General features: G+C 38.5%; 2 long non-coding RNA genes across 2 annotated transcripts; both read right to left on the bottom strand.

The window, feature by feature from the left end:
- Positions 1 to 70,170: 70,170 nt before the first annotated feature.
- LOC110474174 (uncharacterized) lies at positions 70,171 to 108,499 on the bottom strand. The gene is made up of 3 exons (XR_002466030.3): positions 108,412 to 108,499; positions 71,920 to 71,956; positions 70,171 to 70,256 (listed from the first exon to the last, which is right to left on the bottom strand). It is a non-coding gene; the product is annotated as an uncharacterized LOC110474174 (long non-coding RNA).
- Positions 108,500 to 108,511: 12 nt separating this feature from the next.
- On the bottom strand, positions 108,512 to 136,478 carry LOC110474173 (uncharacterized). The gene is made up of 3 exons (XR_002466029.3): positions 136,410 to 136,478; positions 110,498 to 110,601; positions 108,512 to 108,534 (listed from the first exon to the last, which is right to left on the bottom strand). It is a non-coding gene; the product is annotated as an uncharacterized LOC110474173 (long non-coding RNA).
- Between the last annotated feature and the right edge of the window lie 7,701 nt (positions 136,479 to 144,179).

The following is a 144,179-nucleotide window of genomic DNA, read 5'->3' as shown; positions in this document are numbered from 1 at the left end:
CATGGCTTTTAAAGTCAATATGTTAAAGAGCAATTTCAGGTACTGCTCCTCTCACATTATACCTTGACATTTTAAAAAGCTTTTTCTCTTCACTATTGCCACATTAAAAAGCTAACTGAATGAATTCCAATGAGGGCCACTTGTTCAAACAAATGGGAGAGAATTCAAATGTTACATATTGTAGAGCACCTCTGAGGAAGGACAAAGGCATGAAAAAAGTTGCAAAATTTGACAAATATTTTTCCACTGGATGATGCTCAGTTGAAACATCTTCCACAACAGTGTCTGTAACAAGCATAATGTTAAAGTCAACATTTCCTTTTTTTTGTGTGTGTTCATTAAAAGTGTTCATGGCTTTAAAACATTTTTGTTGGTTGACCTCTAGACAAGAGGATTCAGGGGAAGATCCCTTTTCTACTCTAAGGCAATAGCTTCATTTTTCTAGCTAGAAAGTGAAAAGAAAAACTACTCTGAACTTAGGTGTCAGAAGTCACTATTTTCTCATCAAAAGGAAAATAAAAGAGAATAAAAAAGATGACCAGCACCTAAAAGTGTATAAACCCAATTTTCCCTCCAAAGAAAGACATGGAGTTCTAAATACTCATTTTCCAAGGGCAGTATAAAATCTTGATTAACACAAATCCAATCCAAGATACTCAATGAGGATTTAAAAATTCTCCTCAGCAAAGTTGTTGCAGGAGACCATGACAAAGCAAACTGATCCATAAGGAGATTAAATATCAGCTGTGCTTTTATGGACTCTCAAAGTTCATATATAAGATGGGAACAAATCAGCTGAATTTCAACGCAAGGACTTTTTGTGCATTTCCAGCCTCTCAAAGCCTGTGGGACTGATTCTCTCTGAGCCATTCATCTACTTTTGCTTTACATCTGTCTTAATGGAAGAAAACATCTAACAGCAAGACTTTTATAAATAGCAGCACTTAAATCCAAGATAAGCACAATTCACAGTGCTGTACTCAATGGGAATATTCCTCTAAGGCTTTGTAACCTGTGTGCAAAACTGTGTTTCAGGCTGAAATCTGGCATGTGTGGATTTCACAAGAATGGAAATCTGTGGTTCTGTAAGAGGACAATTAGATGAAACAAGTAGTGGGTGTCTGCTTCCCCAGACAGAAACACCAGCTTTGCAAGTTAACGTTTTTTGCTAAGTGATTACTGTCTGGCATGTACAATATCCATTAATAGAAACTGAGTTCATATCCATGTGGAAGGCAATAGCCCCAGGCACACTATTAATGAACAGAAGAATAGAGGCCTCTAGGCTTGGACTAAGTAGCACTTCCACCCATGAAACAGTAGAATTACTGAAATAAAAATGTTTCAAAAGTAAATTGTCAATATCAGGATATGGCTTGCTGAAATGAAACCATGATATAAACTAGAGAAGAGGCACAGTTGCTCAAAATTACTGCTGATTAAAACCCTAGCATGCTGTTCAGATACTGGGAATAACTGTATATTTACTGTGCTGAAGACTATAAAGGCCAAGGGAATAAGAAAACAAAGCACTCAGATCATATTCCCAGGTGTTTCTCTAAAGTCACTTCCTCTTTGGTGCAGTTGGAATGGTGCAAAGGGATGTAAGAGATCACAGCAACGAGTCCACCTGTCTGCAGAAGCTTTTGCACTATTCACTGGAATAGTTCTTCAGTAACCTTATTCTATCAACATGGAAACAAAAGACCTGCATTTCCACCACAATGTGTATTGTCCTTTTTGTATTATTTTATGTTTTTATTTCTCAATGCCTTAGAAGAGGTAATAATCTAACAACCACATTAGATGCATATGAGAGATGTTAAACTTCCTACTAACTGTCACAAAATCAAAAAACCTGCCTATTAATATTAAAAACCTGAGTCCTTGAATTCCCAAGGAGTCCCACTGAAAAGAATATAAGTATTTAGGACTAGAAGCACTATTCAACTTTTCTGCTGTTGCATCAATCAAAGACAGGATTGGATCTTTAGGCCTTCATTTAATGATTTAATATCTAATTCAGGGATGTTTTTAAGAACAGAATTCCCTTGGTATATGTTCTCTACAGTGTGAGACATCATGCAGTGTTGATATTAGCACCTAAAATAAAGAATATTTTCTCCAGTGTCCATCAGGTGGCATTTAATGCACCACAAAAATTTTATTGTCTCTTCCCAGAATAGAGAAAATAGAGTGCAGCCTGCCAGATCTGCTTGCCATGGTACATGGCACATCCTACACACAACTGACCACAGCCCAAAGTGCCTGAAGCAGCTCCCAGGAGTGTGAGATGGGTGTCCCATCCCACCCACACCAAACCAAGTCCACTAAGAAGAAACTAAGCACACCCCAACACAAAGCCTGACAGCTGCTCTGTGTGTAGCTGCCCTGCTCTGCACTAAACCTGCCTCTGTGTCAGGGCTCTGCCCTGGCTGGTCTTGAATCAGTGAGGCAGGATCAGAAACTGTCTGCTGAGCTGTGGCACAAGGTTCCTCTCCTCCTGGCAGCCTCCATTTCTGAAGGTTAATAAAAGAAATCCACTTATTATTTGGTCATAATTAGTCCTTAAAAGTGCTTTGCAAACACAACTAATTGATTAAGTAGCCTATGCAGCAGCATCAAAACACTGGTTTTAATTAAGCACCTTAAACCCCATAGTTCATGCAGAGTTAAAGGAAGCTTTTTCATCAGCTATGTCTACAAAAGTGGAGAGGAAGGAGAAAAAAAAGATACAGATTAATTTCTCTGTGAGCATTCTGTGCTAATTATGTAGGCTTTTCCAATATTCAGTACAGTTTCATACTAAAAAACCCTATTTTTTTTCCCCTAAAGTATAACAAATGTATTAACAAAATGACAATCTCAGCCTTGGTTCCAAATCTTAATCCCACAACTCCACTACCTGCATTTCAGAGATTCAATGTCTCTACAGGCTGCACCTGCAGGAGCCACCTGCCCTCCCCAGGGCTCTGGCATCACCGAGCATCTGCAGAAGGATCCCATGTTGGCATTTGAATCATCCTGGTTTCCAGCTCAGGTCATCCCTTTCTCTCTGTGCATCTAATCAAACCCAACAGTCTTGCCTGGTTTAGACTCTCAAATGCCTGTGTTTGGGATTTCACAGTGGTGGTATTTCACACCTGAGGGGGTGGAGATATTTCTGTGATCTTGTTATGTGTAATCCTGTGTTTAAACTTCTGGGCATGAAAGAAGATTTGTTAATTGTTCATCAGTGTGACTCTATCACAAGTGTAGCAGTGACCCCCTGACTCATGCTCAGGAGTTCACAGCTGATCACCAGCAGGGCTCAGACACTGTCTCAGGATCTCACCACTGGGGAAGAGAAGAGAGAAAGACTCGGTTGCATTTGCATTTTTCAGTCTGCACGCTACCTTTCTTCCAGAGGAGAAAGGTTTGCCTTTTCGGTCCAACTGTATGAAATTTGGTATTCAAATGTGGATTTGTCTCCACGTTGTTAAAGCAAAGTGCAGGGGTTGCTCATAATAGAGTCGAGCATCTTCCAGTACAGAAATAGAAGCAAGAGAAAGGATAAACAGCACAAGGGCAAGCTCAGGCTAACCCTGTACTTCCCTGACCCACACAGGTTGTGTATTTGCCTGTCCACCTGGTACAAATTACAGAAATCTTGATGCTCTGGTACAGAGACCCCTCTGCCCTCTCTACCTGTTATCATTGTGCTTGGTGCTGCTCAGTCCAACAGGAGGCAGTGGAAGTGGCCTGGCAGACACACTGCAACACTGAAGATCCACTGGATCCTAGGAATAGTTTGCCCATTAAAACCTGCCTTGGGTACTGAGACTGCTCCCTAATATGCAAATTACAATGGAGACAGACACATGGCCTGGCACCTGGTGATGAAAATTTAAACATCACTACCATAGATTTTTTTTTTTTAAATATTACAGTCTAGAGAGAACATATCAAAAAACTAAATACAATTTTTTATTTTCACTGTTTGCACCAGTATTTGAAAGAACACTAAAGTCATTAATGCAGCACAAAATCTTTTGAAGGCAATCATTTTCTTTCCACTCTTTCTCACAGGCAAAAGCTAAAATACTAACCTACAGAGTACACCTCTCTGGAATGAAATTCTGCACATATTCCTCTGGAGATTTACAGTGTATACGTGAAGAGTTACAAATGGTAAAAGAGAAAATGTGCCTATGCTTTCCTATACATGTTCAAATCTTTCCTTTAGAGACATTTAATTCCTCATAAATTGCCCTTTGCATATAAAGATTTATTTTTAAACCTTAAGCAAATTCCACTGTTTTTCTATTGTACAATGAAATAGCCAATCATGCTGAGGACGTGATGCTAAACTTGCCTGAGCTTGTAGCAATGGCTGGGAACATTTCATAATTCACAAATGCCATAAAATCCTTCATCACAAAAATTCATTTTTTTTAATCCCCAGAAGTCTCTAGGATGTATCTAACATTAAACTCCCAAAACAAGAAACCAAAACCAGGTATGTTCACCTCCTGTTCCAGACTCCACCGTTATGTAGCTCTATAAAGCAAATATATTGGGGTTTTTTTCATTTCTTCATTTGAAATTTATCCTGGTGTAAAATATACACACAATCTAAGAAATTTACCTCTTTCTCTTCTGCAAATGGGTGTTTAGTCCCATTTTTTTCTAGGAAATAATTAATAGAATATCAAGCTTTGTTTCCTAGTTTGTTTAGCTAAGAGCCTTTCCAAAGGCAGCATGCTATTTTTAAAACACGAGACACCAACTAAGAATCAGTAATTCTGTGGGTAATATTCACAATGAATAGCCAACAATGAAGTTCCTCAGTTGTGGCAGATTATTTCAGAAGTGTTTACTTTAATTGGCTCACACCAGTGCTGCCTATCACGCAGCACTCTGCTCTGACAAGTGCTGCATACATCTGTTGTGATTTTGCTGCTGTGAGAGCCCTTGCTCAGCTCCTGTAGATGTGGCACCTGGGGACATTATTTACTGGTGGACTTGGCAGATCTGGCTTAATGCTTGGACTCAATGACTTTAAAGGTATTTTCCAACCTAAACAATTCTGTGATTCTATGTCCTGCTCTATGCGATCACAGAGAACATGAAGGCAACATGCCTATAAAGGACAGCATCAACTCCAAAGATGTGAACACAGTAAAATATTTGATTGTAAACACACAAATCTTTTCTTGTATCCAGAGAGACTAAAATTATTTTATAAACCAAAAACTGAATACGGTACTATTTTTAGCAATATAATTACTGATATTTACATTGTATGTCTTAGCAAAGAGAATGTGCTCAACAACCATAGAATTTGATTTTTTAGACATTTATCAGAGTTCAAAAATTTAGCATTTGTGTTTTTATAGTCTTCTGGGGAGCTCATTTTGTTAAGAAACCCTTCCTGAAAAAAAAAAAAAAAAAAAAAGCTTTTGCATTCTGAATAGCTTCCACTCTGAGATCACATAAGCCAATAGTCTCTTGTCCAATTCCTCTCCAGTTCCAGTGTGCTGTGGGTTCAAGTGAAAATTGACTGAATGACCAGACCTGAATGCTTGTGATCAGCTAAAGAATGTTCAGCTGGAAGCAAGACTCCCAGAGATCCATATTGCCTAACTTCACTAGTGACCTGCAAAGCACACCCTCAGCAAGTTTGCCACAAATCCTGGCTGCCTTTGGAAAAGCACAGAGGGAAACCAAGGCAGGAGCTCCTTTCTCTCTGCTTGGCACTGGTGAGGCCTCATTTGAAGGACTGCACCCAGTACTGGGCTCTTCAGGCTGATTTTGCACAATATTGCCTCTCTGTGATAACAGTAAACATTCTTAGTGAATTTAATGGGACTTTAGTCTATCTCCAAAACACTCAAATATTATAGCAACATGACAGGTCGATAGGAGATCCTTAAGAAAAGCCCTATGTACAAAGTGTGACTGAACCACAGATTTTCATCACCTCTGTCAGTCAGATTAAAGTGATATTTCAGTTCACTGGTTCTGCTATTGTTATGCTTCTACTTTTTCCCAAGTTGCTTTGTTTTTCTTAATTTTCCCATTTAACTCTCTCTGCTCTTCCCAAATTGTGTGTTAAAGTCTACTTCTAGCAAAACATCTCCTTGGCCAGTACTGTCAGAACTTGCCTACAACTGAATCATTCCTTTCCCATAAAATGGGTCTTTGCCATCACAGAGCCACATGAACAAGGACAAAGGACACCAGAGATGAGCCAGAAGAAGAACTGCTCCTGTTCTTGCCCTGTGCATTTAAATTTTGTCAGCCACTGTTAAATTTTGTCAGCCACCGTTAAATTTTGTCAGCCACCATTCACCATTTTGTCAGCCTGGGTGTCACTCTCAGTGGTGACAGCACAGCAGCACTGGCAAAAAGATGACTGGCAAGAGGTGGCATGAGCCAGCTGCTAAGCCTGAATCCTGAATATAAAATGTCAGATGTAGAGAGGCCATGAATAAATGATGTGCAGTCATCACTCTCTCTCTCTCTTAGTATTTTCAAATACTTAATATAAGCACAGTGCCAAGGATGGGATTGTAGATTCTATGCTCACAGGAACCTTCTCAAGTGCTCAACACTTCTTTCTGAAGAAAGATGAATCCACTGTCTGGAAAAGGAGAAAAAATGAGATATGCTGTCTGAAAGGGGCATATCCTAGCAACTCACCCTCATAGTGCTGGTCTACCTGGCTGAGTACAATAGTTCACTACACCTTTCATCAGTGCTGGTGTAATGCTTAAGCAAAAGTGACTTCGTATTTCTGGGGTTCAGTAATTGGATTTGGAGCCTTTAACCTCCAGGTCACAGGGTCAGATCCAACTCCAGTTCATAGAGTCTGAAAATCATTAGTATCGCAGACCTGTTCATGGCATATATGAAATGAATGTGTGGCTTCAGCCCAGATGCTAGTGAGAATGAGTCCCTTGTCGACCCTTTCAGCAGAAAAGCAAGGGATTAAATGAGTTAGGAACACAAGTTAGTTTTTTCTCCAGAAGGGTGGTCTCTTTGGTCAGAGTTGAGACAATTTATCTAGTGAGCTCTTATTGCTGCCTGGTCTGTAGTAGTCTTTATGAGTATAAAATTTCAAGCTTGAGGTCTACATACTTCAGAATCTTTAGAGCTCCTACATTTATTTTGGATAGAATAAAAAAAAAATAGAATCCACATTTGACCTCCCTTTAAAAATTTGTTCAGCTCAGCTGCATTTGATTGTAGTTTTTCAGAAATCTCAGCAGGCCACAAGTGGCAGCAGCACTGTAGACTGGACTCTGAGGTGCCTATATCCATGTGCCTTGCATTAAATTGCACTACTGAAAATATCAGTTAAAAAAAAAAAAAAAAAAAGAGAAAAATCCACAGCCACCTTTGAGATCTTTGGCTTGTAGAAAGCAGAACATTAATGTAAAAGAAAAGAAAGGAAGGAAGGAAGGAAGAAAGAAATAAAAAAGAAGTAACTCCATAAACATTTATCTAAGAGTTCCAAGTGTTCCACTGGAGCAGGATGTAACTCAGGCAGTTCCAGTCCTGTGCTGGGTTCTCAGCTCTGACAGCAGCTCACGAACAGCACTTGCCCAGGGCAAAGGGGAGCAGAGATGAACCCAGATCTCTCTTGCCAGGGACAATCGCTTTAATCGCAGAAATATTTACAATAAACACTAAGCCCACAGAACTCGCTTTTTTAGAAGATTATAAAGCCAGCCCTAGTTCCCAAAAAATTGTGGATGTGTAAGCTTTTCAGAACACATGATAAAACCTTAACTCCTCAGCCCTTTAGCAAAAACAAACACCTCCTCCTCCCTCACTTTTGTGGATGTTTTGGCCTTTTGAAAACTAAAGTTTAAGAAATATGGAGAAAAAAACAGTGCAATTAAAATAAAATTAAAAACATAAACAGAACTGCAAAGGAGAGACTACAAAATACTTAGAAAGCAATAAGAATTATTTGCCTCTTGCTTTACAGACCATTCACTGAATCCCAATTGTAGACGAAACATTCACAGACTCCCAAATGTCGTTCACATGGGTTTTATTACTTGTTTAGTGTGAGTTTATTTGTATTGGGTTTGTTTCTCATAAAGCATCTGTTCTTCTGTTTCTTTTTACATGACTGGCACTCTCCTAGTGTAAATGACTGGACTGACATTTATTGGATTGGGCTTCACATGGAGCACCTGTGAGCAATATGTGCTGTGTGTGACTTTCGTATGCAGCCCTAGTAATTTTAATTGTTTTTGGCATGTTTTTCCTGCCATATACTGTAACTTGACCTTTGAAATTTCATTTTGATGCTTGTGAAATGAAGTAGACTAATATTCCAGAAGAATATAGTCCTCTGTTCAGTCACAGAAAGAGATACAGAAATTGTAGTGGTAGCACAACGTGTTTTTCAACAACAGGTTCCTGAATCCTTGGGAAAGAACATGGTATGCCTATCAAATAATGTAAATGTTTGTAGACCATAAATGGCATGGGAGGAAAAGGCAGTCCAAAAGAAAAATGTAGGAAAAAATAAAAAAATTAAAAACAAATCTCCTTCTCAGCTGTTAGGACTCACAAGGTCTGGTTATTCTTTTTTTTTTTTTTTTCCTACCTAAGCTTATAGCACTATTGCAGATACTACTATAGAACATTTAGTACTTCTATTTTCTCGCTTTTTTTTTTATTAAAGAGCACAACAATTTTTGCAAAGCCTCTTGAATTGCACTATTTAGTTATTAATTTTCCTGAGGTAAAACTGAAGTGACAGAGAGTTTTCCCCAGGACACAAAATGGGCTAGGAATAGACAAGGGATCTGAAGGCCAGTTCTGTTCTCATGGAAAACAATTAGACAACATGGCCTTATGTCTGTAGAAATGTATGCAACAACACGGCTCCACAGTTAGAGGAGAGGATTTCTTTAAGGAATTACATCCATCACATCAGGTATTTTAATACACCTTTCAGATTGTTCTCTGCAGTGTCTTGCTCTAACAATGAGAATAGAGAAAAATTTGAAAATCAGAGTGTAGGGTATAGTCAGTTAAAAACATTCCAGTTACTGGTTGTGACAATTTCATTTACATATGACTTCAAATTATACAAACTGGACAGAATTTTAGTTGCATGAAAATAATGATAATTTGTGGGTTTTACAGTATTTTTAGTTCTTGTATTCTATAAATGGTAATCAAGCTCTGGATTCCTTTTTAATTAGAAAAGTAATGGAAGACACTAATTAAAAGCTGCAAGTATCTCCTCAACTAGCAGTTTAACCAATAATGTATTATTTATTGAACACCCTGGCTAGCTGGCACAGTGCTCAAAGGGGTGCAGATCCTGTAGCAGCAACACGAGCTGGTGACACAGCTCCTGCTGACAGGCAGCACTAACGAGCTTTGGCAGGGATCACTCTGCTCCAGCCTCAAGGCTCCAGCCACGGGCCAGCATGGAGATCTCACCCCTCAGACTTCCCCAAAGGACACAACAGAAAGGAAAATGGGTTCGGGCTGCATGGTGCTCATGACAGATGAAAGTGCATGAGAAATCACGTGGCACTGTTCCTCAAAAGGCACAGGATGTTTTATACCCTCAATAAGGCTGCTCTACAATGCCATGGTCTAAAGGTGCTTTGCACTAAAGGAGAAGCTGACCCACAATGTTCAGCTCATGAACATTCAAAGGCAGTACCTTGTTACTGCTCACTTAGCAAGGTCCTGGATCAGAATGCAGAATGTGTTAGGCAGCTGAGTACCCACAATAGCTATCAGCCCATCAGCACCAAATAATCAGCAGCAGGAAGAAATATGGTGAGCTGAACCTACACCTGGTGCAAACTGAGAGACCAGAGGACAGCAGAAGGCAGCTGAGTCATGCTGGCTAATAAGCTTATGGATTATGATATAAACAAATCTCTTGTAGTTTGCCATAATTATTACATTTATATGTTTGACCCCATTTTAAATTCATAAAATAAATTGAAAAATACTAACATCAGCTTTAAATCACTAATAGTATTAGGCCCAGGATTATGACCTTTTCTTCCTATACAGCTACATTCTGTAAAATGAGATCTATTGGTTTCATTTCCCCAGCACAGCATCCAGAAAAGCCTTCAAGTAGAATTATTGCTTCTATTAAAACATGTACCATCTTCTAACTCTTCCCATTTTCTCCGTTTAATATGAAACAATTGAGAGTTATATCAATACATTAGAAAAGAATTATCTTTATCAGCACCCTCAGAAGTCATGATTAATGCAACAATCTCTCCTCTAACTGAAGATGCCACAGGAGGTACTAGTCCTTCTTGAACAATTATGTAATTTAAGCTTTGTAGAGTACACATTTTTGCAAAGCAGTCAATAACTCCTGGTTAAGTAAAAGCATTCCTTTCAAAGAATACAAGTTTCTAAGTAAGCTTACACATACAACAGAAACCACAACGGATTTGGATTTTAAAGGCACCTTAACAACAGTGTATTATGAAAATGTGATTTACTACACTATGAATAGAATATTAACATATTCTGTTAAATGGTGAATACTGTGGGACCAATTCCCCTTGCTAAAGCAGATGCAGAATATCATCCATACATATACACCCACAGAGATGCTGCTCCTGTGCCACAGCAACAGCTTCATCACATTGGAGAGATGAGGAATGCAGGGCCACAATAACACGAGCAACAAAGCAGGTCTCCAGAGAAGCTGCCTGCAGCTGTTAAGTAGCCCACACAGAAGCTTCTCACCTGAAGGGCACAATGTGAGAGACCACTCAGGCAGGATTGCCCTCACTCCTTGCATCCCAGAAGTCCTGTGCACATAATGCTGGGCTCTAAAGGGCATGTTATTCCGCAAAACAACTTTCACAGACTGAAAGGAAACCTTTCAGCCTTCTAACAATATCCAAAGATGTTTAAAGCCTACTGATAGCCAAGCATATCTACAGAAAAAGTTTGTAGGTAGACCTGTGTGGCTCATTTTCAGTTTTGAGAACTGGGCCAAAATTGAGAAAATTCTTTAGTTTTTGTACTGAGCCTCTGTGAATTATGTGTATCAGTGATGTATCATCTACGTAGATATATGTATGGATAGAACAAGTATACTCATAATGTGTGGGAATGGCAGTGTTAAAAAGAAAATAAATAACCCTGCCCAACTGAAATTTCTTTGTATTTAGCAAGGGACATTTTCCTCTGATATGTGTGTGAGAGGTTGGATGGAAAGGCAGTGTTATTAGATTTTATGCTTTTCTAGAGACATTGTCATCTGAGTCTAATAACTTCGTTTCTCTTCTACATTCTTCAGGGGAATAAATGGATATTTAAAGTTTGGTTGAATTTTTGTGCTGGGAGAGTTGGTTATTTGGTATAAATGTGATCCATTTCCACCCCTACCCCTTCCCTCCTGACTCTTTTCTCGTCTGTATGTTTTCCAATTAGGAACTTCAGTGACAGAACTCAAGCACCAAATTACCAGCCCGAGGCTAAACTACAGCAGCAGCTAAATTCCAATTTCAAAAAACTGATTGAAGAATGTGGGGCTTTATCTATATGCCAATGTATGTGCAACAGGAAGGTTTTCTTCTTTCCTCCCTCGGCCCTGTGAGCAGAGAATCCACTAAAAATACTAAAATGAGATCATATCAGCTTATAAGAAAAATCACAAAAGAAGGAACTATGTGTCTGATACTACAGCAGTATCTCTGAGTCACATTTCCTGTGATGAGCCATAAAAGAACCCAGTTCCAGAGTCCCTTCTTGTGTCTTTGCTCCTGGGAGTGCACACAATGTCTGTGTGCAGGGGCTGAGGGGATGTTGCACCCGAGGTCCTTCACGTCGTGCTTCTTTCACTTAGAGGCGTCTGTCTGGGTTTTTTAGCAGCCTGCTGTAGTTAAAGCCTCACTAGCTTCCCATTTTCCCTTATGCAATCCCAGGTGGCATTCATTTGAGATCAGTCCCATTCATTTGATCTCTCTCTGGATGAAACTGTTGTACCTCACTTTGTTATACCGTGCTAACAGAGGGAAGTCAACCGCCTGGGACTAGAAACTCATTCAGAAATTCAAAAAACCCTTTTGAAACATACTATTGTGCAAATAAACACAGAATCTGGGAACAAGTACTTGCCACATCCCTGAGTGGCCTGTCCCTGGCCTCTCCTGCCCAAATTGAGGAAAGAGCTTCTCTGTCCCACGCTGCAGAGCTGCTCCTCGGCTCCCAGCCCTGCTGAGCCCTGCAGCTCCCCGAGCCCCGCGGCCCTGCCCGCGGCCCTGGGCAGTGGCAGAGCCACTGCAGCAGCATGGCTCTCCTTGGCAAGGGAGCTCCATGCCGTGCTTCTCTTCTGAACTCTGCTGCTCCACATGAGCAGATCTGTCCCAGAGATCAGTGGTTGCCATTTCTTGGTGTGAGCTGACCAAGATTTCCAGGAGACAGGTGAACTCCAAGACTCGTGCTGAAAAAGGAATGCTCCTTGAAGAACTATGTTGTGTGATCTGAGAAGGATACTTGCAGCATGGGAGACAAAAAATTCAGTTCTTATTCTCTAAACCAGCTTCTATATTAAAGTATGTATTGAATATCATATCCCTTTCATTAAGCCTGACATGCAAACACTATCACCTCACCAACAGTTTATTCCAAGGATGCTGGTATCACCCTCAGAGTTACTTCTTTCTTTTTCATTGTCCATGGGTTGTCAGCTCTTCTTTCCCAACACCACTCCTGTATTTAACTCTGTGCTGTCAGCCAAGTGAGCAGATATACCTGGGAAAATACACATGCAGTGTGGACACCTCCTCTGTGCCTCACACAGTACAGACATGTAATTCTGAGCACTTAAATACCTCCTTGCCTTCTCTTCTGCCAATGTACTTGTATTTTTACCACTATGGATGGATCCACTGACAGGCTAAGACCCATTCTTTTACACTGTTTACTGCAGCAGACAGTGGCTCCAGCTGCTCCCTATTCTGAGTGTTGCTGAATTCTGTCCTGGTTACAGGGCTGGTTTTGTAAAACTTTAAAACTTTATTTTAGTCCTCATCACCAGGCTGAACAGTGCATGAGGCCTACATGCCAGTACAAAGTATTTCTTGTTAGGGATGTGTGAGCTCATTTAAACTAAAGCTAAAAGCCTCTGTGAGTCTGTGAATTCCGAAGTTTGATTTCTAAATAAATATCCTTTCTTAGAGCTCCATGTGGAAGAGAATGTTGGGAAAGAATCAGAGAAAGGGTAAATAACACAAAGAAAACAGATTTTAAAGCTAAGTTAGAGAGAAGATGAGTTAAAAACACTACACAGCTGTTTTCACACTACACAAAGACTGTCTGAAAAGTTTTACAGGGAACTCAACTTGCTGAGCACCATTATGATCCTCAAAATAGGAAATGCAGAGTCAAAAGCAGGGTTTCGGGTTGGTTGTTTTGTTGGTTTTTTTTTTTTCCTTCAAACTGAAACATTTGAAAATATAGAAAGTTCCAGAAGGAGACAGAAATAGGAGAATGTCCTTAAATATTTGTGACCAAGTGCTGAGAGAATGGCCTTTTGCCCAATTGTCTTTTCAGATCTTTCTTGCTGTTAGAGTACTATTTATCAGAAGCTTTAACTGATCTTGAAACTTAAATACTTTCTCACGAACAACAATTTGGAAACTTGATACCATTTATCAAGCTAACTCAAACCAGTGCTTGCTGAATACCTTTGCACTTAGGTATAATTCCAGCCTAAAAAAAAATCTGCATATGGAAAGTCTGTTATGGACGACATTTTGTTAGAGGAAGTCACAGCTACTTGGCCAGATGCATGCAAGTATACCATGAAATATATATAATTCATATTTATATCTTCAGTCAAGCAGTGATCAATGATAGGAACATGACCTTCACCTCACCTGGTGAAGAACTTTGAAAGGCAACAACTGTAATCTGCAATCTTGAGTCTGACAGAATATTTCTTAGACATAAATTGTAACTTCTCTCCCAGTATCAGCCCTACAAGGACCTTTTTCCATGGCTCCTGCATAGGGAGGTTTGCTGAGCCTCCCTTTCCATGGCCATTGCCATTGCACACTCCAGTGCTTGCTTTAGCACAAGCCACCCAAACCCCTGGTGCAGAAGACTGCAATTTCACATTTCACTGCAGAGGAGAGGGACAATGGCAGGCTGGACAGGGACCCTACAAGACTGCAAGACAAGGAGAAACTGTGGAAAACACATCACTATTCACAAGAGCCATTTGCTTGAATTAATTTAGGCAAGTACAGAATCAGGAGGCTCCAGCACGATAAGGGCAGAATCAATGGAAACTACTTTTTCATTTAAAATTAAACTATTGTTGCTTTAAAAGGCAGATCTATTTTTAATCTTGTCCACTCAGTTCTATTAACAGACAACAGGATACAGAGGAGTTTCATATGGCTCAAAATGTTCAATATCAGATGTAGATTGCAGATCCATGGATCAAGTTATTGGGGAGGGCAGGGGGTCGTTTCTCTTAGTCATAATATAAATGTAAAGAAGACAATCCAGTAGCATTTGGGGAGGGAAAGAAAAGGAGAAAAACCAAGAAGGGGTAATTGGGGTCACATCCACTGAGCACAGAGGCATTTCCAGAACAGCGTTCAAGTGAGTCACAGGCAGCATGAGTGAAAAGAGGGGGGCAAGTGATAAAGTAGAACTCATGTGGCCTTTTTAAGCTTTTCTGGCAGAACAAGAAAAGTAATTACACACTGTCTCAGCAAACATCCGTGGCACCACCTGGTGTATTCTCAGAGAAATCCCAAGAAGGGATTTTTCATCTTAACCTTGATAAGTGCTGTGCTGGTACCAACTCTTTGCATTATACACAGTTTTGAGAAGGAATCAGCCTGGGAGCACGGAGTGAAACACAGACCCTCTGAGATATGCAAGTGCTGGAAGTCAGCTGGAGTGTGCCTTGGTAACCAGAGCTACAAATGAGAAAGAAAGGGAAAAGACTGCTAAAACTGATTCTGACACCATGAAGTCATAAACATATAAAATCTCCTGGAGGGAGGTGATGAATGTCTCTGGTGTCTCAGCCAGTGCCATCATTCCCGAGGCAATGCTGGGCCTTGTTTCTGGCTGTGTGTGGCCCAGCCTCCTCCTTCCTTTGCCTTCCCCAAAACTACCATGCCTTTATCCACAAGGATTCAACAACCTCTGCAGTGGGGCCCAAAATACATTAATTGCTTTAACAAGTAATTACAGTTCCTCAATTCCTGAACTGCTGCTACTACCAAAGTAACTAACCCATAAATAAATTCCCTGAGCTCTTTGTGCTGCGTCTTAGCCCATGAAAAAACTTTTGCCATCATAATTACTCTGACTGGGGCATCAGTCTAAAGACACTCCTGCTTGCTCACATCATCAAACAAATCAGCAGTTGGCCTGTAAAGGCTGATTCCTGTGCAATCACCTTGCAGTGAGATTTCTTTGGACTGAACAGGTACAATGGAGTCAAGAGAGTTGAAATTAGCACACAGTCCATTCCTTGTATCAGAGATACAAGGGGATACCATGGGATATCATTTTAAGCCTCAAGAAACTGATTGGCTTCTGTGTTTGAGACATGCACATGTGCATATGCATACATAAATACATGTGTATATATATAAAAGTATTTCTTTAAATAAGTGTATTTGTGAACAGATGAATTTGTGAATCAGGTCACTTGGATGTTTGCCAGCTTGAATAGTTTTGGCAGGATTCTTAGGTTTGAAAACAAACAGTAGTGCCTTATTAGAACTCCAGCAGACACTGTATTGCAAACACTTGAATGAGTTTTTGCACATGCATAAGATTGAAATATAGTGTTGTGTAACAAAATGCCAAATTATCTAGGAGGTATTTGAAATGATCTTACCAATTTATGAAGTAAAGCATCAAATTTTCATCTTTAGATTTTATTTCAGGCCCAATAATAAAGAAATAAAATAAAAATGCGGCAAGTTAGACGTTGGAAAGAGATGTTACAGAAAGAATAAAAAGAGAATTTTCCTGATGGATTCCTTAATCACGTACAAGTCACTGGTGAACAATAAAATACATTGAAGATTGCTACAGAAATTGGGTCTTGACCTGAGTTGTTGAAAAATATTTCAGAGCAAATTGAAAACATAAATGGATTGGGGGGGGTGGGGGGACGGTTCCAACTATATTTCAGAATAATGAAGACAAAGTTTATGTCATACCAAAGGCTGACACTAAAATTAATGTTACCACCTCTATAAAAATAGATAAATTGCTTCACATCTAGAATGTTGTATCTAATGCATGATAAAATGCCACAAGAGACTTACATACACAAAACTCCCCTCTTTTCAGCCAAAATGATGTTCAGGTCATTATGGCACCTGGCAGCCAAATCAGAGAATTCAGAGGTAAAACTGGTATTCTGTGCTTTATCTTTCATGCTTTGAACCTTAAGAGTATGTAAAGAAACTATGGGATGAGCTTACCTAAACACTGTGGAACATGATTTAAATCACTTTGATACTTTTTAAAATAGTTCTACAGATGTACCTGGTCGAAATCTCCCCTCACACTAGCATATGCTCTCCTTAGATTGCTGAATATCTTCAGTTTGAGTGGACTGAGGCCAGAATTTGATTCATAGACGTTATTTGGATTGTACTTTATTTGAAACTAAAGCATAAACAGAACTATCCACAGTCTCTGAGCGTTTAACTTGTCAGAAAACAAAATCAGTATTTGTGTTTGATGAACATTGCTACTAACTCAACCAATCAGTTGAATTCATTGATAGCGGCTTTCTTTTGTGGGCTAATTTTCTTTTTTTTTTTTTTTTTCCTCAAAAGCAGCTACCTCTAAATTAAACCAGTACTGATGAAAGGTGATAGGTTCATAGTTATGTGATCAACACCGGATTCAAACCTACCTCTATACTATGGGTAGAGAGAAGGCAGCAGGACTGCCCTTCCCACAGACTTTGTTCTGAATTACATTTCTTTGTGTGTTAATTTACTGTATTTTTACACCCACATTAATGTTCCTAGTGGGTGAAAAGCAGCAACACATTTTAATGAGAATTTTTACAACAAATTGTATCCTGTCCATGTTCTGCAAAGGTTGAGTGCTACAGTAATCCTTCACTTTACATAGCAACATCATTTATGATTCCTGGGCATGTCCCAGACTCAGGCTGGCATCTAAGTCCTCAATCCACCCATCACTTTGCAGGTGCTTCAGCCCCCAGCATCTCTTTATTTCAGTCATGAAAACACTTGTCTACAGAGCAATCACTCATCCTTAGACTGACATTGCTGCATCAAGCAATTTATATAAGCCAATGCTGTAATGACATTTCTCAGACTTGTATTTTATGGGTATTTCTATTTTGGAATTTGTGAGGGATAGAGAGGACTAAGCTGGGTGGTTAAATTATTAAACTGTCCTCGGAATACTCATCTTCCCAAAATGCCTTAAACAACATTTTAATCAATACTAAAGTGAGGTGGTTTCAACTGCAAGAAAATTCCCGGGGGCAGTAGCTGTCCCTGTGAAAAGCTTATTTTCAAAGCTGAATATGCTGGTTGTTAACAGAATAATTCTCCAGGAAACATGCAATCTGCCTTTGTTTGCCATTTTGGTACGTTTTCCTTTTGGTACATTATCTACTTGAATAGTAAGAGATAGAAATTGAAACACCTTGGACATGTGTCCTAGATGTGACATTGCACAGCAGAGCCTAAAGGACCAAGATACAGCACAGCTTGTGCTGGGGAGCAGAGCAACCTCTCCTGGACCAGTCATGCTGTGCCTCAGCACACACCTTGTTCTTTGCAAGGAATTTAGCCTTCTGCTACCCCTTTCAAAAGCAAACACCAGCATTCCCTTAAAAACAGATTCAGGATACCAAAAGAGTCAAACCAAAAACCCAGATGTGGCCAGTGGCTGTCATTCTCTTACACCTCACAGGGAAGTGTTTAGGCACCAACAGAGATGTGAGGGCAAGACCACTCTCACTCTTTGCCTCTTCAAGGGCAGAGAGTTCAGGCTCTTATTCCTCTCTCACACTCATTTTGATTAATCTGCATCTTCCCTGATTTACATTGAAAAATAGAAGCTGAATTAGGTTCCTTCAGTGCTACTGATGAACTGATTACTCCAGTGAAAAATTTCTGCTTGCCTCATACCCAAATGAAAAGCAAGATCAGTCTCTCTTTTGGAATAATCAAAATTGGAATAGGAAAGAAGGAATGGGTTCATAATAAAGCTTTTCAAATATGAGCTGCCTTTAACTCCTATGGAACTCTAATTCTAAATGCCAGGGCCTTACTGCATGAAAGCAGTCTGCACCCAAAACACAGGACTTTTCCTGCTGTCCCCCTTATTCTCTTACACATTTCTCTATTACTGGGCATATTTCCTCCTTCTCCCCATAATTTTTTCTGCTTTATTCTTGTACCATCCCCTCCTTTTTTCATATCTTGTACAATGTTAAGCTGTTCTTGTCCCACTAGAGGCTCTGGCCCTTTTGCCTGTGAATTTCTTCTCTCCTAGTACAAAGAGCTCTAAATCTTAACAAGCACAACATAACCAGACTGTTTATTCCCCCAGTTGCTCTCTGCTTTTACAGAACTAGAGTCAGCAGGAAACAAAAGAGAGGGTTTTCATCCTTTGTATCATTCAGTCAGCCAGTCCCACAAGATCCTACAAGGAGAGTTTCATATCCCTGGTACAGACACCCTGCTCTAACAACCAAAGACAGAGGTGCTGATGTAATACAGACTGGTCATCAAGTGGGACCCATTTATGGTTTTTTTGTTTGGTACAGTCTATTGAACTGGCTGGACCCACAAGGACCTGCCTGAGCCATTTTTTTACATATTTCAGACAAGAAGTCTGATACAACTTTCTGGGATTAATGCTTGTAAAAATGTGGATGTCTTGGGCTTTTACTCAAGCTACTCAAGGCTCACAATACTAAATTGAAAACCAAAGTGATTGTTGTGAGCATTATTTCATTGTAGTCAAGGATCATAACTGCTCTTGATTAATAATTAACCCACTCCTGAAATCCTCAAGGTGAAGATCCAGTGGCAGGCAAGTGAGCATCAAATGGATGAAGGTATTTGTACCATCATACTGACAGAAATAAATCTTTCTTTGAAATATTAACTTGACATGACTCACAGTGCAACAGATTCACACTGACTCAGCCCACAGTTAATAGATTTATCCCAACAGGAACATGTGCCAGAAGAAAAGGGAAAACCTTAACCAAGTGATTTTAATAATAAATAAGGCTTTGATTTTTAATAGTGCTAAAGGGCTTTAAATTCACACATTACTGCCCTCTCCACCTTCAGTACTGCTGAATTCGTAGAACTACCTCATACAAACTTTAAACATACAATAAATATTTTCTAAAAAATCTACAGGGAATAATGTTTGTTCTGCCAGTGCTTCATGGATTGTTTTGTGGCATCTACGAATAATGAATGATTAGAGTACAAACAAGAAAAATAATTCATTTTAAAGCATAAACAGCTGCACTTAATTCTGGAGGAGTGCCCAGAATTGCTGCTTTGAAATCCCTCTGCTTTTTCCATGATAAATATGTTACAGAATCATGAAACAAAGTCTGCAAACAAATTATTCCTACTTATCTCCTATGTGTCATTCTCTCTTGCGTGTTTATTCTGCCCTGTTAGTTTGGCATTATTACCTAGGTGCAGTACAGTATCACTCAGTTTTATGAAGTAATTACAGCTGGAAATAAGTTTTGTAAACCTGATTTACATCCTTCTAAAACTGCCATAATTCCATAATAGTCTAAGCAGTTCTGATTTAGCTCTGTGGCTACAGAAGGCATTTTTTACCACACTGGATTTGGACAGAAAGTCTCTAATCTGATAACCCAGGTATACCAAGTTATACATCCTGTGACAATAATCCAAGTGGCCCTCACATTCCTTGCCTCATTTGTTTAGATCCTTGAAATTTTCATTCAAGCTGCTGTCTTGGAAGAATAACCGGTTCTATCTGTTTTTTCACAGGCTTTTTTAAATGAAAAAGGAGAGAACTTAATATCTAATATATTGCTACATTCTCTACTGTAAACTTTTACTAAAATTAAATTAGATGATACAAGTAAAGGTCAAAATTGAAATGGAGTCAATAAAAATCATTAGATTAACAGTGATCCTGAACTGAATCACCATCTAGCTCAGTCCCCAGATAAATATAGCCAGTGACCAAATAAAATGATTGTACAGTACCATCAGATCTAACAAACCTGCAAATACTTTCCTATAGAATTTAAGGAGGCAGTGTCCATTTAAAACTGTCCCAATGACATTACTTGACTCATAGCAATCAGTCTGATCAGTTGAATCTTTTAGAATATAAAAAAAAAAAAAAAAAAAAAAAAAAAAAAAGCCTGTTTTCTGCCTCAAAGTGATCATGGAAAATTTGAGGCAATGAGAGGAAAATGCACATTGGGCTCACCCATCACACAGCAAATCCATCTCACGAGATAGGTGCTCACTCTGCCTTCAGCTGTCATCACAAAAAGACTTGGAAAAATACAGAAAAGTGCATTTATGTATCTTTCTGTAAGAGTTTTAATTTAGTAGTCAGTCTAAAAGAGAAGTCTCTTTTCAAATGGTCCTATTTTACAACAGTCAATAATCTAAGCACTGTTTAGACAAAAGCTACCAAGTCTCTTTATTAACACACACTTACACCTCATGATTAAAGCATTTCTGTGACCAGAGCAAAGATCAGTGTGGTGACATCAGGATAGAAATAATTGCATTTACATGAGCAGTGATGATAAAATTAACAGCCTATGGTACATACTTTCATAAAAACCTTCACAAACATCTTGCAAGCAGGAAAAATGGTGGAATAAAATAGATAAAATTGAGTAAAACCTCTGCATTTTTTTTCAAAGTCTAACTTTATCAGTGCATTTTCTCTATTCCTTGAAGGCCTTGTGTTTAATCTGAAATGTTCCCCATGTCTTGGACTATAGGAACAACACTGATAATTTAACTGAATTCCTCATATTCTTAGAATTATAAAAGTCCTTGCACATCTTGCTGGATTAGGGTTTGATATTCCTAGATGCTCATATGTATCCTAATCACTGAGCATGCAGTGGGCATCTTAAATACAGAGATCAAATCTAAAACCAGACTGAGTTAAAACCAAAACCAATATCTAACCAGCATAATCCACTGAATGCAAAATGCTTTGAAAATCAGTCCATAAGTTTTCAGTATCATCCAGGCTTTAAACTGGATCTACCCAGACCTCAGAGATGCAAAAAACCACCAACCAAATATCTCTCAAAGCACTTCACTAGGGCATAATGTAAAAAGATTTGGAGCCGGAAGTCCATCACATTGCAGACAGAGGTAGATAAAATTATAGAAAGGTTGATCTTCCACAGGAGAGTAGATTAAAGAATTTTGGAATTGTAGAAGGTTTTGTCATGAATCATATTGGCAAATCACTGAAACTTTTCATTAAGAGAAGTTCACTCATCTGATATTTAAAGAACATTAAAGTATTTGTGGATTATGATTAGTAACACAGGACTGAAATGCTATGATTACAACTTCTTGTAACTGAATGCAGCTTTAGAAGTTGAATCAGACAGTATTGTTTGATTCTGTTTAGACTTTTTGCTATGCCTGAATGAAAGTATCATTTCAAATTATCCCCAAACAAAATTTCAGTTTTTGCCCTACACTGTTTTTCTTTCACTTTCCTCTTCAGAACAAGAATTCTACTTTCTGACTACTTTTTTTTTTTTTTTCCTTTCTGGGGCAGAAGAGTAACTGGAAAGAATGATAAATCCTCTGAAGCCAGGGAAGTAGGGTTTCCCTGGAAGTAGGGAAGATGATTTTCATTTAATCTTCCAATACCTGCAGGTATTATGGCAAAAATTACTTTCTTTCCTGTTTTCTAGTGTGCTGTCATACTCCATTCCACTTTTTTCCCATTAGGAGCTTCCAAGCTAGGATGCTGTAGGAAGGAAGGCAATGTAAAGTATAAGGGAGCAGCTGCCAAGGCAGTCTCGATCAAGAAATTATATCCCTTGTCCCTACAAGCCTTGTCTGACCCAGGTAAAGCACCAGAGCACTACTGCTGGAGGAGAAGGGCATGGCTGGCACATCCAGATAACACAGAGAGACTTCAGCCACCTCTGCTGATAACCCTGGCACCCAGCTGGATGGGCACTCCTGTCTCTGGCAGTTTGGATCTGAGACAGGATCTGGAGCTTCTCCCACCCAGCAGCAGTGACCCCTCCACTCTTGTTCCCCTAGAGACACCTTCACCAGAGTCATCTCAAAGAGATGCCACCAGCAGTGACCCGTTTCAGGTGGCACATGAAGTGCTACCCCTCTCAGATGAAGCCATTCTCAGCTTCCTATAAAATTAATTCCACTTTTCTTACACCACTGATGTACTTCCAGCATGTATGTGCACCAAGAGGAAAAGTTTACTTTATAGATGTATACGCACCTATTTTTTTAATATATAATGACTTTTTAATGACAGTCCAATAATGACTTTATTAACACTACTTACTAATTCATTTCTTGGAATTTGCTATTAGCAGTGGAAACATGCAGTAGCTTCTGCTTTACCCCAGGTCATAGTTCTCAGATCCTAAGCCACAGCTCTGTGTCAGTGGATTTTGCCTCTGGCCACATTTTAGCTGAGAAGCCCTGGACACTGCTGGAATCTTGCTCCACACGCTCTTTGGCTGTGGTTCACAACCAAAGGAGCTTTAATCCTCCTTTGCTGATTGTGGACAGGGGTTTGGTTCATGACACAACACAAGTTTGTATTGTGACATTTTATGAAATAAAAATCATACAGTTGGGGCCAACTGGAGAATCATGAGGCATCCCCAGCCAGGGTATTTCTGAATGAATATTTAAATTTTATTTAAGTTCTGAAGACTCTCACAGATAGGGAAAATAGGCTGGTTATTAGCTATAGAAAAAAAAAAAAAAAAAAAAAAAAGGGTAAGAATCTACCTAGCACACAGCACTGCTATTCTACTGAGGGAGAATAAATTAGGTTAGTTTGCACTTTGTCTGCCTTCCAGACAATATGTTCTACAAGAAAACTAAGGATAATTTGTCTAGAATGTATTATTCATATACAATTACAATGTATAAAAATAATGTCATTAGAGTCTAAGGATCTAAACAAAGTATGTGGGTATATTTAATATCTTTTTATTAGACTGACATATTTAGAAGAAAACAAACAAGATTTCAGAAGCTCAAGATCATCTCCAATGATCTGAAGAGCTGTATGCCAAAAAAGTCCACCTGATCTTCCCTAACTATATCAGTTAGGCAAATAAAAGATATTAACCTGCCTCATAAACCTTGCTTTACTCAAAATACTGAAAAAATGTGCTCAACATGTGTTTATGCTAAGATATGGAAATGGCAAGAACAGAAAGAAGAAATAAGGTTAAGAGCAGGGCTATTTTTCAAACAAGTTATGCTAATATTCTCCTAAATTCCAACATGAGCTTCCGGCAAAGCTGTATTATTTTCAGTGAAACAAAATTACTCATGTGGAGGCTAAGCAAATTCAGTGACTTGCTTATTTCAAACAGGCTTTGTATTTTATGACTGCAAAAGATTTCAATTGCCTGGTAAGTAAAACCAGCTGATTTAAGGGCATAGTGTATCACCCAGCCAGCCCTGACTCTAATACTTAGGTAATTATTCAAAATGGTTATTTATTCCTGTGAATGGGCATGTACATAACTTCCTCTGAAGGAAGAAAGCAGCACAGCACTTGCCTTGCTCTACAGACTCTTACCAAGTACAGACTCTGCTCTCCCAAGAATCATCGACATGTATCATTCCAAAGTGTTTGTGTTACTGTGAATGCTTTGGGGAGCTCCAAGGATATCCCAGGGAAGGTTATCCTGATCTGGCAAGGACATTTGAAGTGCTTGTGTTGATGGAGCAGCTCGGACACCAGCAGCCCCAGCTGCCCGTGACGCGTGTGCGCTCCCGGGTTTGGCACATCCCACCAGCCAACAAACTCCTTGGGATCCCACCTAGACTGCAGGGCTGATCCCAGCTGAGGGGGAGACAGGCAGCAGCAGGCAGTCCTGTCCCTCTGAACAAGCAAAAACCTGTGTGTGGAACCACCTCTCAGCAATGGAGGAGTGGGAAAAGCCTGCTTGCTTACCACCTACTCTGAGGTACCTAAAAGAGAAGGACAACAACTTGGATGTTAACAGCATTAAATATTGGCTCCCTCGGAGTATTCATCACAATGACTGTGCCACAAATGGAGATGAATGTACAGCAAAATATTTTTACGTCAGCCTAAAATACAGAACAATGGTGAAGTTAAAGCATCAATACAGTTCTAGAAGCAAAAAGAGCTCTATAACCTAGTCAGATATGGCATTTACAATAAATGTCATTTAAACACCTTCAATAGAGGAAGTTGCTGTATGCTACTACTAAGTGCATTTTTTTGCTTGATTTTAAAGTCCTGAGGGTTGGCTGAGGATTGGCTGGCTGGGGGCCAAAGTGCCACACTACTTGGCTCTAGCAGATATTTGTTGAAGACAGAATCCACAATGCACAAAGAAATGTCATCACTGTTTTTTCTGCAGTGCCTATGCATCTGGCTTAACTTGACTGATGCTTCAAAAAAAATCCTATTTTTCCTTCTTTAAATAGAGAGAATATATCAGACCAGCAGTATGAAGTATTTACATTAATTGAACAATTTTAAGAGCTTTACTATAAATAGCATTGCCAAAAACATCTGACTCTGTTGTCACCCACATAATAAGGATGTTCTTATTTATATTTTTTCCAGACATCTAAATTGCTGCCAATTCTGAAAGTAATACTAATGAAGAGAGGAAAAGGAATGGATTGTGTTAGATGTACATCAACGACAACATCACTATAACCTATTAGATAATGATTAATTTGGAAGAATTGGAATTAATTTAAGTAGGGAAGAACACAGGGGAATTCTGGTTCTCCTACAGTCAAATCTTGAAGTTCACCAAATTTGTAACAGACTCAAATGAAGGCCACCTGACCTGGCTGTTCCTGATCTCCTCCAGAAATCTCCAGTCTGTATAACCCTCATAACCTGCAACAGGAAATCCCTGTTTAAAGACCGTCCCTCAATTCAGCGTTAACAAAATGCAAATTTTAAAACAGGCTTCTTAACAAGCTGAAATGCTGCCAGGCCTTCTAATCCAGCAGCAAGTCCTGTCAAAACATGGTGACTCTAGACCAAAAAAAACCCCATCGGGCAGTAGAATGGGGTCATTTGGCTGACAAGGACAACCAAGTTCTTCTAATTGACAAAAAAGGGGCAGGCAGAGAAATCCCACAAACACAAATTATCAAAACCCACACAAGTGAAAAAAATTCAAGTTGATGTGGGAGCAGGCACCAAATGGAGCCATTGAGAGGAAAGAATGGCCCTGAATGAGCTCTCAGTGCACTGGGTCTCCTTGGAGGCAGGAGGGCTCAGTAGGGCACGCTTGAGCCATGCCCCAGGCTGGGCGAGCGTGCCCGTACGAGAGACAGAGCAAAGGCCACAAATCAAACTTCAAACACTGAAAACAAACTTCTTTTCTTCCTCCATCTTTCATGAATATCTGAAAATAGTTGGAAATAAACAACAGCAACAAAAAAAGCTGTGGGCAAAGGCAGAAGGATTTTGGAATTAGGCAGAAAAGCCCTGAGATGTATGCACAGACTGCACATGGGACCATGAAATTCTGAGTTTAGCTGCACAGATTATTTCTGACAGGCATGCAAATAGACTGTAGTACAAATTGTATGGGATGGAAGGGTTTAAAGGCTGTGTCTGGGTCAGGGGACACACACTCATGAACACCACTGACCCCAGGCTTCAGCTCAGGAGGTCCCTGCAGTTCCAGCAGTACAACAGCCTCTCTCAGGCTTATAAAAAAGCTCCTGTTGCTAAGTGCAGGCTTGCATCTCTATGCACTATTTGCCAAAAGGTGCTTTTTCCTCTTTTGACTTATTCAAACTTCTGTAAATTAACAGCTAAAAATGCCCTGTTTTTCACAGGTTTTAATTAAGATTGCCTTCTCCCTGCAGGAAGAGAAATACAGAAAATAGCCTGAAAAATGAGTCCCCTTGTTGCCAGGTGAGTTTCTCCAACACACCCAGTCTTGCTAATGAAGTGAAACTTCTATCTTCACTTCAGGTGGTAGCTAATTAGTGTATTTTCTTAATTAAAATGCTTTTCCTATTGAGGTATTCTTCTAAAAGGCCAAGGAGGGCATTTTGTTGCTATGACCACTTAAAATCAAAATGTCTTATTAGAGGATGGAGACATCTGCTCTGGGTTTCAAAATCTCCTAGAAACTTGCTGGGAACACCGTGTGCAAGGCTACAACACCAACTGAATTGATTCATACACCAAGTAAGAGCTTCAAGACCAAAAGGTTTAAACTACAGAGGGCTAAAACCTCAGCTCATATACCAGCCCATGGGAGAGGTGCGACCTGAACTAAACACGTGATGTGTAACTAAGCACTGCCTATGATTCTTTGAGTCTATTGTCACATACACATCAGTAACTGAGCCATTTACTTTAAGTTGTGCTTAAAAATAAATTTAAGCCCTCAAAACCCTTTGACTTTACTTTCAAACTTTCACTGATTTTAATATCTGCTGATCCTTTAATAATAACCTGCTCCAAACCAATTTCACAGCTTTTTAATGAGCATGTTACCAGAGCTCTTATAACTCTTGATAACATTGCCACAGGTCTTTAAAAATCTAAACGGTCTGTTTTGGCAGCAGGGCTGTTTGCTTGACTAGCCTGTTTGGCATGTCTGTTCTACTGATCATAGTTCTTGGTTAGGACTTTCAGCAGAATTAATTTAAATGTTGGGAGGGGTGGGAAGGGGTTGCAATGGACGACAGACCCTTTCTAAAAAACAGGCTAAAAGAGAATTATGGTATTTTTTTACTTCATACATCTTCTGGATCTTCAGTGACTATTCCCCTTCCTCCTTTTCTTTCTGGAAAAACTGTGTACAGAACTGTCCTCAAACTTTCACAAACCAAGCACAAAAAATAAAAATATGTGAACTCCAGCATTTTGAGTCATTTGTAGGAAGAAATGTATCAGCTTTCCCCCTTTTTCTTGTTTTCCTGTCAATGGTGTTTAGATAACATAGAAACTTGAGCCTTTCAAATGCTGCAAGTTGAAAGTAGGTTGAAAGCATCTCACTCTGCTTTTACCAAGTTTGAATCTGTCTCTGATTCCTGCAGAATGGGAAGAAGGAGAATGACATGCTGCTTCCATCTGTCTCATTGTATCTGAGAGTGCAGAAAGGAGCTGTCACACCAGCCGCTCTCCATCACAGCGCTGAGCTGGGGTCACAGCTGTCTTTCACCTATTAAAGATAATTCCAGGCTTTGTCTGCAATGTGGAGTGTTTCCTTCCCCTTTCTTTTTAGGTGTAATGTATAACCTTGTCAAAGAGCTAAATATATTGCAAGTTCTCACAAGAAACAGAGAAGTGTCAGGGACTGAATCTTTTCACACTGACTTTAAAATAAGTTTTCGGTTTTGGGGGGCTTTTTATAACAATTTCATGACTTGCAGAAGCAGTTAATTTTCCCCTCTCATACAGTAGCTCAGGGTTGTGAATCAATTTGTCCTCGCACAGACATAGGTGAAGTAATAGCCCTGCTGAATAATGCTACTCCCCTGGGAGTTTGTGACTGACGTCTTGGGAGGGCAGAAGATGTGACTTCCCTTGAACATTAAAATATGAGAGGATTTGTTTAAATTCCAAATGTATGAAAAACCTTGTCATTCATGAAAGGTTTACTGATCAACCAATGATAGGAAAGGACTGTTGAAAAATGGGTATCTTCAAAATAGAAATTCCAAGTTTCTAGGGAGAAATCTGTAGTTATGCCATAGATCATGAAGTGAATTATCCATTAGAAGACAATATTTTTGCTTTAAAAATGAAAATTATTTTAAACAAAACATAAACAAAGTTGTAATCAGGATCCTGAACAACTGCCTTTTACCCTGAGTCCTGGCAGAATAATGGTCAATTTTTGCAAGAAGAATTAAGAAATTGTTAAAGTGAGCCTCCCAGGCTCCATGCCTGTATAGTAGGAAGTCTGGGAAATAACAAGAGGCCTAAGGGTCTGTCAGCCCTTCAGGCTCCCACAGCAGAGGTGGGAAGCTCTGCATTCCGTGACAGAGATGTAGCTTGCAACCAGTATACCCATGTTCTCTCATGATGATGCACCAAATCAAAGATTTTTTTTTCTTCAGATTAGAGATTAGAAATTTGCATTTGAAACATACAGTCAGGTGAGTCCCCTGACTCAGCAGGGAATGAGATGTGGGAAAGAGACAACATCGGTGGATATGAGTGGTCTATAAAGCCTGGCTCTGCACGGTAAAAGGAGGGGGGGACATTGCCTTTTCCAAGTATGTGTTCCAGTGCCAGAGTTGGTGGTCAGGAAGTGAACTCTCTGAGACCCATGCTCAAAACAAAGGAAAACATGGGTAGCAGAGAGAGTTTTTAAGATTAAGCCTCACATTCCTATTATGAAGTCACATTTCACATTTACTACAGAAGCCTTCTATTTCCTAAATTCAGTTCCTTGCTCCTCCTCTCTTCTTCATTATCTTTGCACGATAATTCTGCAATATAATCCTGCCACAGTGTTCCAAAGAATTTGCATTTGAACTGTGCAGTCATACATAAGGCACTCTGTGCTAGTAGTGTGATACATCTGTGCTGTAGAGCAGCAGCCCTCCCTAGAGCAGGGTTTCAGAGCGATGGTGGCAGTAGTAGGGAGCTGGCTCCTCTTGGAATTTATGGGAATTGTGCAGCAGCTGAGAGCACTCGAGGATACGGCGCTGGAGGAGGAGCATGTGCCTGCCTGGCACCACCTGGCGTGTCACAGCAAATGTGTCTCCTCAAGCTCTGAGTTGCTCCAAGCCCTGAGCACAGTAGGGGTGCTTCTGTTCAAGGGCAGACACCTCCTGCTCCGCATCAGTTTTGTGATCCGGCAGGCACCGCTGAACGCCTTAGTGCTGTGCTTGATCTGCCATCTCAGTCACTCAGCCACAGAGAAGCAGGTGGGTAGAGCCCAGGACATTCAGTCTGCGTAACCAAAACTGTGCACAGAGATGCAGATCTCAGTCATCAGCTGCCTTTGTGCATTCCAGACCCCTCCCCTGTCAGCAGGCCCTGCAGGTGAGAAGCCACACTGGACAGATACACGATCCAGCCATGACTGGGACAGGGCCCCTGGTACGAATCTTATACTAACAAATAAGTTATTGCTTACTAGGAGAGGGGTTCATTATCAATGAAAGCTGCAGAAAGTTCTCCATCTAGACCCTTCCTAGAAATTCAGGATCTACTTAGAAACAGAGAGTCGCAGCCTCTGGGACATGCTTCACACAATACTGCAGTCTGTGCCCATAGTGACATAACCTTGAGAGATTCCAGTGCCACACCTACGGCATCCCTGTGCTGCCCTGCTGGACAGGAATGGCCAGGAAAACTTGTCCTGCTCTGTTTTGTTGAACACACACAAAAAGCAAGTGTAGGCCTGGTCTGCACAGTTGTGTCCCTGAGTGACCCATGCTCCCTGCACGTCCCCTCCACACCGATGGGCACCGTGGTGACCAGACTGCTCAGGAGCTGCTCCCCGCTGCCTGCAAGGCCACAGCTCCCCTGCATTTGGCCACCAGCTCCCCTGCATTTGGCCACCCAGCTCCCCTGCATTTGGCCACCCAGCTCCCCTGCATTTGGCCAGCAGTTCTCTTCCTGGCTGCTGCACACAGCACGGGTTAAAACACTACTCTAATACCACTTCCCATCTGCTCAGGGGAATCTCCAACCAGTTCCATGTCCCTGCATAATCCCATTTTGATGTGGGAAAGTTATGGACCTTGTTTAACACTGCTCAGCAGAACATTTACATACATCGTTCAAATGTATGTGTCGGGCCTTAAATTTCTGTCTGCAGGGAGAGCTTATTCCCAAGGTGTCCAAAATGCACTGTGTAAAGCTCAGTCACCAAGTGCTTTAGGACTATTTCAAAAATTCTCTATCTACAATTAGAAGTGAGAAATAGTTTTAAAACTCCAGTAGAAGTCAGGTGCAGCAGACCCCCACCCACAAAGTCTGTACACTTAAATGTAGCTGATGCCTTACTAAATCATTTAACAGAAACAAACAAAAATATCATGGAAAAACACACAAAGAGCTGCAATATTTCAGTAATTTATAGTTCACATTTGTGTAAAGATTGTATGCTATTCCCTGGCATTTCTCAAATGCAGACTGAAGACTACACCACAAAACAAATGCACAAAAAAAAAAAAAAAAAGAAAATGTATATCACAATCTAAACTTTCTCTGTTGGAGTACGTAATTTTAAAAGTCACCACTGAAAGATTTTTCCCAGAACTCCAAGGAGTACCCTAGTATGCTTTGATATTATCATAATCAATGTGTTTAATGAAAAACATATTCTGTTTTCTTCTTGAAGGAAGAGAATAATATTTAAATGTGTGTCTTTTATCTTCATATTTGAAATTAATAAAATCAGCATTTATCAGGAATCCTAAAGGCACTTCTCTCACACAAAATCTGAAGTCACAATTTACAGATGATACATCTGTTAATTGGAAGTTCTATTTTTGACAGATGTTCGATATGTATTAATGATCTGGTGCTTTGACTAATCCAGCCAAATCAACAGCTTTAGATGGAATTCAAAGGCTATTTCAGGAATCTCTGCCAACATTTATGTTACTGAATTTTAAAAAAACAAAACCAAAACCCCAGCAGAAGCCTGTCTCACATCCTCATAAATCTAAGTGTACAGAAAGTAAAATATGAATTGTCACACTCTTCCCATAATAAAGCTGACCAGAGCTACATTGAATAAATAAATAAATGGACAAAAAAAAGCTAATGTTATTGCCCATGGGTTCAATATTTACCAGTTTATGTACCATCTGAGCTGTTTCCTGTAATCAGCCAGGCACATGGCACTTTCAATCTCAAGAGACATTATCACCATGACAACTTTATCAGAATAAATTATGAAACACAACACTTGGGGCACACAGAATGTGGGCACAGGTTTGGAATATTGTTTTGTTAGTTACTCTTTTAACAACGCTCCAAGTGCCCACTGGAGAAGAGGAAATTAAAAAAAAACCTACAAACCATGCCTATCAAAATAACAATAAAAATGTAAAAACTTAGCAAAAAGAAAAGGAATAAAGTCATTAGGCTGAAAAATGGGCAATCAAAGGAGCTACTGCGCTCGGCAGATGGAAAAGCAGCAGGTGCCATAGTGCGATGGGACCTTGCTTCCCATCATGCACACTCCACAATGATGCAGCCTGACAGGGAAGGGAATTAATGTGTCGGAGCAGGTACTTTCTGTCCATTAGCTGATCCTCAATACATCCACACAGGCTGCTGCCTCTACCTGCTCTTTGAGAAAATGACTAACAACCATTGTTCCCAAAGTTGGTGCGAAAGGACGGCGCTGTGTGACCTGCCTGCCACGGTCCCAGATTAACAGAGTGAGGGTGACCAAGTAAACATTTCTGCACCTCAGACTGGGATTAGAGATTTCAGTCTATGAATAAATTATTTGAATGCAGATGTTTGGAATACATTAAGGTAAAGCATATTGGACAGGCTCCACTGGGGGGAAATGCTGATGAATAGAATTTCCAAGCCTGTATTAACTCTGGCAAACAACAAAAGCAGTGTGCAGAGCCCGATAACACACCCACACCTATTCTTTATCTGGGAAAATCCCTTGTTACATGAAGGACAATTTATGTGCTGTAAACTCCATTACTCTGGTGGCCCGTGACACATCACTATATTCTGGCTGGTTTGCATTCCTCATTGCCATCACAAATGACAGAAAATATGACCATAAAAATAAAAACCAAACGAACACAGGGAGTCTTGAGAGGTTTCAGCTTGTCCAAGTCAGTCGGTCCCCTTCACTGGCCATCTGTCCTTTTTTGCTGCTGAATTCAAGGATGTCTACAATGATAAGTACAAGATTTACTTCTGGCAGAAGCACAATGACACACTTTGAAGTCCTTGCTTCTGACATAGCATTTCCAAAGGGGCAAAGAAGTACAAAGTTTACCCTGACTGAAACAAATGGCAAATTTATTTCCACAAATAAAAGGAATCTCTAGGAGATCTCCATTAGAATTTTTCAGTACTTGAAGAATAAAAATTGATGTACGTACTCTGCAGTATTTAATATGAATTTGGCACAATCATACACCAGGTTTCAGTTAGACACCAAGATGGAAGACTTCCATGATCAAAATATTTTCCTTTTTAATTTACAACTGAGTACACTCGTCTTTGAAGATGCTTTGTTTCTCAATATTATAAGCAAATAAAACATTAATGATGTCAGAACCCTGCTGATATTTCCAACTGTATAGATTACATTTTTCTTTGTAATGATCACAAATAAAACAAAGAAAACCCAAACCAAAAATATAGATAAAGCAAGTCACTAGTCACAATAGAAAAGGCAGAAAATTAATGGAGGCTACACAATACATCTTTTGCTCTCAATCTGCTATTGTGTAAAGTATAAATAGCAGCTGCATGGATTGTTAATTTTATTTTAATACCTTGGATTTTAAAAATGTAATTTTAAGAAAAAATGTGCATTTTTTTCTGCCTAATTTTGTTGTCTCATTACACCCTAGAGCTAAAAATTATCTTCTTTTAATTGTTTCAGCTTCTCAAAAAATAAGGACCATTATTTTCTGAAAATAACCTTCAGAATCCTCTTAGTTTATTACATTCATAATTAGAGAAAATAATGACATATCGTTTACAGATATCTTTAGAATTGAACCACCAGAAGATCCATTAGGCATGCTTAGGCCTTTCAAACAATCCACCAGACACAGGCAAAGGCACTTTTTGGAGACTTCACTTCAAACTGTAACATGACCTTTTTTAATTTAAAATTTGGTTTATCAAAATGCTACCAGAAACGGTCCATTTGTTTTGTACTGATAACACAGGATATGACTTTGGGGAACTTTTAAATGAATAAAGCATATGCAGGACTAGCCAAAGGATTATTTCAGAAATTTGGGGTATAGCCAGGGCAACCTTCACACCTGGCTTATTTCAGTGGCATTTGAGATCCAGTAGAAGAATAAGAATTAACACTGAGATAGAACATATTCAGAAGGGTCATGGCAGCTCCAGAAACAAGCACACACATAATTAGAGACTGTTTCTGCTTCAAGCAAATCTGTGCATTTAAAAAGAAGGCATGAGAAAGAGATGAGACCAGAGAGAGAAATATATACCACAGAAACGTGCAAAACTCTTATCTAAAAGCTTAGGCACAAAGTTAAATCCCAGTATGCTTCTGCAGCAGTTGTTAAAGATCTCTGGCTGCCCAGATCTTGGAAGTACCACCAAACAAACATTGCATCAAATTTAACCCGCTCAGGTGCCTCTGATTAAGCTGATAATGTATCTTCAGCTGTGCAATACTCTGCTAGACTAATATTTATGGAGTTAAACTAAAGCGCCCATGTTTTCCCAGAGTCCTAAGGGATGGACCTTAAAGCCTAAACACAATATTTCTATACAGTCTGCTTCTAGCAGCTGCCATTTAAATGGAAATTGCTGGATAAATTTCCAATCATGACCTATAAGAAATATTTCTAGTAGCATTTGGCATGATTGATTTGAGTTCTGTAGTGCTGCCTTCTCACAGGGATTATCCATTTTGCAGCCTGCTTTGCTCCACAGGATGATGGAATGATAGAGACCAGGAGGGAAGGATGAATACAAAATGCCTGCTAACCAGCAAGGCTAATGGCACTATTTATTCCTAGACCTGTATCAGAGCTCATTTTGTAGTTACATACAACAGCAGACCAAAAAGACATTGCAAAGATCGTTTTTGCAATGGCTTTTTTTGACCATTAAAAAGCAAGTTAAGGTGCATTCTGCCTGAAGATGCTGCATGTTAGCAGGCACAGTGTCACCTCAGTGCCAGCAGCTCAGAATGCAGCACCATTTGCTCTGACACATTTGTACATAGCATGGCCTCCTCTCTATATGCTCATTTACAATCTGATTGCATGTCCACTTAAAAAAAAATAATAAAAAAGATCCCTCTGTGAAATGGGTAAAATACTATTACTAAATTAGATGTGTAATCATTCAGTACCATTACTACTGAAAGGTGATATTGCAGTGACATTGAGAGAATTGGATCTATTCTTCATACAATTATATAGCTACACTTTCACTCTAATGCCATTCTAATTGGAAAGGAGCACTGAAATGTGAAACTGGGCACATTTCAATATCTAATTATCACTCGGTAACTCATTCTCAAAATAGTTTTCTGGAAATACAGTTGCCAAAAATGCTATTTTAATTCTGAAGTCTTCACTAACATTCTCATAGAAAAAAAAAAGGGGGGTTTTCACTATTTTCCTGTATTTCAGCTACACCACTGAAAAAAGATGGACAATAGATATATACAAATATAAGCTGGACTGACTTTAATGGAAAAACATTTGTGTTTACCACTCTGCTAGTCACAGGATTGTGAGCAAGATTTGCTTCCTGGGGCAGGATCTCTTAAGGGTTAAGAGATGAAAACAAATTAAATTAAAAAAGCAATATAAAAGCAACATTTTTTACATAAAACATTTGCTAGATAGAACAATAAAAGAAGTAATTTGAGTTATTGTAGGTAAAATCAGCAGGATCTACGTTAGAGACCCATTAGAGTGCTTTAACAGGGTACTTTTGAATTGGTGTTTCTCCCTCAGGACTCAACCTGATGACAATCAAATGCAATTTAATTTTGATAACAGAATACTTTGGGGGAGTTTTATAATGAAAATATTCTAAAGAACCAAACATACATGAAATGTGACAGTTTTGGGGATGGGTTTTCTTTTTGAAAGGAATAGAAGCTTTCACACATCAACACCTATTTCCATACAACAACCTTTGCATTCACATGAACAAAAGGATGGCCTGCCTGCTGGTGTAAATTGGCAGCATTCACCTGCTAAAAGCCTCCTTGAAAAAAATCCAACAAACAGTCAGAGACAGGCGAGTGCCAAGGTGCTGAAAGATCTGAATAACTCCAGTTCTCTCTATTTTCATGACTAGGCTAAAATTCATCATTTTCCCTACATGTTTATTTTTCTTGCTTCCACATTCTCTCCTTAAAATCATAATTTAATCTAAAATTTGAATTATTTTTGTCAGTGACTTTAAAGGCTGTGATAGGAGGTGTTAGGAAGAACAATTTGAGGTTACCAACACCAGAAATACCAAAAACTCTGAACATGCCCCATTTTGGCTGATGTAGATCTGTAATTACATAAGCTTTTAAGACAGGGTGCATTACAAGAAGTTTCTCCAAAGATCATTGCTAGGTATCATCCTGTCCAGCACAGAAAGGATGAAGCAGGGGGAAGTGGAGTAAAACTGCTAATTTCTGCTGGTGGAATAAGCATCCAAATCTGCAGCCAAGCAAATCCTCATCAATAATGTGAAAAAGATCCTTCATTCTGCTTTCCACAAAGCTGCTCCAGAACTTTACATGTAGCTGCTGGCACCTCAGTCACTCTCTTCAAATTTCCACACACAAGTACAAGTGGCTCCAAGATTTTCTAGCCAGCGCTCTAAATGTCCTAGAGAAGATGTCTGCCAGATTAAGGATCTTTAAAATAGCCACTAGACAAAGGCCATGCAAATCAAGTCAGGATCATGAATTTTATATTAGCTTTGATCAAATTTTAAAAACATATTTTGCTGAAAACTAAGGCAAAAAATAGATGTCAACCTTCTGGACAGTGTCTGCTACCTTCCCTGCCCAGACAAAAAATAACTGATTCCTTGCTCTTCACATGCAGAGTGTTTTCTTCTACTACTTTATGCTCCTGGGTCATAGGTTCTTCTTAACTTTTCTCATATTTTCCTTACTTAGTTTTTGTACCCTTTGACAGTCATTCTTAGCCATTTGACCTACTTTCTACTTTCTATGCAATTCCTCCTTGTGGCTTAAATCATTGAAGAGTTCATGATTTAGCTGACCTTCTCATGAGGACAGTCAGTGTCTGTGGCCTTGCTAGAAAGTCTCTTGGGAACTGCCAGTTCTTGAAAGTTTTTTCTCTCACTCTCACACAGTATCCATAGCAGTAACCTAAGGCTATTAAGTATTCCTTTATTAAATCCAGGATTTTAATTTTGTTCTTATCTCTCTCCACCTTTTCTGTATCAGAAATGTCAATATTTCAGAAACTTTCTCATTAACCCCTACTTTTACTTTTGCAGTTTCACCTGCTCACCTTTAACCACCAAAATGCAATCCACGAGCCTCCCTTTAACTCTTTATTCCTGAAACTCTGAAAATTGTCTGCAAAATGTTTCAAGCAGATACTGAGGCCATCTGCATTCCTTTCCAGAAGGTAGGTGGGGAGCTCATGAGCCACATGGCTGCACAACAGAATTGCCAACACCTTTGGCTACTCCTTTTGATCATTAGAACCATAAGACACTAAGACACCTAATGGAAGTCTCTGTATCTATCTCTTGCTACATTCTGCTCATCCGAGCAGGGTGTTCTAAATTCCCATAAACAACCAGCATTTACATTTTCCCAACAGTTCATTTCCTTGCCTCATTTTCTAATATATCTTCTTTGATATACATGATAAAACTTCATCTTTCCTCCTGAACAGTAAATGAGTGTTTATTTATGTTATTATTATCTGTTAAAACTTCAATTCCTCCCCTTCACTTCCATAATCCTTGCATTGCAGTACCCAGGACACAAACATGTTTGACATTTGACATAAGGGCTATCAGAAGCACCAAGGATTTGAAGGATATCTTAAAAATATGTACCACAGACTCTATCTTCTCCCTGTCCTAGCATATAATGAAATTATAATGGTGCTTTGCTGTGGCTAGCCAGAAGGAGAATGTTACTGACAGATGGATGGCAAAAGAAAAGAGCTAAAAACAACTAACAGTCCTAAACTGATGAAAACAATTTAAGAATCAGTCTGTTGCCTGGTTCAGATTGCTGAGATACTCTAATGAATACTGTTCAACCATACTTTTAGATTATCTATAATCAGTTTTTGAAAAAGAAAAACTCCAAATCCCACTGCAACTTGATATTTTTCCTATTCTTCTTCTAAAATACCAGTTAAGTAATTTATGCCATTAAAAATCTTCAACATTTTAAAGGGGATGGCAGCACAATGAAGGAAAAGCACAAATTAAATAATCATTTCTCTTAAGAGATCTGATTTTTCATGGAGAGGGTTAGAATTGTGGATCTATGCAAGACAGAATACAAAATTAAATAGAAGAGTACCTCATCTTTTTTTTTTTTTTTTTTGATAACAAGAATGCATTGCTAAATGAATATAGCACCATATTTCTCATTTCTTTGCAGTTTGAAAATAAACTCCTAAAGTCGACATAATCTTAAACTCTATGGATTAACCTTTTCCAGGTGGAGCAATCACCAGCCAGAAGATGGAGTAAAAATCATATTCTAGGAAAAGGGCAGAAATAAATCCTTGTCCTTCAATACACCCTAGAAAGCCTTTTCTGACCACCCACTCTAGGCTGAAGTTCATTTTCAGAGAGCTTGCCAGAGTAAGATAACAGAGCTATCACTTGAGCAGGGGGAAGATTTGTTTCCCTTGGCACTAGACATGAGCTGGGCAGGCAGGGCCAGCTCAGCAAACGAGAGAGGGGCTCTCCACAGCTCAGCGTGGACTTAGCTGCACTTCCTAAAGCATCAATTCATCTCACATATTTTGCATGTCCTCTCCCAGGTGAGGCAAACTCCTGCCCCTAATGACCCTACTGACTATAAATGGAATCTGGACAGCTACATTTGGCCACATGAATCCCACCCTAGACCAGGGTTATCTCATAGACCTCAAGAAAATAAGGATCTTGAAAGGCTCGGGAAGAACAAGAGTAAATTAAAACTAAAGACAAAAATATAGAGCGATGAAAGATGCTACTATCCTCTTTCATAGAGATTGTCAAATAATCACAAGAAATACATCACATTCTGTGAATTCCAGAGTACAGAGATAACTCCAGCATTCTTTTCTCAATAATGCTTTTCTAACATTTCATTTGTTCAAGCTTTTGTTGCAGAAGGAATACCACAGCAGAGGACTTAAATCACACTGTACTTCGTTAATTTTGCAATGTGTTTCAAGACCTTCTAGACATGAAAACATGAATAACATGATCTCTCTTCTATTTTAAAAAATGAGTTTATATTTAAAGTAATGAAACAACAACCTTGAAGCCATAGATTTTTAAAGGTTTGCCAGGAATATTCAGCAAGTAAATAACTTAATTTTCAATCAATAAATATTCAATAAATGAAGGAGACTAACAATTTTCCCACTCCACTCTGTGCATAACCAACATAACCTGGAGTCTATTTTTACCTGTGGCATATGCATTAATACTGCCACTGCATATAATCTTTAGTCTTATGCCACAGAGAAAGTAAACTAAGAAGTTTTTGACAGGACTTGCTAAAGCGGCATTATATCTCTTGATAAAATATTTGTTACTGCTAACAGAGAAGAGAAAACCTCAGGAACATGTGATAACTCACTTTCAAATTTTTGTCCTCATCTATTTCTTCCTCTTCACTCGCACTAGAGTTAAATCTCTGTCAATTTGAACAGGCTACTGAAAACCCAGCCAGTAAGATCTACAATGAAATGTTGTATTAAAATGCAAGGGTGGAGATGAAGTGTGAATCATTCTTGTTTCATCAGAGCCATATCACAAACAGTAAAATCAACTGATTTGCAGTTTTGTCTCTGAATTTTTTTTTAGCAAAATTGCCTTGTAGCCAGAGGTGATCAACGGACTCTGACAAAGCTGGATAAAAACCCCATTGCCTACACAGCCACCAAGAGGGAGCAGGGCATTGCTGCACACTTCTCTCACAGCCTCAGCAGGCTGCAGGTTATGGAGATGTCCTGCCTTTATCAAGGGACATAACATTAACATGAGCTTCTCTGAAAGAGATTTTTCTGTGAAGTTTCAGTGAACACAAAAGCTAAGGGACTTTGGCTCAATAACAACATATTGATATCTTTATTCATTGCCTCTGTTCCACATATCCTCTGGGCATCTCTGGAAATATTCCCTCCCCTCAGGATTTGTACCACCACTCTGTGAAATCCAGAGTTCCCCCATCACCCTAATAGGTCTAGACTCAACTATTAAGTGTTTTAGCCCAAAGGATGACAGGGGATTTGACAATCTCATATGTTACCTGAACAAATCTGCTGAGACAGATCAACTACACTGGTACATTTCCATTTCCCACTGCCTCTTCTGACTGCCACAAAGCACCTTTTTCAGCAGCATGGACAGTATCCCTCTGAATTCTATATTTATATAAACTACCTGACCTGAAGCATGAAGGAGATGAAAGCATATTTAAGAAACCAGCCAGGAAAGAGCAGTTTGCTTCCCAGCTTAATTAATAAGTTGCATTACCTGCCGTAACACCTTATTAATAAAAAATCATTTAGCAAAAAGCTAAGCCTTCACAGGTTTTTATTTTACCCATGTAAACTAACTTCACCCTGATATTTTGCCAGCACAAACCAACCCCTTCAAAATCTGGGCAAATTCAGACCTGTCCATTAAACAGCAAAATAATTTTTTTAAGAGCAACATCACAGGAGAAAATAGTATCCATGTTTTATTCTCAATATCAGTTACCCCCACAGAGATGTTGACAACAAGCTCCTGAACTCTCGATATCCATATGTATTCATTAACTACCTAGACAACACTGCAAGTGTTCCTGTTCAAAAGTAAAACATGAGTAACTCCACACAGTCAGAACAAAATTCTGGAAACTCTGAACCTACACAATCAGAGGAAGGAAGGTGGGTGTACAGCCAGAGATCTCATAAAAAAAAACCTCATACACCAGTGCTTAAATTTTAAGATTACCTCGTAATGTTGTAGACAATATTTCTAAGCCTGAAGGGCTAAAAGCTGTGAGGTTATTAACAGCCATGTCTTTGCAGAAACTTATTCTCATCTGCCTCAGATGCTTAATGAGTGGTTGGAAGGGAAAGGGAATCAGCTGCTTCCCATTAATCATTGCAAGAAGTAGCCCTGCAAGCTCATAAATAGCAGGTAAACCATTTTTACTGATATGGTTAAGATAATTGCATAGGGCAGGGACTTCACCTCTGCTTTCATCTCTTCCAGTATTCTGGAGGTGGTGACAGTATCTCCACCACTCCTCCAGTTTGCCCTTCCCTTGACAATATTGTGTTTTCCCTTGCTCCCTTTGAGCTTTTCTCATGAAGATATTGCAAGGCAGACAGGCACTATATAAGAAAGCTTTAAATTGTAAGACCACAGTAAAATGCCCATTATTTCACATTTCAAATTTAGCATTTCAAGCAGATGCCTATACTGTTAAAAAAGTTTGGCTTCATCGCCTTTTTTGGTTTTTTTTTTAACCTATATGTGTCATCTTTTTTGTATCCATGAATCTCAAGAGTGTTACAAACATCTCATTTCTTCCCATGTTTCAGAGCTCTTGCAGCTCTCTTCTACATAGTGACATCTGTATCCTCTGAAACCCACAGGGCAATCTATTTATAACTGCAGTGGAATGAATATTCCACAGAAACGTTTCAGTTAAGGAACTTTGTGCCACTTTTTCTTTTTATAGACAATCAAAGAAAAGTCTAATAATTTAATTTAAAAATGACTGAATGGATTTGCCATTTGGGCAGTTTGGCTTGGTCAAGCCCTCTGGTCATTTTCTGCTCCTTGCCTCAGTAACTCTGTTAGCAAAGCACTATTTTCAAACTATGATTGCCAGAACAAAATATTGCTGAGGGGGCCTGTAAAAAGCAGACATTTCAGAGGACACTTAATGCAAAAAAAAAAAGCTATTTTTAGGGAAAACTTAATGTCAGAAAGGTTTATATAAAATTTAAGAAAATTCTTATGAAAGGTTAAATGACTATTCCCTTTCTTCCATTATCGTGGAATTATTAAGGCCATTATTCCTGTGTTATTTGTTTATTTGCTGTAATAATATGGTAATATACTGGAATATACTAGATGTTTATTTACTGTAAATGTTTACTTACTAGAATATTTACTAGAATGGCTGTACTCCCAAAAAGTTGTGGGATTGTTCTAAAACAATCCAGTGAATGCATTAGAGACTTATTCACAGATTTCTTTCTGTATGAAGAGAGTAAATTAACTTCCATATGTTTTCTGGAGCCATATATTCTAGATTTTAATAGGAAAACATCTGCTAAAATCAAGACAGTACCAAGCACTGCTGTACTGCCTCTAATAAGACATATAATTTTTATCCTCTTTGCTGAAGCACAAAGTGACCTTGAAGACCTATTATTTAGTAGCAAGATATTTTTCATAGTTTTTCTGTGACACAAACAACAAATTACTGTTGAATTTGGAATGGTCTCCCCAATAGATTAAACTGTCTCCTTTCATGTAACTTGGCAATTGTTACCTGTTATCAGCTTCAGGTCAGTCGTTAAAAAAAATATATAATTCTGTAAGATAACAATGAGATATTGGATAAAGCTCCTCATACTTTAGGGAACAAAACTGCAAAAATAGCTTTGCCTAGAACTTCAAAATTCCCCACTGAAAAAATATATAAAATTGTGAGCTACTGAAACAGAAAATTGAACATATAAGACAATATTGAACCTGATAATTCACCATTAAGTTGGGGGAGTGGGAAAAAAAACAACCCAAAAGCACAATATGACAGTCACTTGGTCCATAATAGCAAAAAACCTCAGGAAACTTGAAATCTGTGAAAAGGCATTATATAAATTGGTATTAAAAACTTCAGCTACTTGGAACTGAGGTAATATGTGAGCAATTTAATAATAATTTGCATTAGCTTTTGAGCTGATAGTTTCTTAATGAAAAATAAATAGTAATGAGCATTTGGTCTGAGGCATTTGTTTTGTTTGTATTCAATTTGTATTATTTATTAGGCTTCTAAATCCTCCTGCCAAGAAAAGGGATCTATGCCTTAGCACAGCTTCTGGAAAGACCTGTTCCATGATCTTCCCAGGCACAGAGCTCAGCAGCTCTTTCTGCCCATTTCAGAGAGGTGGAATGTTTCCCTTTTTTCCAGTCACCAGAGCCTTCACCTGACAGCCATGACTTTTCAAATATCGTGCAGAGTGGCTTGGCAACTCCATTAGTTCTTTCCCACAGGACTTTGAGGTGTTTCTCCCGCAGATTTCTGTAGGCACATTTCCTCAGGAGGTCCTGAAGCTGATCTTCACTGGCAGCAGAAGGGACTCCTCCCATCCCTGCCCTGTGGCCCATCCACCCAAGGAGCTCAGGGAGAAGGTGTCAGTAAAGGCACGGAAGTTTTAGCTCAGACTTCACTTCCTCCATTGCTGTTTGCTCGTGTTGCTCATGGAGCAGGGATTGGGGCTTTCCTTGACTTTCCCTTTCTGTCCAACAGAGCTGCAGAAGCCCTTCCTGTTACTCTTTGCTTCCCTTGGAAGCTCATGTCCATCCTATTCTCTTCCCAGGATCCGTGTCCTCGCTCCCTCTGCCTGGGCACCTCCTCCTTGCCCTCCTTTTGCCCAGCAGGTCTCAGCCCAGCCATGCTGGCCACTTGCCTTCCTGGCCACTTCCTCACCCCTGTGCACCGAGGGCTCTGGCACTCTGGAAAATCTCCTTAGGGATCTGCCAGCTCTGTTCTGCTCCCCTGCCCCTGCTGGCAGCTTCCCAGGAGGTCTGGTAAGTCCTGGTCTGTGTATGGGGCTACATGAAGGTTGAGCATGCTCTTACAGGGGCCAGAGGACAAGTAAATTTAGGGCAGTTTGTATCATCCTGTTTTATATCTCCTGTTTGCTTTCTTTTATTTCTGCTTACAAATGCAATGCACTTACTGACATCAGGTAGCTGATGGTTTTATTAACTTGACTGGACAGAACCTGTGCACACTTAATGACACAATCTAAATGATGTTTTATTTCAGGAATCATGTAAAGTCATACTCCTGCTTGCTGGCTTCAAATTACATAATTTAAAATTCATCCGCATTCCTATCCCAGCTCATACTCTAGCCATTACAAAGCCATGGTTATGCTCTTCTAATTACATTGCTTATGTCAGGGAACAATAAATTCATTTGTTTTGAGTAATTTACTGTTCAAACATTATCAAACTCTTCATATCAAAACTAACTTCCACAATTTGTATACATTAAGTATAACACTTTAGATATTGATCAAGTTTCTCTTTTTTTCAATTTCTTTGACTCTGATGCTAATAGATCTGCTAATAGAATTATGACTCTTCACTGGGGAAGAATCTGCAGAGATGGTGCATGAGATTATTCTGGCTGGGTTCAGTTGTGTTTTCAGTCTAGATAACTGGGAAATAAAATTTTCCACAAGGAATATGCCATAAAAACCCTTGTAGCCCATTTTTTAATGAAGAATTGCCTTCTTGGAGCCACTTTTTAAACCACTTATTTTAAAAATAATCATAATAAAATTATTAATTCTTGTGATTTATCAGCCAATCTTCAGCTATCAATTTTCACTTATCCATGGGCAACTTTATTATTTTAAATACAAGTGAGCATAATTTTGAAGTATCAATTCTTATGTGATAGATTTGTTATTGTGCAAGTTTCACGCTCTCTTCATTAAGGGATGTGCCAGCCACAATAACAGTGTGCAGGCAGAGGGGTGTGATTGAAGTTATGCTCCCACAAGCACAAGCTGGAGAGAATCTTAAAGGAATTTCAGAGTAAATGATTTACAAGAGTCTGATTAAAAAAAAAAAATACTGTTTGTGGGAACGAGAGGTTCTGGCTGCCTTTGTGCTGTCCTCAGACTCTGGCTTTACTCAAGAGCAGACGTTTCAGGTGCTGACTGATCTGAAGCACATGCACTGAAGGCAGTTGCTTCTCACAGAGACTGCAGTGGCAGAAGTGAACCTCCTTGAATTTGGGAAGTTATCTCCTTTTCCATCTCTGGCTGAGGAGGGCAGAGAGCTGCCCACCCCTCCCTGTGCACTCTCTCACATCGTTCTTACAGGTTCTGTGGTGTATCAGAACACTTGTGTAAAGGTAGCAAGACTGCTTTTACAGAGGTATTTGACTAGCTGAAAATTCTTACACAAACCAAACTTTATCTTGATTATCAGCTTTTTAAACTCAGGAAATACAAGAAAATAAAAATTCAAAGTTCAAATCTCAGAGAGGACTCTCCCTTCCCTGTACCTCTGTCCTCCTGCTTGACCTACTTGCATTTCAGTCTGTCAGACTCAAGCTGTTTGTAATGTTCTGGCTTGACTTAGCTGTCCTGAAATTCATTTTTATCATGTTACTTCTTGGATTAAGAAGTTTCATCGACCTGTTTCTTCTTGTCTTTTTTTGTGGGTTTTTTTTTCTTTTCCTTTTTAAGATCAGGGATATAATTTAAAAGTTTTACTGTTATGTTCAAGGTGCTTCAGGCCTCTCATCCATGTTATTTATAGGAACAGATCAATGCCTATGTTACATCTTGGAGCTTGTGCTCAGTCTTAGATTACTGTCTGCCTTGATCCCTTATCATTCTCTGGTAAAATTTAAGCATTTTTCATTTTGCCTCTTGTACGTTCTAATTCTTGTCAGAAACCTAAACCTGCAACCATTATGCACAAAAAAAAAAAAAAAAAAAAAAAAAAAATCTTAACAGTAGACGTGTACTTAATTCTTTTGCTGAACTGGGACACAAGTGTCGTGCAAGCCCATGAGATCCCCCAATGAGCAGGTACTGCAGGCCAGCAGAAGTGCTCCTGTGGAGTGGAACAGCTCCCAGGATTCAACACTGCACTACTGCTTCAGAGATTTATTTTGGATACATTATGCTGGTCCCATGGATTTAATGCTCATCAGCATTTGGAGTGAATAAGGTACATTTCTAGATACATTTCACTTTTTCAGTCCAGTTTCACTGGAATTAAATCAGAGCTCACTCCAAGACCATCCGCCAAAACAAACCTAAACATGACAAACAGGGACACTCAGGAGATTCCTCTTCTGAGCCAAACTGAAACATTAATGTAGATGCACTTTTGAGTTCACCAGTGTAGGAAAAACCATTATTGTTTCTTTTCCTGTTTCCCCACATTTACTCCATGCAGGTGAAGGTTTCAGAAGTGATTATTATCCTGTTAACTCCACATAGTGATTGGGCTCTTAGGCTCACAGGCTGTTTTTAACATATGTAAGGCAATACCAAAGAGACACTGTCTCCAGTTACAAGGTGGTAAAATACTTAGCACAAAATGGAATTACAAGGCTTTCTCTAGAAACTTCCTTCAATGACTGGTATTTATAACTAATAGACACTGCAGAATGAGCTGTTTGGCTACACCATTAGAGAGAGGAACTTCAGCTCATGTAACATGCCATAGTTTAGGGGAAATGAAGTAAAAGTCATGCAGATATGGCAGTTAATAGCAGCAATTTAATCTTTGCAGAACTACCCTAATACCTGGCCCACCATCCATTTTCAGCAGCTTGGCACTGACTTTCCAGTTATCCCCAAATACTTAATTACTGTTGGATATGTTCACAGTGTTGTCAAAACACATAATTCCAATTCCCCATGTACATGCTCAGAACTAAATCTTAATCTCACAGATGTGTAAATTAGAAGAAAATATAAAGATTCTATTACTGGTGCATCTTCATCAATATCAACCAATTAACTGCCTGAAGGAGAAACATAAGCACCTGCAGTCAGAAAGGGGGAGAGATTATTTATTCTATTACCAGAACAAATGATGAGTGAAATAAAGCAAGAACAGAAGAAACATATTTAAATTTGCACTTTCTTTTTTCTTCCTTACTGAATAGCAATATATGCCATCAAGGCATCAATTGGTATGTTTTTGTTTTGTCAGAAAAATGTGAATATTACTGCAGGAGGGTTTATCTGGAAACAGCACGATCACTTTGTGCTACCTCCTAGGCTCCTGACTGCTAAAGTAATATGGGTTTTGTTCAGTAAAGTGCATATTTCTGTATATTCAATGTATGTACATCATAACTCAGACAGGAATACCTTGCAATTTAGTTATGTAACATATACAGAGGGTAAAATCCTTTTCAAAAGCTCTTCAGGTTTGTATTGAGAAATCTGATATAATTTGGTCTTTTGTGCAAATAATAGTGAATTGAAATAGTGGGCAGGTTCTAATCCCCTCTCTTATGGGGTAGTTTCTCTGCTTTTTTTTGATCTGTCTGACAGAGGAAGGATAAACACAAATCCACTAAAGAAGGAGATGACATTTCTAGATTATTCAGAGGAAAGTGTGACTGTGGTCCTTCCTCTATTCTGTGAGAGATTTTGCTCATCCTGTATCCAGCCCACTGAGCTGGTTCTTGTGTAGTTTCAATAGTGGATTAGCATATGCCTTTCCAACATCCTTCCCTGTCCTTTTCCTACTTGCTTCAGGGTTAAGCCTCATTTATTAAAGGCAGTTTCAACTAGGGCAGTGATTGTGAATCCCACAGTTTTGGGGGCTCTAGACTGAGACATTTCCAAGAGTCCTGGCTCTCTGAAACGATAATAATTATATATGTCCTCAGCTATCACAGCCTTATAAATGTCTCAGAGTGGAAAGCCAAAAGCTGAAACAAATCAAGTCAATATTAATTTTTTTAAAAGATCTTCCTGTAATTTCTTAGGCCAAATCACAAAACCATTATTCAGATAGAACTTATTGGAATTGATATAAAGACTGACTGTATAAAAATCAATAAGTGAAGAATTCACAAATCATGTATCCAATAAGGAGCAAGTTCTCTAAAGTGTGAAGTTTTAATTGGACCCTCAAATGATGAGTAGCAATCTTGGAAGAAGATACAAAGCTATTGGGAATAACATGATAGCAGAAACTCACTACAATTTCAGGTGCCAGAACACCCACCCCATATTACAGGCATGAGGGAGAGAGGATGAATCACTTTAAGACTAAGACTGATGAGAAGGAAGTGACATTTCACTATGATTCATCCCTCCTTGAATTCTATTGAGTGGTGTGCTGCTCACTCAGAAGGTCTTCAGCTCTGAGAAGGGAAAAATATTTGAAGACAAACATTCCACTCTCCAGTTTTCATATGAGCCCAGTACAGCAAAGTCACCTGGGAGAAATGGAAGCTGGCCATATTGTTCTGTTACCTGCTGGCAACTGGTTATGGTGAATGCAAATGTAAGGACACCATTTGCATAAACACACTGTTCACATAACTGGGTGATCTGTGAATACAGATATGTACACACACAGATCAATAAGCAAATAAAGGATTTGCAAAATGTGCAGCACAATCTGCATTGCAGAAATTGTTAAGAATTGTTCCAACTCTTCATTCTGAAATGGGAGATTTATGGTGCTCTAAATCCCATTTATATTTTTATCTGAATCAGCCTGCTCATCCCTTTCTGCTTTGCCTTCCCAAATCAAATTCAGTCAGTCCTTCCTAGCTCTGTCTGAATGTTTCCTTTGATTGAGTGATGTTATTTCTAGAAAAAACACTCAAATCAATTTAATGCAAATTCCTTTTCACGTCCTGGTTGACCCATCAGGACATCGACAATAATAGATTGAAGTAGTTACTTCCTGAGGCAGATGACTCATTGAGTGCTTAGTAATCAATTTTCATCGGTGTGACTGCATAATCTGTCTTTGGGGTTCTGTTACATGTCGTGACTAGAATGCCACAGAATCCTGGATTGTCTGATGCAGAAAATGAATGGTGAGCCAGCAGCTATCAGCCATTTTAAACTGCACAAACCACCCCAACAGAGTCACACTGAACACAGAAATGCTCTAGCTGTTCTCATGCACACCAGAGAAAGGCAGGAGGGAATCCATGGGAGCCAATGGTGGTGCACAAGTTGCAATCCACAGCAGCTGAGATCAGAATGGATCTCAGATTTGAGATCCATGGATTTGGAGATTTGACAGTTTAACATTTTTCTGAGATCAGAAGCAACTCACTTCATTCAAGCCTTTTCTCATATCTGCAAAAATCTATTTCATTGCTCCTAGACTAAGAGAGGTGTAATCAAAACAAAGGGAATTAATTTTAATCTACTATAGAAAGGATGTGAATTCATTTATGAAAACTTAGGGGAACTAGGGATTTAGATGACCTAATTAAACACATTATGGGTGTACAATTGCTTACTCCATTGCAAACCTGCAATGTTTCATTGCATCCAAGCTGCATCCCACACGGGACATGGCAGATAATGATACTGCTTCATAGTGACTGCATAATTTATAATGCTTCTGAAAGATCAGTAGGAATGTGTGTTTTCAGCACAATGACAAACTCCACTCTCTTTTGCCATAAGGTATCCTGCAAAAACACATTCCTGAATCTGGGATGTAAGACTAAGCAAGCTGACGTCAAAGTTGTTCCCTCAGTGTTACAGGAAGAACGATGACTCCGAGTCTCATGCTGTGGTGTTACCACTGAATTCAGATTCCTTCATAATTAGACTGAGTAGGTAACAAAACCAGGGCAGAGAACACCTGGCAGAGTCTATGCACCATTTCAAGGCAGGAACTTTAATTCTCAAGATTCATATCAGTTTGACAACTTGTTTGGTTTTGTTAAACACTCCTCATTCTCTCTGGTGTGTCTTTGAAAAGCAACACTTGAAAGATTTAATATTTGTTGACATTGTAGCTTTCTGACAAGGGACCATTGCTTTTCTAACAAATTCTGTGTTCACGAGGAGTTCATGAGGAGTACACAAGCCTATGAAGAAAGCTGAGGGGCAAACTCCATAAAGTCTGGAGGCATGGCTTGCAGTGGAGCAGTCACCAGGATCCTTCAAGAAATGTAACAAATTCAACCACAGAATAAGGGAAAGATCTGAGTTTAAGCTGGTCCCTAAGCTATGAAATATGCCTGTTCTTTTTAAGTCTGATTTCCTGTTTTAGTTTAGGTTTCAGTTGAGATCCCACTGCAGCATCAGCAATAGAAATACTGCAGCAGAAGTACCGGGGTGCACCCTGCATCCTGAGAGCTATCGCTCCCCCAAGCTCCATGGCTTGTCAGGGTTTCACATGGGGCTAGTGGGAATACCAGCAGCTGTTTGGTAACCAAGTACAGATTCAGCAGGGCCTCAGGGCTCATCTCTTCAGCACCAACACACAATTAGATGGCTTGGACCTGGCTCCCATTCTCACTCACAATGATTCTGTAATGACCTTAGCAACAATAACTCTTTCCAATCAGCAACAGAAAGAGAGAAGGGAATTTTGGTAGCAGAACTGTAAATGAACAAAGCCACAAACAGCTGCTCCCTGTACAGATGCTCCAAGGCCTCTCACTGCTGCCAGCCAGTTCTGCTCACTCCACATCTGTGTATTTATTCTCCCTAATACACAAAAACTTACAGTCGTCATGACCCAGTCGGTGGTAATTTAACCGTCCAAGTGAACGTGTAGTAGCAGCATGATCTCAGAAGTGAGCTCTGATATTCACATCACATAACTGGATGACTGGTAATTATCAATGCAGTGACTAAGACAAAAGACAGCCTTTCCTTAGGGAAAAGCACATACAGAGATTCTGGAAGGCAGAGCCACATGTACACCTAACAATAGCACCTGTCTTTGCTCTAAGTACGGTTCCTTTTTATCATGGTTATTATCTCCACAGGCAGCTGCTCTTTTGCCTTCATGATTTTTGCTTTCATGTACCACTAAAATACATGCTCAAACAGGGATATTTTTGAGACAGTTGTTACAATAAAAGAAAGCATAAACAAAAAGCACAAATACATGCTGGGAAGAGAATGGATTAAGGGCAGCCCTGAGGAGAAGGACTTGGGGGTGTTGGTTGATCAGAAGCTCAATATGACCTGGAGCCCAGAGAGCCAAACATGTCCTGGGCTGCATTCAGAGCACTGAGAGCTGCAGGTGAGGGAGGGGATTCTGCCCCTCTGCTCTGCTGAGACCCTACCTGCAATGCTGCATCCAGCTCTGGTGTCCCAACATAAGAAGGACATGAACCTGTCTGGACTGTAAGAAACAAAGTTTACTGATCACAATCCATATGCTAAAAATTACCTGTTTAGACAAGCAGGGAAATATTAAAAAATTAAGCATGTACTATCAGAAAATAAAGATCATTTGTTGAAATATTTGCAAACCAGAAAGTACTCTATTCAGAATAATTTATAACAAATATGTTTCCTATCTCTACTTTTTAAGTATAAAAACTTATTGTAATTGATGTGAATAATTTTAGTTCTGCATTCATATAATTCATCTCTACAGTAACACATCATTTAGAAAGCAGCATTAAGCACAAAGTCCCATGAATGTAACCGTAGTTGCAGTGGAGTGGAATATAATTAACCTTTACATAGTTCAGATGTGCAAAGGTTATGACACCTGCCACTTACAAAGGACTCCTGGTTGGTCTTGGGAAATTGGGTTTCCTGTAGGTACCAGGGTGATTATTCTGAACCTGCACATATACACACATACATCATGTCCAATATAATTTCTACTACTTAGAGCAGCGCTTCACGAGGCTGAACATTAGCTGATATAAGCAAGCCTTACAGAGCTGTTTTAAATACATTCCCTTTTGGGGCTCCCCTCTCCTTCCCTTGGTGCTGAGGAGGATGCTCGTGTGCTGCAGCCCAGGGGTCTGTGTGTCCATGAATGCTCCTGCACCAAGAGCTTGTGGGGCAGAGCTCTGGGTGTGCAAACACACATTGGGATTATCCCCACCAGAGCCACCCCAGGCTCTGCAGGGAGCTGCTCTTCCCAGCCCCAGCCAGGCTGCAGGAACCTGCTGCCCTTGAGTGGCTGAGGCCCAGCCACTGCTCCAGGTGTGCAGGAGCTGAAATCTTGGTCAGTGCAAGATAACTTGGGACATTAATAACAGTCTGGCAACTGATACAAAAATGTTGTGCTTAGATGTATTTTTAGATGTGTTTAGGGCTTTTTACATGAGGATAAATCTTAGTCAACCTTCAGTTCACACAGACTGAGAATGCTCTCTTGAAATATTCTATCCAAATATTTGAAAGGAGATGGATTTTATGGATTTTTAATTTTTTCAAATATTCTATATAGAGCAAACAAAGTTCAGAGAAGACAACATCTGTCTAGAGGACCTGAGATACTGATGACAGGAAGAATCTGATTCATTAGGGGAAGGTCTTGAAGAAACATTTTTTGTTTAATCCCAAACAGAGAAAAAAGCATGGCTCACAAGCTAAATACGAAAATTAGCTCTATAATGACAACTAAATGGCATCATATTCAGCATCACTGCAGATGGAAAAGCCAAAAGAAGAAAGAAAAAACATCTTTGTCAGTAACAAATCATCCCTTTAAAAGTTTTTTAATGGAGAGAAGGCTTATTAAGGAGAATAGCTGAAAGCAAAATTCTTGCAAACAGGCACAAACATTGTTTAAAGGCATGGTATTAGAGTCTCAGAGTAAATTTATATCTGCTGGTAAAAAGGACTACTAAGGTAACAGATTTTAATAGCTGAGTAAGGAGCATTATTAGCAGTAAAAGGCAGTTAATCCAAGAAATTAAAAATCTTATGTAAATGCATATGGGAAAAAAGAGCCTAAATTCTGGGAGCTTAAATCTAAAAATTTCCAGGATCAGAGGATACTCACCTAAAAGCCAGAAAACAACTGAGAATGACTCTCTGCAGCATACAATTACTGCCCAGAACAAAAACCTGTCTTCCTGTTGCTGTAAAGGGTGGTTTGCACTTGCTGGGACACAAAAGTGCATTGCTGGGCTATTTTTTATCAAAGCAATGGGTGTAATGGGTACAGGTTACTGAGGAGATTACAACTGGCATGAAAGGAACATTTTTTACAACTAGGATAATTAGCTGCTGGAATAATTTCCCTGGGGAAGTGAGAGACTCCCAACACTGGATACTTTTAAGACCTAGCTGAAGAGGGTGCTGGGTTACCTTGTTCAACCAAGAAAGGTTGAACCAGATGATCCCTGAAATGCCCTTCCAAGCTGGTATCTCTGATTCTCTGGATCTTTCTCCTTGGCTGCACTGCACATCTGCCCTGAGTGAGACCTTCACACAGCACTGCAGAACGAATGCAGGGAGCAGACACACTTCTGCTCTGGCAAAGGCTGTGCACCTGGGGAAGTGCAGCAGGCACCTTCTCACTTTTAGAACAGTGATGGAAATTGCTATAATCACAACAGATGGTAACAGCAATTTTAATTTATTATTAGCAATCTAAGCAAAAGTCAAATATCAAATGGATGTAGGAACCAAAAGAACCCCAGTCAAGATAAGAGCTCCAGCACTGTCATGTACCCCACTACTGAATGAGGCATGCTGTGCAGTGCTCAGCACAGCAATGCATCCAAGAGATTGCTGCATAACAGTAACTGGCAAACATCCCTGGCTATTACATCTCCTTGTTTTTAACAGCTAATCCCTCAGAATCAAATTTAAAAGGAGGGGTTTTGTTCTGGTGTTATGGTTTTTTGTGCTCTCAATCTGGTATTTTTGTGAAAATGAAATATTCCATGTAAATAAAGGGAAATAAATATAATAGCACTTATGATGGCTAGAGAATCTCGATGATAGGTTTGTCCAAGTTGTGACTCCATTCTAGGGTTGAAGTGACAGAGAGAAATGAAGTGCCTACTACACTGATTCAGTAGGTAACCTGCACAGTGGAAAGGGTTTGCTTTCTCACAGATGAATACATTCCCCTTCTAAAATTATCATAACTTTTTCCCTTTAAATCAAAAGTGAAAGAAGTAAGATACCAGAAGACATTTGAATAGAATTTAAGATGTGCACCAGAACAGAAGGTAACTGCTGAAGTTTATGTCATGAACTCAATTGAAGTTCTGTGGAAGAAGGTATACAGTGGAAGATGCAGTCTGAAAAGTTAGAATATATGAAATAGTATGACTGGTTTACTAGACCTCTTAGTTATTTTTATAAAAAATGCAAATGGTATATCAGGCTCTTTTTTATTGGTAAATCTTTAAGTAAAATTCCTAATTAAAATTTGGCGAGACAAAGTACTTGATATCCAAGCTTATGTCCTTATTGGGATATTTTGGTTCTAATGCATTTAATGTTAAAAAAGTACATGATCCTTAATGTTTAAGACATCAACACTACATACTTAAAATCTAATCAGTCTCTTATTCCCTACAAGGAAAAAGTCAGTGCCAAAGCCTAGCTAAATATGCAACTCTATTGTCCCATCTTGCCACCAAACTGAAACAATTATTCCAATTTAGCAGAGGTACAAAGGGATAACTCCATGTTTCTGTTTGCTTCTATTTACCCCTAACCCTAGGATTGTTGTACATAAAGAACATGTCTTTCTATTTGTGTGCCTGTCCTTCACTCTTAATCTTCTAGCTCATTTATGGAACTGAAAATGTAATGGTTTCTGTATTCTTTGCAGAAGATCATGAAAGATTATAAAAGAGATACATATACAGCTGAATATACTTGGTTCATATGAACATGTTTACAAACTACTAAAAACAAGCCCCAGAGCATGACAAAGTTATAAGTTCTATGACAAATACTTGTCTCTGAAAGTGCTTGCTGATATTAGCTGGACAACAGCATGTCAGCAAAGGTGTTTAGATACAGCATCAAAATTATGAACATTCTATGTGCTTTGATGACTCTATTGCCTCACCTGAGCAATATAGTGAGGAAAAGTGGTAAACCACTTCTTTAGTTCAACTCCAAATAATATTCTTACTATCATTCACAGGAGTTGTGTTTAGTTTTTGTCTCTGTGCATTGTTCTAAGAAAACCTTTTACAATAATGAAATATCTCTGCAGGAACTGACCTGCAGTAACACTGACACATGTTGTCAGTAGAAAGCAGAATCTCAAGCAAGATAATGGGATTTCTCTTGATTCAATTTGCCACAGATGTAGTTAGCATGCCAGCATTCTCCTTGCAGAGATGCTACTCTTTATGGGTTGCTTCCTAATTAACGTAGTCACTTGGAGCTGCACAGTGCTGCTGGCTCAGCTACCATTTCACACAAATCTAATTTGGCCCTGCAGAGTGGTATGAGTTCAGTGGATCTGAGGAGCACTGACAACAACAGCCTAATGCACCTGGCAAAACATGAACTTCTGCAGCCCACTCAGTGCTGATACAGCAGAGTAAGGAAGAAGAGCCATCAGGGCAGCTAACAAAGAGATATCTTTCACAAACATTCATCTCATCATGGCAATTCAGTGAAAATAAATTTTAAAAAGACGTTGAAGAATATGATGCCTATAAATAAAATATTTTAAACTTTTTGAAAGTTTCTAAGCTAGGCATCAGAATGAGTGGTCTTGGTCAAGACAAATGCAAATGCACAGTCTAACTCCTAAGACTCCATGTAGAAGTGGCATTTTGATTCCTCAGTTTATGTAAACTTGATTTTAGAATTCCAGAATTCAGTCTTTGAGGAGTGTCTTCTACCAGTTACAATAAAGAATACAGAGCAAAGATATGAGCAACACCAATTAGGAGGCACTAATCTTTACCCTCTACGAAAACACAATTTGAAATCAGACTCTATCCTGAAGAGGGAAATGATATTTATAGTACACATGACTAGGAAAGATCTATTTATCAAACAGCAATTAGGATCACAAATATTTCTACTTGTGCATAGTATCACCAGAAAGTCATGTGACTTACAAACATTTCACAGGCAAAGCAAAAGATAGCATAAATAAAACCACAATATTAAAAAAAAAGGTTAAACTGCCATTGAACAAAATTAAAATGGAAAGTAATTTTGAGAGAGCTTTAATTCCACTGAACTACCAGATCCTATTGACAAATTGCACTAGTGTTGAAATTTTTCCTTTTTATTAGTTCTTGCATCCTTGCTTACAACTGTAACAGCACAAGGTTTGAGGGCCTCAGCAGAATTCAGCTCATAAAGTTCTATTCAAGCTCATACCAACATAATTTATGGTCACACCCTCTGCCATAAAGAACACAATGTTAATGATCTTAGAATCTGTTAGGCCTCTGGAACTACTGAGAGTTACAATTCTGCATACGTATTGGAAACTTCCCAAGATTAAAGTCTGAAAAATGAGCTTCTGTCATGTTTCACAATCCAATTAAATATATCAGTGTCTCAAGGGCCAACAGTTAGGTCTCAGAATAATAGTCAAGAACAGGCAGGAAGACACAGAAGTAGCAGTGTTACAGCCTGGTTCATCCTGAAATCAGATCCTTAAGAGAAGCCACTTCATCCTTTTAAACAGGACACTAAAATGGAAAAAAAAAGTGGGAAAAGACATTTACAGAGGTAAAAATCCCCTCACAGGCAACTTTTGTTCTGTGGTCTGTTACAAAAATACTGGAAACCAGCAGTGAGATTCACCCAGGTCCTTTTTATTGCCTGAGATCACTGCCTGTGCTAGCTATCAGGGCTTCTTCCAGGATTTTATCTAAAGACCCTTTATCTGTGAAATGCCTGGCAGTCACATATAGAAAAACTTCCTGAGATCATGGGTGCCACTCCATTTTGTAGCTCCTGAAGCCTTTTGCTCTGTTCCCCCAGGCCTTAGTGCAGTGGGTGCATCCCTTTGCCCAAAAGTAGGAGCTGGAGAGGGAAGATCATAGAACACAATCACAAAACTCATTGATAAGGTGGAACACAGTGCAAAAAACCCAGCAGTTTGCCACAACTAGCTGATCATTAATAACTTCTAGATACACTAGGCAGCAACAGATCATGGAAATGTTTCAAACAATACACAGAGAAAACCTGAGAATACAAACATGCAGTGACCTTAAAGGAATAGAGACACAGACACAGTCAGTGAGTTGAGGCATTACAGATGCTGAGTGAAACCACAGCTATTGGTTAAGACAAATGCTGTGGTTCCACAGCACACGTGGGCAATCTGATTTAACACCCCATATTAGTCCTTTGCTTCTGCACTGAAGAGCACTGACAGCACAAAACACCTGCAGGACATGACATTTATAGCTGAAAGAGGAGTAGTGTTAACAGTCACTGGAAGTGCCAATCTCCCACCCATTAGCTGATTTAGAGGTGAGAAGCCTCTCTTGCTTCCAAGTCAATTCAGCTTTTACTGTTTTGTTTTTTGAACAGAGATGAAGGAAATTAGTAGAGCCTGGTGGTAGCTGATAAGACCAATTTGAACATAATTTCTCTTCAAAAAATCATATGTTTTACATAAGGTCATAAAAAAGGCTGTAATTTGGGGTATAAGACTTCTCTTCATGGGAAAGGACAAAGCAGTTCACATCACAACAGAGCTTCAGGCTTTGGGTGGGTCTGTAATTTTTTCATCATCATTATCCATTCTTAATTTCAGTACCACAAACCAGCTTCACTTCTTCAACAGAAAATGGTAATAGTTTTATGAACCCAATAAAATTTGTTTGTTTATAGTTTACGGATCCACATTCAACTGTCTGCTTATCATCTCTACTTATCATCAAAGCAGAAACATTTAAAGATCCAATAAATTTCTCCAGACCAACCCTTGTAGTGTTGCACAGGGACCAAATCAAGTGAGCTTGTCACTTGTCAGCCTTGTCATAAACACACAGTTTGGCAAGATCACTGCACGTGTTCAGTCCAGCTCAGAGTAGCTTCTGTGACAAAAGTACAAGAAGAGATCAAACAATTTATATGACAAGCCGGATAATACAGGAAGATGTGAGCAGCTGATGGCAGGGGAACTGAAAACACTGGAATCAATAGGTAGTGACTAAAGTTCACAGATTTAAAGTAAAAATACAGACAGTACTTCATGATCTATTTCCTCTCCTGTGTTCCAGTCCCAAAGGATTTGCATTTGTCAAAGATCTTCTTGGCACTTTCTCTGTTACTCAGTATCAAACCTTTCCTACCCATAAAATCAATTCACATGCCAATCAAGGTTCTTCAGAGCTTGTGAACTTTCTGAAGAGCTCTGTGCATTGAAACTCCTCTTTAGCTTATTTTACATTTCTGTTCTCCCATTTGCTGGTTCTTGGTATTGAGGTCTGGCAGCTAGAAAACTACACACTTGAGGATTCCAGAAACTGTGAAACATGCTGTAATGATTGTCTGGAAAAACATCTAAAAGATACTTTAATTCATTCTTATCACTGAAGATTTCCCTATATTTGTTGTGTAAAGTTTTCACTTCTGGAAATTCTGTTGAAGGAAAGAAAATTCTATGTGGCAGGTTGGTGCTTTAAAAATAAAATAAAAAAATATACAAATGTCTGTCCTTCTGAAAGAAAAGATTCAAACTCAAAATTAGAGCCAGTCAAATCAAACATCATCAAGATTTGAAACAGCTCAAAATTTAAAATACTGATACAAAACATTGAATTATTTTGGCCACAGTCAGTCATTGAAATATCTTCAAAAATACTTGAAACCCTAATTTTCTTGCCTTACTACCTGAAGTGATACCAGTAAAGTTTTCTCTTATGAAACTCACAGGTCAAGAAGTAGCAGATAATCATCTGAACTTTTAGATGCTCATCCTGAAAAGATTACAAAATTCACCTATAGTTGCTTCTTATATTTCTCATATGATTGAATCTGCCAAGGATTTGAACTTGCACAATCAAAGCACTCTGCTATCATAGGTCATTTTCTCCCCAATGACAGACACTCATTTTTTCCTCTTCTGGAGAAGAGGTCTTTAACATTTACAGTCTTTAAAGACTAGCAGTGCACTTATGAAAAGCATTAAAGCCTCATAGAACACCACTTTATGGCTGCACGTACCATCACCAACAAAAGAACACCTGTCAGGAAAAAAATAACTCAATCTTTCCCCCTAAACCATGAGAGAGTAATTTTCAATGTAAATGAAACCTGAATATTTTACTTTTGCCTGGCAAGAATCTCACATGAAAAGCAAATGAAGCAAAAAAGACTGACATTATTACTCACCAAAATTAGAAATGTCTCAGATGCTCAAACATTTGCTTAGGATAAACTACAAAAAAAGCAAGATAATTAAAAAATATCTCTCTGCCTTCTTCCCAAGCTAAGACCAGAATATTTCTTGACATGGGAACTGCACTCTTGGCCTGATAACTCAAGTGCTTGAAGGTCATTCAGGGCCTGTCCCCTGTATTTGGAAAATGCCCACAAACTGTGTATGCCACCAAACTACCACCAAGGCTTTCAGTGACAGCAAAACTGCTTGAAGGAGAGAACACTTAAACTGGGTTACAGCAAAATGAAGCAAAATGAAGTTTGTTGCTCAGCTGGACGTCACAGGGCAGGGCACAGGAGGGGACAGCAGGCAGTGCCTGTGTCCCAGCTCCACTGCTGGGCCAGCAGGACAGAACAGCAGCCACCACTGAGAGTGACAGAGCAAAGGGTGCTGCTCAGCCTCTTGCCTGCAAGAAGCTACAAGAACAGGGCATTGAATAATACAAGAGACAGGCAATGCAACAGATCCACAAATGCATCAGTTAAGAAACAGACAAAGCAAGAGATCCACAAATGCATGATTTCTCTGAAGGGCAATAATATTTAAGTAATTATATATTTTTTTTCTGGGACTTGACTGATGATTTCTGAACGTGATGAGGTTGGCAGTTGGAACAGGGGTGTGTGTGTCACAGCCCTAAGGGACTATGGCAGTACCCACCCAGTACACCAGTGTACCAGTGTGCAAAGAAATAACAAGTGTGCTCCCCTGCACAAAAGTGTCACAGGAAAACTGAGTTTTAAACCACAGGGAATTTAAAAGGAGGAGCGATACTTTCAGATACAACTGGATATACAAGGCTTATGCCTACATAAGCATCTGCATGTGTGTATTTATATACATACATATATCACATCCTATCTATATCAAAATAATATCATGCCTGCCAAGTTAAGCAACTAGAAATTAAGAAATGAAAATAAGAGAGGATTTCCTCTGCAGCTGAAATCAAGGAAATATGTTTGCCAGAACTTGAAACAGTACACAAGGTTTATAGTTTATAGTATCACTTACAACAGCAAAGAGAGAAAAAGACATTATTATTCCATAGAAATTGCAATATTTTTTTATTCAGGTTTTTATTCTAGAGCCAGAATCAGTGGCACAACCCAATTATTTCCAGACTGGGAAATACAGAATTGGAGAAAATACTGATTTTCAGAGAACAATATATTTAGAAATATCTGCAGTAGCACAGTCCTGCTAAGCATGAAGCCATTCTTCTGGTGATGATTTTCTCTGTGAAGGGCACTACATAAAAATAATTTTTCTTGTATCCATACCCAGGAAAGCAAAGACAAAGTACAGGCTGCAGTCTCACCCAGACTGAATGTCTGAAGATTCTAAAAAGCTGAAGGAATAGCTATAGATACCTTTATCTTTTAATTCACAGAGTGCTATTTTGAAACAATTATAATGTACCTAAATGGTGTATTTCTTCCAAAGAGGGTAGAACCAGAGATAATTTACAAAGCTTTAAAAATGTAAATGGCAGAGCCTTACAGGGAACACAATTCAGGATGTTCATACTGAAACTCCAAGTTTGATCCAAGCACATTAAGAGGATTCTTGGAACAGTTCTACTGCTCAACTTTATTGAGATGTGCAGTGTGATTTCCCTTTCTCTCTAGTTACTATCTCAGATAACCCTGGACCCCTCCTTCCTGCCCCGACGGGGTTGGTGGAGGGCCAGGGAAGCCCACCCTGTCCAAAGTCTGTACAGACCCCTGACATTTCCTGTTCGTCCTCTTTGCCCCGCTCTCCCCAAGGACATCACAGAATAAAGAGAGCTGAACCAACATATATTGGGGTAAGAGCCTCTTTTGGGAATCTTTGCCATCTCCTGATATTCCTCCCCTCACAGCCTGCTTACCTCTGAGCTAGCCTAGGATATTTTGGGGGGCTGTGCAGGGGGGAATGTCACAGTGGGATTGCTAAAGAGCTGTCTCCTGATGCCCTTCCACAGTTACGGTCCCAGTCCCTCAGGAAAGGCAGTGCAGGAGCTGATGTCTGTGCACTCCCAGCTCCCAGAGCTCACAGGGCTCTTCCCATGGCTGAAGGTGCATTTGCAAATGAGCATTTGCAGCCTTGGCTCATTATTACTGAGAAACTGAGAATGGTTCACCCACTGTATTGAAAAAAGAAACAATGGGCTGAAAAGCACAGAGATTGAAATGAAATTGTTTCACTGCCCACTGCAGTGATTGGAAATGCTCCCACAGAGTCCAAGAGATATTTATCGGGATCATACATCCAAGTGTCTCAAAAATGATACAGGTTCAGAAAAAAAAATAAATTACTGACTTCCAAAGACAGATTCAACCATTTGTGTTAGGGCACAAGAAAACTTTTCTATTTAAATTATAATCCATAAAATAATTGTTTTCTCTAACATGAAAAGCCCCCTATTGTTTTGTTTATGAATATAATGAATATTGACACAAATTAAAATGTCCAGATTCCAAAACAAATTATAACACTTCTTTGTAAGCTGGCATTATATTTTCTCTGACATCTCAGTCTGTAGCTATTGCTTCTTTGATGATAAATGCAAACACAAAAAGTACAATGGAATTCTATGAGGCTTCTAGAGTCTCCTTAGGCAGAGAGGTATAAACATGTCACCTCTATTTGTAGGAGCCCAGTGATAAAGCATTGTAGAAGGTTTTTTTCTTTCCAAAGCCTGAATTTCTCAGAAAGTTACAGGGAAAAAACATTTCAACTCACACAAAGCAGTAGTAATTTCATGGCATGGGCATTGTTTTCGCAAAATAACCATGTGTTTATCCATGAGAATATGAGAATTAAGTTTTGATGTGCACATAAATTTATTGCTGCAGTAAGTCTAGGTTTGAGGTAAATACTTTAATCCCCCTGTTCTAGAAGCCTATATTAGACATTAAGATTGACTTGCTTTCCTGAAAAATCTCCGTTTAAACTTCATAAATAATCAAGAGGGAAATTGTTCCATGGAGGGAATTACATGTCCTTGGCTCTCCTGCCCCAAAGACTGTTTTCCTAATAAGAAAATTGGCAAAGCTAAGAAAACATACAACTATGCTTTGGGCTTGATCATTTAAACATGAAAACTCATTTTGGAAACTGATATATAATGTTGCATTTTAAAAATGAAACCACATTTAAGTAATTATTAAGTTCATTTCTTCACTAATCAGGCTGTTTATACCTTTTCTTCCTCACTGGAAAACTGCTTTAAACATGGATTCCCCATTAGTCTTCAGTTAGCATTCTACATTGCTAAATGGGGTCAGCTCTTGTTTATAAAGCATGAGGGATAACTTTAATAAAGCTAACAGATAGCAGAATTAGGTTATCAGAGCCTTTTCAGAACACTGACCTGACAAACGGGTTTCTGTAAAAAATAAAGGTTGGTTCAAAGCAGCAGGCAGCTCAGAGGGCTCAGGCAGCTTTGGGCACAGGGCTGAGGAGCTGTGCTGCAGGAGGGGATGGGTTTGGCTCCCCGGCTGCTGATGGCTCCCTGCTCTTGTTTGTCACAGCCTGGCACTGGGGTCCCAGCAGCACTGGCTGCTGGTTACACTTTCCCTCTGTATGGATTAAACTGATGAATGCTGCCGAGATCTGCCTCCGAGTATTTCAGCTAAGAGATGATGAAGAGTCATAAGATTTGGTATCTCTCATGTATTTGGCTGTTAACTCTGTTCACTGGACAAATGATTCGATTTCTCTTGGAGCAAAACAAATACATTAGCAAGAAAAACAAATCCAAAGGGTGGAGGGTGTGGATAGACAAATTTTGGGCCTTTAGCAGAAACAAAAGAAAACATACTAACAGGAGCATTGCACTTTCCTACTGATATAGCATATTTTGAGACTTTCATGACAGAAATGTCTAAATCGAGAATTTAAAGGAATGATTTCATTTGTAATCTCATTGTGCGAGGCATAAAAGCTCAATGGTGCCAGATGAGCTTCAGGGGAAAGAGTCAGTTGGATTTAATGCTGCATCTTCCAACTTGGTGACAAATGAACTGTGGCAAAGGTCGCAGGATTTAGCAGAAAAGCTCCATCCTAAAAGCCTCTGCTTTGTGACAAGAAATCTGGACTTTTCCTGCAGAACCTTTCTGGGGCTGTGGATCAGGAGAAGAGCAGTGGGAAGGCAGATCTCCTGCCTGAGAGAGCCTGCAGGCAGCAGGGTGGAAGCAGCTGATGGAACCAGCAATGAGGGCAGCCAGTGGGAGCACCAGGAGGGGCCCAGCCAGGAATGGGAGCAGTGAGCAACGAGCTCCTCTGGTGCAGGATGATGGGAATGGTGATGAGAGGCAACAAGGGACGGTGGCTAATGAGAAATACCAGGATTAGAAAGTCTGCAGAGGCCTCCTGCTGTGCCTTTTACTCGGGTTTTGCTGTCTAGTCTTTCAGTATTGCACAGTCTGTTAAAATCAGATTGTCTGCTCAGCAACAGGAAGGCTGCTTGGTCATCTGCAACTGACTGCTGGCCCTCTGGAAAGGACAGGGAAGGATGCATCTGTCTTCTCAGAGAGAACATCAGTAGAACTGCCTTGAGATCTTCTAGAGCACAAAGCAGGTCAGGAGGTGAAGGGGCAGGGCATACAGAAAATTAACCTGTGGTGATGATGGACCTGGAAGAGCAGAAATGGCCAAAACTGAGAGCACTGAAACAAAGATACCTCCACTAGAGACCCATAAGGGTCCTTGAAGAGTTTTTTGCAGCGCAGGCAAACATCAAAAGGCTTTCAATTTAGGAAAGAAAGCAGGACATCACCCCAAAATGTCAGTGGACAGGACTCTCACTGAAAGAAGGTAAGAGGAAAACTATTTGCTGCAGGCAAGCTGAGGTTCAGTACAGCATATCTCTCATGAAACATCATTTTAGAGACCTGACAGCCCTGCTGATTTGAGCTCCACTCTAAGCAGGAACACCAGTTAGCTCTACTTCCATGTTCCAGCTGATTCAAGATCAGGTCCCACATCCCTTGCCAGTCTCTGAAAGGTGACAGAAGCTCAACAGTGCCCTCAGAGACAATCTATGAGTGTGTCATCACCCTAGAAGAGAGAGCAACCAGCTGGCAGCTGCCCTACATGGGTGTTTGGGCATTGGTGTTGGTTGTGTGGCAACTCTGCATGGCATGTTCTCATGGTTCCAGCACTCCAAAAGAAGTTCCTTTTGCTTAATTGCATTTGATTAACTCTTACAAGCAGTAAACTTTCACTTAGACAACACTGAGACAATTAAATTCATTTTCCCAGGTTTCTGGATGGTGCTTGTGGCTTTGTGGGTTGTTATTTAGTAAGGACTCCAGAGGCCCCATGACAACACCTGGCAGAGGAGTTCCATGGCACTCACTGACCCTTGTAAAGCTCTTAGGAAGCACCAGGTAGGAAGCAATATATGAGTCAAAAAAACAGGTATTTCCCTGGATCAAAATAACACTATATAATATCAGCTTCGCTCAAGTCTTTCTCATGAATTGAAGCACAGGTTCAAAACTGAAATTCCTTAGGCCAATATAAAATGATTCTTCTTCCCTTAAGCTAGGAGATGTGGTTTTTATCCTTTAAAGAGGCCATAGCTGTACATATTGATAAAGTGTTCCTTCTTCAGCCCAAGGAAGATTTTAAACTTTCAAGGGATTACAGGATTTTATATTGTTAGTGGATAAACCTAATCTTCCCCTACCCATGTTCTGGAATCCCTAATAATGAAAAAAGAAACCAAGGATTAAAAGCAAGTGGTATTACAGCTGTCAACACATCAGCCTTAATTTTTCAAAAGCTTTCACATAGGTACATTGATGTGTCTGGAGTCTTTTGCTGAAAGTACTTGATCAGTTTCACAGTGATAAGATAACCAAAAGTTACTTCATTTTTATAAGCATAGCATATCCTTACACATACACTGGGTTAATTTAAAATTCTTCCTTCTCCCCTGAGTCATATTTATTTGGAAACATATGGTCACCTAGGATGGAAAGGCATTCAAAGGCATCCTGGTAAAACTTCTGTTACAATACTGACCACTATTATGTGCATCATAGCATTCTGGCAGCTTGTGAAGAGGGGAAAATGAAAAATTGCAAGCACAAGATTTCTTTTTCCTCATAATGTTGAAGTGGTAAAATAGATCCCCAAAATAGCAAATTGCACATTTCTTGTGTTTCAGAGCTTCTTCTGCAGGGATAGAACAGCTGTGAGTTACTGGGACTCTCCCAAACCAACATCAACATTTACACTGGATGTAATGACATGATTGTGGCCAAAAAAACCCAAAAGTTTTTCAACAGGGTGAAGTTGATGTCTAAAGTATTGTTGTTTTCTGCCTCCTTGGAATTGTGACCATGGCAGAAGAAAATCTTTAAAGAGATGGAAGCCAGGATACATTTTTTACTGCTCTTATTAATTTTTAAATTTCCTTTTTATTTTAAGATCCAAGATCTTATAAAGGAAAGAATTTAAAGAGATGAGAGCTGCTGAAATGTTGGGATCCCACAGTTCTTAGATTTTTTCAGGGAGCTATAACTCAGCTAGATAAGCTACATCCATTATTCCAGATTTCTGACACCTGGGGAAGCTGAACAATCTCTGGGACCTGAAATGCATCCCAGGGCTCTGAGGGAATTGGCTGATATCGATGCCAAGCCACTCTCCATATCTGAAAAGTCACAGCTGTCAGGTGAAGTCCCTGATGATTGGGAAAAGGGACTGCACCTGCTTTTAAAAAAGGTAGAAGAGAGGACTGGGGACCTCTGTCAGCCTGACCTCTGTGCCCAGGAGCATCACGGAACAAATCCTCTTGGAGCCATGCTAAGGCACGAGCAGGACAGGGATGGGATTTGTGACTGCACAGCTCCACCAGCCCAGTGGCCTTCTATGATGGAGAGACTGCATGAGGGAACAAGGGAAGAGATTGAAGTGTTTTCCCTCTGGATGTGATGTGGATTTGATTTGACCCCTTCTCTGGAAACATTCCAAGTCAGGTTGGATAGGATCTGAGTCACCTGGTCTAGTTGAAGACAACCCTGCCTATAGCAGAGGCACTGGACAAGTTGACCTTTAAAGGTCCCTTCCAACCCAAGCTATTCTATGATTCTACAATATCTACCTAAAATGAGTGCAATGCCCCAGACACAAATTGTGGGCAGCTCATGCTGTACCCACAGTGTCAGAAATTTGCATCCATACAAATTATTCCTCAGACAGGGTATGTCTGATCATTAAAACATAACTTCCTTAATAGCCATTAAGGTCAGGGGTGGTTTAGTTAAGCCAGTTCTAAAAGTCCAGCAAATAAGCTTGCTCATCTAAGCTGGTAATAAATGCAGCTGCACATGGAATCATTCCATGTGTGAGGGAAAAGGAAGAGGAATCAAGAAAAAAACAGTAAGGAGTCGACAGGAAAACACAGCTATAGGGTTTCACTAACTCCAAAATATTTGCAGAATACATTAGTAGTTAATTCAGCCCCCCATGGGAAAAAGCTTAAAAATTATGTAGAATCACTGACCCCACTGGAGGCACAACACCAAGGCACATGGGGGAAGTTGAGAAACCAAACGTCTTCTCAGTGACCCTATGTAATGAATAACCATCAACCTCCAGTGAAGAGCAGGCACAATTTCCCCTTTTCTTTTACCAGCCTCTAGGAAAAAAAAAAAAAAAACAAACCAAAAAAAAAACTCCTAGGCAGCTGCCTAAATTGAGTATTGAAGTTTCCTTTCACATAGTCAGGTTATTCTTGGATAAATCAGAGGAAAGTGTTCAAATAGAGCTGTGTTGGGAGAAAAAAAAGAAAATACTTTGGAAAAATCTTCACATCTCTCTTTTACATTGATCCAAGAAGCTAACAGGCAATTAACTGCTGCAGTGGTACACTGCCACCTAGAAGAAGCACTTCAAGAGATCACAGACATCCCATCTGATTATTAAAGAGCAAAGATGCCATCACACTGACCAGATCTTTGCAGTCTGACCTTTGAATATTAAGTTGTCACTGATACACGCACCTACCAGACAAATGCTTAGCCCAGTGAGAGACTTTATAATTGAAAAAAAGATACAGACTGATGCCAAAAAATGTAGAATGCCTTTCCCATTAAAAAGTTAACCTACATTGATTTACTCCATGTGCATATCTGGCTATTGTGATAATAAATTGACAAAAGAGCCTTTGAGGATGGCCAAAAAAAATAACTTCCTATGGAGGTTTCTGGCCGTGAAACCTATCTCAGAAATAAAAAAGTGCAATTAAAAAACCAAGACAGATCAAAGAACTCAACAGTAAGATATCATCTTCTAGACAGAATTGCTGCACATTTGCTGTTCACAAAGGCTAGGCAGCAGGGCTTTGTTATTGGGTTCCCCCCTGATATCACTGTTCTCAGCTCTGCCTAAAGGAAGCACCCTGTGAAATGTCTGTCTCAGCCAGGGGAAGGAGTCATGCAGCCAGGGGGACTTCAGCCTTTGACATTTGTTGTTCTATGGAGCACATAAGGAGCACAATAGTGTTTTTTCCCAAATAAGCAGCAAGAAAAAAAAATAAGGAAAAAAAAAAGCCCAAAAACTAACTATATAATGTCCCCAAAATGCCCTGATCATCTGATGCATCTAAACATAAAAGGTTTAAATCAGACATGAGAAGTTTAGATTTTCACCGCTTCAGATTTTATTTAACTAAAATCAGGACTTCCTGGGAACACACAAATCCTTAACGTCAATTCAAATACAGGCACAGCAATTCTATGTTTCTCCTGCACAGAAACAGCAAATCACTGAAAGGTCTAAACTTTCCACACTGCAATCCAAAATAGTTTCTTACTATTAAAATAGTTTCTTAAATAGTATATAACAAAATAGTTATAAAGTATAAACAGTATATAACAAAATAGTACATAAACAAAATAGTTTCTTAAATAGTATATAGTGGCCATACTTTAGGAGCTCCCTGCACAATTCAACAACTTAATATTTGCATCACCTTTGTCCATTTTATGAATGGAATTGAATGAATTTTCTCTGTAAAAAAAATATGAAAACTTTTGTCTTATGTTAGCAGTTGGTCACTTAATTAAAGATTAAATAAACTTTACAAAGACCTTCAAATCATCCAAAGCAATGGAGAAAAAAATTTTAAAGTATTTTTTATTGCACCAAAGAAAGTGGAATGCTTTAATTTCTTATTCACCATCACTTTCTACTGCTGGAGCATTCAGTCTCTGTTTATCCCTATGAAATCTCTGCAAGACCACAATATACTCTGTGCACGGACTAGATAATGCAAAAAATCTCCCTATGAATATTTACACCAGCACAGCAAACACATTAGTGTCACTCACACATTGAAGGAACTCCATTACAGAGTGCTGTCTAATCTGTGAATTAAGCCACAAACTGGTCTTTCATCATATAATAATAAATTCAAAGGAACTCTGAGATGAAATATTTTATCAAAAGCAATGATGATTATACTGAACGATGCAATGAACCCTTGGCTAGTAATTCCAGTGCTGGAATAAGGGACATTTTCATGCTTTCTGAACAATGCAGATTGTCCTAGAGAAATGGATGAGCTGCTCTGACCAAAACACTTTTCACCACACCACCACATAAAACCATAACAGCAGAGAGCTCCAGGGGGCTTGGGGGGGTCACTGCACAGCACTGATGCTGTGCTGCCCAAGGCAGGATCCATTACACCTCTGTCATTTCTAAAACACTTTCTCATCCCTTTCCTAGAGAACTCCAACAAGTGAAACTTCAAAACTCCCCAAGGAGTGCATTATCTTTGCTTTAGGAAGCATTCCCTAAAGAATCTTGCTCTAAGTCTATTGCTTATTATAGTCACCACAAAATTCTACATAAACTTTTTCATTTTGCATTAATCCCTATGCACATTACTATGTCTTTCTCAGATGACTTTCAACTTTTAATTTTTTTTTTCTCCAAGCAGGACAACAACTAAGGCTTATAGTGTAGTATAGCTATAGTCTCTTCTTTCATGGCTCATGAAATGTGTGGTTTAGAAATGCTTTTTTCATTCCAGAATTGTGTTCCACCTTTTTATAAAGGTAAAATTCCTCTTATTCTTGAAAATGTATAAACCACTATAATCTCATTACTTTTTTCTAAAAGAAACAGAAACAAAACCCAACAACAACAACAAAAAAACCCAAACAACCCAAACCAACAAATCCACCAAAATCAGCAGCTTCTCATCTTATACTTGTGTTGATTATTTCTGTGTAAGTTGGATAACACAGCACTATTTATTCCTGCTAAATTTCATCCTACCTTTTCAGACCAGCCTTCATTCAACAAAGACAAATTTGACTTTTAACTTTGTCCTGCAAAGTGTTGGCTATTCTTCCCACTCTGATGATTCTTTCCAGAAAATCTCAACCTTAGTTCTTGCTCCATCACTTGGGTCTTCCATTACATCATTATTCATTATGTTTACTGCATAAAACCAAATCAAGGCAGCATGAGATGGGATTTTGACCAATACCCCCTTAGTTTTGACCAGAAATTTTTCTTTGTTAACTATGCTGTGGTTATCCTATCCAAACAGTTTTTCAACAGTTTTTCTACTTCAGATACTTATATAACAGAAATAGGACACTTTTTATGGGCTCCTTTCCATGTCTGCCCCTTTTATTTTCATGAGAGGTTTTACATTTCATCTTTTCTAGTCTTCTGATTCCAAACTCATGCTCTGTAACCCTTCAAAGTCAAGTAATGGCCTGAGTCTGCAGTAGCATTCCTGCTCTAGCCTAGATCTCACACCTTTCTAGCTCAACAAAAGGAAAAGAAAGGCATTTAAGCTTTGAAAGGAGACTGAAAACTAGCAATGATATCCACCAGTTCTGTAAACACACCAGAGCATGAGGAGGGCTCCTGTATTTATAGAGTGGTTTGTGGATCCCCATGTTACTGATTTCCAGGGGGAAGTGGATTATGTGGGAGGTATTGAGGAGTGGAAGCAGAAAGACACTACAAGTAGTTGCTTTTGAGAGAAATTTCTTCCTTTTTTGTCCTTCCTTCTGATTGCCTTGCCCTTGGAAGGATGCATAATAAAAAAACTGGAGGCATTTCATCAAGGATTTTTTTTCTGTCCCCTGCCCTTTTGCCACAGAAATCTCCATTGAAAATGACAGTGTGGTTCATGTTCAGTGAGCAACAGCACCCATTCAACAAAAGATATATGCAGAGTGTTAATTAGGGTGAATTTTGCCAAGTATTCTCTCTTTCTCTGTGCAAGTTACTGGCAGCCATTGAGAATTCCAGTTTGTTAAAGCTGGCCAGAAAACTTGTGTCAAAGGAAAGGTATCTCTTTAATAAATATTGTCAAATTTGGGTTGGTTTTTTTTATTTTCCTCTCAAATGAGTTAACCTTTCAAGGTTTTTAAGAGGCACTGAAGGTTGTTTACCAAGAAACTGAAGGGTGCTTTCATTTTTATGTCCAAATATTTCATGTGAACTCTGGACTCCTTTCACACTCTTTATTCTATTAAACTACCTATTAGAGCATCTCGGCCTCAAACAAGCTCAATCTAGTTCTATCTATAATATAAAACCTTTGAGATAGAGAAGTGAAGTATGACTAACTGCATCAGCAGCTCAGACCTCAGCTACACAAACTCATACCTGAAGACAAGAACCATATCATTTATCTGTTACATTCATGACACAAAAACAAATGAAGACCAGACACAATGCCTGCCCAGACTCCCCACGACTGCTTTGGGCATGTTGTAACAGAGAATTAACCCACCAAATGGCAGAAAAATTGGGCCACAGCGTGCTCAGAAATTTAAACCGCAGAGAGAACAATAATCCATGGGCATGTTGAAAGGATGAAGTCTGAATGAGAAAACTGCATTATTTATAAGCTAATTATGAACATACATATTTTTTATCACTGCACTGTGACCTGGGGCTTAAGTGCTGAGGAGCCTTGAAAAGACATGATGGCTCAGAATGGAATTAACTTTTAAAAGAGCATTTTCACAGCTTCAGGTCTTTTTATGAGCACCAGCAATCTAAGAAAAGAAAATGAACAGAGCAAAGTCACTAGAGGAATTTTTCTTTCCAATAAAACAAAGGTTTAGGAAAGATTCTGCACCCCCAGACATTAATCCAACCTGACAATAGCAATAAATAACAATCACAAGATAATCAGTGCTCAACCTTAGAAGCATAAACATATACATCTTTCTCAAGCACACAAACTGCAGCAGACAGATGGAGTATCCAGATCTCTAGATTTTGACTCTTTGCCTCTTACTGACAACTCATCAAATCTTTTGATGACTATTTTGTGTCACAACACAGTTGTGCCCCTTCCCCTGGCACACAGGGATTGCTTATGCTCACTCTTGGAGTGACGCAGTCTCAGATACACTTCAAGTCATCACATCTCCTCTGAGAGGAACAAACTGCCTTGCCTAAGTAACCTTTTTCTCTTTTTCATGCTCACAGAATCATTTAGGTCATCAAGTCCAACCTCTGACTGACTGATCACCACCACTTTGTCAACTGGACCAGAGCACTGAGTGCCTCATCCAGTCTCTTCCTGAACACCTCCAGAGACTGTGACTCCACCGCATTCCATGTTTAACAACCCTTTCCAAGAAAAAATGCTTCCAAATTTCCAGTACATGCTCCTGTGAGTAATGATGCCCCGCTGAGGTATTCAGCAAGATGAAAAGATGTGTCTATGAGGATGCGAGAATTTCTTTATCTACAGAAGCACAGAAAAAACTCTGTAATGTCTATACCACATTCTAGGGACCTGTTCTGGACAGAAATGACCTCCAGCACTGACTGACAAAGTCCTAAACTCCAGATCTAGAACACATTCTTTGGATAATATTATATAGGCTATAATATAGCCTTGGCACTCTTCAGTTTCTTTTACTATACTTCCTAAAGTACACAAAGCCTCTGTTCTTGACATTTTGTACAATTTCATAAGGAAACTATCTGGAAAACATCTGGTTTGTCAAAGGACCTTGAAAATAACTAAAACGCCACATATGTGCCATCATATCATACAGTTTCTTCAACTGGAAGTCAGCTGCTAAAAACCAAACACTGCAACCCCTTACAGGAGGAAATAGAGAACCCAGGCTAGTATTCAATGCTTACACCTGCCTATTCCCTGAGTGCATATCTGCCCCCCCACTGTAATCCTGAAGGCCATCAGCAGGATGAACACAGCCCCAGTATCCTCGCATTTTCTTTGCACATGCAGAAACTGAGGGTCACTCCTTCCCCACCAATTTGCAAGAAAAATGTACAGAATGGGTGGTTATTGGCCAGCTACCAATTACAAAATTAAAAACCTGTGTGCCAAATGGGACAGCTGCATCAGCCACTGCTGAGCTATATGCAGACCTGCCAAATATTAGTCACCTCACTTAGGCTGAACTGGGATGCATCTGAGCCAATGTCAAAAGCATAGTTAAAAAGTCATTTTTCTCCCATGGAATGAGCTCCTTTTCAATTACCAGTTAGAAACAAATCATACAAAACATGGCACATGATGGAAACGAAACCACACAGCAGAGACTAGGACAACTTCTCCCCGTAGTACAGTGACACCTCAGGCAAAGCTGTTCACAGGAACGACAAGATGCCCTCAGCAAAAAAGTACCTTACACATGCATTCCTTGTTATTAATAAATTAAATGATATACTCACCCTACAAGAGCTTTCAAGCATGAGAACATGGGTAAGACTGAAAGAGAAAATAAAAAATCTTTAGTTTTAATTTCTTGTTAAGTTTTACATAAACACTGGCTTCTTTCCCCTAGTCTTTTCAGGAAACAAAAATTTAGAGTTTTTACATTAAAGTAGCAGAAACCAGAGACAGAAAGGCATCTTTTTATGTGAGATGTTTTCTTTTAAGGAAAAAAAAAAAATATATTACTTAAGGAAATAAACCTTGAGTAGATCTGACTAGGCTATGCAAGAATCAGTGAATTTGTCTCAAAGTGTCCATCACTGGATTATAAGAACTGCATGACTCCCATCAGATTTATTGTAATTTCTTTTCAGGAAAACAGTAATTTGTTGGTTTTTCTCAAGAGTACTTAGATTACACAATCTGTTTCAGCAGGACCAGCCTCCAGTCAAAATTTTTCTCAGAATCTCTAAGTTCTCTTTTATTTACATTACCACAAGATATTTGTTTCTGAGCAATGCCCAGAACTGGTTCTTGTAATGGCAATGAGTCACCAAACTTTTTGTTTGGCCTGTTGACCAATAAGATGAATTGCAGCTCTAATTCAAAACACCATTGCTTCCTTAATCACAAGCAGGTAAGAATAGGCAAAAAGTAATAAGAATTCTGTCTGAAACTCTACCGTTGTCTTTTATCTCATTTCTTGTCAGTCATTTACAGGAACTTTTTTCTTCAAACACGACCTATTTTTCCCTTTATGATTGTAGAATTTTTAGAAAGACCTTTCATCAGCTAATCCACTTTTTAACAAAAATAATTGCAATTGGCTTTCTTAAAATGAACGCTGAGGCTATCTTTCTTCTCTGCATGAAATGTGCCCTCTTAAGAAGCAGCCCTGCATCCCTCCAAGGAGCAGGCAGCAGAGCTTGTCTCAGGAGAAGGGGACAGAGTTTTTAGCCACCACCACTGCCACCCCTTCCCTGAAAGGACACAGCAAGTCAGGCAGCGATGCTGTGCTTCATTTCCCCATCTGTGCTGCCTTCCAGCATCCCAATATATATTCACTAAAGGGTATGAAGTGGCTCCAATCGCACAAAACACCACAGAAAAAGTCTGAGCCTTTTCCTCAGTCAATCAGGTGTTAAGAGTGCATGGGCTATGCTCTTATGCCCCTTCTCCTCCCAGGCAGGACACTCTAGCTCCCAAAAAGAGATTAATGACTTCACCTCAAATCTTAAAAAAAAAAACTTTAATATGTGTCTATGTGCATTTTAATTAAACTAATGAAATCTAATATACATTAAGATTTGCAGTAAGAACAGCATAGAATAACAATCATCTTGCACAAAAGTTCCTTCAGATTTTACTATTGTTTAATGAAAAGAGCAGCAACTCCATCTATAGGGGAAACCCATCCCAACAAGGAGGCACCAATTAAGTATCCTCCATCTTTTTATCTTAATCTGAGGGTGTTGTTCTGCACCATTGATTTTTAAGCAGAAATCCCCACTGAACTCAGTGGGGATTTCTGTTCAAAAATCAATGCTATGATATAGCTTAGCATATTTAAACTCACCCTGGACTCTGCTTTAGTCTACTTTCTTTCCTGCTTCTTCAGCATGGCTAGAAAACTGTTATTTTTATGTCTCTATTGACTACATTTTAAGATATTAAAAAAACCAGACCCCACACGAGTAACAACAGTTATTATTTTTACTGTTTTAAATATAAACCTTGATATGCTGGTTTTCCATAAAATGTCACAGTGGTAGACAAAGTGCAGCTGAGCTGTGTTGTGGGGGAGAAAGCAGGATGCAGCAGACTCGGAGTGAGTACTAATACACTGGGAAAACTAAGAGTCTATTGAAACCAACCTAGAAATGTGGTTTCTTTCCAACCCTGTGTATTGCTTTTCATTTACTTTGTAGTCAGGGCACATGAGAATTTGTTTGAAGGATGTTTACTGTACTTTTGCAAGCTCCTGTGTGTGATGCACTGGCTTTCACTCACATATAAATCTTCTGGCTGTCTATAGAGACTTCGGGACTACTGGGACATGAACACACACAGAACCAATTGTTTCTTACTGAAGAAAATTAGAAATGTCATTTTTTTAGAGTATTTGAGGATTTTTTTTCCTGCAGAAGAAAAAGGTTTCTATAAACTTGTTCAATTAACTGTGTAAGAGAGAAAACATTCCTATAGCTCCTCCGGCTGCTTCTTGTAGTTCTCCTTAACAGCTTCCTCTCCTCAGCCATGCCAAACTGCATCCCAAGTCTTGGACTGTGGGTCCAAGGTTTCAAGTAATTTTGAAAGCTTCAAAATTCAAACCTTCAGTCATGAATTGGTTTGCCCTGGATCATCCAGATTTAATTCTACCACAGTCCCAACAAACAAACAAGGCAGAAAGGGATTGGGCTCTACATTGTCTGCATTTGTTCATCAGTTTAGCTGAAGACACTGTTCAGCTAAGGAGCTAGATCAGGAATCAGGGCTTATCTCCTTGCCACCTTGGAACATAAACGCTTAAGTACGTTTTAGAAAATAGTAGACCTGTTCATGAACCAAACCCAGTGTAAATATATAGAATCAAAAAAAGTTTTGATGGATGCTGGAACAATGTCAAGGAACCAGGCAATTTTAAGCAGACTGCATTGCTCTAAAGGACAGAGACAGTTCTCACAGTAATAGTGAGAATGTATCATCCTGAAAAAAGCCAAAAATTTACAGTAATCGCTAGCAACTTTCCTGGGGTCTGCTAAACCCACTCTCTAATTCCTCTTCCACACAAGTCTAAAAAATGGAGAGGCTTTGGGGCTGCAGGGACATACACACAGGGGAAGACAAATGTACTCTTTGCTTTAGAGCAGCTCCTTTCACGACCAGAATGAAACAGTCTTTATAATATGTGCCTGCTCTGATCCCATGAAAATCAATGTCAGACTATACTGATTTCATGGGAGAAGCCTTGTGATACTTTAAAAGGACAAACTGTGAAAGATCAAGAATGGGCTTGTCATAATATGTATTTATGTCAACTGCAGTAGAGCTTATCTTTGTATCTGGCTAAGGATCTCAGTGCAGCCTTGATTTCATGTCTGCCTCTGCATTATGCCTGTATATTTGCAAAAAGAGCAGTTGGTAAGTGAGGAGCTAAAGCATCTTGAAAATATTCTGTAACCACATTTCCTGCTACTTCTTCAAAATAGGTGAGATAATTTTAACATTTTGTCTCCTGAAAGTAACTGATGCAGCATTTAGTTACATAGATCATCAAACTGGGTGAATATAAATCACAAACCACAATTTTCTGTGCTTTCCTGTAGGACTCTGCTCAAGAGAGCTTTTTTAGATCAACCATAGTTGAGCAAGTTTGCTGTCACTTTGTGATATAGTAGGAGCCAGTCAGCACCAGATATAGTGCTCATACTGTGAATAATGCTGCAGGCACTGATGCCTTACCACCTTCTGAATTGAGCACTGATGTTATTACACTTTGCTCTAATACAGACTTTAGGGAAACAGTACAGAAGCCATTATTTCTGAGACTGAACACAGCAAGAACAGAAGGCTGAAATCGCAGGATACACCCTTAAAATCAGGGGTCCTACAGAAAATCCATAATATGGCTATTGTTCCAGGCTTTCTAACAAGTAGCTGATAGAAAAGGTGCTGTTAAGAACTGGTTTTCCTTGCTAAAGAGCTTCAAAATTCAAGCAGTATTCTATCCCACCTGTTCAGAAAAAAACAATGCTCATATTTCAATAGGAGCTTTCACATGAGAAGTTCAAATTACTTGCAGAGCTTAATTTGTTACACCTAATTGCTCACTATTCTAGTAAAATATCTCACCATCCTAGTAAATGTCTCACTGTGCCAGCAAGACAGTGAGATATTGTCCTGATCTTGGACAGAGGGAAAGCAGAACATTAAACAGAATGCTGTAAAAGTAATGAAACTTGAAAAGAATCCAGATCTCCTGTTAAAAGGCTAGCTAAAATCTTCAATTCCCAGTACACAGAGAAACTTCAAATTTTTATTCATTTAGATAATAATGATAAATCTTTTCCTACTATACTTCCCAAAAGCCTAAGACTTTTAATATATTTCATGAAATTGTATTTAAACTTTAACTTCCCTCTTTTAATAGTACTATCTTGGTATAATGATATGACATGCCCTCAGTTTTCTATCACTTTAGGTCTACAAAAGTAGCTTCCTCCTAATATACAGTGAATATTTTTTGTGTTGGTGTTGTAGTGAAACTCATGTTGTGAGCTACTAGACATTACTGCTATAGATAACTCAAGAAATACTTTTAAATAGTATTAAATAGAGAAACTCGTGTTGTAGAGCTAATTATCATAATTAAACCAGAAAGGAGCTCAGGAGAAATGAAACTTTTGGAGTGTGCAAGAGCTGGGGTTAAAAAAGGGGCCAAGGACTTCTGGAGAAAGACACAGGTGTACAAGCAACCTACATGCTCTTGGGAATGTCTCTGGGAGAAGCTGTTTGCAAACAGCCAAGCAATTCCCTGTGAGAAACATCTGCTTTGCCACCAGCAAGTTAGCAGTAGGAAAAAGGAGACTGCAAGGATAATTTCCACACTTTGTGTAAACATGTGTATAATAACCACTCACTCAGAACTGGCTCTTCCTTTTTCAGTCTTTAGGAAGACATAGCCAAATACTCGTCTGCAGCTGACCCAAGACACAGAGCAAAAGTCCTCTCATGTGTTTCTCTGTAAAACTTTCACATCAAAAAATGTACAGCTGCAAGTTTTTTGTTTCTCTTTTTATTCTTTATCTTGTGGATCAATCTCTTGAGAAAAGGAACACGTTCAGTATAAGCCCATCTCAGGTGCTCTCCTGATGGTAAAAACAAAACCCATCATTTCTAAAAAACCCCAGGTGAGGCTGGGAAGGAGCATCTAGTTACAAGACAGAAACCACAGCCATAAACAATTATACTTTCTCAAACCAGTAGGATCTATCCCAGTTCTAGTTCAAAATCCCTACCAGAATGCCTGTTTTCCCTTTCTACATTGGGTAATGTTAAACACTACAGAGGAATTAATGACACAGGTTTTGAGTTCAACATATTAACATCCATCTCTTCAAATATTTCCTCAGTAAGTCTTTAAGAAAGTTTGAGTCATCCTTCCCATTATCTTCTACCTCTTCTCTGAGAGACAGAACTGCAATTTAAAACACACTGTAAATTCTAAGTTACCTATAGGTGAGCCCAGGAAAGGTGACACCTGATTCACTTCCAGCTGCTTTTCTAGGTCTGGTACATATCAGAATGGAACAAATCCTCTCACAACAAAGGGTTTGCCTTGTAACTGGAGCTTCAGTTTTTCACAGGACTATTCTAGACCCGTACAACTTTAGGGACACTTGTGACATATGTTACCTGGGTGCTCTGCATTGCAAACCTTTCCTTTGTGTTGTGCTCTGAACTTTGCCCACTAATCTACTGCACAAGTACAGCACATTTAAATAGGGACTATTTTTGCTGCTGGCTTCCCCCAGGAGCATTTTCTTCTCCCCTTCCCATGGGATGCCTCCATTAGCAGAGTCTGCCCCATTCCATTCACCAGCTACCAAAAACCATAGCCTGAGACCTGACACAACACTCAAACCCGAGCCCAGCATTCTGATGCCTGGTAGCCAACCTTGACAGTGCCTTCTGGGGAATTCTGTCTCACAGAGTAAAGACTCCCAGTTTTTTATTGCTGGGAATTTTCATGCTGCTCTGGAGAATTCACATTACAAAACTGAAAGTTTCAGTGTTCACTGCTGTGAGCCCTGTACAGTAAGACTGAAAGAATAAGAACAACAGGTAAATCTTCTCAAATAGATTAATTGAAAATATCCTAAAACATTTTATAAACTGGATTTTCTGTCTAACACAGCACAATTCACAGTGATGTACCATACACATCAGTCACTTGGAATGACCTGGACAATGATCCTCTCTTTGGAGTGATTGCATCATTTCCAGAATACACAGTAAAATATTTTTACCACATTGGGAGGGTTTTAAGGAGCAGAGCAGAAACTTGCTAACTTGGATTCAAGACACACAAATAAAGCTTTATTAATCAAATGATGGGTTTCTCAGAATTACATCCTTTTCAGTAATGAACAATTGCATGTTGTTACAGGACAGAGTTTTGTCAATGATTGGGTGCTATTAATCTTAGTGTGACTAATGAATAATTGAAATATTTTTTCAGCTATTCTACTGCAAGGAAATTTAGGGACCCTCTTTTTCTTTCAAATTATATGAAGCAAAAGTAACTTGGACATATAATGCAATCAGTTTTATAATTGACAAGAATGATTGCATGATTGTAATTTTGCAATAAAATATATGCCAGTACTTCAGCAAATTATTGCCTAATGTCATATGAATCTGGAATTAATGAAGAAATTGAAAAATAAACAACAGTAGCAGCTTTAAATACAAAAGCCATCAATGCATATTTGAGAAAAATGTGATTAAGAACATGATGTGTGAACATAGATTGCCTCTTGGTTCAGCATTTCTCATTTTCATACAGCTTACAAGATTGCAAAGGTTGCTTTTTATTGAATAGCTAACTTAGAGATGTTACATGCCCACTCTATTTTCTAAGCAGAGCAACACTTATATTCTAGGGATTATATTCTATTAGTGCAGGCAGATGAATTTTTAAAAATGTTTGTTCTGGGATTAGATGAACATGAGTTTGCAATATTTTAAAGCCATCTACACATTTCAAAATTAAGTTAAAGCTTGTGGAATTAGAAAAGGTTCAAAAGGAATAAAGAATAATTCTTTTTCCTGCCAGTTTGGAAAGGATTAGACAGTGTGTGAGCAACAAATGAATCTTTGCTGTATGGTTTCAAAACTGGAAAGTGAAGGGAGCATGTGCACCTCACAGAGAACCATCCCATGTAGATGACAATGAGGATAGCTCACAGGGCTTTGAAAAAAATTGTGTTCATCAAGGATGTCCATATAATTATGATCTTTTGACAGAAGTGCACAGAATGGTGTTCTAAAATTATGAAAAACATTGATATTAATGTAAAACATTAGACTGAGATGTGAGTCTCTCAGGAATACCATGAGATTGTGAAATGCCATTTTAGACAAAATTAGGTTCTAACTTAATAGGCAGGTTAAAAGTCATTCTTCAAAGGCTCTATATGGTCTTACATTACATGAATTTACTATAAATTGAAACTGAGGGGGGAGGAGGGCAGAAGGCTTATCATGTGAACAGCAAGATTTAGCTCATGTTAGTATCCAGCTCATGTTCTTGCTGTGCCTCTGCAGATCATGGCATGTACAGCACAGGTAAGTACAGAACTGGGCATGACCAACATCCCCAGCTGAAAATGTGCCAACAAGTGAACCTTGGGAGACATCCCTGGTCTGATATCACCGACACTACAGAACTATTAAAATATTGTAAAAACTCTACCAGCCAAAGACCATTTTCATTTCTGGTATTATGGTATCATCTAAAAATAATAGCAAATATTAATGTTCCATAGGGCAAGGAAGCAACATTTAATACAAAGTTTATCATTATAATTAGCAAAGAATGGGTGAAAAATTCCTACCAATATTATCCTACTACTAGAAGAGAAGAATTATGTCAGAAGCCTATGTCTTTCCACTGACAACAGAGGGAATCTGAATCAGATAACTTCAAGGTCTAAAGCAGCACAGGGTATTTCCCACCTGCACTGACTGGATTAGCACTCTGCCCCAAGTCATCCACCTACATTTTCAAAGTGCTGGAAAATTAAGGTGGAGTTCCCTATAAATAAATCTATTTTTTCCTGTTTAATTTACCATCTAACAGTCCTTCACTTTTCACATAAACTATTTATATTTTTTTAACAAGAATATAGAAAACAGCTTTGTTAATGGAGGCTGTGCTGGTTTTGGCTGATAGGTTTTTTCTCCCCTGTAGCCAATAAAGGGCTGTGCTCTGCATCTGTGCTGGGAACAGTGCTGAGGACACAGGGATGTTTTAGCTCCTGCTGAGCAGAGCTTGCACAGAGCCAAGGCCTTTCCGTCCCCCCAGCCCTGAGGAGGCTGGGGGTGCACAAGGAGCTGGGAGGGGACCCAGGCAGGAGAGCTGATCCCAGCTGCCCCAGGGATGGCCCAGACCGGTGGTGCCAGGCTCGGTGGGGAAAGCCGGGGAAGGAGGAGGAAGGGTGGATGCTCAGAGGGATGGTGTTTGTCTTCCTGTGTCACCAGGAGGTGTGTGGGGCCCTGCTCTCCTGGGCATGGCTGAACACTTGACTGCCCATGGGAAGTGATGAGTGAATTTCTTGTTTTCCTTTGCATCGGGGAGAGACTATTAAAAACCTATTAAAACTGATTTTATCTCAACCCACAAGGTTTTTCATTCTTCCAATTCTCTACCCCATCCCATGGTAGGGAGGAAAGGAGTGCTTAGTTAAGGTTAAATCATAACAGGAGCCCATCTCCCAACTTTGCTGATGTGTCAGGCAAAAGCAACATTTTCAAGACTAACAGCTGTATTTTTTTCAGCTATGTCAAACCAAGGCATCATCTTCTGCAGATTGCCACTTATGTGACATTTCCTTGGTTCACTTCCCTGGACATTCTGTCTGGAACAAAAATATGCAGCTCAAGGAAATAATTTTCAGTGTATTGTAGATTAAGCCTTTCTTTCTCTTTGCCATTTTTTGTAAAACACTGTGATGTGTCATTGGGGTATTTACTTCTTAGTTATGTATATCTAACCTCTTTGAGGAAGAAGTTTAGCTGTCAGGCAGAAAGTATCAAGGGGACCGATAACAATCTTCTTTTAAGTAGAAATTGACAGTCTGTATTAGTGCCTGCTTTGAAACCAGCAAGTTAAAACCCACCTGCAGTAAAGAAGGAGGGCATCTTAAAATGTTCCCAGCAGCAGGAGCCAATTTTCATTAAATCAGCATTGTTGAAATTAAATCTCTAAATACTTGCTATACAACGATGGAATTTCCATTACATTCACTATTCTTTCTTTAGGAGAAAAAAAATGTCTATCTGTAAGTAAGTGTTCAGGACTGACAGCTCCCAGCAGTAAGGTCCCGTAGTTATGGACAGGAAAAAGCATATGAAAAGTAGCAACAAAAGCTGTTCCATTACAACTTCTCAACTACAATCCCACATGGGACACCATTCCAGCTTTCACCTGCTGCTCACGGATCACACCTCGATTTTGGGTAACATTTCAAGCCCAAATGCCCATCTCTATTGCAGATTGCTGCAGTTCCCATCATCAGCTACCTGAGTCCCAGAGCCAGCACACATAACCATGTGAGAAGTGTGTTTTAAAGAATGAGGTCATTTCAAATTCACTTGTACAGAATCATTCACTAGATGAAAGGATACTGCTGATACAAGGATGACCCCCATTATTTCTGTTAATGAATAAAGGAACTCCATAACTACTTCCTACCATTCTGCACTCAGACAAACACTATGTTGGCAAGAACAGAAGTTTGATTATGAGCTTTATAGTCTGTATGCTTTGCTTGGCTATTAAAATCATAAAGACAACACAGCCCAATATTTCTTTTAAAACTCAGTCTCACAGACAAAAAAATTGTCTGGACACAAAGTCAGAACCATCTTATCTTGGCATGTCTGGGCACACAGGCACACATTTCCTGCTACAGAGCCCAGCTTGGTTCTGGAAATAATTTTCCCTTTGCTCCTCCCTAGAACAGCCATAAGGGTCAAAGGGGCTGAAAGACAGAGGCCAAAGTGCCTGCCAGGAAAGCCAGAGCTGTATAGACAGCATAAGGAACCTCTCCCTAATCCCAAAACAACCCCAATGAAGACTGAGCAGCTGCCACTGCCTAACTTAAGACTCGTTAAAGAGGACTAAAGCAAGGACTGAAACAGCTGGAGGATGCAAAGCAAATGCAGAAATAAATGGAAGAGTCCACTTCAAATAAAGAAAAAATACACACAGCAACTGGAATGAACAAATGGTGGACCCCCAGAACAAATGAAAGTTGTCTTTGAAAGTGTGCAGTCTCTACAGCTCCCAGCATCTCTTGCTGACTAACAAAACCTTGTGCAGTTATTTATTTACCCCACTAAACTCATTCATTAGAGGTCAGATTGCCTTCATATCATTTGCTGCTCACATTTATCACTTTGGTACCATGTTGGTATTTAGATAATCTTCTGACTTAACACCATGGTCAATGACTGCCACACTTATGATCACTACTTTGCACAAATCTGGCTGCAATTCTTGTACTCCTTATTCCTTTAATACCAGCATAATCAATAGCAGGAATAGCTAAGGGTGATCTACTATTTTTAGAGAATCTGTTTGAAAAGCTCAAAATCAAGTCTAAATAATTGTTAAAAGTTTTGAAATACTTTAAATTTCTCTGTTGACACAATAAAGTAAAAAAAATATGAAAGTAATGAAAGTAACTCTTTGTTTTCATATATTTTTATGTTTACCAAGAAACTGTTTTCAAAGGAAGAACTCCAAGACCTTTCAAATATGGGACACAGATTTGGGTATGCAGGGACAATGATAACATCTGTAGGAAAAGCATCTTTCACCCTACAAATTCTTTGTGTCTGATTCAACAGGCACTGACAGAAAACTGCACATAGTCAGTAGTATTTGTGAAAAAGAGGAATTCTGAATAGAAGATTACTGAGACATGGCAGACTGATTATTGCAGCATCCTGTCTACCAGCATCTGAAATATCAATGAAAGGTCAATACTACTGACAGGATAGTTTAGTAAAATTTTCCTTAGTCTAGTACAGCAAGAACTTGCTGGAGAATTTTAAAATTAATAATAGAGCAGATAGCTAAAAAAAATTGAAATGCAAACCATAACAGAAAAGTGAACTACAGAATGAAATGAGGTTTGGTTGGTTTTTTTGAGAACTAAGTATTATCTTTCTACAAATTACCCAGGATCGTGTGCAACTTATAATAAATACAGAAATCACCAATAAACATGTCACTCAATGAAAGGATAAAGTAGTCTTGATAATCCAGAAAAGAAGAAATTATTTACCAAGCACCTGGAAGGAAAAAGGAAAATAAAAAACCACACATTTCCTAAAAAAACCAAATAACCCTCTGGGTCAATCCAAGTTTAAAATAAAGGATTAAGGGCTTAACCCAATGCCTGCTGAAGTCCATGGAAGTCCTCAAAAGGCCTGAGACTAAGCCCTAGGAGACAAGGGACTAGGGGGAGGGTCTCAGCTGATTTATCTGGTAGCATTTTTACTTGCAGCTGCATGCCTCTTTCTATATCTTCTTGCATCTTTCCCACTGCCCTATTTTTAAAACTTGTCTCCTTAAAAAATACTTAGCTTTATCAAAGGGGAGCAAATAAAGGAAAATAGGATGAGTACTATAGATCAAGAGGCTAGGCTGGATATGACAACATGGGAAATTACACAATTCATCATCAGGATGAACAGAAGAACTCTTATAAAATAATTAGTCCAAGTTCTTTTAACATCTCCATGCTTGGCTGGGCTTTCCTCTCCCACGGGGTATCCTGGGATCTCCAGCACACCAAACCCAGGCAAGCTGAGGAAGATCATGGGTGCAGTGCTGCAGATAAAGCTCTATGCCTTTAGTGTTGTACTGAATTCTGTGCAGTTCCTGTGTAATCTTGGATCATGGTCCATGAAAGAACCGTGTACAAATGGCTGCATGAGGACACAGTGCCCACAGGCCCCAGCAGCCCCTCCACAGGAGCCATCACCTCTGGGTGTTCCCTGCTGCAGGGCATCCACTGAGCCCACTGCTGAGGAGCTGTTAGAGAAACTGAGCTTCCCACTGACCTAAAACCCCACTGCACAGCTGACAAATCTCGTGAAACAAAGCATTGTGTCCCTGTCCACAGCAGGGGGGGTGGAATGAGAGGATCTTTAAAGCCCCTTCTAACCCAAACCTTCTATGGGTGTGAGAATCTACAGAAACAAAGCAATGGAAAATGTCACAAAAAACTTTTCTCATAAATTATGTAGTCTGCCACTGTTCTTCTCCAACTCTATGTTCTATCAGAAAGGACATAAAATGGCATCTGTATTGATACTCCAAAGCAAACAAGACCTGACATCAGAGGAAAGAGCCCGAACTACTTAATTCACAACCACATTACTCCCAATTCATAACCATGTAACTCTATTAAAGGGAATTTATGCCAACATAAAACTGGAGTATTGGAACAGTAAATCAAGCCCAGAATTGGATATTCACACTAGTTCAACCCAATTTTATTTAGTGCAGGTGTTCACTTAATTTTGATGATAGAATGTGGAGGAGGAGATAGTCTGCTGTTAATTTATTTCTGCTGCCTGGTGGACTCAAGTCAGTACAACACTGGCCCTATGTTTGTGTACTTCACAAACTGCTGAATATATGTTTTCTTTGGTCTGAAATCCACATTGCCTTCACTTAATTTTGGTTTTCCTCTTCACTACATTTAGAGTATCTCAAAAGAGGCAGGAGAGGGCATGAATATAATAATTAAAAGACCACACAGAGGTAATATAAAAATAATATTAATAAAAAAACCAGGAGAGAAACTTACAAGGAGCTCACAGGAGAGAACAAAGACACAGCAACAGGCAGCAGCAGCTTTAACTTGACTGCCAGTTTTCCATAGTGCAATCAAAGCCATTGTCTGCAAGCCACAGGTGCACAGCACATGGAACAGACAAAATGCAATGGGGGGTGATGACAGTTAACTTCTGAGCCCATGCTATATTCATCCCAACATTCATTTGTGCATCTGTTGTGCTGAATTTTAGTCTTTAATTATTTCTTTTTCTCTGATATTAGAGGCATTTGAGCAGCTGAGGAAATGTATCAAAAATGCTGTATGATAGAGAGGGCCTTCCTTAGGAGGAAGAGCTTTATTCAGGAACCTGAAACATGAAGACACTCCCTGTGTTTATCAGGCAGCCACCCCTGTGGTGGTGACTCTGGGGACAGTGATGCTGTCAGCACAACTGCCAAAGCAACAGCCAAAGAGGCTGCTCATCAATTCAAATAGCAATAGAAATTTAACAATACAAGTATGGATTTTGTGTAAAGGGCAAAAAAAGGCCATAGAGGGGAAAATCATTAGATGCATTAAAATAATGAATGGTAATATTGTTATAATGGCTGATTTCACTGTGTATCACAGACCAGGTCTGTATGGATTACACTTGGATGATGGTCTTTTGATCTCAGATGTTCTCCCCACCAATAGGGCACTTTTTGAAATTAGATGCAGTCTGACCTCTTATTCTTTGTTTTCATCACTCTCCAATCAGTAGGAGGAAATTATCCCCCTGGGAACCTTTGATTCACATTGGCTCCCTGTGTTATTTCAGCTGTGAAAGATGCTAATGAGCTAATATCAACTCTCTTAGTGGAAAATACAGTTGTCGCTTTAAATTTTTGGCCAGGAACCAGCATTTCATCAGTTTAGGCAAGGTCTATCATTACACTGCAGCAAAAGAAGAAAACCCAAGAAATTAAAGATAAATTCAATCCACCTAAAGGGCAGAATCTCATGAAGTCTCCTTCCAATATGTAATGCAGATCAGCAGACACATAATTTGCTGTGGAAATTAGTTTTCCCAGTTGGAAACAACGGGGCAGCATCCCAAGAAGCTTTAAGGATAATTGATTTCTCAAAGGAAAAAGAAAACATCACTAAAAGTTTTCAGTTGCTCTTGAGGAACTCACCTGTGACCCTCAGACAGAAAAACAAGTTCCTAACAAAGGGCAAGGGCACACAGAGGGGAGAATTTACAGTTACGAGGTTTCAGTTTCAGGGTGAGTCCTCATCTTCAACACATACAATTAGAAAAATCAGATCACCCTAAAGAAGCAAAGAAACTTGCAGGTTTTTATGAGAAAAACAATTTCAGGTTGACCATTTGGTTGTTAGGTTGGGTTTTTTTTATTATTTTTTGGGGAACTTCTGGAGATGTATAAGACAATAAAAACCCTTGTTCTCTTTTTTCCTTACCAGAGTTGTCACTTTTGAAGAAATTTAAGTCAGTCCCACTACTACAAGATTTGTAAAGTCACAAAAGCTGTAACGCTTTCAAGTTTTCCAGAATCAACCATAACATTCAGAAAAGAGGACATTCCATCCTCTACTAATTTATTTTTTAATCAGCTATCATTTTCAACCTGAATCTTTAGATTTAGGCTTAGTTAGTACAATGATCCCAGTTAGTACACTGATCTTCCTCAGATAAACTTCTTCATTTCAGAAGAGGTCTGTAGCACAGTATTACTTGCAAAGTGTTGATGCTTTGGCATGGACCATTCTGAAACAGAAAACTTCTAAGTTTTCAAGATTTAAAACAAGGCTTCGGGCCTTTCTTTCTTCTCTTTTACCAGCCAACTCCTCATCGCACATTCTGCTTCTCATAAACCCCTCTGAGAAGACTGAAATGCAAGCATGTGAAAGTACAAAAAGCTGTTTCAGCTACCAGAACAAGAGTAACAGCCAAAAAAATTTGAGGGTGATATTTCTCCAAGACACAAGGACAAGTTCATTTTTCTAGTATTTAAAAGCAATAATCAGTGAAGATTAACAATCTGACCACATCTGTCCAAAAGATTTCTGTGAACACACAAAAATTGAATTAGTTTCTTTTCCTTCTTTTTCCTTACTGTGCAATTTTTGAAAATATCATCTCTGAAAAGTGAGAATGAGAGGCAAAGAAATTATGAACTTTCTCTAAACACAGTGAGTTATCTTTCAAACATTAAAGATGTTTGAAATTAGATGCAAATTGATGCAAATTTAAATAAAATAGAAAAAATTACCAACTCCAGTAGAATTTTATACACTGAAAATCTGAGCATTTTAAATTCATAAAACCATTGAAAGTTTAAGTTTAAAAAATCTATTGACATCATAAAGAAGTATCTGAAGTAATATAAATAAATATTTTTACTCTGCTTGGTTTGCTTTGGGGTTTTGTTGTTTTATTTTTATGTTTCTGTAGATATTTTTAACAGCCATTAAGTTCTAGACTGTTCTTGGTTATTTGAGCAATTATACAGGTGGTGGAAGGTTCAAATCATAATATTTGAATAAAAATTTTTGTAAATTTTGAAAAAATTTGAAGCTCGAATTTTTGTGCTGGCATCTGAACTGATAGCCTGTCCTAATGGTCTTCTTTTTTTTTTTTTGCCTGTTTTTACTACTAAGAGAGTAATTCTAGCATTTGGTTTATTTTTCTAGGGTCTTCATGTGTAAGAATAGTCTATGCTTTCCAGACAAACTATTAAGACTCAGAAAGGAATGAATGAGATTAGTCCATTTGCCCCAGCACTGAGCTGCTACATAAGACACTGATTGTCAGTGACAAATCATTCTTTGTCTCTGAACCACTTTAGAAGCTTCCTAGAACTGTCTGTTGACTACATAAATAGCAAATACATCATCTGGCACTCGCAAACCAGCTCTGTACAATGCCATGTGAGTCACTGCTGATCCTCCCATATGGCATTTGCTTTATCGGGTGTGAATACAGCCAGAAGGAAGAGAAAAACCCACAATACTACTTACAAATTATGCTTAACATGTTTCAGCGCATTCTTGTTTCCAATTCCTGTTTTTCTAGCATTATTTCCTTTCTGTGTGCTATCATAGCAATACTAAACTCTGATGAGATGATAGCTCAGAGTTCAAATTCCAACCTGGCTTCTGCATTATCTCTCAAAAAAAAAAAAAAAAAAAAAAAAAAAAAAAAAAAAAAAAAAATCCAGTCAAAGGGCTGTCCAGAGGTCAGACATCTCTGTGAGTATTTTTTATAAGTTACAGTGATTTAAAGCCTTGTTGGCTTACATTAAGTAGCTTCTGAAAAACACCTGAGGAAAGAGAATTTTGGAGGTCTGTGTTCTGTGGTGATACTTTCCTGTGCTGACAAACAAAGCCCCTCGAGTGAGCCCAGCACTAACAGACACACAGCAGGCACTGCCTGGCTTCAGCACCCTCAGTCCTGCAGGCAAGCCCAGAGCCCTGGGGAGGAACACTGCATTTCTGCATTCTGACTCTAATCCGATGCACGACATACACATTACATGAGCCATAGGTACAATAAATAAAGAATATTGATCAGATTTTCTGGATGTGTAGGGGGCAGGTGTCTGTTGGTTAGCTTTTAGAATAATTTCTGGTAAAGAGAAAAGTTTTCCTAAACAAAATGTCTCCACATTATTCATTATTCCCAAACACCATAAAACCAGACAAACCCACTTACAGATTCTGTTATTATAAAATTCTTTAACCATGAAAAATACTTCTTTACTGCTCCATTATTTTTTATAAGCTGTTTTCAAAATAAGCATGAGCCTGAATATATATATATATTACATTATTGTTATACTACCATATCAACTTCACTTTATTAATATCAATACAAATGGCCCAGAACTTGGCACAGAGATGCTTTGCTCATAAATTATGATGTGTTTTTACTATGATTGCATTCAAATCTTGCCCTTTTTTATTTGATTTCCCTTCTGTTTTTTTGAATTCTGCATTCCCTCTCATGCGCAGAAAAAGAAACACTTGCATAAGAAACAAAGATAAATTGATTAAACTTAGTAATTACTCATCTATACAATACACACTTAATACAATACTCACATAAAGACAAATAAAAGCAATTCTGTCTGTAGCTTTCCTTCCCCAATAGGACCTATGAACACCCCAATCAATTCAGTGATAACAGTCTGAGGTGTTATTCAGGGTGCTTTGAAATATGCAGGCTGAAATCTCGGCCACCTTGAAATCACTGAGAGCTTTGACAATAAAGTCAGGCAAGTTGGAATTTCATGCTCAATCTCTGCTCTGCCAGCTTTCACTATAACCTCCAATATTCATCCTTTCAAGGATTCTCTTTAGGGTCTCTCATGAAGAATGACTTCTCATTTTGATATCACAGTAACATGACCCTGATGTTTTTTAGATCTGTATGAACATGTAGTAGAAGCAATCACTGATCTGAAAACACTAATCATTTAAAACCATGGATTTTACTTCTTTTCTTGTTCTTCTTCTTCTTTTTTTTTTTTTTTTTAATTGCGTGGGTCAGAAAATAAGATTAATCCAGATTTCAAGTGGCTTTTCTGATTGCCCTCACTGCCAGTCTTGCTCCTCCCAGTACTCCCAGTATGTCTAAGTACTCTCACCACATTTCCAGTTGGTATTTCCACACTGAGCCATACTCCACCTAATGCAGACACAGAATGTAACATTCCTAATTACACTTACAATTAATGCTGGCAGAATCCTATTGCTGCTCTTCTGATTAGTGCAGATCAAAAGATGACTCCTCACCCCCCACCTGTTTTGTCTGTGGCACAGCTCCAGCTCTCAGCCACCATGGGATGCAGGACTGAGCATTTGCTCTGTATCTCCATTCATTACCTGTCTGAGTGAAAGGTGTCAGTTTGTAGATTGAAGAGGCAGCTATAACTTTGTGGAGCTGTATTTATTAATTTTTCCATTGGTTCAGAAAGATTTTAGAGCTTTTGGTAATGCTAAAACACACAGTATTTTCTCTACAAGTCTTTGCTGCTAGAATTTATCTGCTTATGACAGTAATAAAGTCGGATTTGCATTTTAAGACAGGATAGAGTTTCAGAGGCTACTAAGTCAAGGGGACCGATGGACAAATATTTGAAGGCAGGCTCCAGACTATCAATTTTTCATAGAATTTTGCAATGAACTCCAAAAGACACTGTGGGCAAGATTTCACTCAAAAAGACACAAGAACAGACTATTCCAAACTGGTTTATTTTTGCATGTGTCAAAATGGGATAAGTGCCACATGCTACTGCTCCAAACACAGCCTTTGCCAAACGTCTCTGCAGCACGTTGGTCATCTCCAAGACACACTTGATCAGACCACAAGCCACTCCAGAGGCTCTGTTCGCAAAGATTTCTCTGAAACTAAAGTTAAGATTACTTCAATGGGAACATTAATTAGCCCTATGGAGCTAACAGCAAGTCTTGATTAATTATCTGCAAGTCTTCTGGTCAGTTCTGTACCTGAAGTATTTTTTCAGCTGTACCTGAAGTTTGACATATTTATTTTGCCAGGATTGCAATGTGAGTTTTAGTTCCAAACATATTGGAGAGTAGTTATTTTTCATTTTGGGTTTTATATAGGAGTGGGGAACTTTGAGATGAATATGGTTATCTGTCAGTAGTAATAATTTCTCTCCTCATTAGTGTAAAAGGTTTCTGTCTTCTGCCAGCAGAGGCAAATAAGTGAGCTTTACCATAACTCTTATCGTAACATGTTATGAGCAAAACATAGTTTCTGAATAAAGCAAATACTTACAATCAACACAGAGGGAAGGAGGTGGTTTCAAATAATTATGAACACTCTAAGTCAGCTTGGACATTTAATGAACAGAAAACAGGCTTAATTTATCAGAAAATTGGTAGTTTAATAATGATTTACCTACCTCTTATGGCCAACAAGTGGCATAATCTTAAAACATATGCTTATTTATGTATTCTAAAGTAGAGATTACTTAAGAATAATTTTTACTTAACATAATTGTTACTCTGCAGAGCAAGTGAGAAAATTTCTTAATGCAAAGTTATTCATTGAGTGTATTCCTTTTACAGTAGTTAATTGTCAGACAGCCATCCATTCATCATCCTGTGTTATGTTTCTGTTCTTAAGTGTTGAAAGCCCACAAAACAATGTATGCTCTACTTTATCATTGTCCTGAAAATGGATGAACACTGTAACATCTGTCATGCAAGTGTAAGACACGCTGGCAGAGGACCACAATAAATATTGGCCCATATGAAAACAGAAGGTTTTAAACCCTTTATCCTAATAAGTCCTTATGAGCATTAATAGCAATTCTAAACCCTTTGTCATTAGTTTTCCTAGATTACAAATCTGCATGCAATTAAGAACAACACATTGCTGCCTATTTGATGAAGAAAATGTGATTCTGATGTGATTGATTGTGTTTATTTAAACTGGAGATGGCTGAAGTTTTCTAGTGATACTTCATTCAAATTGTATTATTATTTTATCAGGATAGGCTTTTAATTTCCCCTGTTGTAACCCACTTAAATAAAATTTAGGAAGAATCTGAGAAGCATTACATGAAAGATTATTGCTGTATGTTTGTGGATCTGTGGCCTACACAGGACTATGACAAATTAAATTATTTTTAATATTTTCACTTAATATAACATAATTGCCAAGGATTTAGTTGGAAAGACAAGTCTAAAATTTAACTATAGAATATGCAGGGTATCTAGAATAAACCTTACAAGTTACTGATCAGATAAATAATTAGACTGAATGGAATATATATTCTATTTTATTGCATGTCCTTTCACTGCAGTAGCAATAAACTTATTACTTTATACAATTTTTGTTTAAATATGAAAGACATGGTGAAACAACAGTAAAACTGAAAGCATAAGACAATATTTTTCTTTCTTTCATTCCTAATCAGAGAGTAATTAAAATTCTCCTCATGCAACATTTGAAAGCATTAACTAATCCATACATGGTAAGATTTGCCAAGCAACAGGGACAATAGCACAGAATTCAAACCTAACAGTTTAAGTCTCTTGCTGTTTTCATAAGCATTAGGGATAGGAAGAAGTGTTTGTGTATGGTATTTCTACACAGAACTAGCAAATCTAAAGCACCCAGGACTCTCCTGTGCAGAAGCATGCACAGACCCAGGGCAAGCTGCAGTGTGGGTACCAAGGGATCACATGCCAGCTGTAAAGGTGACACAGGATTTAATGACAGAGCAGAGCTTAAGGATGAAGCCTCCCAGCTGACTCTGAGGCCAGTCTAACCCCCTACAGTTCCAAACAGCAATCCCAGTGTCCAAGCACCACACATTTTTGTTGACTGAGTTGTGACTACCCAGAGACCCAAGGTAGGGACCTAATTCACCTGAAATGCCTTTCCAAGTGTCACTTTCCTGTCTGCTTGGATCAATGTGCATAACTGCTACTGCCAGCCAAAGGCTGACAGGCAAATAGATGGTAAAGGGCAGGAAGGAGGATGTTGTCTTCCCACGACATCATCATCTCAACAGCAAAGCTCAGAAAATTATTGTATCCTCAAGTTAACCTGGAAAGAGGCAAGCATCTACTGTGAAGCCATATGAGAAAGATGAGAGGAGGACAATATTGATGGGGGGAAATAATACTTAACTTTGCATGAAAAAAGATGTACTTTGAGTTTTAACCTGCAGATCAACAGATGTACACCAATTAGAGATAACACACCGCCCACCCAAAGGTGGCTCCTTCTACCACATCCCCCTGCATGAATGACATTCCTGAAGAGGTGAAACAATCTAAAGGTGAAAAGTATTATTCATTTTCATTACCAAAATTGTATTTATAATCACAAAAACCCACTAGAAAATGCTGGGTTTTAACAATTTTTTTGGGCTAGGCCTGATTGTGCCACTTCTTCATGCTTCACACACCACTCATGAATTTTGACCTGTGTCAAGGAACTGCAAACCAGGACATGAAATATGCTGAAACAGGTTACACTATTTCCAGATATGTTTTGTCATTCATCACAAGAAGAGCTACCTGGCAGTAGGGTGGCCTTATGAGAAGTAAATTGAGCGAAATTAGCATTTGAATCGATGCTATGTGAAGATAACAGCCTGCAATAATCCTATTTAACAGCTGTTAATTGTCTACTATAAACCACAGTTCAGCAAATTTTGATCAAGCAAGTGAAAAACCTCCCTAATATACATGAAGAAAATATATCAATTAATGCACAGAAAGAAATATTCAGAGATGCACATGTTCAATTTATTTAAAATATAGATTTAATGCAGATACCATATCTCCTAACTGCATGTTAATCACAAAACATTGTCTGTATGCAAATATTGTCGTGAAAGATTATACAAAAATATATTAAAAAAAAGTATTTCTTTGCTTTTCACTGAGAAACATTAAGTTTGTAAATCTTGATGGCAAATAATGTTCTTCAAGGTAATGATCACTTTGCTAAGAAAGTGTTTGTGTTTCTGTTTGTTGCCCACATCCAGATGGCCAAAGATGTGAGCAGCCCACCAGTTAGACCACATTTTCCTACCACATGGAGACTTATAAAGTCATGAAGAGCCATAGTTCCAGCTGCAGGATGAAGGGAAATTTCGCCATTGCTCAATCTAAAGTGCACTCTAGAGGAAAGTGCTGTTCTGGAAGTCAGAGGATCCTACAGAGGGAGGTCAAACTGCATAGTGCTTAATTCTTTTATCTGTAGACAATCAAAAATAGATCCCTACTGTTTTAGAAAGAAAAACAAAATTTAAAAAAAATGAGAGACTAAACATTGGGGTATTCAGGCAATGAATGTGTCTATTGTAAAGACTCATAATCAACACAATGAAAAATCAATTTTCTTTACACATCTGAGATAGACAGGATGCTGAGGCATTTATCAAATTCTTCTTAAAAAGCCTATAACATCTTAGCATAAAGGCTAAAGGTTGTCCTTTACTCTTTCTTCTATCAAACAGAACACAGTTCAGAGGTAAAAGTGACAACTATGATGTTCCCTAATTAATCAGCACTCAGATAATTGATGGGGCAAATGTTCCACTATGGTGTTCCCAGGAAGTTAGATTTTTCCCTATATTCCTCATGCAACTCTCATTATATGAGTTCTCAAGGTCTTGTCACCCTTGTTAAAAGAATGAAATGTGGAACAGACTCATTTCAATCCCTCCTACATTATTACAAAAGCTTCCCTGAGAGTGTTCTCTGCCACTCTTACCAATCCTGTCCCTCTCTGTTCCAAAGACTCTGTTGTTGTGATCACACCAAGTTTCCATATATATTCTTAGCCAATAGGGTGCTATAATAAAGCTCTCTTTCTTGTTTTTTTTATTTTCCTCACACATTTCATTCATTACTGTCAAAGTCCTATTCTTGGGTTTCATACATTCAACTTCTGATGCACCTTTTTCTTCAGAATTCCAGCACCATAATTTCTGGCACATTTGACTTCACCACTAACATCCAATTTAGTTAACAACTGCCCCTATTACATTCAGACTGGCAGTCTACTCATCACCTGCTACAATGGTGTCCTTTGAGATAATGAAGGAAGAACTGAGCTAAACTTTTTTTTTACTTTTACATTTTTCTTTAAAGAACAAATTTATGAAAAGTCGCAATTTAACAGCAAAGGAACTGTTTTTCCAAATTTTGTTAACAGTCAGAGCTTCCTTCTGTGCAGAGTTAGAAGTTGTGCAAACTTCCCACACACTATTAGTTACTCCCCAGATCATCCTTGATTAGTAAGAAACTAAAATTTCATTTTTCATTTACTGTAAGAATGACAGTGAAAAATTTCTTATGCCAACCCAACCAAAGCTGAGAATACTAAGGGAGTGCTCCCAAATGAAGGAGTCCTTAATTCCAAACAGGCATTTGGCACACTCAGCATAGCAACTTACAGACAGATCCAGCCATGTCTCAGCTGTTGCACCACAGGCTCACAAGACAGTGATGTGCCATTAGAAATTTCAGCAATATATATTTAAGATACAAATTCAACTGTTGCATTTCAGGGCTCATATCCTGTCAAATACATTTATTGTGTTCAAAATGCTGTTTCAGAACTATCAGACCAAAACTCAAATCACACCTGAGGTTATGTTGCTGAGGCTGCTTTGCATCTAGAGGATTTCAAGGCAAGGAGAAAGATGCTGACTAAGGCAGATACCTGGTACCTTGAGGTTTCTCTGCCTTTTAGATTTACAATGAGCTGTGAGCAACTGCAGATTTCCTGTAGATGGGAAGACAATTTACAAATCATTTAGGATGTAGCATCACAGCTGACTGACAGATTGTTTTTCCCTATTTATTTGACTTTTGGACTGCCCACAGAGTGTCAGTTTGGCAGACTGAGCTAGTGCAAGGGAAGTGGAAAGGAATCTGCAGTCAGAGACGGGTGGTGGAGAGACAGGACAGGACATGTTGCCATCTGACTGGCAACACAGTCCTAAATTGATTAATGCAGGAGTAGAGAGAGGACCTTTAACGCAAGTGGCTAATATCAAAATGTGTCTTTGGGCCTCTATTTTTCACTAATTCATGAACAATCAGAGATTCTGACTTAACATTTTTCTAGGCAAGGAAAAGATACTAAATTTTATACAGAAAAAGAATGTTAGTAAAACTACAAACTACCCCAAAATGAAGACAAAACTCTTTCTTTTGAACAGAAGCAGGCTGGGACCTTTGTGTTACTCATTAACTATTTTGCTTCTTGGTTAGCATTTGTGTCCAAGTTTCCAGTATCCAGTTCACATCACATCTACTTTTCTCAGAATTTTCAATGCAGGATGTATTCTGCACAAGGGGGAGTAAACAGTTTCTAGAAATGGTTCTATTTATAAATGCCGTGTGATTTCTTTTGCTTGAGTAATTTTAAACCATCAGTAATCAATATGCACTTACTGGTGGACATAAGGACAAGAAACTCTAGATTAATCTGATAATGGATGAAAAACCCATTTATTACTTCAGACCTGTGATAGCTCTCTTGCTACTAGATATTTTTTTTTAAATAACACAATTAAAAATGAGAGAATGGGCTTACCCCTCACATAAGTCTTTGTCTGAAAAGGGAAAGAGGTGATTCATGACAAATCAGCTGATGGCTTAACACACACAGTCATGCCTTGGCTTCTCCCAAGGACTCTTTTTTTTGTCCATGTGCCTTTCCTTTACCACAGATTGAATTTATCCAGGAGAAGGCCATACTGAACACAGTCAGTCCACCAGGAATTAATACTAAGAGGCAAGCTCAAAAAGCAGCTACTTCAACCATCCTGCAGGGGTTTGGGTCAGACCCATGAAATCAGGGAAATGAGTACAGCAGCTGGTACACTCACTGATGTGTGTTAATTACTGTTTGGCAGAATATATTTCCAGAAACGCTCACACAGAATCTGAGGGGAAAAAAAGCTTCCTGGCACCACAACAATGTTTTCAGACACCACATTCGGATGTGAAGCAGTAGGACAAGTTGCAGAAAATAACCCCAGACAGTATCACGCCCACCAAGCCCTGACAAAGCACCACAAACCTGACATATTTTCCCCTGGCAGCCAATCACATTATTGCACAGGAGCGTCACTGTGTGTCCTCATCTCCAGTGCTCAGGTGCCAGAGCAGAACTCAGCCCCCCAACACCCTGCTCACATCCTGGGGACACACTTGTGCACTTGAGTGCCTGCCAATGAAGTCCTTTACATTTCAGCCACTGAACAAGCACACAGAGCCTGAGGCTGCTCAAAACTAGGCTGGCTACTGCTTCTGCCATGCCAAGGATGAGAAGAGTACTCGTAGTTTTGGTCACCCAGCATCCAGCTTCCCTGCAGGGCCGGATCCATTAGGCAGGCAGGCCTTTTGTAACCCCCCTTCTGTATTCTCCCTATTTCCAAACTCTTCATAACAAAGGTTCCTTTTCTTCTGATGCTCCAGACAGAAAGCAAACCCAGATCCATCATCTCTGAGAGAAGGAAATTAATAAGTTATTTACTGGACCACAAAGAAAAGTGAAGACTTTTGGGAGTTCTGCTGTGCTGCAGGTGAGTAGAGACATGACTCCAGAGGTTATTATCCATAGAACATCAAACAACTTCAATAGAAAAGACTGGAATAGATAAATCTCAATGTGTTTTATAGTAAGATTTTAATGAAAAATTGCTACTTATACTTTAAAAAAAGTCTCGTTTTTTATGTATTCATTTATTTCAACTTACATATAATGTTGCAAATACATATATATTGCAAAAGGCACGGCAAACATAATTCCCATTTGGGGTTTAATATTTTACCAGCAAACTGATATTGTAAAATTCATAAACTATTCCTAATTCCTGTTTATTTCTTCATAGTGCCTTCTAATTTCTAGCAGCTGAGTGAGATCATAATCATGGCAATTTTGCTTGAATAAAAGAGATTTAAGAGACGGGGAATAATCTCCCATGACAGCTAAAATATTAATCTACTTCAGCATTAGTGGCTCATGAGATCTATGTAAAATCTGAGTCCTGTAAGCTTGGAAAGTACACAACTCTAATGTTGGGGAGGTTACAATGACCTTGACAGAGAAAGGCTCTACTATTACTTAGATAACTTGCAAAGAGAGTGTGGATTGAAGAACATAAAAGAACTGACACTACCTTAACCACTTTTGAGAACCAGTGAAAAATTCTCTTGAAATACCATCATCCTGCTGCTGCATGTCAACCAAACTACACAGACAAGCTTTGAGTCAGCAGCATTAAAGATGACTTCTAGATAAACTCTATTTGTGAATACTAGTCAGTACTAAAAACAAGAGAACCCTTCCTGAACATCATTATTTTCCCACCTATATTTCGACTCCTAGCTGCATTTGTGACTTTTAATACCCTCCTGTTCAAATACTGATAAGTACTTGTTGTAAAGCAATAACAATAAAAGAAGAAAATAATTAACCTATTTAACTTGATACTGCATCATGGTATAAAGTAAATTGGCCATGGAAATGTTATCTGAATGTTCCAAAGCAGCACTGGCGTTGGGAACAACATCAAGATAGATTCAGCCATCAGCAGAAACCTACACAGCAGACCATTATTCGGTTATTAAGGGAACATGCTTTCAGGATGTAACTCAGATTCTTTTGATGAAAAAACTAATTTAAAAGATCACAACCAAGCTCTCTTGAACATTTGGTTAAATAATGTGTGCTTTTCTTCAGCTTCTGCTAAGAAAAAGGGAAAATAGGGTAGTTTTGAAGGTGTAGGTCATCTGGAAGGAAACACTGACTGTTGGAGCTGCAGACCCAGCTGTTTTAACCTTTCATTTTTTCCAGCAACTCCCAAGCATCTGTCTGAAAACACACCACACTATTTCTAGAGGTTAACTGCTCTGTCTTTGACTATTAAGATTTGTTAATTATAATGACTACTATATCCTTAGTGGAAACAGCAGAGTACAGTCTACCCAGACATATTTTCTTCCAGATTTATTTAAATGAATATTTTTTGTTTTAAAAAGGAAATCTGCTCAGTGCAGGTATTTCCTCTTAAAGTTTCATGTTTTTCCCTCAAGTCAACGTACATTTGAGCCACACTTGATGGTGATGTCAAGGAGGCAGTAGAAACACAGAGAGAGCTAAATTTAAATGACAATTTAGATTTGAAGCATACCTGGGGCTACAGTCAATTTTGGAAAGTATTCATAAATTAGAGCAGTAGCAATATTCTGAAGTTTGGTTGTATGAACCCTCATGTGGGGGTCATTTGAGGGACTGTGGGAAGTGATCTGTCTTTGGAAAAGATATTTCAGAAGAAACATGGAAGGACAAACCTGCTCAGGCAGGTAGGACAAAGCTCTGTGGCTTCTTCATGCCCACTTTCACCATACCCACTGAACCACCACAGTTTAGTGCAAATGGTGGTTTTCAGTTAAAAGTTGAACTTGACTGCCTTGGAGGGTTCTTCCAGTCTTAATAATGCTATGGTCTAAAATGTTTACCCTTCTGGATACTGACATTTCACTAAATCATGACTACAAAATATGGGGATGTTCCAAAATTCACATTATTTCCATAAATGCGGACATTTCCTCTTTTGAATCTCTAGTTCTGAATGTAGGCTTTGGAGATACAATACAGAATTGTACAGAAACATCCAATTATTCTCATGTCAAATCATCCCTGTTTTGCATGGACTGATAACAGAATTTAGAACTCTTTCATTCCATACACACAATCATTAACTTCACCAGTTAAAAGTTATGTACTTAATCTTCCCAAGGGAAAAACATATTAAAGCAAATAGACACTATTTTAACAGAAGCTGAATTATTTTCAAGAAAATAAATCACTAAAGGATAATATTGATGTCCTCAGCTCATCTGCTGCCCATTAGGTGCACTCTATTAAGTGGAATGAACAACAATGTGCAAAAGTGCACAGATTTCTTTTCTCAGTTAAATTACACCAGTTTTATGGCTTTTTCTATCACACAGTCAAAAGAGAGCACTGAAATTGCTGCTCAGTACTATTACAGGTATGTGTTTAGATTCTTCTGGTGAATTTTGTCCTGATACCCCATCTTATTAAACCTAAAGGACAGACCTGTGTGTAGGCATGTGTCTTTTCCTCGCTGGCAAACTCAGTTCACACTTTCCTATTACCTAATGGACATCTGGGTGACTCTTGATGTCAGATTCAATTTCAGTCAAAATGGTTGGAGCTCGTTCAATAGGTGAAACCAACTCTGCAGGCTAATCTCAGCCTGAATTTTAAACTACACTATTAGAAGGTGTAGCAGCCACAGCCTTCAGCTATTGGTCTTCAATCTTAACATGGTGACTGAGGACAAGCTAAGGGTGACTCTGCCCCATCTGCACCCAGTCTGAGATATCTGTACAGTTTAGCCACAAAAAACCAACCAAACAACAACAAAAAAATCACACGAAACCAAACTAAATATGAAGAAATGTGAAAAAAAAATAGTTTCTTTTGGGAAAAGCACAGATGTGTAGGCAGTACTATCTGTACAAGCAGCAGTAAAATGGCTGGTTTGTACATTTTAATTGATGTGTATCAGAGAGAAAAATTCAGCTTAAGTTGCCCAACCCAAGCAGAGGCAATTCAAGACATTTTTGATATTGTGGACTGTGCTATATCTTGTGGGGCATGTTTACCAAAGACTACGTTGAGAGAAATGAGTGGGGGAAACTAAAAGAGGGCAGGAAGTGTAACAACTTTGAGGACTAGCAATAATTCAGATGACGTTCCAAATGCTTATCAAAACTGCCTTGAAATATTTATTTTGATTTCAGTTGTGGCTACTTCTTATAACTCATGGTTATCTCTTTAAAAATTTAGAAATCAGCAATCATACCAAGGCTGCTGAATTTTCAATGTAAGGAAATAGTCTGAAACACTCCCGTATCAGGACTAACTCCTCATTTATTTTCCTATTTAAGAGAGCACTGCTCTGCATGCAAATGGCCTGATGCTTACAGCAGCGTTTCACTGATGGAATATCAACATATGTTATGAATACTGATGAAATTCATATTCTCTTATAATGTAGAATGCATTTTTCCAATCCCATTGTTAGTGCCTCTGATTCCAGCACAGGACTAGCACATATTCCTTTTCTGCCATTCATTACAGCCTTTCTGTCTCCTAATACCTTCAATTATATTCACCTTTTTTTAAAATGGAATCCCAATATTTTCAGGCTCATTTTAAAGGGCATTTTAATAAAGCCCAGGTTGTGTATAGAATTGTTAAAGGTAAAAACAAAGCAAATGAGATTTTAGGTGAGATTTTAGGTAAGGTTATCATATTTTCAAAGACTCTCAGGAGACTGGGATGCTGAATTACCCTTAGTTACAATGCAAATTGAACATCCAAATTCCTTCTGTGAGACCAAAAACATTTTACTTATGTACCAAAGAAAAAGACTTGAAATTAAAGATGACCTGCTTCATTACCTACAGTCTCTTTTGTATCTTGGCATTCTAGGACATTTCCAAACTTTGTAGCATCAGTGCATCAACAAATATATTGTCTCTGCTGCTCCTAAAACAGAAAATGGCACCTAAAAAGCCCTTTGACACTCAAATAGGAATAATTTGAATTTTTGTGTGCGGAATTACAAAATTACCTAAGCATATCCTTTTCTGTTTAATTTATTTAATTTTTATGATTAAAAGGCATTTGATTTTGCAATATTTCAGTTTACATTATAACGGTTTCTCAATAAATCGGTACTAAAATTAGTTTTCCAGTGTATTCAAACATTTTTAGATTCAGCAGAATTGTATTGAAACTGAACGAATTCTAGTTTTCCAATAGTTTTAGTGTTGCAAATCTATTTTTCCAGAGGTGTTGAAATAAGGTTAGAAATAAAATTTTAAGAATTTGCAATGAAAAAAATGAACTATATTGCTCTATATTGCTCTTGATTCCCTGTTGACATTTCCAGCAAGTGGTCACTTTTTTCCTATATGTCTCTCTTAGTACCTTCTGAAAGATAATCCTACAAACACTATTCCATCCTTGTGAGTGGAAACTCACCTCTCCCGTCAGAGTTTTAGCTATCTAAATAATGGGCTGTAAGCCTGCTTTTTGACAAACCAACCAATTCTAGTTCAGTGTTTACCAAAACTGATGGCTCTGCTGCCCTAAGTTCACAAACTGGGAGCATTCCTTCCTTCCTCCCCTGCTAACAAGGATGCCAGCCTGGAGAGAGAGAAGCAGTCTGTGTTTCACACACAGTCAGCATTACTGAGAAAGTGAATGGAAATACTGAAACTCAGGCACAGGCTCCTGAAGTCACTCCAGTTTTCTACAGGGCGTGAAGCAAGAGCTTCTCCCCTGTACAGCTCAAGGTCTGGGAGAAAGGAGTAAGGGATGATTAAAAGCTCAGACATGTTCCAGCCAGGTTCCCTCATCTGCAGAAGAGCTGTGGGAACTGCAGCCAGGCCACAGTGCAGCCACTTTGCACTTTCCCAGTTACCAAGACCTTTTTAAAATTTTACAGTTTTTAAAAGAAGTTTTAATTTAAAGGTTTTGATTTTTTTTAATTTACCATTTTAGAAGTAACTGCACCTTAACATGCACAGACAAAGAGAAGCACCCCAACCTTTGAGTGAGCAGATGACCCTCTGCCCATTTAAAGACAGAACAATGCAATTTTCCATAAACCCAGTCTGTGTGTTTCCAAGTGGAGATAAGTACGTTAAATGTCAGCCTTACTCTTTCCTCCCACTCACAGAAAAGCTCATTCTTCCTTTTTACTATCTATTATCCCCATTATGACCTTTTATTCTACAAAGGTTCTTGAGGATTATTTTTTTTATTCTATACCCACATGACCAGCTGCAGAAAGAATATTTTCATGATCTCTCAATAGGACATCTGGGTACTATAAAAATAAATGTTCTGTGGTTATGAGAAAGTTCAAATTATTGTTGGCTTTTTAGATAATTTTTAAAAATAATTTTATTAGCATCATCTCTAGTTTTAGCACTAAATTGAAAACTATTCCTATGGTGCATAGGCAAAGCCTCATCAATTTTGCAGTATGGCTATGCAAATATTCTCCCTTCAAGTACCTTAATGAATAATTAATATTGTGCGTAGAGATCTAGCTGAAAGCACCAATCAGAGGGCCCAAATAAATTGGACTGGTATTGAAGAAATTGTTCCCCATGCTCATCAGAAAGATTACTGTTTCTTTTAGAGAATAGCTTTAACAATATGAAATAAAGTCCTTTTGGAATAACCTGCTGATATCTGCATGAATAATCAGAGCAGCTATAAGTTATCTGTCATAGTGCTGGCTGGTGTTCAAAGACATCTGCTGGAAAGGTATTGTTTTGTAATGACAGAAATCAAACTGATTTGGGGAAAGTAACAATCTTTTTTTGTCTTACTTTTCCTTCATCTTTGAAATAGATACTTCCAGCACATCAGTTTGAAATTAAAAACAAGTGACAAAAGCCATTATTTTACTGCAGAAGGACAGAAGGTAACCTGCCAGAAGTTGTCTTATATCAAAAGGACTTTGGATTTGCCTGAAGAATATTAGCTCCCTGTGTTTATGCCCTTCAACAACTCGGGTTTCAGCATTGCTCATGAATTACACTTTATAAAACTGGCACATGTTGGACATCCTGGTACTGTGTTTCCATGCTAAACAGCTCTGGTTGAAAAAGGAAGCAGTGAGGGGACATACTGGAAGGGAGAGCTGGGACCAAAAAACTACTGGAGGTATTTTTTCTTTCCTTAACAGTGACTACCAGGTACAATTACCCACACTGAGGAGTAACTCACTCCTACCAAAGGACAATGAAACCTGTTATTTTTAAAAAAAACATACTGAAACCAATTTTACATAATTTCAGATAAATCCTGTCATTATGAGTCTGTAACAATTTTTCTAAGTTAGCATGTGCAACCAATTGTAGAACATTTCAAAACCAAAAAAGAGCATTTATCACTCACTCATTAAAGGTGGGGTTTTTTTATACTTGTGAAAGGCGATCAGTGAAAAAATGTCAGGTTTTACATCCTCCCTCCCCAATGTAAAAGGTCACCAGCTTGAACAACTGTTCAATACTTCATTTTATGCTGTCTACAAGCCTGTTACCTTCAGAAATTAGCACTTTTCTCGTCACTGTGTGTTACCTTTTATTTAGATACTGGGAATACCAGATTCAGATCCTATGTACTTGCTTTCTAAGTTTCCAGTGTGGGAAAGATTCTCTGTTCAGAAGAGGTGTTAAAACAACAGTCAAAGCATTTTAGAGCATCTGGGCACATAGAGATTATGCCCTTTCTGAGAAACATTATAAACATTTAAGGAAACCAAGCTGGGATCCATTTTTGGATCCATTATGCAGATGGGCATCCATGAAGCTGTTCCAAATCCATGGAAGTCTCAGCCCACTGCATGGGTTTATAAAGCAGAGATGACAGCACCTGAGCAGAATTACCAAAGTCACCCTGGAGTGAGACCTTACATCTGTATCATGGTTTGCTCATGGATTCAGCACAAAGGTAACTGCATCATTTGGGCTTGCCCAGCAGCAGAAACAAGGAGCTGCTGTTCTGTCTTAGCTGGCTGTCTGCACAACACTTTCTACTCCAGCATCAAAACAGAGGGTAAAAACACAAATAACAGAAGTAAAACTTGAACTGGCACTTTTAATGTATAACATAATTGTTTTTCCCCACCTTGGTTTGCTTTTCTATAACCCCTGCAAGACCAAGAGACTAGTGTGTCAAATGATGGATGGCCCTCCTTTCTGGTTGCTGCACCACATCCCCATCACACCAGCTGTATTTGAAAAATGCTCTTTTCTATTGTGGGAAAGAACTTCCATCCCCAACTGAAAAACTGAGCTGGCTTATGAGGCAGCTTGTTTGCTTCTAGACCCAAGGGGTTGCAGTGATTGAATGATCCCTAAAGAATTTTTAAGACATATATATGGTATTTAACTGTCTTTTATTATGTTCTTTTTGACTATTCTACATTTATATCTGTATAGGTCCTTAAATAAGGACCCAAGGCTATTAGAGCACCTGTGAGAACAAATGAGAGAATTATAAAAGAACACAAAAAGTTTAAAGGCAGTTGATAACATTGCAATCACCAAAATTTTCACAAGTGTTTAGTGACTCAATATCTGGCAGAATTTACATCTAAGAGACACAGTATCAAACCAATCTTTTCAGAGTGTTTAGGAGGCAAGAAGATATCAGACGAAAAAATTGAGACCATGACCTAGCTTACTGGAAATTGCAGATAAATGCAAAACTGTAGATAATATATAAATTGCCTTGACAGTAAAAAAAATATGGAAAACTAAAAGTAGATTTAACTTTGCCCATTAGCAACTCTCTGGTAATATGCCTAATGCAGAAATTTAGATTATGAGCAAAAAGTTAGAAACAATAATCGGAACATTTTACCTTCTTTTAACCGAATATGAAAGGGAGCTACTGGCAAGAATGAGCTGAAAACTAGTTTAAAAAATTAATAAAAGGAGGAATAGCCCTGATATTGACTGTTTTCAATGGTTATTGTCATGCTTAGAGTTCACTAAATCATTTTGGCACTTTCTAGTCCTAATGAAACTTCAGAATCAATTCATATGTGTCAATTTAGATTATAAAATGTAAAATAACCTTGATTTATGCATTCTCATCCATAATCATCACTGGAGAATGTAAATATTTTGTTGATGGCTGTCTATGTTGTTGATCAGATGAGACACTGAAAATGACATCTTATTTTCACTGTCAGATCGACACGTCCCAGCAAGAGAAGCAAATAAATTGTTTTTACCTCAATGAAGTGTGACAAGAAAAACACAAAGAGGAACAAAAGTATGCAGGCATTGTTTTTATGAAATAACTATTAAATGAAATTTTTAAGGCTAAGTTTTCATGTCTGAAGAGCCATACCAAGAAGATTTATATGGGATTAATACCCTACACTGATACAAGACTAAAATATTATTCCAGGTTCAAAAGCAAAATTGCAACCACTTCACAGCACCAGACGTAGCAGGGGCACCCCTGCCTAGCTCTGGGGCTTTCATCCAAGGGGACATGTAAATACATCTGATGGAGTTTTTTGGGGAAAGGCAGAACTGCATAACACTAACAAGTTCAGTAACAGAGCAACACTGGCTCCTGACAAGTAATCAAAGCCAGACAAGCTGAAAGCATCTTGCTCAATTTGATTCTCAGGCACACCTTCCCCTTTCACAACTCAGCCTCCATGCAAATAAACATGGCTTTAGAAAAAAGGAGTGCATTCAAATTTAGTGAAACACTACCTAAAAATTTTGCTTTGACCAAAAATTAAAAGTCCAGTTTGCTTACTATGGGAGTTTTTAAAATCTTTTTTTTTTTTCCACTCTTTGCCCCCTTTAATTCAGGTCATAATACAGAAGAAATAGACCAAATAAAGTCATTCTGAAAATGTCCAGTGAGTTTTGCGAAATAACAGAAGGAAAAATGTTTTAATACAACAAAAGAAAAAAAAAAAAAAAAAGTCCCCAAAGCCCTCTTGTCAAGCCCCAGCTGGAGGCTCTCTTGGGCAGGCAGAGTGGCCCTCTGCATGCAGCCCACTCCCAGGTGTGGTGTCTGCAGCAGCACTGCAGCCCTGCACACAGCGGTGTCCGCAGCAGCACTGCAGCCCTGCACACAGCAGTGTCTGCAGCAGCATTGCAGCCCTGCACACAGCGGTGTCTGCAGCAGCACAGCAGCCCTGCACACAGCGGTGTCTGCAGCAGCAGTGCAGCCCTGCACACAGCGGTGTGTGCAGCAGCACTGCAGCCCTGCACACAGCGGTGTCTGCAGCAGCACTGCAGCCCTGCACACAGCGGTGTGTGCAGCAGCAGTGCAGCCCTGCACACAGCGGTGTGTGCAGCAGCATTGCAGCCCTGCACACAGCGGTGTGTGCAGCAGCACTTCAGCCCTGCACACAGCGGTGTTTGCAGCAGCATTGCAGCCCTGCACACAGCGGTGTGTGCAGCAGCACTGCAGCCCTGCACACAGTGGTGTGTGCAGCAGCATTGCAGCCCTGCACACAGCGGTGTGTGCAGCAGCACTGCAGCCCTGCACACAGCCTGAGCACACACAGACGTCTCAGGGCTGCCCACAGCCAGGCCCGGGGCCCCTGCTCCTCTGCTCCCAGCACAACAGCCCCAGCCAGGGCCCAGCCAGGCCAGTTGTGAACCCTACAGCTGTGAAAAACATTGTGTGAGAGATGCTATTCTGAAAGACAGCAAAGAGAATTTTCTTATTTATTTATTTATTAGCCAATTATGCTGGCTTTGAACCCTTTGGTGAAAATGCTTTATCTTTGCTTATCCTATCACAGAAAATTATTTAGTTATTTCAAAACCAATTTATTCATATCAAGCCACCAGGAGCTGAGAATGCAGCCCTGACCTCCAGTGTAACCCTGGAGGTATGAAGGAGATGCTAAAAGATTATGTCAGTGCACTGCCTTTTGAAAGTAAACAAAAGGAGTACATCTTAGAGAAGAAAAAATGAAATAAAACAGCCAAAACCCAGAAGCACTAGAAAACTACATCCCCAAGCCCCTGGTGGGAATTGTTTGTTAAGAGTTCCTGTCTAGATAATATCTTGCTTCATTGAAATGTCTCTACCTGTACATGCCAAATGTGTGTGCGAAACCCTCTGATTATGAAAGATCCTAATTTTGAATGACACTCATCACCATACTGTACTTCTGCACAGAATGTGCAGCATCTTCTGGAAGAGCAGCTTAACAAGATCAGTGCAATTATAAATTTCTGTGCACTGGAACTAAGGTTATTTTGCATTACATTAATTTATTTTTTAATGTGTTTTGCTCCTTTCCTTCCTCTGCAGACATAGATCACATTCTAGTTATTTTCTGCAAAGGGTTCATTATACTCTGCTTAATAACTCAGAGGACCTGGCATTTTAGTAGCAAACATCTCTAATTCCTAAGCACAGGATAAATGAGAAAATGCATTTACCAGTACAAGCATTCCTGCAAAAAGTCAAAATGCAAAGCACTGACCTACACCTGAATATATTTTCCTTCCACTCTCCCATTGTGCATTTGGTCTCTACACAACACAAAAAAGGCAGGAACCACTGCTGGATTTTAAGCACCCACATTTCCTAGCTCAGGGGGTACAAATGTGCACACTGGTTTTATCACTTTTACTACAAAACACATAGAGAAAATTATCCCAATCTACTGAAGAAGCACAAGAGTTTTCAGAGACATATGCACTTATTAGCTTAGGTCCAAGAAGGTAATTCTTAAAACCACCTTATGCCTACACAATTAATTTGATTTTAAAAGACAAATAGATACAGCATGCAGGTAATTTTTCCTCAAAAAAAAAAATTAATTATTTTTCCTGACCACCTTTGTCAACAAAGACTTCAGAGGTCATCAAAAATCAAGCTGGGACTCCCAAGCAAGGAGGAATGTGAAGAGCTAGCGTTCTAAAATTTTAAACACACAGTTCCCACTCTCCCTATGGGTATTCTGCCCCTGGGTCCAGACTACTCTGGATTCTTTGCTCCTAGCTTTTCACATGAAACTTTCCCACTAAGGAAAACATTTTCAAAAAAACCTTGAGGAAGAAAAACAGTGCTACACAGGAGATACTATGTTTTCAGGTATACTAAGGTTTTCATAGTGCCTATCACAACAATGGCTATTTAGGATGCAGTTGATATTGTAGAACATTATTTTTCAAGAGAATATGCAAGATAACTGGCCAAAGGGGAAAGCCCTCCCAGCATTACTTTTAGTGCCAACTCTATAGAGATATCTTTTTTATCTTCACCCTTCTTTTTCCACACGGAACAAAGTTCCTGCTCTCTTGCAGTTTTTCCCATCTTTTCATGATCTTTGAACTATTTTTTACAAAAACCCAATAAAACAGGATAAAATTATATCCTATCTAGCTGTTCAGCCAAGGGCATCTTCTACACCCAAATGTACTGTGGAGGCATTGCTGTCTCACTCCTGTGCCTTCAGAAGCGCAAAGGGAGAGAGAGAGGATGGCTGGAATTCTTTCTGAGGTTGATTTATGAGATCTGGCCTGTCCATGGCCTCATCCAAGGTGGATTGCTGTGCTGTGTTCAGAGGGCTGTCCTCTGTCATGCTGTACTGTGCTTCCCTAAGGCTGGTTCAGGTACCTCTGATCAGCTCACACTCTTCCTTAGCTGGTGAAATAGCACACGTGAGCAAGACAACATTTACCATTTCCCATGTTTGGAAGCCACTAGAAATGATCACAGGAGTTACTTCTGCTGCAAAAACCAATGACATTTTACCAACTCCTTGTACCTTCACACACTGATTCTCCTACCTTAGCTTTTATTTCTCCCAGCTGTGTCCCTGGTGGTTTTGCAGATGGGCAGACTGGAAGTTCACATGATAAACATGCAGCAAAGGACAATCCATGAGTTTGCACTGCTTCAGTTACCAGGATCTGCAGAGATGTCAAAGGCATATTATTCCCCATTTGGCAATATGCTTGGATTGCTAATTAATGCAAACAGCTTGTTGTCTACAGTAATACACAATTACTTTTCAGTGACCAAATGGCTCACAACATTTTCAACAAGCAGTTCAGGAGCCAAAAGCATTCCATAAATAAGGTGCTGACACTAAGCTTGTGTATTTTTATTTAAAGATACAATATTACAGCCATCTGGAAAACCATTTATTTAATAACATCCAGCAACATGGGGTTTGCCACCTGTTAACTGGAAAATATTTGGCAAAACAGGTAGCCAGAGGCATGAGTGGATCCTAGTCAGAACTAGGGAGAAAGAAAGAGACTATGACTGACTTGACTGAATTGTAATGGCTTCTTTTTTGAATCACTCAATTTTGGAAAGAGAGACACATTTTTGTGGAAGACCACAAATCAAAGAACAAATCCAAACATCAGGAAGTTTTTTACTGTCACAGGAAGGAACCGAGCCCTTTACACATTTCTTAAAGAAAGCAGAAGAGTCTTTGGTTAGAGTGTGTGCCAAAATAAATATGTTTTCATAGTGGCAGTGTTCAAATGAATCACTTGCACAACACAGAGGAAAACTGAAATTTCTATCCTTCTACATTCCATTTGTGAGCAAGGCAATTTGAGATGCTACTGACATGCAGGAATTCAGTTTGGAATCCCTAACCCAAATAATGTCACAGATGTAGCTACCTGCAATGGTTTAAAACATAAACAGAATGTACAAATACTAATTTTCAGGGCTCAGTCATGCCCAAATCTGTATTACATACAGAGATGTAGCTTAAAAGTACTGCTTGTCACAGGGGGAGATGACAGCACTGCATCCTACAAAGGAGCCAATCTTCTAGTCCTAACCTGACTCCTTACCTGCTTCTCTCTACAGCCATAAATGCTTGCTCTATTCCCCATTAGCAGCCCAAGTCTGAGCACCATTTTTCACCTGTTCCTGATGCTTTCATCAATATCTCCCTTCCACTGCAAGTACTACATTTCCAGTCACCTTGTCAGTGGAGCTGAGCTTTCTTTTCCTAGTCTCCCCACCACTCTTTTGTTAAACGCATTATTCCTTCCCTTGCTGTGTCTCATTTAAACATTCAAACTGACAGTCTATTAGGTGTTCTGGTGGCAGCTTCTTAAGAGATTGAGGCCTTTTGTGTGTCAGCCCCCTGACACACAATCTACATTTAGCAGGGAGGTGGCAGACACAAAGAATATCTTTTTAAATTAGAGAGCAAGGCAGAGATTTGCAGAGAGTAAGAGAAACTGTTCTGAAAACATGCCTCCTTTGGAAATGGGGTTGCAGGGTAGGGCAGCTATTTTTGAATTGCCCATGCAATCACCATATCAGGCAGTTCAAGAGGTGACACATCTGAAGCGGGTGTGGAGGAGTTTTAACTTTAATGGTCCTTCCCCTGTCTGAAGACATGAACATTGTGATGAGGGGTCCCTGGCATTCCCCTGTGCTGCCAGTGCTGCTGCTGCAGGTGGCAGAAATCAGAAACACCCCTGAAGTTATCAAAAACTGGATGAGAAAAAGTGGGAATAGTATGAAAGTGACTCCTAGTTTGGTAATGTGGCTTGTTCACATACACATTTCTTCAGGTAAAGACACAGCACGGGTGGAGACACTACTGAAAGAGTTTTCACTTACTCATATTAAGAGCACATAATGACACAAATACAACTCTCAGAATAAGAATAATGATGCCAGCATCTCCATAAAACCTCTTATTCTTGAGGACAATAATTTCTTGAACTTTCCAGATTTATGATCATTTTTATTACTACCTTTTTAACACCATCCAACCATATCTATTTTTCTTTGTCCAAATATTATCAAAAATTCATTCTTAAGCCACTTCTATTAATAACTTTTGGCACTTAAATAAAGCAATTAAGAAAGTAATTTAAATGTATTCTTTACCTGGCTCAGATGTCACACATCTGCACAAAGCCCAGATGCTGGAAGTGATGTTTGAAATTCATAGTTTTACTCATGTAACAGATGACACAAGCCAACCTCTCCCTCTACAGGAAGAAAGAGCACAGATTAAAATAAAATATTAAAAAATACAATCAAAAAGGACTGCAAGTACAAATCTTAGTCTATTTCAGTCTCAGAATACTATTGGAAAATCAGGTTCTAATGATTCTATCTCAGAATGTAAATGATATTTTGTAACTTGCAATGGAATTCGTGCTAATATTGACTATTGTTAGCAGTTACTCTTAAGAAGCAGATGATTACAAAATAAATCACAGAGGAAAGGCTGTCACTTTCATTCAGGAGGTACAAACAAGGAAATCATGCACTTGGGGGTGACCCTCACCTTCCTTTCACCCCCTCCTTTCTCCCTCCTTCAGTGGGAATGGGGGTCACTGAGGGATTTAGGGCAGAAACCTGCATTCTTCCCCTTCCTCTCTCTTTGGATTTTACCACCTTCCTCATATGCTGAATGGCTATTCTTCTCTTAAAGGCATTTTTTCCTACTGCCAAAGATGCATATTCACAGCTTTTCTCTTGTCTAAAATAAGTTATTCTGTCTTCTTTTCTGGGTAACTATACACACACAAATATCTATTTAGCTTCTTCACTAAATTTGCTGCCATTTCAGTAACATTGTCATTATTTTTTTCTTAATTAAAAAAAAACAGTTCTAAATTTTATATGGTCTGTTACTAGTCACAAAATTCGTCTCAATACTACATGCTGAAATGGATTTGTTTTTTTCTATGAATTCTCAAGAAGCATCCAAGTCTCATATCAACATAAAGCCATAGGTCAGTGTCAATGTTAATATAGATCTGTAGATAGGAATAGGCAAAAAGGGATTCAGAATTAAACAAGAGATTAAAATCAAACTCAAGTGATTCAAAGTTTTGATGATCCTTGTGCGTTCCTTACAGTTAATGGTATTTTATGACTATATCCCAGCTCTTTTATTTACCTGATCCCACAAACCATTATTTTTCTTGAAATCTTCTATACATTCCTACAGAAGTTGTTCATATCTGTGATTGCCAACAACATAAGACCTTGTTATCAGTTACAGCACATTTTATAAAGTTATAATTTCACTGGTTACATATTGCATTCGTCTTGCCTCTCTATTAAATTCTCTGCCATTTTGAGTGCCAAAAAATGTTCTAAAAAATTCTGTTGAATTAGTACACAGATATATCAAAGAGTAAAGTGAATCTGTCCCCTTAACGCTGCACTACTGGCAAATGAAGGGATATTGCACACTCAAGAAACACTCAACTATTTGAACTATGAGGCACAGTTATGTTATATTAATAATCTTTAGAGCCACTTTAATTTCTTTCAATCCAGACTTTTCCTCTAAATACACCCCTTTCTTGATGCTTTTAATAACCACTCATAAATTATAATGTCCCTACTTTCTGCTGAGCTTGCCATTTCTTGTTACTCTCATGAGGAATGAGTGAAAACTATGAAAAATAATTTATTATTAGATAAAACTAATTGTGTAACCACCATTAAATAAGTCATTCCAGAATTATTTTTCAACTCCTTCTATGGCTGTATATTTTATTATAATTTAGTCTGTTTCAGAAAAGAAGAATCAGTGCTGTCAGGAAACAATCAAAAACAGATTGCAAAATCTGTTTTGAGCAAATGTGTGAGTTCTATCTACCTCTTCTTAGATTCATTCATTTCAATAATTAATATTAAAGTGCTGAAAGCATGACATTTTCTTGTCTTTAAATCTGTAAGCATTGAAATAAAGTCTTAAAAAATTTTAGCTCCATAGCTATGCTGAGAAAAAGGTGTTTTACCACTTTAAAAAACCCACACTACTTAAATTCCAGTATCCTGCACACTTCATCAAAAAAGTCAGCACTATACATTTTTTTTGCTAGCAAGTGACTACATTAATAGCTCCAGCCAATACTGAAAACTCTGAGATCAGTAGTCAACAGACAATATAAAATGAGATAGTACAATTTTAAAGACTTTCAGTAAAACTGAATTATTCCAAAAAGCCTTGAATTATTTTCCAGACAGATATGCTACTAGAAACAGGCCTAAAGCTCTTTCCACAGCCAAAAGCCAAGACTTGCATTATGCAACACCTTAGTTATCTATAATGTGTATCATGCTGAGCCATTCATCCAAGAATATCCTTTGCCTCCTTTAGGGTAAGAGGTAATTTAACCTCAGTACTAGCTCATTTCTCCCAAGATTGCCAGTCTTGTGAGAAATTACAAGATTAGCTTTACGATGAGAACAAATGTGCATTAGACAGTGAAATTTAACCCTACCTTCACCCTAGGGCTGATATACAACACTAAAGGAACAGTTTTTCTCCTAATCTATTGCAGTTTGATAAGGTGAAGCATCCTAGTTGGTATTAAATGGTAAAATGTAAGTATTTTACATTTACTACTGGAAGCTTAAATACCTTATTGACAATCTTTTATTCCCTTAATATACTATTTCATTATAATGGCCAAAATCATTATGCAGAAATGCAGGAATACACTCCAGGATTCAACCTGAGTAATTCAATATTCTTCACTACCAGTATATTATTTTCAATCTCATCTAATATTGTATCTCTCTCTAAATCATCTTTGGAGACCTGGAGACCATAATTGTTCATTCATTTGGTGAGGACAAAGCAGTCTCACACACTAAATCCCTAGAACAGATACACATCATTGTACAGTTAGAATTTCTAAGTGCTCTTAAGACAAATACATGCAGTGGGACAGTGGGACAGTACTTCCACAGTGCTGAGCAGAGCCAGCAACACAACTCAAACATTAACAGGGCTGTGCCTTGGTCGCTGCTGAGCAGCCCTGGCTGAGCCAAGGTCCTGATGTTCTTCCTTTGGGTTTGGTGCTCAGTTAGAAGCCCTGCTGTGCTTACAAACTGCCTGGATCTGACTGCCCAGCAAGGATACTCATTGGCTAGGCAAGGGACACTGGAAATGAAAGACTTTTCCTTAAAGGGCTGAAGAAATCTCCCACTGCACTCTGACATATCAGGCTGACACTCATGCAAAGTGCCAGAGGCTTTGTTCCCAGCGGTACCTTGAGGAGACACTGAAGTGACAGTCTGGGATCTCCACACATGGGGCTGGGGGACAGAAATGGCTCAACTAAGCTCAAATGTTTTTCTAACCCAGAAACTCCAGTGGTGAACAAGTTTAGAATTCCCACCCGTGTCTATTCCAGACTTCATTGCCTTATTTTCCATCACACTTGAGCTGAGCAGCCTCTCACTCAGAAATTAAAGAATACTTCAATAGGAGAAACTGGCACTGAGTTCAGGTATGTGGAATGATCAAAATGAATGAATGAAATCAGAGATAGATTTATTCTCTGTTTGTTCAAGCTAAATGCAATTCAGTCCCAAGTCAATTGATGAGATTTGTTCAAGGAGTGATTACATCATAGCTAATTAGAAATAAAACCCACAATATACCAAATTTAACTCATCATTTTAACTAGGTCAGCAAAGAAAAGGTAAGCAGCTCAAATGTCACATGAAACAATGTTAGGAAAGCAATAAGGAGTTTTGAAGTCAGAGGGCATCTTTTCTGCATATAAGTAAACAAAAGATCAAAAACATGACCTACTGTTTTCTGAACCACAGTATTATTCAACTCTTGGAATTTGATTGTATGCTAGTTGAATATGAAATTATTTTTTCAGAAACTGTAATTCTTCTCATTTCATAAACACTAGAGTTACTTGAATTTTTCTTTTTTGTCCCGTTAATGGTTTCCATCCCATTGACAAAGAACATTCCCATTTTTGGCCCTACATAAAGCCTTGAGAAAACCATGCAGATTTCTGACAGAAAGCAATCAGCATTGAGACAGAATTTCAATACCTCTCATACACTTTTAAAAAATTTGTTTTACTTAGATCAATTGGTGTATGACACAAAAAGCATGTTTTGTCCCAAAAATCCCAATCAGAAGGGGGCCTAGCATTTGTCATACTTTCTTTGTATATCAGGTGTGTATTTTAAAACAGAAAACTCCCTAATTTGGTAGTGCTGTCACTTATGTCACTTTACAACACTTATTAAGCCAATATGATGATAAGTCAAAGGAGGCAAGTGCACTTTAACAACAATCTGGATCAGCTTTAGACAGACAGCACAGAACAGAGGAAATTTGCCCAGCAGTCACCAGTAATTGGTTTAATGTGCAGTGACTGTTTTAAGTTAATAATACACTTTTCTACATTGCACCTGTCCCATTCAGTCTTTAATATCACCTGCTTGCATCAGCCTCATAGCTGGTAACTTCTTATACACCAAAATTGATACTGAAAAATCCCTGTTTACCTCCATTCCCCAAACATGCAGAGCTGCTTTATTTTGGCTTCCCTTTTCCTGCAGTTCTGACATCTGGAAACTATTACTTTCCTCTTTTTCTCTTTTTTCTTTTGGCTCAGTTACTGAAGCACACTCTAATACCTCTTACTCAACTTCTTTTTCTCTGACCACCTCAATAACTATAGCACATCCCACATTGTTCCTTTGCTCTGTCCAGATTCAAAAGATCAATTTCACTGACCACTACTATCATGTTTCATTGATGCTGACATCATCCTGTGGTGCAATATCAGAATTAATGGTCAAGGCTAAACTGGGGTTATGGATAAACTATGAAAAATCTGACCAAAAGAACATTAGAATCTATATATGGAATTAAAGTATTTCTTCCGTTTGTTTTGTCAGTTCAGAATTTATCATCATTATCTTCTAATATTTGACACTTTTAAAATAAGAAGCCTTCTGAATGGGGAAGAGGGAGGAGGTGGTAGTGAAAAGCTAAACTGATATCTATATGGTTTTATATTCTTGATGGAATAGAAATCTGGCATGTTTTAGTTCTTTCATTTGCAGCCAAATAAAACTAATCAAAACACCTGAGTAATAATAATTTTTAAAAATTAGGAAAACAAAAAAAATCTCCAAAATTAACTCTCCTCCCCCAAACAATAAAATACACAGGAAAATAATTATTCTACACCTGCCACCCATTGCAGAAAGCAAGAGATCCCCTTTTTCACAAACTGTGCATTGGTACTGGACACAAGCTGCTGAGGGTAAAATGACCAGGACTGACACCACAGCTATGAAACAGTGGTGCTCTCATTCTGTTTGGAATTTGGAAGAAACTATAGCAATTACCTGGCTCCCTGCTCAAAACAATCTTGTTTGGAAATAACTCATTCCATTTTAATCTTTTTAAATCATCTTTTCCGTAGAGATGTGCTTTTGCTTTTTTGCAAAAAGCTGTGTTATGACTGACATTTTCAGATCTGCTTTTGCCAGGACAGAATTTATTAAAACAAGCTAAAAAACCCTTTAAAATAATAAAGAATTGAGCCACTCTGGATCAGTTGCAAGCCCCTGATCAATTTGTAAATAAATCCATACAGCATACCAGCTAAAATTTAGTTATGCTCACAGTTTGGTCAGGCTTTCCTATTGTGTTCTTGCAACTAAAACAGATTGTATACACATCTAGAGATTTTGTCCTCCCAGTTTCTTCTCCCAAAGCAAAATACTCATTTCCCCTCTCACTCCCCTCTTCTGCTAATGAAGAATTGCATGTGAGATCTTTCCTCTTCTGTACAAGACTATGTATAGAAAACTGACAAGATTTTGCAAACAAATAATCTTTCTTCATTAGTGGGAAGTGAAAGCTTCTATCCATGAATGTCTCACTCTTTCAAGTGCACAGTAGGGGCTAATAATGAAATAATTAAGCACACAAACAAGCATTAAGCTAATACCTAGTGTTGCAGCCACTCTTTCTCCATAACTATTATATTTCCAAGTAGTTTCCATTCTTTCCTGTAAACAGCAGTGCAGTATCTTGGTGGGGGCAGCTTTTCTTTGGAGGAACATTAGAAGGTCAATAGATTTTTTTTACCAATTCCTTGGTCTTACAATAGCACACCTGCTATTGTTGCATCAATATAGACCCATTCTACTGTCTGTTATTTTGATTTAAATTAACATGGAATAGTTTGTAATGCACACAAACCCCAGTAGTTTAAAGAAGTGATATCTAATCTAAAAATACCAATAGTACTGGGAACTAAGTGCAGTTCCATCTTTACTTCTCATCACTATGTTTAAACCCCAGATTTTAAATAGCATCTCAGATGTCAGGGACAAGGCACTGCACATACACCCTGCAAGTTAAGGATGGAGAGAGAGCTCCAGTGCTACACAACTGTGCTTCAACCAGTCTAAGTTACACAATACACAGTCTTGGAAAATATTACATGTTTAGCAATAAACATCAAATTCTATTAAGGGGATTATTGTATTTTCCATCTCTGAAGTTACTACTTGATTCAACCAGGGAAATAAAACTGGCTGTATGAGAGGATTGACTTTCTTTGGTTGCACACATAATTAAATACAAAAGAAAAACAAAACAAAACAAAAATAATAATTTTTAAGTCATTTTCAACAATTTTTTCCCTGATGTACAACAATCAGTTCTCACTAGAGAGTAATGCTTTGGCATTCCAGAAATAAACAGCAGACAAATAGACAGGAATCTGAATTTTTCATTGTTAGTTTAACAGCTTGAAAACTGGAGGGTGATCACAGACAGCTACAAGCAGCACGTCACCTTTCTACAACCCCTCAGAGCCCAACAAGTTTGAAGCTATTGGAAGATACACACTTCCAGGGACATCACAAGCAATCTTCTCTTACGAGCATCTTCACTGAATGACAGCACTTATGCTACAAGTGCCACTTTGCAGGCATAAGCCAGAACAGACTTATATGAGCATCTCTAGCCCTCCAAGAGATTATCAAAATCTTTAGAGAAAGAACATTAGAGGGAAGCTGGGGAGCACACAAGATTTCATTGAGAAGTTCCTGTCCAAAAGGAGGATAGACTTAAAGTGGCTTTATTTTTTTTTTCCTTAGAAATAAAAAGAGAGAGATAAAAAAAAATACAGCAGAAATGCATCTAAAGTCACACTATTTTTAAAGGCAAACAAAACAGGAGCTGCAGGGAAACACATCTGGACTCTTTGTTGATGGACAGCAAAGCTTTCATATGACTTCAATTATTATTTCCTTTCTGCAAAATTCTCCCTCACTGCTGGGACAATGAATGTTCTTTTAAACACAGTAGCACAGATGGAGTTTCTGAAAGATCTCCTAAAGAACAAAGGAAAACATGGAATTGGGAAACTTAGGTTAAAAATATTTCCTTAAGAGTAATAGCTTATCCTTACAGACCACTTGAAATACTAAATAACCACAAAAGATGTTAACAAGTTCCTGTGAGCTCCTGATTGCCATGTGAGTCAGATTCTCTCCTGCAGTACAGGGGTGTGCAAAAGTACACACAAGGAGGAATTATCCCAGGGAACAACACCACTTCCATCACACTCTCTCAGGGCTTCAGCTTTCAGAGGATAGCAGAGGCTGCATCACAACCTTGCAGGCAGACACTGTCTTATGCAGGTGAGGAATCAATAAATTTTGCAGCTTCCCAGCCTAAACTCAGCCTCCAGCCCCTGGATGGATGCATCTCCAGCTGCTGATAATGTTCACCATCATCTGAGACTACATCCTCCACAACCTCTCCTACTTGCTGCACATCCTACATTTCCCTGCACTGCCCAACTCACAGCAGGGTGACACTTCAGATTAGACAGGGGACTCATCCAGTGCCTCTCCAGAGATTACAACCCATAATTCAACAGTTCTTGATTTAAAGCCAGAGCAACACACAGGTCAGAATCATACCTAACTTACATGTTCTGCATAATAAACATACCAGGCAAGTGGCTGGTAGCCAGCAACTAATAAATTTGAGTACCACCTCAGCTGCCTTGCAATTTACAGCAGTTTTGGATGAGTTTTCCTTGCACAAGCTGGAAAGCTGTGCTTAGAATCCAAATAATTTTTTAAAATTATTATTATACTAGACATAGAAATCCATATTTAGTAATGTGTCATATCTACAGAACCACACAACAGGCCAGAGGTCCAACAGTACTAGTGAACATAAGGAGTTTCCAAATAATTTCTAATGAGTATCCCAACATAACATTCCTTGCCCGACCATCCCTGCTGAGCTTCCCTGTAAGATAAGGTGGTGTTTGCATAGTGAATGAAACTTTTCATTTTACTGATTTTCATTCTTAGCCAATAAACATGGTTTTGGTGATTTATGATTTTTTTTTTTTTGTTGTTTTGGTTTGCTCTTTGGTTGTTCTTGGGTCGTTTTAGTTCTTAAACAGAGAATCTTTTCTGCAGGTAAAGGTTAATGGTACTGGTTAGTTTTAATGAAACACTAGACCCTTTACCTTGATTTCTCATATTGAATCTCTGCATTTACATGTGTATTTTCCACATGCGGTCACTAAATTAAGCAAACTGAATTAAGAAAGTGGGGGAGGTTGTCTGTCAGTCACTATTTTGTAAAACCAGCTCACATACCCACTGAATATTGTGTGGCCATGCAAATCAAATAGCATCATTTCACATTTATATTGGGCTCACTTTAGTAACCCTCAGCACTGTGCACTCTTCCCCTTTAATCCATAACTCCATTTCATATTAAAGTTAACACTTCAAAACCAGTTTTCTAATTCAGTATGAACACTTCATAATTACATTTTTCTTAAAAGCTGTAATAAACTTTATTTAAGCAAGTGCTTCCCGTTTTATTGCCAACCCCAAACATTGTTCATTTGCAAGCACAAAGTGTCCTCTTGACACGATAATGAAAGTGCATTCATACATGTCAGCTGGAGCAATTATGTACTTCAGATTTCAACGCAACAAGTATCATTCAGGCTTTTCTGCTGACACTTTCAAACATGACATGCATATTAAAATTAACACCTACAGTAGTTCACTTCAACTGCAGGTTTGCCAAGTCCCCCAGAAATGTAGGCACAGGACAGAGAATGGGCATAATCATTTTATAAACAGGCCAACCAATTCCAGAATATATTCAGATGAATTTACTGTTGTTCAATTACCTCTGCAGTACCTAATAGAGGAAGAAACAAAGAAAGCCTCAGAAGGGAGCCCTGACTCTATTAAGGTTTAAGAGTATCTCAAGCAGTCTCAGAGTGCCCTGGGCACACAGGGTGGGTCCCTGTCCCTTTCCCTGGAGCATTTCTCCATTCACTAAAGACAAGTGGCCCAGTCTCCAGCAGGGGAAGCTTGGATGGGAACTGAGAGATGTGTCTGGAAAGACAGATTACATGCTACTGCCTGGAGCACAGAGATTGCTGGAATAATGCTGATTTATTGGAAAGGGGGGAAAAAGTGATTACTTAAAAACTGGATTTTAAAGGACACTTCTTTTCTATACATCTCTGAGTGGCCTCAAACATATTCCATCCTCAGAATTTACAGGAGAAAATTTGGATTATTTGTTTCCTATTATTTTATTGAACTTTTCCGGCTTTTCTTTTTTGCAATGCATCGAGGTCTCAAGAGACCAATCAAAATCCATGGAAAATCACTACTTCCTTGAAGAGGAAAAGGTCCACCTAACTTCACAGAAAGCAAAACTCCACAGGCACAACCTGCTTTAAATGGAATTCCCAGCTGCAGCGCCAGATGCCCCAGGGCCCCAGTTTCCACCTGACTTTTGACTAATGGTACCTGAGATTTTCTGTTTTACAGAGCTGTTCTGAAGATCACCCATCATCTAAAAGCACCCCATGGATCTGAAGTAAGATAAACAGGAGGATTTCTGGTGTTCTGCTCACTGTTGCACATGGAATGACTGATTAGGAGTGTGCTTTCCACCAAAATACATTTTTATAGGACAGAATCCAACAGCAGACAGCAGAACCTGAACTGCTTATCTCTGCTTCATCTTGCCCATCCTCCAGACCCAATCAAAACAAAGTACCCTAATAAATCTGTGTCTTGCTTAAAATATACAGCACAAAAATTCACAATTCTCTTTGTAAAAGATCATGAGAACTGACAAACTCAACCATTACCAATTATAGTACACACGGCTCAGGGAGTAAAACATTGATATAGCAGTTAGGGCTCCAAAGTATTACAAGAAACAAAGAAAAACTGAAATAATTTATACAGAATTGCGTAACCTGAAGAATATCCAGGTAAGTGAAAAAGATAATCCAAATCCTAATTGACCCATATACCAGGGAAAACATAATGCATATTCAAGCAACAGGCTGTCAAACTACAGCCCTGCCCTGCCACGGGCACTGTGGTTCAGCCATAACTGCTTCAGTTCCAACCACTCGTGCTCGGTGTTATGACCCTTAGTTTTACTAATTTTAACTAGTTTTCTATTTTAATCTACATTTCCATTGTCACTGGAAGCAAGCTTTGAAAATAGCAATTAGGATGGCAGGTGGAAAATAGAAAAAATAACACTTAAAATTTAATGCTTAATTTCCTCTATGGGAACTCCAGAGTCACAAGTAATGGTTCATTGGAAACAAGTCATTATGCTAAACATCTAAGGACAGAAATAATCTAAGAAGCTCCTGACTTCCTATGAGCTTGTTTACAACAGAATTTGGCTTTGGAATAATTTATAGACTCCATTGTTGTCTGCAATTACTCCAGTGAGAAAAAAGTTACACCACACATGCACACACACAAAACTATCCTGCATAAAATAATTGTGCACCTGTCAGGAAATATACTTAATCTTTCTGATTCTATACATCCTCATTTTTTCAAGTATAACAGAGAGGAAGAACATGATTGAGAGTGTAAAGCAGAATACAAAAAAGCCTCCAGTTTTGTAATATTTGCACATCTTGGGTCAGATGTTATCTATGAAATTACACAGATTTGATAGAACCACTTTGATAGATGGTTCACACAAACCATCAATAAATTAATCTTCAACAAGTTAATCCTCTTTATTTGTACTTAATTTGAAAAATAATAAGAACAGTTGTTAAATTAGTAATATCAATAGAAAGTTATATGGAATTAAACTGCTTTGCCAAGCCTATAATAAATAACTGCACTCACTCAGCCACTGATGCAGCACAGGGACATGCCCAGCAGTGTTCAGGGTCCCAGCTGCAGGGCCATGGAGACCTACCCTTTTTTGGGTAAGTAATGCAAAGGTCTTGTTCCATCTGAAATCATCTGAGATGACTCCTATCCAGGCAGGGATTCCTGCTCTCCACACCCCACACAGTGCTGCACAGGGAAGGGCACCTCTCACCACAGGCACATGATGAAACAGCAGCTCCCTCCACGTGTTCATTTACATTTGCTGTAGATCATCTGTAGGTTTGCTGTGACACCAACCATATCTCACTATCACTCTTACAATTCTCAGCTGCCAGCCAGAATTATTTTTTTCCAGAATAGTTTTTAGCTGCACTCAGATCTGACTTATCCAACTGTATCATCAGTATATCCTGTGGAAGAAAAGCTTTTAATGGAGTTTTCCAAAATAAGACAAGAATGAAATCCCAAAAGAAATGAAAGCTCAGTTTTCATGTATTGATTCTCAGTTCTGAGTAAATATTTGTCAAACCACAGATTGGCACATCCAAGCACCAAACTCCCCTGCTTACCAATAGGTCAGCTCTATGAGCACAGAGCCACAATGCAAGGCCCCTGGGGCTGTCTTTGAAGTGACCTTAACCTGATACAAAGATGATACGAATAGAAGAGAGAAAGAATTTTATCTATTTGAGAGCTCAAAGCTTGAACACTGTTCAAAAAAAAAAGCAACCATAAAAACACCACTAAACAGCTTGGCAAAAGTGCCAAGATATACTGAGTTATACATAACAGGTTTGCAATTGGAAGACTTTTTCTCCATGGATGTAGATTTTTTTTTTCCTAATTTTGTAATTTTCACCATGCTATAGACCCCTGACAGTACTGCCCTTTCAATTACAGTTGTTTTTCAAACATATTCCTTTCCCTGGCCAACTTACCTGTAGAAGTACAGTCAGGCTAGTAGGAAATCTTAAGTTTTTGTCAAAACTTTTTTTTAATTTGAAAAATTCTAAGTATGCTGATTTTTTAAAAACAATCATTTATCTGCAGGCAAAAATAATTCTATTAGATACCTTAATTTCACTATAACAGCAAACCTGAGAAGAGTTGTCTTTTCTCCCATACAGATTAACAATTCACAGAATCCAGGAAGTCACCAGCTTTTATAAGTGAGATGTGCACTTCAAAATACATAGAATTTTCCCAGGGCATCTTGACTTATTTTATAAACCACAATTTTAGGTTCTTTCTCGTGCACTGTGGGCTGTATTTCAGAGAAGGCAGAGTCTGGGCAGTGGCAGAGCTGCCCTGCACACCCAGCTCGGGTACAGGCGGATGGAGCCCCCAGCACAGCAGAGCAGCTGCTCACAGCCCTGCTCACAGGACACCAGCTGTGCTCCACAGACAGCAGAAGGCACCTGAGCACAAACCAGACAACTCCAAGACTTCCAGGCTTCACCTAAACTATGGCCACAGATACATGGACCACACTGTGAGATTCTCAGAAATCCTGGTCAAATATTGTCACATGGAAAATCTCAGTGGTAGCAGAATTTCTCATCAAGAAAGAAAATGTGTCCAGGAATGCTGGCAGTACAGCAGCTGTGCCCAAAGCAGTCCAGGCCTGTTGTCACAACTAATGAATAAAGCCAATATAAGACAATTGAAAACACAGGGCAAATAATCTAAAACTGACCTGCTGCAAGCAATTCTGCCACTAACATAAGAAAAGCCCATGATGTATTTACAGTGCCATATCATAACTGACTATCAGCTTTTCATTATCATGCAACAATCTTAAGATAGGAAATGCAGATGAGCTAGAGCAGACTTTCTTTCCTCCAAGAAGCCAAGCTGCAATGGACCATGCACAATAAAATTAGAACACAATCTAAATATCTAAATATGGAGTCAGTTGTTCAGATCATTAGCAAAAGCTTCAGAGTTCTCTGCTAAGATGGAACAAATACTGGTGATTATTTTGTTACACAAACTAATTCCCCTGTGTGCCATCTGTCTGTTAAATTAATGTATTTAGGATTTGAACTAAGGCTGTGATGTAAAATAGGAGACAGACTACAAGGAACTGGTACGTAATAATGGCATTATTACGATTTAATTCTATTAATCATGCAAAAGGTTATACAAAGCTTTTCACTCCCACATTCAGAAGGGACCAAACATCCTCACCTCCCCTCAACTCTTTTGTCATCCCTATCTCATTCCATTATAATTTCTTTACATTCCATTGAATGGCATAAAATGGAGGTAAAAGCAGACAGACCTTTCCAATAATCCTCTAAAATAGAGTGGTTTTTAAGATTATTTTTCCCTGAAGAAATACACAGCTTTCCTTTCCCCAAACCTGTTTTCAAAATCCTTTATTCTCAGCTCAGTAAAAGGCAAAGGATCACTGATCAGAGCAAAACTGCTGTAGCTGTGTGAAAGACATTGATGGTAAAATACGGTTCACTTGTTGAAGTATACTGAGATGGGCCAGCAGGAAATGAGAACCATGCTACCTGTCTGTTTCTTGAATCACTTGGCTCTTCACACAGCTTTCTTCATGGCATCTTTATTATGTTGTTCTTTTTGCCTTTCTATTCCCCAGCGGAGAGACATTTCTAGGTTCATTTCAGTAATGTCAAAATAATTGGATCAAAACCAAGAACGAAGTATTACAAGAACTGTGTCTTGACGAATTTATTATTAGAGTAAATGATAAGAGTTCTTAAATTTCCCAATAGACCCCTCAAGTTCAAAAACCAAGCAGAAAGCATACAGAAAAACACACACAATAATGTTAATACCATCTTCACCTTTCCCAAGTGCTCACTCTTATCATATAGAAATCTACACAGAAGGAATCAGAGTAGATGCTTATTGTTTTACATTGTTATCAAGTCAATTATTCTACCCTAAAGCCTGGTTTCAATTACTGTAAATCAGAAGTGATCCACTAAAAGCGATGGGTGCCATGCTCACATAAATCTGAAAAAGGAAAAAGCAGGGCAGGTTCCTGGCCTTAAGAAAGTGAAAGGGGAGCCTAATGGTTCTAAAGTGACATTCTTTTCTATTATTTGCTTTTATCAAAGCTAATGAGAGTCCAGCTGCAGATCTGCTGGAAAAAAATAATCATGCAGAACACAATTTAGGCAATAGTCCAAAATATACTGATAAATTGTTGGTGTTACAAAGGACACAAGCAAATCGATTGTCAGCTTCAGCAGCTATGAGGAGACAGAGCAGTATTTAAGGATATCACTGCAATTATTTTTTTTAAGGCAATAAACCCTAGAAATTCAAATGGAAAAGAAGATCCCAGTTCTCAATTATTTGTTAAAAATAGTAAAAGGATAAAACAAGAATCCCTCTGAACTTTAATGTCATACATCAGAAGCTTTCCAGAAATTTCTCTGACATGCTCCCGTTCTTAGACAATGTAAGTTTACTGTTACGTCAAATGAATTAGTTACACACAGTTAGAGCAGACTTTGTCAGTGGTCTAAATTTAGGATATTGGCCTATAGCAGATTTAAGTTGAAATAAATGTGCTATACAATTTTGCCTTTGCATGAAAATTATGGATGAAGAGGCTAAGACATACATAATTTAAATTCTCTTAGATTTTTTTTTAGCTGCCTAGAACAATATTTCTAAGACAAACTGAAAAATGGTGCTTAGAGCATTGGCAAAGATACTGTGTTTATAAACAAATATGCTCATAATATTTAAAATTAATACTTCTACTTTATTTCAAATTTTGAAGAGGTGAGAGAAATTTTATTTAGTAATTTAACTATTTTCTGCATTTTGGCATATGAATTCAGGACATACACATGTAACTGCATGCATGTTACCTAATACATCAGCAAGTGCCATGCATGTTGAGACAGGACATTTTGGGAGAGTTTATAGAGGGGTGCAGAAGTACAGCCTGGCTCCTTGGCTTCAGCAGCTTAAATTCCAGCACATCCCAAGGGGAGCTGTACAGCCTAATGGCAGAGTGAAAATTTAAGCCTACACATTTCTGTGTCTTTTTTTTTTTCCTGAATTCTGTACAACATCCAGTGCTTTATTACAAAAAAACCCAAACAAGCTTCTTTTCTTAGTTTGATGGATGTTCTTCAACATATGCAAAAACAGAGACTGAGAAACTGTAATTTGAAAGATTTTAAATTGAACGTGAGAACCATTGCTTTTGATAATTGGTTTATCATAAACATGGCTCCTAAATTGTGAATTAAGCTTAGATTCCTTTTATAACTCATAATTTATAGCTCTGTTTCTTTAATTTTAAGCTAATTGTAAATGCATCCGTTGGAGTCTGAACTCTCTGGTTTGGGGCTTACTGAATTCTGACACTTCATTTCTCACCAGAACCCAGCACTCATGGCACATCTTGACTTTACCCCTTCTCTTTAATTATAAAATGCTATTCAGCATTGCCTTTTGCAAACCATGATCTTTTGTACCTCTCCTTCATAATTATAACAAACTTCCTAACCCCTCAGCTGACAAGCAACATTACAGGCCTGTCAGGTTTCTGGTGATAATGTCTTATTCTACAATGCCATATGAATAGCTGTCCTTTGAGGATCAGAAATGTACAATATGCATTGCTTCAATGTGTAATGATAAGATTAAACTACAAGAAAGGCAATTAAATACTTAGATCACATTAATAAAAGCATTTCCTCTGTTTACCCTGGTGTTATCATTGCCTACAACATTGAGCAGTGTGTTTGTTTTGCTGACTAAAACATGAGCTGAAAACTCAAAAAAGGGATTAAGGAACTGTTTTTCAAAGAAGACAGCCCAAACTACTTTTGTTCACTGCCTATTTATTCTGACATATTGAAAAATTTTGCACTTCAAGGGACAAATCTCTATGTAGAAGAAACATCAACCTGTCTACAAACAAATCAACATGCATTAAATTCATTTGAACTTTGATATTCCTGTTGAAATTTGTGGTTCATTTTATAGCACTAATGGTTTAGTATTTTTCTTCATAAAATCATACTAACCTATAAATAAAAATAATATTTATTTACTTTCATTTAACCACTATGTTCTATAACTGATACTGATGGAAATCAGAGCCCCTCCAAGCTTAATCAGTTTCTTTCCGTATTAAGATAATTAAATTTATATAATATGATACTAGAAATGGTGCTATAAGGAACCTGCTGCTGCTCAAATGTAGTGAAATTTATGTCTCTCTTTATTTTTTGGTTTTAAAAGATTCCTTAAGTCTTTTTGATTGCTACTATCTGTCGTGTTAGTCAAGTAGGTTCCAAAGCAAGAGAGGCAATAAATTAGCTGGAAATCTATCTTTGAGTTATTTAAAAATTTGAAAATTTTTGACTTTGTACTCAGGCATGTTACCTAGCAATATTTCAGAAAAAAGCCTGAGAGACTTGAAAAAGATAACTCAATATACTGGGTGGGGGGAAGCAATCCAAAAGAGTGGGTGAAACCAGAAAACTGCTCAGTATTGGCAGAGTTACCCAAGCATTATTTATTGTTTGCAAAGGTGCTGTGGGCAGCAGAGCCATCCCTGCAGAAAGCACCAGGTGAGCAGAGAAGCACCATGGCAGGACAGACCTGTGCCCACCAGCCTCATCCCCCAGCACAGAACTCACAGCAGGGCCAAAGCTGATGCCTCCCAGCCCTCCTGGCTCAGGGAAACAAAGGACAGCTCTGGCACATGGCTTCAGACTGGCTAGCACAACAAGCCCTATGAACTACCACAGTGCAAATAAAAACACTCAGAGTAGTCAGTGAGCCACAGCTGACTTGTTTACTAAATCGTTAGATGTGTAAATTAGTCTCTGAAGGAAATGTCCACCATTTGAGTTATTTAAAGGGAGGGTGCATGAAATACAAAATATATTCTGTGGGGATAAGCCTATGCTTACAGGAACATCAACTACATTACCTATTAAAGCTGTTTGGTGTCCAGAAGATAAGTCAATTTACATGAAAGTAAAAAGTGAGAAGTATTCAAAGTATTTTCAATTTCTGCTGAACTGTTAATACTTCTTTACAGCAAAAATAAGATTACGAGTGGTTTTGTTTTTTAAATGAAAAAAAATGGAAAAATATTGGAAAAACTACACCAAATTTCTATAATGTGGGCTGTGGTAAAAGAAAGGCCAAAATATCCCTTTCTTGGAATTATTTAGTTTAGGTGGACACTGAAAAGTATCTAACAAATCTATTCAGCACATATATAAAATACTTCTTTATTCAACAAGAGAGAAAATGGAACATAATCTTGTGAAACACACAGGCATAATGAGAACACATTACAGAAACACCTGCCTATTAAGATCTAGAACTTATGTGAAAGAATTCCTGTTTGTTGTAAGAATAAACAAAATACAAATACAATATAATTAAATCTTCAACATGCCCCATGTAGCCATCAGCACACTTAGTGGAAGCTGCTAACATTTTTAAGGCAGAGTTCTGCCTGGCTTGCTCATTTTCTATACTTAATGCAAGCTGTAATTTTTTTCCTTTTTCTTTCCTTAGAATCAGGGCAAAACATCTCCTAAGCAGTCACCTACTGACAAGCAATTACATACAATTGTCTAATAGCAAAGAGCTGGAAGACTATTCCTCTATGAAAAGAAAGATATTGAATTGTTGATTTTATTGCAAGGCTTTTAATATGTTGCATATAGATCCATATATGCAATTATAGTGCGGCCACATGGTAACTTAATTAAAAATTTTTGATTAAATAAATTAAAACAATCAAGTTTTACACTGAGATACTGCAAGGAATGCTTCCATCAAATCTCCATTTCATGTATCAGCAACCTTAGCACCAGAGCTCTGCAAGGCCATGCTGTCCTGTACCACACTGACAGCATCTCCACCAAAATTAGCATCTTCAAACTCTGTAAGAATCAGCTTCATTTCCATGTTAAGGCAGAGAGATTTCTTTGGTGAGCATTGTACATATCAGTATTCCTCTAGTGAAGATAACACAGTATCTTCCAGAGACCAGGATTGTTAATGTCCTTTCTGTGAGGATGGAAAGGTTAAAAAAACCAAACCATCTCTGAATGGCTATTTTGCTTCTGTCCATCCCTTGTTCAGAGTTTACAAGTAAAAACAGATTCTCACAGTTGCCAGCAAAACAAAACAATACAGAGCAAATATAATTCCTTGCCTTGATCACAGGCAGAGTGGCATAATGACCCACATGAACAGCTGCCATTGCCAGTCAATAGCTGGTAGCAGCTTTAACCTGCTTTGTTACTGCTGGCAGGTGCAGTACCTCTGTTCTACACACAGAAAAGTGTATGGACAACTTACACCATCACACAGTGAGGGCAAGGCCGGTACCTGTGGTACCTAAAATTGGTTTCAGGAGCAGAAAGAACTCACTGCCTAGGACTTTTCTTGAGAGTAAGTCCATTTCTTGCAGTTTGCTCAAGAAACCTAAATACTTAGGAAGCTGAGATAGGGTCAAATTAAAATCCAAATATTTACATCATGCAATATAGTGTCTATGCTCCTACACCTCCCTTTGGATCTCGGCTTTTTGTCCCTCAGTTTCTTAAATGCTTTTTAAAAGTCATTGCTAATCCCAGCTTTTTTTTTTTTTTAAGAGAATAATTTAGTTTCTTCCATTTTCATTTGAAGATAAACTTCCAAACAAAAATTTATAGCAGGGCTTGTAGAGCTAACACCATACATTTTCCTGAAAAAATGTTGCTTATTCATGGTCTCTCTCACTCCCTGGTAACTTAGGATGCTTATTCAAGTTTGGAAGATGGAGGTTAACAAATAATCTTCATTGGCTCTCCTAAGCATTTAAAGGTCACTTGAGAGTGTCTGATTGGAATGATTGTAACTGAGATTAGTATTCAGCTGACGAGAAATGAAATGAAAAGGCCAAGTTGTTTAGGAATATACAGGAGATGTGACAGAGAGTACTTGCCTTGTTTCTATATAAGGCAGCACAGACTCTCCTAGGTGCTGGTGTAGTGAAGATCTAATAATTATTTTAGTAAACCATAGCTTTTAGATCAATTTTGTTCTCACTCATAATCTACATTCAGGATCAGGGTTTGTTCTGCTCCTTTTAAAAGCACTTTCTTTAGAAATTTTAGAAATAGATGCATATAGAGACCTCTTGAAAGGAAAAATTTCTATGAGCAATTCCAGTCACCAACTTGGAAGTTTCCTGCCATGAGAATAAGAATGCACATCATGTAACATATGAATACATTTATATATTATAGACCCTGAACAACTGGTTTGTTAATTTTGCTCTTGCTTCCATTTTTTGTGGGGCAGCAAATGTTCTGTCAGCCATTATCTTGAGAAAAATTGTAACTGATGGGTTCATTTCCATTTATGCCTAAGGAATTTTCACATAATTGTAAGCTGGAAAATATTAGATAATTAACATTGGGGATAAAACTATATTCTACTGATTACCCTGCTCCACATATATGCTTAATTGTCAACATTGAAATAGCTTTAACTGCAAATTGACATCGTCCATTAGCCAACCAGACTGCTCGATGAGAAAAACATTGACATTTTAGCTGTTACTTGGAGGATGAGAAGAGCATAATTATCATTTAAATAGGCAGTTTTACTTTTCCTTTCCCACTCAACACCCCCCCCCCAAAAAAAAAAAAAAAATACTTGTGTTCAATATTTGGGGACCAAGAAACAGCATTGTTTACAATAACAGTGATACTGAAGTCTCCTAATGATCTGTCCATCCAGAACTGTCACAGTGTTTTGCAAAGATAAAAAAGAAATATATTCATTTCCATTTTTTGGAACAGAGGAAACAAACACACAGAGGAGAAACAATTCACCATGTTGCTGACAGGGTATATCTTGAGTTAGTGAGCAAACCTTACAGCAAAGAGCTGAAATAGAGAGAACACAGGTCTCAGATCCACATGGAAAATATTTTTCCTACATAGATAACATTCATTTAAAGCAGAAGAGGGATATGGGGGCCTCTCTAATGCACTGTTTTCTCTGCCTGGCATCCAAATGACAAACACCAAAGAAAACACAGAATCTAGAGACCTCCCTGTGATCCCTTTGTGTGCAAACTTTCCAATTGGACTTGACATCCTTTTCTTCAAAAAGGTGGGTGACAAAGTGAATCTTTTGGTAGAGAGGCTGACAAAAGAGCTCCGTTTTTGGTGCATGTTTCTATGGCTCTCCCTTTGGTCAGTCTAACTGTGTCTGATTTTTGACAGCACTTCTTCCTTCAAATCTCAGAAGGCTATTTTGATGCCAATGGCCAGAACAGTTCAAGAGGAGCTGAACGAGCCTCCCAAGTGCAAAGCATTTTCACCCCGGTGCATTCAGTCCTACTCCTTCTGCAGGTTCCATTTAATGACAGAATTATATTCCAAGCTATTGAGCATTTGTGTTCATTCAGTCTAGTGTTTCAGCCTGCTCTATCTCTCACCAGGGTTATTTCCCTGGATGGCTGTTTCATATTTTATTAGAAATGACAGCTCTATTATTAACAAGAAAAAAAATATAGCATGAAAGAAAAATAGAAGTATTAGCTCTAAGATCCAGGTGCTGAAGGATGTGAAACTTGTATCTGGTGACACTTAGGAAATGGCTGGATCTGTAAAATATTCTCTACTTGAATGGTTTATTAAAACTGACACCAGTACAACAATTACTACCAATTATTTTGTCAGTGTCTATTCCTTTCAAAGTGAGAAAGTTAGTAGCAATAAACAATACATAAAACCTTGAAGTGGCTGAAAACCATTTTACTAGGGGTCACTTCATTGCTCAAAGATTTGGTAAGCATGGAGGAAGAATTTTCTCTCTAGACTACTGGTTCAAACCAACACCTAACATAATCACAGAAATAAATCCCAGCAGGTATTTTATGGTAGCTTGTATAGGTTTCTAACTATATGATCCACTGGTTAATAAAGCCTTTGGTGCCAGAAGTTACATTTCATGCTTGGGTCAAGCCTGTTAAGTCTATTAAGGTCTCAGCTGCCTCCTGTATGGACCACCAGGGCCCAGAAGAAATTACAAAAGCTACTGGCCTGGGGCTACTTCTGTGCTCAATACACATCTTACAGATATATGATTCTGAGAGCAGTACTGGCCCTGCAGGAGAGGGGTGAAAAAAAAGCAAAGCCGCTCCAACTTTGAACCAAACACAAAATAAAATGTTACCTTATTTTGATATAGAGGAATGTGAAGTAATACATTTTTACAACTCTCATTTCCAGGATATAAAGCCAGAAAAATCCATAAGATCATATTGACCTTGTGTGTTTCCCAGACCATTACATTTCAGCCAGTTATTCCTGCACTGGGCCAAATAACTTGTATGTGATTAAAGCATTATTTTCAATCTTAACTTCACAAACACCAGTGGAGAATCCACCACACCCCAGAGCTTCAGTTGTATGTTCCAGTAGCCCCCTCTCCCATATATATTTTATATTTAACATCCAACCTCAACCTGTCTGGTTTCAGCTTTCAAACACTCTTCATGTCACCATTTTCTGCTGAATTAAAATAAATTTTTACTTACAAAGAAATTGTGTAACTAAGGTATCTCAGGACTAAATCTGTTATGGAAGAGTATTTTCATTTTTCAAAGGGTTTTAACCGAGTTAAAAAAGCCATATTACAATAACAATTGAATATCAACAAACCTGAGCACATTTTCTAATCCTGTTCAGAAAAAAATCCTTCTTTTTGCCTCCCTACCTAAAAATGGTCACAATGGAACAATCTTGAATTATTTCCATTCTGAAAAAAAAGCAGGCAAAGATTATATTACACACAGAGGACAGAAACAACCATACCAAGGAACAAAGGAAAAAGTCTGAAAACCATTTTTAAGGACAGAGCTTGAGAAGGACATTAAATTAAGGCCACAATCTCATTAGCATTCAAAATGTCTGGTTGCTCTTGTGAATGTCCTCAAGACTCAAGAACAAACAGGATTTTGCAGGCACACAATCAAAGCACAGATGTTTGCCTTGACCACAAAGCAACCACCCTGAGTGACATACTAATATTTTTAAATGCCTCTGACACCTATCAAAGATATAATTTAATGAGTCCAGATTGTACATTTATAAATATTATAATCTGAATTTTTTCATGAAAGATAATAAACAGTGGAAACTTATTTCAAAGGAGAGATTCAGAATTTGAGAAATGTGTTCTTATGAAATGAAACATCAAGAGCTTAGAAAAGAAAGCCTTAGAAAGCCATGTAGCATTCTTGAAAATAAACCTAAATTCAAGCCTACAGGACTGTTGGGATTGCTAAAGCAAACAATTTGAATTAAATGATTGTGGGAGCCTTGTTTTGATCATCATCCCACCTATTTAGAAACACAACCACCAACCACAAATTGCAAGGGAAGTTAAGTAAAAAAGAGTAACAGCAGGTGGCAGGTAGAACATGATAGTGCAACATCTAAACATAAACAGAGTTTCCAAAGAAATAAATATATCCTTAAAAAACTGAGAACAAGCTAACAGAGCCTAGCACTTGCTCAATACATCCAAAATTTCAAAACTTGCTCAAACACATATTTTCAAGTGAATATTACACTAAAACAAGTCATTCCTACTCAGCAATACAAATCTTGGGAGGGCAGCAAACCCATCCACTTTGTAAATTCACATCAACATTTCCTTATTCCCTTTATTTCAAAGTCTGCATTTATATCATCACAGTTCTTCAGCAAATAGTTCAATGCAATACCAAGTATTGTTACTGCTGCCATTCAAAGTCAGAAGCTCCCTACTGTACACCAACTGATAAATATTATCTAGGGCTGCAAACACCTATATTCATTTGCTTCACAACAGCAGCATATTTCTCTAAAGAGAAAATGATAATTTGGGGTTGAAGGGCAGAATGATAATAAAATTAGTAAACCTATTGGAATCTTTTCAAGGTCTCCTTAATCCTGTACCATTATACTACATATGTGACTTTACTTTAGATTTTAACTCCACTTGGAACTCTGACACTTTTTTTGTTAAAATGAGTCTTCTAAAGCAAATGGTGATGGCAGAAGAGTTTATTGCTGATGAATCTCTGAGCACCAATTCTCCCAGCGGGTGCAGCTCGGAACACTTCCGAGATATTCTTGTGCACATTAGGATTTCTCAGGCCTGAAAGTTCAATGCAAAAAGAAGTGGTATGTTCTCATGCCTCAACCCCTAACTTAGTTTGCATATGAATAAGAGTCGTCCTTTGGAAATTTGCAGCAACAGTCTAGTGACTAATGTATGCGGAAGAAATTGAAAGCACTGACTCCTGTAGATCAGGATTTCAATAGCATTCTTAAAAGACTTCAGCTAACAAAATCAAACCACATAGGCACTTGGTAAAAGCAGCATTAGTCCAAGTTCTGGTGTGCATAATTAGGAAATACTACATGTGCTGTGTATGCCAGGCATCCTGGAGCAGCCTCAGCCTTGGCAGGCCTTGCAGTCTTTCCGGAGGATACAAACCCCCGAGTATTTAAAAGCATTCATTAACCTAAAGAGTCTCATTTATTAGTTGCTCAACTCAAGACATCTTAAAAGTAATTTCCAGAAGTGCCTTAAACCTTATCTCTCGACTGATAGTAAAGAATTATCATGACCATGATTACAAGACCTCTGATCTGCCCTGAATTCCCACAAAGGTACTATTCAGTGCCACCTTCTCTGGGAATCTGAGGAAGATTTTGTGCTGGGTATTAAGGCTTGATCTACATAACTTCTTGGAGGACAAAAATCTTTCTTAGGAATGCAACCCCTCAGGTTGCAAACAGAAGTGTTATTTCAAACTTGCTTTCAATTTGCAAGCAGAACAACTTTCTAATTTACTTCAGGTTAGGTCAACCAATTTATCAAACAGATTAAAGTCCCGGCATCTGCTAAATCACTTTTGTGGAAACTCGTTATGGAGCACAAGCACAAAGATTTGCAGGCAGGTTTGAAGAGGCAGCAGAGAGCAGTGATGATCAGCCAAGTGCACCACTGAAGATGGTCTGAGCTACAACAACTGGCACTGATTATGGCAGATTCAGGCACTTTCTACTCTGTGCTGTGAAAACGAATATATTTAATCACTGCAGGCAGACCCAGGGAAAGATTCATAACTGCAGCCTAATTGAAGAATAATTTTATCTGCACATCCTGCCACGATAGGTCAAATTCATAACCACTGGACATTGTAATACAATTTCTGCAGTGTCCCACTTTTTCTGTGGCTACTCCCATAGAAAAACCTGCCAGAGGACCTTGGCAGAAATGAATTTGAACACTGTCCTGATGAGTTGGAGGAGTTGTTGATATTATTTGGAGACAAGATGATTTGCAACACTATTTTGAAATATAAGCTTAATAAAGAAAACAGTAATTGCATGCTTATAATTTCACTGATTACAGAACAGAGCTTGCAGCTTTCCAAATTATAGTTTACAGAAATGGTATCCTGAATGTTTTAATCTGTGCTTCTTTCTAAGCACCCATTCATGTGACTTGTCCCCCACAGCAGTGTATGAATTTTGCAAAACTGCTTTTATATAGTCTGCAATTCTTGAAGAAAAAAGAAAACTATTTTCCTTTAAAAGGCATATTCTCAAGGTAGGTGACACTCTGTGGGAGGCTCAGCTAGTTGCAGAGTTGCAGTCCATCAGAGCCATGTACTATTCTACCATCCTTGATTTAGCCAAGTAAACCTCATTAATCTAACAAGCAGCATCCAAAAATATTTGGTTTTTGCAACAGCATAAATTTAGTAACTGCATTGTCTAATTACAGATTAAGAAGAAACTGGCAAAGAAATGACTAACTGCACATTTTTCCCCTTCAATAACATAGTTAAAAGCACAGTCAAGGAATCCCACCTGTTTCCTTATTCAAAGCTCAAAATACATTCTTATTTTAAGGTTAAGGTTATTTAATGCATGCTGTTGGTACGAATATTGCTCTTCTACAAATCTATTTGTTTCATAAAGAGACAAGGCATAAGTATTAAAAAAAAAGCCCATCTTTGTCTTTTATTTGGAACTACAATGTACAAATCAAAGCCAACACTTGGAGTTCTGACAGTTACATTTTTGCTTGTTTTTAAAATTGTATCCCTTCTCTTGGATGGATGAAAGCCCTTTCCCTTCCTGGAATGACTTTTATCAGGAAATACAGACTAAATACTCCATGCCTCACTCATCACTTGTGGTAGCCAAATAAATTACAAAATTACATAAATCCAAAGAGCTTACAAAATATGAATGCTTTAGTAGAAATTCCCTGTCTCTTAAGGTAAAATTAATTTTTTTCTTCCTTATTTAAATAATTACACTAATTGCAGATACTGCATTTTTCTTTCTTACAGTTACCAAATCCTACATTTTGGGTACAGGGAGGTACATCCTTTGGGTACATCCTCAGGCCATCAGCAACTAAAGACCTTCTGGAGATTAGCAGGAGAGTTTTTTATAAGGTATAGCACCAAGAACTTTGTCACCAGCTTCTCTTGAAGTAGCAAATGAAACTTCACCATCCCTATTCTCTTCAGCAGGATTTCCTCCTAAAATCTGGTCTACCAAAGTTCCCTGGATAACAAAGTTCAATTAAGAATCAATGTTTGTTTCAATTTTAAGGATCACTCAGTCTCTAGGCCCCATTCAATCCTCAGTCTTTCCACTGAGAATCATTCTAAAATTTTCAAATTATCATAGTCTGCTAAATACATCCCCAAAGCACACTCATTGCAACATGAAAACCAAAGAATAGGATTCTTAATGAAACAATCAAAAAAACTCACATAATGGTTAATTAATGGATCCAAAGTAATAGCAAGTACCAGCATCACAATCAGCACCAACCACAGCCCTCCTACACCCTGCCTTTCCTAGTCCTCTCCTTGTTTCGTATGCAGAACCACTCCCACCACCCACCTGCTTACCAAAAAATCCTCATTAACTCAGCATCTGTAGCTTATTGACACAGCTCCTCCTACCACAGCAAAGCAAGTTCTTGTTCCAGACTATCCAGCATTTTAACATTCTCACTCATTCCATTATTGGCTCAAGCCAATTATTCAGGAAGAAGAAATATCAGCAGACAGGAAATAAAGTAATAAATGTAAAATAAATTTTGAGGAAAAAAAACCAATGAATGAACAAAATGAAAGCTTTGTTTATAAAATGTCAAAAGAATTATGTTGTTAGGATTTTTTTCTGCAGGATTATTTTTAGACTGAAGCACCAAAAGCATTAATCTGAATTTGCCGTAAAAGGATCAGCCAAAAATACATGCATGTTCATTTCTATGATGCAGAGCATTTATCTCATAACAGAAAAATGAACTGAATGGCTTCACACATCATCTATGATATGGAAGTAATGTTGAACATTATCTTGGTTTCAATGTGCACCTCTTCCTGTTTTTCTGAGTGCAATCTCAAAACAAAATACAGGCACAGACTCCATTTCTGGGGAGAAGTAATGGACATGGGCTCATCCAGATCTCCGTGTCTACAGAACATTCCTGTTAGTGCTACTGAGTGTTAGAAGCACCTCTAGATGAGCAAATATCTCTTTCATTTCTACTAGTCTGTGAGACTTTCTCATTAATCAAATATCTAAACAGAGATATGCACAAATATTTTAATAGGCTATTTTATAGTTCTACATTTTTGTTAAATAATAAATAGCTCATTATGTGCTAATGCATAGTGATAATCTGCTTGTGGCTGCTAATGAATTGTATCTATGGAATTTCAAACAATATCTACTTACAAGTAAATAATTAAATTAGCATAAGAAACGTAGAACTAATATACTGAGACACTAGTCAGTGTTTCATATGGATCATTTAGGCCCCTCAATACAAACAGAACTAGAAATACAGTGCTGCCAAATGCAGTGCTCTGCCCCAAGCTCCACAGCTGCAATCCAGCCTGACAAGCACAGAACAGGGGCACAGCCCCTGGACAAGACCCTCATATGGCTTTTACCCTGAATCAATCAGCTAATCCTTCCCCAAAAGGCCATTGCATTACACCAGAAGAGTTCTTAACACAAAAATGTCCCCCAAAACTAGAAGTACCAAGCAGTATTTACGGGACTGACAGTAAATTCAAAGTCTTCTGTTGTGAGGGCAACCCTGGATCCACTGCTTTTGAATTTCATTCCCAAAACACTAAGACAAACAACAGCCCATGCAGCATCATCTGATACCACAGCTTTTATTATTTGTCTTACTTATTTTCTATTCTTGGACCTCTCTAGTGCAATATTCTTTTCAACTTTCTTGTGTTTAAAATTCACCTTCTTTATAAACAGGGTTGTGGCAGGCAGGCAGCTCTGTGTTTGGGGTTCTAACCAGGAATATCTGACGCTCTGACAAGAAATGTCCAGGTCATCACAGCAGCAAAATGCAGCTAAAAAATTTCTGGATCATATTCATCTCATATTAACATTGCAATATAGTCCCGTTTTTCTGCAGGTGAGGAAACTGCAGCTGCTGAATCATATGCCCTGCAGTCCTTGCTCCAGGACTGTGCTCACCTGGCTGTCATTGGGATGATCCTGCAGGACTGAAAAGCAAAGATGGATAACAATCTCAGCAGGACCACTGCTGGCAGTGAAGTACACAGGAGAGAGCCACAGCCAGGATGGCACACACGGAAGGTGAAACGATGGGATTAGCCACGCAGACTTTCTGTCCCACAACATGCAGCTATGCGGCAATGAGGTTGTGAACTGATCAGGTAGAAAATCAGGTGATTAGTGACATGAATACATAAATTGAACATGTTCAGGGATACAACTGAGTTCATTGGTGTGAAAGGAGATCCTGTTCATACCTGAACAAGCACTTAATGATTCCTGTGAGCATATTATCTAAAGTACAAACAGGGGTAGAGAGAACAGTTAATCTGATGCTCTTGAGCAGACACTGTTGTGTTTGTGCACATTCAGACCAGTATGAGCATGAACAGGATTCACACAAACAAGAAACCAACAGTGTCACAGGTTTGCCTGGAGTGCAAGCCTTTGTTTTTACTATGTATACATCAATATCTATATTGTTACTTTCCTACATCATCACCAAGACAATTTATTACATTTCCTTCTACTTCTAGAGGGCTCAACAGTGCCATTTAAATGATGCAGATTTGTTACAGTTTAGAACTCTCTATGTACTGGATTACTTGCTAACAAAAAGCTCTGTGATTCCTGCTATGATCTGTTTGATGTGGTAAAATAATGAATATGTAATTCTGTAGACACTTCTTACTGTTAGAAGTCTAACTCATCTGGATTGATACATTCTAATTGTTTCATGCATGTGTCAGTAGAGCTTAGCCTGAAAAAACATTATTATCTTTATTAACACTTGGTAAGATTTTGTGTGCAGGACAGATCTGCTGCAGCATTGGACAATGGGCTCTGAGCTGAAACTCCTCACTAATACATTTCAAGAAGCTATTAAATAAGCCATGCTGGCAGTCTGGGCATTCATCTTCATCAATTCCATTTTTTCTTCTATAGTATTTTTAGGCTTAGTTTAGTCAGTATGACAACACAGAACACACATATAGATGCAACATAATTAACTGAAGACATGCTGTTGTGCAAGAAGGATGTCAGTTGACCTAGCTTTAACCCCTCATGCCTTTGAAGACTAAATTAGTTCTGTGAAATTTATTGAAGGCACAGTATTGTAATCATGCTTGACTTGGAAATTAGCCAGATATCCACCACAAATTCACAGGAGTTTAGAATAAAAGTGTGCCCCAGTTTCACATGACTGGACAGAAATACAGGGATCAAACATTTTGAAATCACTATTAAGGAGAATCACTGTCTTTTCCTTTAAGCAGAAGAGATTTTGTTATCCTTCACACTAAAATGGTCTTGGCTCAAAAGAAAGCTCATCTATACTCTCTATTTAATATTTTTGATATATGAGAAATACCTGTTATTGATTTCTTGAAGAAAAAAATTGACAAGGAAAACTGAAAGACTGTCATCAGCTTCTACTAATGGTTCCTGACATCCCTCTGACATACTGACATCATGGATACTGCTTCAATATGCATGATTAGAAATTTTTCCAATTAATTAAAAAACAGTCTGAGTTTAGCCACCATCACAGGAGCATGCTGCAACATTAGCTGTCTGGAAAGAAACTTTTAAAAAAATCACCACAAAAATTTAAACATATGACAATACTGACAATGTGATTTTTGTCCTGGCAATATCATTAAACTGCATTTCAAATGCACTTGCTTAGTCCACCACCATGTGATGTGATGTGATGTGATGTGGTACCAACTTCTAAGACAGCAAATAACTTTGCCTACTACAATAGATCTTCTGAAAAATAAATCTATTTATTAGGGCCTAAAACTCTTGCGATCCCTGTGGAACAACCACCTATCTGCAGCAGCTGCTAGGTTACAAAACCAAAACACTTTAGGCTACCATTATCTCTGCTAGAATTCTTTCATTTGACTACTCTTGGAGTTGAGAGGTTCATTATATTCCCAAGAAGACAAATTTTTTAGAAGGTATTAAATTGACTAGAACCTTCATGTGGACCTTTCTCACAAAATAAACATACAAAGACATTTTTTTAACTCAAAAGAAAGACAATCTCTTGGATGGTATCTAGACTGCTTTACAAAAATGTATTAATTGTGAAGCTGAGAAAATGCTTTAGAAGGGTGGAAAAGTATTCCTGGATATTTCCTCTAATGACATTCATAAACTAACAAAAATACTTTTTAAAGACAGGTGCTGACTGAATAAACAACTGAACATCTGTTTCTGCAATAAGAAACAAAATGCTCAATACACAAGCCCAGTATGATAGTCGAAGAAATCAAATTTAATTTTATGATTTTAAATCTGGAGGATGGTTGATTATTTTAGTCAGATGTTTAAAAAAAATTAAAATGGATTTCTGCAATAAGAAAATGAATAAAATTAAGGAAGCAAATAAAGTACTAAAAAGTGCTCAGAATGTATCATTGCAAGGAGAGTAACAGATAGAGAAGCAGAAATGCCATTGTGTCTCTTGCTCCACTCTACAGAGCACTGCAAGGTCCCTGTGCCCTCTCAGGTCATGGGCTGAGAATCAACAGAAAGGGACAGACCATTGGAGCAGCTGCCAAGTGACACTCAGGAGACTGGCACCAAGACTGGCCACTTTCCTTCAGTTCCTATTTTTATATATTTTTTCCTTTCTTAGGTTTATAAACTCATCATATTTAAGAGGAAGCTGGGAGCTGGAGAAGGTGGAAAGAGGAGTAAAAGCTTATTGCTCAGAAATTACCTAATCTAGCAAGAAAAATCTCATATATCCAAAAAAAAGTGACTGAAGTGCTGGACCTCATGCTTGATTAACAAGACCCATTCGCATGTGCAGCTCTTTATAAAGATGTGCCATCTATCTCCCAAGCTCAATGTTTAATACAAGTACTTTATTTGGCCTGCAGGGCCCCCCTAAACACATTCACACAGTTGGTGATTTTCCAGCATCCTTAATGCCTGGGTAGCTATTGGACAAATGCAGAGCTAGACCAGTGCCCACCAGTGTTTCCATGAGGTATCATTACAAAGGTTCCTGCATGTTCTCTCTGTTTCCAACCCCTTAAATACACAGTTCTGGCTTCTTTGAAAGATGAAAAATAGTGTATCTACCTTCTCAATTCCTATTACTTGTATTAGACCATTTACACTCTGCTTTCTGACATTAGCTACAATATATGGGATTATAAAAGCTACACTAGACCCTCAGAATGCATTTTGGAAACATGAGGAAAAGAGTCTCCCAGGTTGCGTTCATTATCAGAAACTGCAAAACCCTGATAAAGAAAATTGGGAAATAAATAATCTTTATATACAGTTTCTGTTTTTACAAGAGGAAGATGTTTATCAAGCACAGCCAGAAACAGTAACCAATTTATATATGATGGTGAAGGGATTTAAGCAAGGCGTGTTTTTGGTTTTTTTTCAAATCCAAAGAAAAATATTTTTATAACTTACAAATTTTCCTGCTTTCTTTAAATATATCAATTAGTTTAATGAAAGATATGATGGCTGAAAACCTTTGTGAACCAGACAAAAGCAAACAAAAAGGAAAGGAAAGCTTTGGAATCCTTCTAGAAGCAAGTTGGAAGCATGGAATATCTCAGGCAGCGAGTTCCCTGGGCACAGTCAGGACAGCCTTAGCACAGCAGCCCAGACTGGCTCTACACACACATTGCAGTGGGATGCACTGAGTGCTGGCCTAAGGCACCCAGACTGCCATGCTGGCACAAAATGTTCTTAAATGGTTTTTGGTTTTTTTTGGGGGGAGGTTGGGCATTCTTTAATTTAATAAATGCAACAGTCTTCAAAACCATATTTTTCAAAAGATTAAGAAAGTGAGGTTTAGGTTTGTTCATATGAAGAAATTTTATCATAAATCCTTTTTATAGGATCTTATGAGCATCCCTCAGTCACTTCACTGTGCATATGCATTTCACTTTTTGCTAGGGAAAGAAGTTTTATACTGATAAAAAAACAAAGCACAAAAATACATGGCAACTTGCCTAGAGCAGTAAGAAACCTTTGCAACCAAGCAATTCAGTGACTTAAATACAAACATCCCCTTGATCCTGAGCATAATTAAGAAGGGAAATGAAATGCCAATGCTTTATTGAGGTCACATCTTCATTTTTAATTTTAACTTATTTGCTGCAATTTACCCATATAGTACATTCAGTAATATATAATAAATAAACTTTTATATAGTTAACAATGCTTTTTTCCCTGGCACATCCTGTTCCTTCTCTACAGTGATAAGTTGACCAGCGATACCCAATAAAGAAAAATGTAGTAAGCACATGTGGTTGTATTGTGCAGATCTGCTGAAGTCACAGAGGGTCTTAGACAGGCACATTATTAACAATTAGCCACTTACTGTAAATTCTAGCTGACACATCTCATTAAATATAGGCCAAAATAGACTTTGGTGATCGAACCTCATTTTTAATAGCTTTTCCCAGCATTCTGCCAATTGTTGTCAGGAAGCTGAAAATTACTCCTACCACTAGGATGCCCACTTTATTCTTGCTGACTGCTGAGAAATTTCAAAAGGCTGGCCTGCCTCCTCTGTGCCTGATAAAGGTAAAACCCAACCATGTGCCTATGATGGAGATAGGCTTTTAAAAACCTCTCAGCAGGCAGCAAGAAGGGAAGAGAAGTAGGGGGTAAAAGGAAAAATATTTTCTTTTGTTGTTTCTTCTACATAAGAGCCCAGAGTGACTTATAACATTGACTGCCCCCTTCTAACACAATTTTGATGTGGGACTGAACAGCTGGTCTAGCGTCCAGAATCTAAATGGCAACTTATTGTTGAAATATCTACAATTACTTTCCACCCCCACAACCAATCACAAAATAAATGGAAGTATTTTTTTCATAACTATCAAACTTAGCCAAAGATATTTTTTAGAAGATTTTTTTTTCTTTTTTTATTTATTTTTTATTTCCTCCCAGGCCAGTTTTATATACTGAGAAGGGATTCCATCTATGTTCAAAAGGAAGAAAGAAATTGCAGACAAATATAACTTACTTAGCAGAGTCCTCTGTGAGTATCTTAAGATCTCATTAGCCAAAGGTAATTGTCTTAGCTCCAGTAATCTCTTTGCTCTTAATGTTTTCCATCTTTGAACAAGTATCAGAACCAAACTTGTGTCCTCTGGCTTAGTACCAGGGTAGTTTCAGCAAATACTTTATAGACAATATGTTAACAGATCAAATGGTGTAGCAGAGCACAACAATTCAAGAAAGAGGACTTCTTAAGCTCTCTACCTGGAGAGATAAATGATGGCATCCGACCTGTAAAGATTTTGGAGTTTCCTCTTTGATCCTAATTGTCTTCATGCAAAATACTTATGGCTGAGAATTTGCTTCACCACGAGCACATGCAAAATATAGACATCACATGTTTGTTCTGGCTGGCAAAGAGTTCACTGAAGGGCCCAAATCCAATCTCCTGCTGAAAGCAGCATTAACTATAAGCTCAAACCAGGCTTCTCAGGCTTTTTCCCAGCCAGATTTTGAAAACCTCAAGGAATCCACACAATCTGGGACTACACAATCTTCCAGGAAGCTGGTCCCAAAGTTTGACTGCCCCCAAAATGAGATATGTTTTTCTTTATATCCAATCAAATTCAATCTATTTCAACTTTCATCTTAGACAAATGTGTACAGTTTACCCCAAAAGAGTCAGAGAAGGCAGGTAAGTATCCAGCTCGTTCAGAGTGACTGAGCCACTGATTGAAACATAAAGGGTTATAGCCATGATTTTACACAATTTACTAAATTCTTATAGAGCTCCAATGCCCACAGCCTCCTATTCTTTACAGTTTGTAATTATTTCTGCATAAGTGCCTAGTCAGGCCAATAATGCACTGATCCCTGTCTTCCAAATATGTTATTCTGACTCATTTGGCAAATACATTCAGTGAGCACAGCTTTTTTAGCCCCAGTATTCTCCCATTTGTCTGTTTAAGAACACATTTTTGGCAAAA

This window comes from Lonchura striata, chromosome 11 (assembly GCF_046129695.1).
Source record: "Lonchura striata isolate bLonStr1 chromosome 11, bLonStr1.mat, whole genome shotgun sequence".
Taxonomy (NCBI): Eukaryota; Metazoa; Chordata; class Aves; order Passeriformes; family Estrildidae; genus Lonchura; species Lonchura striata.
The sequence above is the reverse complement of the archived record's forward strand: the minus strand, read 5'-3'. Positions and strand labels throughout refer to the sequence as shown.